This window comes from Corvus cornix, chromosome 5 (assembly GCF_000738735.6).
Source record: "Corvus cornix cornix isolate S_Up_H32 chromosome 5, ASM73873v5, whole genome shotgun sequence".
Taxonomy (NCBI): domain Eukaryota; kingdom Metazoa; phylum Chordata; class Aves; order Passeriformes; family Corvidae; genus Corvus; species Corvus cornix.
The window spans coordinates 3,527,667-3,670,340 of NC_046335.1; the positions used below are offsets into that span (position 1 = coordinate 3,527,667).

Consider the following 142,674-nt stretch of genomic DNA (forward strand, 5'->3'; position numbering starts at 1 on the left):
CAGGGAAGAATTCTTTCCCAATATCCCATCCAGCCCTGCCCTCTGGCAGTTTGAAGCCATTCCCTGTGTCCTGTCCCTCCATCCCTTGTCCCAAGTCCCTCTCCAGCTCTCCTGGAGCCCCTTTAGGCCCTGCAAGGGGCTCTGAGCTCTCCCTGGAGCCTTCTTCTCTCCAGGTGAACACCCCCAGCTCTCCCAGCCTGGCTCCAGAGCAGAGGGGCTCCAGTCCTCAGAGCAGCTCCATGGCCTCCTCTGGACTTGCTCCAACAGGTCCACATCCTTCTGATGTTGGGGGTCCCAGAGCTGGGTGCAGCAGTGCAGGTGGGGGTCTCATGAGAATGAAGCAGAGGGGAAGAATCCCCTCCCTCACCTGCTGCCTGAGCTGCTTTGGATGCTTTGGCTTTCTGGACTGCCAGTGCACATTGCCAGGTGATGTCCAGCTTTTCAACCACCAGCACCCCCAAATCCTTCTTGGCAGAGCTGCTTTCAGTCCCTTCAACCCCCAGCTTGTAAGGTTGCCCCAATTCAGGTGCAGAACCTTGCCCTTGGTCTCTTCTGCTGCTGAGCAAGTGGGGAGAAAACTTTAAAAGATTTAAAAGTCTACTAAGATACCTACAATGCCTTCCATTCAAACATGGTTGCAGGTACCTGGATGTTGGGCAAATGCCATGGATTTCCTTCCTTCCTGCTGCTGAAGTCCCAGGAGGATCCATGGGACATGGGCAAGGGTACAAGAACTGGATCTCACATTGTGTCCCGATTTGACCCTGCTCCCCAGTGCCTGGAAGGAGGGTTTGTTTAAGAAATGGAACACATAAACCTCTTGGCATGCCCAGACTCCTGCCTGGTGCCGATGGAGGCTCATGGGACTGGATGGGATCATGGGTTATAGCTCCTGGAGCCGTGTGATGGCAGCGGAGCTGACGCTTTGCATCTTTCCCCTTTTACACTTCAAAAGTGCAGCAGGGAAAATGCTCATCTTGGTGCCAAAAAACGTATTTACTGAGCACATATAACCTCCAGGACAGCTGCTCTGGCTGGGTCCTGGTGATTCATGGAAAGGGAACACGGCTGTTGGAGGGTGCATGGAATATTTAAAGCAATGCAGTTTTCACGTGTTTTGTCCAGAGGCGTTGAACGAGATGGAATCTCTCCCACTGGTGAGATAACGGGCTCTGCGAGAGGTGAGGGTTCAGCCAGACACATCCTTCCACTCCCAAAATGCCTCCCAGGGAGTGGAGGTGTTGGAGAGCATGTCCAAAAGATGAATTTCTTTCCCTCAGGATATGCACAGGAAGAGGGATGCAAATCCCCAGCCTCCAGCCATCTTCACCGAGGTCCTGCCACCTCTTCACTTCCATCACTCTTCCTCCCAGGCAAATTCCAAGTGGCTGGAAATCCTGTTTTGTGCTGCCGGCCTCAGCGAACACCCTCTGGATGTGTTTGCTCTGCATTCCATTAAAACACGGAGGCAAACAACAGGCATTAATGAATTCCTTCGTTTATGATGACAATACGTTTTTGAGTCCTTCTATTGATTTGCCGAGCAAGCTGATAAAAAGAGCAAACCTTGCAGTATTTACCGCCCCGAGCCTAAGTGTGATGTCTGAATCAACAGAGCCTGTTTGCTTGTCAAAATTCAAATGAGGACAAAAATAATCTCCTTTTTCAGGAGGCCGGCAGGCCCCTGCTGGAGGGGTTCTGCCAAACTCACTCAAAAAGATGTCACAGCTTGAGGCCAGCCTGAAGGGCCTGGTTGGTGGAACTGGGATTTCCCTGAGCTTTCAGGTGTGTACTGATGCACACAGGGGCAGACGCTGGGTCAAGCTGTGAAAACTGGAAACCAGAGCAAAAAAGCTTTTGACAGTCAGCTGAGTCATCAACTCCACGTGGTTAATTAGGCATAGCTGCTAATCAAAGTCATTATTTACCTTGGAAAGCAGAAGACTGGGCTGCTCCAGCCTTTGCTGAGCGCAGGGCTGGGCTTTGACGTGTTTTCTAGGGAGGACAGTGGGAAACGGAAGCACACAATTCCTTTGGATGCATGAAGCCAGGAAAAAACCCAAGAAATGAAGAAATTGGAGCCACTGGGATGGAGAAATTGGGAGGGTCAGTGTCACCTCTGGTGCTCTGGGTTTCTTCCACACTATCCCATGTTCAGTGGGAGCTGCAGGAGAGAGAGGAATGAGTGGTGGCAGCCCCGCTGACCGTAGGCTGGATCAAAACCACCCTGTTCAGATTAACTACAAAAAAAAACCCCCAAAAAAACAAACAAACAAACAAAAAAACCAACCAAAAAGCCAAACAGGATTAAAGAATTTCCTTTCTCTCTCTGGAATATTGGAGACCACAGGCCATGCTTCTGCCTCCGTGCTTGCCCCAAGACCAGATGGAGCAAACCCGTCCTCTGCTTTCCACTCCAAAATGCAGCAGCATGCTCAAGCCTTGACCAAAGAGGCCATTACAAAGGCAAGTCAAAGCCTTGATTTAAACCAGCTTGTTCAAATATTTTCATGCTCCTTGTGGTTGGATTCCAGACTTTTACTCCCTGATTACTTTAGCCTGGAAAAAAAAGGGAGAAAAGAAAGGCCTGATTCAGTGACGAGGGCAGGGCACTGCTGAGCACAGGGTGCTACAGTTTCCCCAGGAATTCTTTGGGGTCTCAGAATGCCCTGCAGTAAATAAAAACAATCAAAGATTGCTAAAGATTGAGGGAGATAGTTTTGCCCATCTTAACAAGTTAGGGGATGCTTTATGGGAGAGTGAAGTTTGGGGGATGCTCCATGGACACTATTAACAGTTGTGGTTATTAACAAATACCTTGGGTTTTTGGCACCATCAAATTGTTTTTGTTCAGGATCCTGAATGGACTTTGGGTTTCCTGGACACCCCACGGAGAGAGGCTGTGAGGACTCTTCCCATGTTTTTTGTTCCTCTGAAGTGGCAGCTGTGGAAGGGCAGGGGAGGCTCTGGGGCTGTGCTGGCTCCATCACTGACTCCAGGTTCACTCACAGATTATTTATGGTCATTACTGGCTTCTCATTCTTGGTGTCATGGAGATGCTCCACGAGCAAAAACCTCCCAGTGAGCTCATCTTGATGTCCAGACCCATGTACTTTTATCTTTTCTCCTGCAGCCAGGAACGTCCTTGCAGGATCCCCTTCAGAAGCCACAAGCTTTGACACTGGAAGGTCTCCCTCATACCCTACATGTGACAGGCACTTGTGTCCTTGTCCCCTTTGTTGGAGACATTAGGCCTGGAAAGCCCCTCGTGGCCACAATCATCTCTCCAAGGCCACAGAGCAGGCACAGGATCAATGGTTTTTTTGGTTTTTTTTTGCAGAAGGCGATTTTTAGGAGGAAGGAAGCAGCTGATGGTAGTGTGTGCTCTTCCCAAACAAAGATAAAGGAGGGTGCTCCAAATAACTCTGTTCCTGCTGGCAAGGGGTATTTTTAACCAGCAACATGACACAAAAATAACACAGACGGCTGGGAAAAAAAAGGAACGGCTGCTTTGCCGGGAGAGGAGTTTGCTCTGTTTCACGGGCAAGGCAAGAAACATTTATTTTGCAGCCCTCTCCCAGCTCCCCATTAGCCATGCTGTTCCCAGGAGGTGCTACCCATGGTGTTTGCATGGACATAGGGGATGATTTTAAATGGCTGCTATAAAGTAATGAAGGTTCAAAGGTCAGGCTTGGGTATAAACAGCCCCCAGGAGCCTGTTTTTACACCCTGGCCATGCCCTGAACCGAGAAAGAATTGGTCAACTTTATGGGCTCCTTCCTCCAGAGATGCTTTGGACATCTGGGTGTTCTGGTTAATGCTGTCAAAAGGCAGAAAATACAGCTCTAACTCAGTGCTGGACCAAGAAATGACCTTTTTCGAACACTCTTGCTTGCAGCCTTCCTTCCCCACTGTGCTGTGCCAGAGCCTCCGTGCTGGGAGCGGGGCTGAGCCTGCCCGGGGCAGGGAGAGAGCTCTGGCAAGTCCTTTAGGGTTTCTGGGGTTTTCTAGGTGTAACAAGAGCCTTCATGGCTTTGGGGCAATTTTTGAACATGCTGTTTTTTCCCTTAATAAAGAGCTGGGGTTAAGGATGGGATGTGCAGCGTGTGGGGGAAGTTTTGGGAAGGAGGCTCAGACCCCAGGGCTACGCGAGGCATGCGGAGACTGCTGGGGATGATGATATTCAGGTGGAAAAGCAGGAGTATCCCCTTGCAGGTACACGCCCACACACGCAGAGGGGAAATTAAGATTCTCTCGTGCTTGTCAGAGCATCATTTGGGGAGGGCAGTCAGGAAAAAGAGCAGTTGTGGAGGAAAATCACGGAGCAGCCGCAAGGCTCCGGTGTCTCCAGCCGCTCTCTCCGTGCCGCCGCGATGTGACTCAGCTGCTTCCCTCTGCCTTCCCCTCCGGGATGAGTAATGGAGCCGGGATAACCTTTAACGTGTCCTGGGGACTCTCCCAGCTTCTTATTTTAAGTGTTTTATTAGCAGGGATCAGAACGGAGTAGAAGTGCGGGGGTGTGGAATGTGGAAGTGTCTGCTGGGGGTTCCAAGGAGCCTCCCCCCCTTCCAAGAAATGCGCTCAGTTCCTACAGCAGCATCTGCATTCCATGGGGAGGGAGCCCCGTATCTCAGCTTTGCTGAAACGGCAGCAGCCCCTCAGTAAATCTTATTTGTGTTTTAAGGCTTAAAAGCTCCAGCGGCTCCGGGAGCCTTTGCCGCAGCACTGCAGTGCCTGGAGGGAGCCTCTGCCCGGCTGATCCTTGTGGGGCCGGGGCTGTGCCTGGAATGGGGGCTCTGGCTGCAGCCTGGCCCTGGAGCAACCCAAAGGCAGCAGAAACTCAGTCAGAGTGGGGACCAAAAGGCACCTTTCTGCCTCAAAACTGGCCCCTCGCTTTTCTCAGTGCTTCGCAGGACGGGTTGCTGGCATAGAACCATAGAATCATTTAGGTTGGAAAAGACCCTTAAGGTCATCCAGCCAATTGTTCACCCAGCACTGCCAACACCACCACTCACCCATGGCCCCAAGTGCCATATTTCTGGCTCCATTTATTGGTACAGTGGTTTGGAGATGTGAGTTCTGGCCCGTGAGTGGGACATTTTTACCTTCTGGGGTGCGAATAATGACCTCAAGCATGATGGGCTGAGTCTGGTGGGTGCTGAAATTTCCATAAATAAGTCCTTTACTGTGGAAGAGGGGAGGGTCACTCTCCCTTTCAGTCTTACAAATAAATTGCATGGTGTGATTTTTAGGGTTGTCCTGTGCAGAGCCAGAATTTGGACTTGATGATCCTTGTGGGTCCCTTCCAGCTGAGGATATTCTGGGATTCTGTGATAAAGAATCTCTTCCCCATAACCAGTGTGCCAGAATTGCACTCGGGTCAGTGAATTAGAGGCGAGCAATTTATGTCAAGATTTCCCCTCTCTTGCAAATTATAATGTACTATATTGTCATTATAGGATTATGATTATGTCTAATAAGCAGGAATTTTAGGTGTTGGCAGCTCTTTAAACTTCACTGTAGTGATTGCTTTGCCTGTCCTGAGGCAAAGGCAGTCGGCAAAGTCACACGGACGGAGAGGGCTGTGTGGTGTCCCAAAATGAGGTGGGGTTTGGAGGTCAGGATGAAGGGAACCATTGTGTGGGCTTGTCTGCTGCCCAGCACGTGAAGGGCCTGGTGTTCAGCTGGGCTCTCATGTGTCAGCTCTGAGATGCTTTGGGACTGAGGGGTTGGTTTGATCCCCTGGGTGACGCTCAGCCCATCAAACAGCCTAGGGATGCTTCAGGCTTTGAAGTCATGGGGTTTGGCAGAAGTGTGTGATCATTCAAGGCAGCACAAGGCCTGGGTCAGGAGAGGTTTAGGCTGAAATTAGGAAAAGGTTCTTCATCCAGAGCATGGTTGAGAACTGGAACAGGCTCCCCAGGGAAGTGGTCATGGCATGAAGCCTGACAGAGTTCTAGACGTGTTTGGACAGTGCTTTCAGGTGCTGTGATTTTTTTGGGGGTTATCCTGTGCAGGGCCAGGATGTTCCATTCTAACCCGGTATGTTAGAGAAGCCTTTTGGGCACTTGGGCTAATTCAATTCCTCTACTACCTGCAATATAATCCTGCATGGGGTATTTAATTTTATTATTAATTTCTCATAGGTACTGAGCAGTGTCAAAAGATGGAATCTGAAAACACCAATGTCAAATTAAAAAGAAAAAGAAAAAATGTGAATACTTTCTGTGATTTGCTGATTTTTCCAGCGTCAGTCTTAAGATTTTGGGGGCCTTGGTGTAGACTTTAATAATTGCAGTTGGTAAGACTGGATTTAAAGGGCTATTATTGGTATATTTAATTTCTGGTATTTAGTTATGTGTCATTTGTATGAAAATTGAAGCCACCTTCTCCCTCAGATCTCCTGCTAATAGTGTTGTTTTAATTTAGGCTTGTTAATGGGCCGTGTAATTTAAGGACAAACCCCGGTGTTTGAAGCATTCCCAATCACTTCAAGTCCCTCATCAGCACTCAGGACTTTCCTGCCTTTTGCAGAAGGAGGCACATGGAAAACATAGGGGCCTCCAGAGGCAAACTACAGGTGGATATCTCCAACTCCAAGAAAGGGTTCTGTACATGTACACGTGAGTGCCCAGGATATCGGGGATCTGTTCTTGCCCCATCCCTGGAATTGTCCAAGGCCAGGTTGGATGGGGCTTGGAACAACCTGGGGTAGTGGAAGGTGTCCCTGCCCATGGCAGGGGGTGGGAATGGGATGGGCTTTAAATTCCTTTCCAATCCAAACCATTCTGTGATTCTATGGAGACATGGAATGTCTTCCTGTTGGAACAGCCCTCACACCTCATGGCACTGGGGTGAATTGTTGGGACAGGGGATCCAGGCAGTCATGCCCAGCTCAGCAGCTGATGCTCCAGCTGGAATTCTTCTCCAAGATCTCATGTCCTGGGCTTTGCCTTCCACTGCCTCCCTGATGGTTTGCTGGGCTCCTTCAGCACCAGAAGGAGGAGATGGAGGAAGGCTGTCACACAGGGCTTCCCCTTCTGGGGATTTTACAGCACCCATGTCTTCTCCTGAGCTTCCTACCACATCCCTCTCCTCTGCAGAAGGATCTCATGCTCTGTGCTGCTGCTTGGTCCCATTTCCTTACCATGGCTTCTACCTCACTCTTGGAAAAGAGGATCTGCATCTCCCGTGGCTTTAATTCATCCACCTCTCACCGTGCGAGACACAAGAGCACCGTTAAGCACATGAATGCATCTCTGATAATTTATGGTCCAGCTTGGGAACTCCGTGGCTTCTGGATGCTGCTAAGTGGTTCTGCAAGTGAAATAAATATCATCCCTTCAGGATTCGAGCTGATACCTTTATTTTAGACATTTTTCCCAGGGGGGAAATGTAGAATCTCCACTTTTAATTCTTTGCTGGTACCTGTTCCTCCTGAAAAATGTCACTGAACTGAGTCACGGGGAGAAGGAATACATCTAGGTGTAGAGTCAGTTGCCACCACCTGGGATTTATGCCATGGAAAACATCAGGACGTAGCTGCCGTGAGCACCTCATTGGCATGATGGGAAGTTGCATTTATCCTGTTGGGTGGATGCAGAATGGGCATCTCCACGATAAATCCAGTGCCAGTGCCTCATTGGAGAATTGCGTGCCTGTGGTAGGAGGAATCTCATTAACACGAACTTCAGAGGGATCCAGCCCTGCCAGCCAGCAGACAAATGCAGCAGTGCTATCATCATCTATCAAATAGAGAATGACCTTTGCTATCCATTAGGATGAAATGAAAAGCTTTGGGCTTTAACTTTGTTAAAATGCACATGGCTGTCTTTTTAGATCCCGGAACCGGCACATTGCTGAGATTAATCAAATTGTGCATTTTGCAAGTGCTTAAGCAGTATTGTTATGTAACTCCATCTCTGCGTGGCTTCAAGACAGAAAGCAGAATAATTACACCGAGCCCGGCTCCGGAATCATCCTGCTGTGGTCAACAGCTGAGGAGGCAGGAGGGGTTTGGAGCCAAGTGCCAACCTCATGTTCTTAAATCTTGAATTCAGCTTTCTTCTGGGGAGAATTAAATATGTGGGTTTCTAAGGCTGTGTGTGTGCCCAGCCGGGCTCAGCTGAAGGACATGGGTGCATCTCACTGTGGGCTGCTCGAAATCTCCCCACAGGAAGGGGGTGTAGGGGTGGGTTTTTTCTGGTATTTCACTTTGAAAAATGCTGATGTGCCAAGGAAACGTAGCCGTGCTGAAAAGAGGGAGAAGAGGGCATTGCTCTGCTGGCATTGCCCATCAGAGAGGGGGCCCACAGAGGGAAGCAGGGCCTGGTGGGTGTCTGTGCCTCTGGGGTAGCTGGGGAATGGGCTGGATGCCAGTGCTCTGACCATGGGTCCCTTCTCTTTGCTCACACATTGCCTCTAAGAAAAGCACAAATTCGGCCGTTCCCTAAGAGAAGGAATTTCCTGGATCATCATGTCCAAAGTGTTGTAGTCAATGCCTCAGTGTCCCAATGGAGATCATACGGTGGTGTCCCTCAAGGGATGGTATTGGGACTGGTTGGAACTGGACGATCTTTAAAGGTCCCTCCCAGCCCAGACCACTCCATGACTGCAAATCCTCACAAACCCTCCTGAGCTCCTTGGCTCCTGCACCCAACGGCTCCTTGTGTGTGTCTTACCCTCCCTTTCTCCCCTCAAGCTCTTCCCTGCTTTTCTCCTGGTCACAGTGGAGCCCACCTCCACCCTGGTGCTGTGTGGGCTGATAATTTGGGACCATCTGTGGCATGGGTAACTCTTGATGCTCCCACACCAAAGATGAATCTATTTTTCTTCATAACCTCTCCAGTATTTCTATTTTCTTGGCATAAGGTGCAGACAATTCTGCCAAGCAATGCAGGCAAGGCAGTCAGATGGTGACCAATACCTTCTCGTCCTCACTCAAGAGCTGTACCCAACTCTGCACCCCTGGATTTTCAACCATTGCTGCTCCATGGGAAGTCGGATCCTGCTCTACAGCCAAGTCCCATTCCCAGCTGACTTGAGCAAAAGCAGGAAACACTTGGAGCAAACAAAAGAAATCCCCAAAGTCTGTGCAGCTGTGTGAATTAGGTTGGGTGGAACCCGTCTGAGGTCTCACCTTACAGTCCCTGGTTAGAAAACCTGCTGTGTTTATAGGTTCTAACCCCACCTGTATTCATTTCAGTGTCAGATTAAGCAGATGCTTTATTTAAGCCTATAAATATCTTTCTTTTCCCCCCTGCCTAAAGTATCTGCTTATTTACAAACAGAAATTAAATCCAGTTTAGAGGATATGATGTAACAGGGACTTATATTGAAATAACAACAAGCTTTGGGTTCCAGCTGGTGTAGCTCAGCTGGCAGATAAGACCATAATGCTTTTGCATATAGATAGGCCTAGAAGCAAACATATATTCTTGTAGCTTCAGTGCAAAAGGCAAGAAAAAGTGATGATGAAGAGAGCTGGAGCCTTGTAAATCAACGGGACACCATCGGCTGCTCTGACAGGAGTTGAACAAAGAGGGGCTGATACCTCAGTGGAAATCAATCCCTTAATGGACAGCTTCCCTTGTCTGTTCCTGGAGTTAATGCAAGTCTCTGGGAGGATCTAAAATGATTAACTGTAAATACATCCTTGTTTGAGCAGGGTCTTTGGGAAGTGTCTCTTTAACTGAAGCTGTGTGAACTTTCAGTCTGATGGTGACATTGGATAAGTCACCACTAAAGTGGGCTCGATCCTGGGTTTCTGTTATACCAAATCTGGAGGAATTTCCTCATGGAAAGGGTTGTTAAGCATTGGAATGGACTTCCTGGGGAGGTGGTGGAGTCCCCATCCCTGGAGATGTCCCAAGAACTACTGGACATGGCACTCAGTGCTCTGGTCTGAGTGACAAGGTGGTGATAGTCACAGGTTGGACTCGATGACTTCAGATGTCTTTTCCAACCTAAATGATTCTGTGATTCTGTGATACAGGATGTGCTATTTCTTTCTGTGTGCTGCTAAGAAACAAGTTCACATCACTGAGTTACAAATCCATATGTAAAAGCCATTTCCAGTGCAGTCCCTGAATACCTGGAGGAGCTGTGTGGCACCAGATCCATGTCCTGCTCGGACCCTGCTCTCCCCTGGGAATGCCTCTGCTCTGAGAAACTGAGCTAGGAGCCTTGAACGGGAACCGGTGACTAAATATTAACTCAGAAAAGACAAAGACCTCATTTAGATGTAAACGGAATGGGGGGAGGAAGAGGGGGAAGTGGGGGGGGGGGGAGAAGAAGGAAGGAAACAGAAATACATAAAATAGGAGTCTACAAGCAGAATTATTTCATTGCAGATTCCGTTTTCCAGACTTCCCTCGGTGAGTTATCGGCAACACTCCACATATTTGTGCAGCCTGATAGCTGCAAGGCACAAATACATGCTCCAGGAGCAAATAATTCCCTTTCCTGATAACATCTTCAGCAGGGCTTGGCTGCAACGGCAAGGCTTTGGCTGTGGAGGTGGGGGGTACCCAGCGTGCTGTTTGTCAGGAGGCTCAAATTCAAAGCTAAAGCAATAGAAGCACCCAGGAGGGGAAGCTGTCAAAGGCACTGAGGTGTTCCCATGGGAGCCAGGGAAGGGTTCAAGGCTGGGCTGGACAGGTCTTGGAGCAGCTTGGGATAGTGGAAGGTGTCCTGCCATGGCAGGGGGGTGGAATTGGATGAGTTTTAAGGTCCCTTCCAACCCAAACCATTCCATAATTCTGTGATTGCAGATCATAGGAGCATGGACATCAGCACTGGGCTGCTCCTGGGTTAGAGCAAGGGGAAGGCGTAGCAGAAAACCCCTGCAAATTTAACAGAGTAGTTTCCTCTTTGCCAATAACACAAGATGAACCTTGCTGGGAAGTGTCAACACTTCAGCATTTGCAAAACAGGGTCTGTCAGACCTCTCCGCACGAATGCTAATTGCTTATAGCGGTGAGGCTGCTCAGCTCAGCAGACAGACCGAGGTGCCTCTGGCCCTGGCTCAGCTTCTCTGTGACCAGCCTGTCCTTGAAATGCAAGTTATCCATCGGTGCCACCCATCTGCCTTACTTTGGGTGGGGAGCTGTCACCCCTGGGTCTGAGAGTTTGCAGCTCCGGGAAAGGCTGGAGATCAGATCTGGAAAAGCAGAGTTCATTTGTTTCCCTGCTCAGCAGAATGAGTGCTCGGGATGTACAAAATGAGGTTAAAACAATGTAATATACATTGTTTCAGCTTTTTTCCCCCTCTTCTGTCGGTGTTACTGGCAGTAACTGACCAAGACAGAGCGAAGAACTCGAAGAGAAGGGAAACTGCGCGCTCAAGGTCAAAGATTTTTCTGAGCTCCAGTGGGAAAATAAAGAGCAAAGAGTCAAACTTCTGCCACAAAACCCCGAGCCCACGTAGAAAATTTACACGTCTAAAAGGGGTTCCTCTACTGCTGCTCACAGCAGTCCAAGTGTTGGCATCAAACCCGTGCTTGCCCAGCTGGCCCAGGTGTGAGGAGTTACCTGTGTCCTACCCTTGACAAGCAGAAACACCCTATTTTTCTATCTTATTTTTCCCACTTGCTGGGAGAGTGGGGGCAAATCCAAGAGTCTGTCATCCAGGTGCATGGGATTCAGCAGCTGCTCCACAATGGGGGCACCAGCACAAGAAAAACATGTTCAAGAGCTCTGCCAGGTGACCCTGCTCTGTCAGGGATCCCAGCAAACCTTGTTTATTCCCACCTTGAATTTTCCTGCGGATGAAGAGCACGTTATCCTTGGAGACACAACCCAGAGCTGTGCTTGCAAATTGAAATCCTGGGCCCTGCACACTTCCTGGGAAGCATCAGATCAGTGGTGAACACCCACAGCATGCTGCCCTTCACAGGGGCACATCTGCAGGGGCTTTGCTGCTTGCAAGGGTCTCCTGCTCCACAGTGGGGGAAAGCGAGGTTTTCCTCTGTTGCTTTGTTATTTTTTTTCTTTTTTGTGAAAGGCTTTACAGGCTGGGATTTGGAAGCATTCCCAGTTTTTGCAAATAAAACGGTGAGTCTGTCTGAGGAGTGCTGGAAGAGGAATCTCAGGAACGTGGGAGCGTTCTCCCTGGAGCCGCTCTGGAGTTTCTCCTCCTGTTGCTTCAAAATATTCCTAAGGCGGTGGTTGTTCTGCACATCTCCAGGTGCTGGAAACAAAGGAGAAGTGAGACCTTACAGCAAGTTTGTTTGGTAAGAAATATAGGCAAAAATTAAAAGCAGGATTACAGAACCTGCATTTACAGAACCAAAAGAAGGAAATATCAAACTCAGATTCTGCACAACAAGTGAGGACAACGATGGAACAAGTTCCCCAGAGAAAATGTGAATGCCCCAAGTGTTCAAGGCCAGGTTGGATGGGGCTTGGATCAACCTGGGATAGTGGAAGGTGTCCCTGCACATGGCAGGTGGTTGGAATGAGATGAACTTCAAGGTCCTTTCCAGCCCAAACCATCCTGTGCCTCTGTGACAAAATACCAGCAGTGGTCCCTGCATTGGTGACTGCAGTTTGTGAAAGACCTTTTGCCCCACTTTTCATGTCCCCACACAATGTTGGGACAGCTAAACAGCTTCTAGACTCAGATGGAAATTGAGGAAGTCAAGAGACATCCAAGGAGCTGAGAGAAAAGGCTGCAGCTGTCTCCCAGGCTGTCTGTATTCAAAACCGAGAAATGTTCCTTGCTTGCTGTTCCCCATCCACATGAAGGATATGATGATTAATCATAAATTTTTATCTAACAAAAGCTCACGGGCATTTTATTCACTCTTTTGTGAGTTAGGAGTCACACACAGTTCAGGAATGTGATGAACCCTGAGAAGAAGAAGTTTTATCTTCTTAACCAAGGACCGGAGCCGTGCAGTTCCACCGGCGGGATAATCTATTTCCTCCAGGCTGCTGCCTAAAAAGTGTCAAAAAGTTAAAGGGATTTGAGTAAAAATAGAAAACGACATCCTGGATGATGGAGGAAGGCTTTGTATCCGATGGGAAGCCAGGGAAGGCAGGAAGTCACCAGGCAAAGCCCAGCACTGTCAGGGAGCCTGGCTCACATGGGGACCTGCAGGCTGGAATGGGAGGAGGGAGAACAAACCTTGTAGAAAGTCAAAAATCCAACCTGGCCATTACTCTTGGGGGGAAATGGGGTGGTTTCTGCTTGTTCTTGCTACTCTGCCATGTGCATGGGGCCAAAATGAGATGGGTGCCAGGCTGGGTTGGCTCTTGGGGGGACAAAACACCTTCTGCTTCCCACGGCAGCATCGGTGTGAATGGAAAACCCTGGGATGTATTGCTCAAAGGCCATCCCAGCAAATCATGGAATTCCCATGAGAGCAGCAATGGATGGGCAATGCCAGTGATCCCGGGATGGAGATGTGCAGTTGGAGAGCTGAGGGGTGGCCTGTTTCCAGGGCTTGGTGCTGAAATGTTGTCTCGGTATAATTGAGTGAAGAAGACTCAGCCTGTCCTCTAACAGCAAATTAAACACAACTTTGTGGGTTTGGTGGTTTGCTGCCAAGTGCCAATACAGCTCCATATTAATGGCTTATGACAGGATTATTCTCCTGTTTTTGGCAGGAAGAAGCTCTTTGGCCTTAATCCTGCTTGTGGCTAAGGGAAGAAACCCAGCATATCCCATGTATTTACCAATGGTGTAACTCCCAAATGCTGCTTAAATCCCAAATTTTCAGAGAGGAGCAGAGCAGATGGACCCTGCATCAACCCAAAAATGCTGCCAGGGGGCAGGGAGAGGTGAGGACCCTTCATGCACATCCCAGGGTGAAGCTCAGTCTACCCCATGAACTGGAATTCCCATTTCTGTAACCTGTGTAACCATGGGCATCCATCCTCCCAATATAAATATAATGTATAAGCATCACAATAAACATAAATATAAATATAATATGTAAAAAAATGTGTGAGGTTCTTAAATCAACAACCTTTAAAAAAATTTAATACCAGTAGTGAGCTCAATATTTAAATACCTGAAATGGGGAAAAAAACCCCAAACAATAGGGTTGGAGATAGGAAAGCAAAAGGGATTTGAAGTGGTAGGTTTAGGAGGACAAAGCACTCAGCACACAGCCAGGTCCTTTTTAAAATTCACAGACTCCAGCCAGGGACCTCAGTGGTCACAGAGAATCTATTTAAGTGAAAATCTCCAAATTACACACCCAGCATCCCACCCTTCCCTGTGCTTGCAGTGATGAGAGACCGGCCAGAGAGGCTTCAAGGGCTTGATTTTGGGAAAAGCTGAGTTGTCAGCACTGCCAGCTGAGCTTCACTGAACTGAACTGGCAGCATCACTGGAAATAAAAGCAGGGCTTTTTTTCTCCGAGACAGAATTTTCAAAATTTCTCCCTGATTGTCAAAGTTTTGACTGGGTCTGTCAGGACTTGCTGGTGTGGGCAGCAGGGCTGGGCTGCACTGGAGGCTGTTGGACTGGTCAGTGCTGGGGGTGGGGGGAGGACAAAGATATGTGTGTGCAAACCACCAAAACCTCCAGGAAAAATGAGGACAGGCTTGAATTTTTATAAGGAGGTCAGCACAGCCATGGCTTTGTGCTTCCCACGGACCTGCGGACAATGTTCCTTCTCACTGTAACACATTTGCAAAGAGGAGGAGGGGAAAGAATGAAAGTCAAACCTTGTCTCCTTCTCCTTGACCGTGCCAGCCATGCCCTGTGGGCACAGAGGAGGTGACAGGGTGGCTGGGGTGGAGGTGACACCCCGCAGCACCAAGCTGCCATCGCTGCATCCGTCAGCGAGGCGCAGAGACGATGCGAATTTTGGGAGGTAGAAATGTTTATCTTGACTTCACGCTGGAAACTGTGTGGAGCAACCAGGAGTCAAAGCATGAATAAATAACTACAGGGAGAGGGGAAAAAAGAAAAAAAAGGACCCCAAAGCCCTCAGGATGCTTGAGTTTGCTTTAAAGTTCTCATGTGGCATGAAACAGAGACATCTGCGCTTTTTCTGTGTTTCCTTATCTTCCCCGAAACAGAGGAGCATTTCCCACACGAAGACAACATTTCTGAGAGGATCCAGGCAAAGACACGCTGAAATATTTAAATGTAACACCATGCTCAGTCAATGACCTTTGCATAATTAGCAGCTCCTTCTCTTTCTGATCATGGAAGTGGCCTGTGGCTTCTGCCTTTGTGTTGCCTGCTATAGTCTCCATATGCTCCATTTGCATCCTGGAGTTATCGATCGCCCTGTGTCTCAAATGTAAAGATTTATAAGCAGCCGTGGCAGGGTTGGGGATCCCAGGTGGGGGGGTTGAGGTCACCGAGGCTTTGGCTGCTGCAGATGGGACAAGCAGAGGGTTTGGCTGTGTAGAGCCTCACTAATGAGTTGCAGGTTGGGCTAGTTCTTGGATGAGGAGGCTTCCTATGGCTCTGTTCCCCAAAAATCAGGTGAACAAAACACAAAGTAAATAAAATAATACATAAAATGAAATTTGTGAAATGTAAACTTTTGGGGCAAGGCCAGGTTGGACGGGGCTTGGAGCAACCTGGGCTAGTGGAAGGTGTCCCTGTCCATAGCAGGGGGTGGAACAAAATGGGCTTAAGGTCCCTTCCAACCCAAACCATTCCATGATCCTGTGATTTTGCCACCATCTCTACACTTCCATATGTGGATTTATAAGGTTTCTTTTGCTTTCCTGGATGCTTGGATTTGACTAAAACATCTGATCCAAGGACTCCTTCACTCCAGAAGGCAGATGGCGATTTTTATTAGCAAGTGGTTTCCTGTTCTTTTGATTCCTTCAATAATGTATTTGCTGTTGCTGGGGTTGGATGTACTCTCTGTGTATGATTGCTAACCCTTAGCAATGAATTCATGTTGATTTTCTTTCAGCTCAAAGGCTTTCCTCATTCATCTTCCGTCTCTTAATGGCAACAGCAGGTATGTGCGTGCTCTTTTTGTACCAAAAAATGTATCACACTCGTTTCCACAGATTCTTCTGGTGTTTCCATACAAAATCTTCCCCTCTTTAACAGAACTGGTAAATCTCAGCCACTCAAGTGCCTTTTCCCTGCCCAAAAGGTGAGGAGCTCTCAGCCTCTTCCATGATATCTCCTTTGCTAAGGAGAGACATTATCCGATGAGGTACAAGGCATCTCCATCGCCTAACGATTCCAGGAGCAATCAGGGACCACCAGGATTGTGTTTCTCAGCCATTACCTGATTGCTGTGGAGCACCGTTCCAGCCGTCCATCTGCTAAAGAGCCCATAATAAAGACAACTCGACCGGAATCCCGGCCGCTCCCGACAATAGCGAGCCTTTCAGCTTGTAAAGCTAATGACTTACTAATTACCCAGACGGGGCGGGCGGAGGAGAAGTGACCATCTATAACCATCTCCGAAGCACAAGCTCCCAGGGCCGGCAGGAAGGCAGCGCTCCGGATTTTGGGACCTGCCGCTGCACGTTGATTTTACAGGATGCTGCAGGATGTCGCTCCTTTTGCTACATCCTCCCGACATCTGCGCGCCGATGGTGGTCGCTGCTTTTTGGTGCTGTGTTTGTTGTGGTTTTTGCTTCCTTTTTTCCCCCCTCTTGCTCAGATTTCAAGGATTTTTGGGGCTGCAAAAGCCTTTTTTTTTTCCCCTGAGTTTATGCACTGGCTGGCTGAAGGCAGCCTGGAAGCCTGCCAGGGGCACCTGGCAATGCACTCAGTAAATTACAGCAGTGAAAAGAATGTCAGATGCTGGGAGGGAGCTATAAGGCTTTACTGGTGTATACACTTTGGAGGCCAAATGCTGCTTTTAACACATTCAGGTATGACCTGGCACCTCCTTACCCTGACAAGACGTAGAGGAGGAAATGATGAATTGCCAGGTCTTGCTGCCCGTGAAGACAGAACTCCCAAGTTGTTATTAACCACAGAAGGGACTCATAGAGTAGTTTGGGCTGGAAGGGACCCTTAAAGGTCGTCTTGTCTAAGCCCCCTGCAGTGAGGAGGGATGTCTTCAACTAGATCAGGTTGCTTGAAGCCCTGTCCAACCTCTGCCTTGAATGTTTTCAGTGGTGGTCACCTCTCTCATCAGCCTGTTCAGTGCTCCACCACCCCCATCACAAAACCTTCCTTAAAGAACACGAGGTCCCACCAAGTCCCAGAGTGTTTTCCTGCTCTTCCAAAATCCTGTGTATAAGTGCTGCAAAGATTGAAAAAGGCAGTGATGAGGAATTTGGGGACACAAGGGGCCCCCATGGGCTCAGTGCTGCTGGCTGTGGAGTTGAATCCTGCTCGGGAACAGCCTGGGCTGGATCATGCTGGAGATGTGGAGGAGGTTTCTGTAACCTGCTGGTTATCTGCTGGCTGAATGGGAGCCAGGGGAATGTCTCTCGTTTCTAATATGCAGTAATTTTTAAAAAGCATTTCATTCTTTGTAGCAGAAATATGTGAAAGTGATGTTTAAGTGTCTTTGTGGGTGTTCACGCGTTGCTGGTGGGCGAGATATTTTGGCACCTGCAAACTGGGGAAGTTTTTGGGTCTGAGGTTCAGGGTGCTGACACTGATGGCTCTCATCATCCTGAAACTCCTCGAGCATCCCCTGAAAAGTGGATTCCTTGGCTAATAAAAATTGGTTGTGTGATACCAGCAGCTAGAGCAGGCTCTCAGGGGTCAGTGCAATTGGATGACAAACCCTCACCACGGGAGCCTTTCACACCAGAGCCAGGCTGAGACCACAGACCTGTGCTTTGCCAGAGACCCAGTGCTTGGAAAGCAGAGCTCTTCTCCTGCCTCATATCCTGCAATGATTTGGGTGTTCTCATTATGTTTGATTGGGGGAAGTCTGGTTGATTTATGGGATGGCTGAATATCTCTTTGTGGATGGGGACCCAGCCATCTGCTCTGGAAGCTCCTCCCCTGGGGGATGGGGGCCATCATGGCCAGGGATGGCTCCTGCAGTAGGATGATGTGGTCCAAGCCCAGGGAACCAGACTCACCACCTTTGTCTGCTGGGAGAAAGGTCAGAGTAGCAGAATTTCCCCTAAATTAGGTACAAGTAAATTATAGGGAAACTGTGCCCATCCTCTGCATCCCACCACTGTGTTTGTGTTAACTTTCAAATGGAGGCAAGATTTAAAAGGAAAAAGGGGTGACATCTTGGACAGCAAAAGTCCATTCCCAGGTGAGAAACTGGATAGAGGGATGTGGTGATTTGAGAGGGGACTTGGCTCTGGGCTGCCTCAGCAGGAGCTGGAGCTGTGGCTGGACCTGAATCCTCCTGGGAAAAGTGCAATAAAGGCAACACTGAAATTTGGGATGCCAGTGTTCTGATTTTGGCAAACACACACAAAGGTGTTTATTTTTATTCCCCCTTAGCTAACACAGGAATTCAGGAATCGAGCTGCAAAGTGAGTGCACAGTGCTGGTGTTCCAGGGAAGGGGGCGGGCTGTGGGGCACAGCAAAAGGGACTCAGACCATCCCTCTGGAATAACCCACTGTTATTATTTAACAGTTACATTAAATAAATGACTATTTAACTTGCTGTAAAAGACGTACAGAACCATCTGGGCACATTTTGTGTTTTAGACTTAGATTGCTCCCTGAGCTGATCTTTCAAGAGAAGGACCTGTAACACCTCGGGATGCCTTTCTGGAATGACAATGGCTCAATTAGAGCCAGCCATTAGACAGATATGGCTAAGGTCATCTTGTATGTACTTTACTTGGACACTTTCTTGCTGGGTCCTTCTAGAACTCCTTGCAGTCAGCTTAAAATTTTTGGCATGTCAGCAAACTTTCCCATTAGAAGTCAGCAGCCTGGCCAGGGCCCCAGGATACCACAAAATCCCAGCAATAACCTCTCCCCACTGTGAAAATGAAAACTGATTTCCAGGCTTCAGTTTCTCTTGTCTCAGCTGCTAATGCATGAAGCCCTTCCTTTATCTCATGCAACTTTTATCTCTTTGACAGCTCTTGTGGTGCCAAAGCTTTGCTGAACCCCAGGTATGTGATACACATGCAATTGCCTCCTCCAACCTATTCATTGGCTGCTTTAAGGGGTGTGAGTGAGTTATAAACTTTGACTTCCTTGTGCAAAAACTTCCTGTTGCCCTTTCCCTGGTGCATCAGATCTTCCCAGTGCATCCCAGGTATCCATATTTACCTGAACTTGATTGTATTTTCATTTGTGTAGTGCAGGTAAGACTTCAACTCTTAAACTTTAAGTTCTTAAACTTGCTTCTCCAGTGGCAAGCTTCTTGTTTCTCATCCTGCAGACAAATGCAACCCTTCATATAATTGTACAAATACAAATAGATAATAATGTATTTATACAATGTTTTGTAGAACATAATTATGCAAATAAAATCACTCATATAATCGTGTTTGAATCTCTTTCCAAGTCTTGGGCCAGTGATGTCTTACTCTAGAAATTTTCTCCCCTCTCAATTTACCTTTTTATTCCAAAATTTCTCTTGGTGACACTTGTATTTAAGAGGCTCATCAGACCCACTGCAGATAAGGAGGGTTTTTCAGTGGGAGTCTCAAGCCCAGACACATGGGGAGCTCATTTACTCCACCCACCAGTGTTTTATATCACCCCAAACTTCTCGCTTTCACTGCTTGCTGGTCCCAGTGAGTCCCTGGTTGAATTTCTGTCTCTGCTATGCTTTTATGAGCATTTTTATGCCTCTGGTAAACGGCTTTAAAATATCTTCTCCACTTGCCTTACTGTGGTTTTATATTTGCCAGTGTTTGTGCTATATTCTATTTCCCTCATTTCTGACAGCTATCTTTTTTGTTCCTAATAGCCTTCCCCACTCTGCTACTTAACTTCTTTGCTTTTAAAAAACCCTTTAGGGTCTTTATTAAGGAGTGTTACATATTAAGCTGGAGCCTGTGCCATATCTTTAAGCTGCTACCAGGGTATTTGAAAGTATTTTATCCTTTTAGCTCTTCCACTTATTTTTAAACGCAATTCTCCTCTCTAAATTTGAGGTGGCACTATGAATCAAGACCATTACACGCCGTGGTGGAAAATTAAGACAATAGGAGAGATTCCCAAATGGTGTAAGGGAAAGGAAATCTATTTTAGTCTGACCTAAATTAGGCACTAAACCCCTGAAACACAGGGCTGAGAGGCTCCCCCAAACATGCTAAGCTTGGTATTGCATCATTACGTGCAGTCACAACTTATTTTTCCTGTTGCTTATTTATCAAATCTACTTTTAAAACACCTGCTGCTCTTTCTTCCACTATTTCTACTTGGTGGCTGCTTGAGAGCCTCACTCACCTGCCAGCTGGAGACTTTCCAGCCTGAAAGGTATCACCCACCCAGGTGATACCTGCTTGATCCTGACCTTAGAGCTGAGAGAATTTTTCTCCTTTCCTGGGGTTTATTCCCCTCCCTGGAGCACCAAATCCAGGCTGTTGCAACCCCAGAGTTTAATTTTCCCAGCCTAACCATCCACACTGATGGCTGAACATAAACCTGATCCCAGTCCTGGAAACTTTCCTAGGAACAGCGATAATGCAGGACTGGGAATGGAAACCTTTATCCCTATTTATGCTCCCTGTGCCATGGGTTTCATGTGCTGCAGGTGTGACTCAGGGGCTGTTTAGACTCAGAGAATCACAGGATGGTTTGGGTTGCAAGGGACCTTAAGGCTCATCCCATTCCAACTCCCTGCCATGGACAGGGACACCTTCCACTATTCCAGGGTGCTCCAAGCCCCATCCAACCCGGCCTGGAACTCTTCCAGGGATGGGGCAGCCACAGCTTCTCTGGGCAACCTGTGCCAGGGCCTCCCCACCCTCACAGCCAGGAATTTCTTCCCAATATCCCATCTAAATCTCCCCTCTTTCACTTTAAAAACCTCTTTGAATGCTTTTGAAGCCCATTCCCTAAGCCCCGATTCATAAAAGCACTGAAGTACACTCAGAGTCCAGCACATCTGGAAGTACTTTGCTGAATTAGAGCCTTATTAATCTTCCTGCATTTAAAATAACTTTTTATTTCATTTTAAAAATAAATGGGCATGTACTATTTCTTCATGTTTGGGATTATTTTTTTTTCAAACATTGATTCTAATGCTCGCCTGGCTTGGCTGGATATTCCTCCATCCAGCCAAGCAGCTGCTCATGCTAAACCTGGGAGCAAAATCCCTCTCTCAGTGTTGATGCAGCCTAGAAGGAGCTCCAAGTTATCTGTGACTTCCACTTTCAGTGGAAAACAACCAAACTTCCCTTCACCACCCTGGAAAGCCACCCTGAGACATCCCAAATCCAAAAAGGAAAGATATTTTGAGCTGAAAAATAGCAGAATGCAGCTGTGGGTATATTTCTCAGTTATGTCAATGGGTTTGGGGGAAAATGCCAGCCAAGTGTTGCTCATACCAGTTGCAAAAGGAATATTTGGAGCTGGGGGAAACAGAGGGACTGGGATTTGGGGCTAGGATCTGTGTGGCACAGGGAGCTGTGTAATGTGTGGCAGAACTACTGCCTCCTCCTGGCTCTGCTTCATTAGCCAAAATGTAAAAACTTTAAGTATTAAACAATTCTAAGCAGGTTTCCAGTGCTGGCAGCGATTGGTCCTTGGGAATTGAAATGAGAAAACCTAAAATTTGGGAAGAAAAGACTCAGCAGCCTTCAGAACACCTTGTAGGGCTGGGGCTGATCTTCCCTCAGCCTAAAACATCCTGTGGGCATAATGACGAGATTGGACATGGAGAAAGGAAGCACATTTCCAAGGAAAAAAAGATACTGGATCAGCCCAAGCTCAGGGTTTATGTCACAGTCTCCCACCACGGGTACATGGCAGGTGAGTGCCTCCTCATCCCAGCACAGCTCATTCACCTCCAACAAACACCACAGGTGTAAATAGTCCCCTGTGAATCCCGCTGGGATCTTTTTCCTGCACATTCATTTTCCAGCAATGCTGAGAAGAGCATTTGCTGTATTCAATAATTTTTTTCAGCAGTGCAAACCAGTGCATTTTCTGTAGTCATGAAGTGGGAGTCACTCCTGTGTTTAATGACAGCAAAAGCACTGGTTTGTGTGCTAGGAGAAAAATGTGCAGGTTTGGGAAAAGGGTGCAGAACTGCCCAGCTTCCCCCTGTTTTCCAAAAAGAGCAGGAAAAAAGGGGCAAAATCAGATTTCAAGGTCCTTGCTTATCCCTCCATTCCTGAGTGGGAGCAGCAGAAGATGCTCTAAGTCCAGACATGTCACTGACTTGTGGGAGCCCATGTGAGCGGAGCATCTCAGGAGCATTTTTTGGAAGAGTATTGGAGTTTGCTAATGTCATGTGAAAGCCAGGCTGCTGTGAAGGTCTTGCTTTCAGGGGAGAAATGCAGAAGTTGAAGAGGACGCAGCCAGGAGCTTTGTTTTCCGCACTGTTTTTGGGGATGTATTTGTTTCCTTTGACAGTGACTTACGGCCTGGCTTTCTTTTCTATTTTGTTAGAGCAATAAAGAAGATAAATCTGTAATAATTCAGCTCCCTGTCTTTAATAAAATCTTGTCTTCTTCACACAGCCCCTGGGAAGATCTTCATTTTGCAGCCCTTCGAGATCGGTTGTGTTTTTCCATTTCACCTCTTCACCAGAACGACAGAAAAATAACATTACCAGGAAAATTAATAGCTAAATACAATTTCTGGCAGAGGGAAAGCTTTTGGCAGGAGGAGCTGGATCCTGAGTCTGACTGTGCCGGCCTCAGGGATGCTCTTCAGCAAAGGTGGATGCTCCCATTGCTTTTGTCTTTGATAATGGGTTGGAGACCTCAAATATCAGCTAATGTGAATTTCTATCCTCAACATGGATTAACATCAAGCCAATCTCTGTTGGTTTTGGACTTTAGTCAGGTGCAGAGGACAAAGGAGGAGAGAAGGGGATGGTGGTGGGCGAGACACCGAGGGAGCAGAAGGCTGGGGGGAAAAAATCCTTGGAAGTCACAGAATGGGTTGGGTTGGGAAGGACCATTAAAGAACAAAGGGGGAGGGGGCATTTCTGTCCCCTCAGAAGAAGACAGTGGACGGAAGAGGCTGGAATGTGGGCTCCATGGCTGCTGCCACCTCCAGGAATGGGAGACAGGAGATGGGACAGGAGAGCAGCCACAAGTGCAGAGCCTGATGGTGGCCCCACTGCTGAGACCCTGTGGAAGGTGCACGGGATGGGGGTGGCTGAGCTCCCTCCCTCTGGGGCAGGAGGTGACCCAGGAGCTCTCCACAGGTCTCCAAAGCCGCGGTGGTTCAGAACCCCCGCCCCAGACAGGACGCGACGCAGCCCCGCAGTCACCCAAACCTGCGGCAGGTGAGGTCCAGAGACTCCCCATAGATCTGGACACGCCCCAGGGGCAGGAGAGGCTCTAGAACCCCACCGGTGATGTGGAATCCAGGGTGAGGTGACCTAGAGAGCCCCGCGGGCAGGAGCCCTCGGTGACCCCGACCCCCAGCCGCGGCCGCCGCTGCGCGGCCCCTTTAAGAGCGGCCGGGTCCGCTTTACTCTATGTTTACATAACACGGCCGGGCCGTACCACTGCTGCCTGTGCCGGGGGGAGCAGGGGGCGGAAGGGGGCGGAGCGCACCCGCGCCAGGCCCCGCCCCGTTCGCCGGCAGTTAATAGGCGCGGGGAGGGCGGGGCCACTCGCAGCCCCGCCGGGGGGGGACGGCGCCGTTTCGCTCCTCCCGCCCCCCCGCCGCGGCGGGTTGGTCCGTTCCCCCGGCGGCTCCGCCCCCCGCCCCCCCCCGCGGTGTAGTGGCCGTTGCCGGTGGCCAGCGGCGCAGAGCGGAGCGGAGCCCGCTCGGGACGCGCCCCCGCGGCAGCGGCTGGGACGGGGGCAGCCGGAGCCACCACAGCGGCGGCCCCATGTTTTCCCCCAGCCAGGAGGAGCTGTGCGCGCTGAACAAGGAGCCCGTCAAGTACGGGGAGCTGGTGGTGCTGGGGTGAGCGCTGGGCAGGGGCTCCGGGGAGGGGGGAAGCGCGGCGGTCCCGGGGCGCCGGGAGTGGCGGGGGCTGCCGCCTCCCACCCTCCGGCTCCGCGCCGGCCGCGTCTCCGCGCTGCGAGGGAGCGCTCGGAGGTGGACGGGGGCGCGAGGGGGCGCGAGGCGCTTCCCGCTTCCCGCCGGCCGAGTGCGCGGCGCGGCCGCTGGAGGCGGGGGGGGGTGATCCGGTGCCTGAGGGATGGATGGGGGTGTCCCGGTATCTTAGGGGAGGAGGGAGGGATGGGTAGGGGGGGGTCCCGGTGCCTGAGCGGAGCGGGAAGGGATGGAGGAGTGAAGGGGGGGGGGAGGTCCCGGTGCGTGACGGGGCGCGCGGTGCGGCCGTTGCGGGGTCCTGGTGCCGGAGGGGAGCGGGGAGGGATGGAGCGGAGTCCCGCTGCCGGAGGAGAGCGGGGATGGATGGATGGATGGGATGGATGGATGGATGGAGGTGGTCCCCGGTGCCTTAGGGGCCCGCGCGGTGCGGCCCTTGCCGGGTCCCGGTGCCGGAGTGACGGGGCGGACGGACGGAGCAGGGTCCGGCCGCTCTCGGGCATCGAGGTCGCGGCGGGGCTGGGGAAGAAACTTGGTGCGGGCCGCGGGTGCGGGGTTATGGCACACGAACCCCCCCGCTGCGGGCCCCGTCCCTCCGCCGGTGCCGCCGTCCCTCCGCCGCTGGCTCCGGGAGACGGCGTCCTCCTTGTAGATGGCAGGGAGATGACTTTGGAATGAGGAGCAGAGGAGGGGGAGAGGGGAGGAGGGTGAAGCACTTATATTCAGATTCGTCGTGGAAATGTTTATTTTCTCGGCTTGATATGGATCTTAAAGTAATCCGCTTGGCATTACGCTGTTGCCCTGCTGTTAAAGCTCGCGGCCGCTCTGCTGAGCGCTGCGGAAGCAGATGAGGGAGAAGCGTCTAAGCCGTGCGTGCTGAGAGCCCTCGCGAACCTTAGAAGAGATGCTTAATTTTGGTAGTTTAATACGTGGTAACGTATGGTTAATGGAGTAATTTTTTTAGTCCTAAACACAACAGAAAGGTTTCGAGCCAGCCGCGAAGCAGAACAGTCACAGCCTCGCTGCGTTACTCAGCCGCCCCCAGAATCTGGTACATTTTTGCTGCAAGGTCGTAGAAAGCCCTATTCCGGTCTCTTAGGGATTTTTGTTTTGTTTCGGTCCTTTCATAAAGAGCCGTGTTCACCTTTGCAGAATAACTGTTTGAAAAAGAGCAGTTCCAGGCTGCGTACTCGTATCCAGTAGTGCACCTTTTTTCCTTAAGGGATGCTAAATGTTTCCTGTCACGAGACTGGGTCAAGATGCAGTTACCGTGGAATAAAACATAGCTGCTACCATGAATGTGGCGTAGCTGGTACTTAAAATCCTCTAATTTAAGTCCCTTGTTTCACGAGAAACACCCTTATCACACGAAATTTAATAAAGAGACGTTCTTACTGTTTCGGTTGTGGAAATGGAGAGTGAGCTCAGCTGTGCAACACTGTCTCTGACAATAAAGTCGTAGTATAATGCAGAATCTTTAATTAAATTAGAGTGCATAAATTGATGTTGTGCTGCAGAGGCTCTTTGTGCACAGCTGGAAACATTTTCCTTTCTGTTGCTTTACTATATTTAGCAGCAGTTGAAAGTACAGAAGTATGAAATGTTTGGCTCTGATCTTAACCTGGCAAAGTCTGCTGTGCTTTGCCTTTAATATGGGGACGCATTGATCTCGGCTTATCGGTTCTGCTGGGCTCTTGATCTTCACTGTGTGTGTTGAAACATGCCAATAAAGTCTAAATAAAATGTGTATGGCTGAGTTTAGGTCCTATTTGAGTTTCAGCTGTTCTCTAAAACTACCGAGGTTGCATCTTGTAGGTGTAAGATGTACTGAGAAGCCAAACAGATCCTGTTGTCCTTGCAGTGCAGCCAGGAACAAGAACTCTGTGTACGGGAGCCGAGTCCCTCTGGTCACGGTGTCTCTGTGGCTGCGCTGAAACAATGGGGCATTGGCTGTCGCTGCTTACACAATGTGCCTGGCAGTGTGATGCAGGGATAGGTAGACGTGATGGAAGCAGTCCAGGAAATCTCACGACTTCACTAACTGTATTTTTAATTTTTAGACTGAAGATTGGCGTTTTAAGATCCATTTGCCACTTTAGGAGTTGATGACTGCGTGTCCTATCAGAGATGTCTTAAATGTTGTTTGTAGTGCCATAAATAATGCAAACATCTCTGTCTTTTTTGGTGACTCAACGTTTGTGACTAGGAACTCTTGGAACAGCTTAAGCTGTTCAGTATGCTAAAAAACCCTCCTAATACCTATTTTGTATTAAAATATTGTAATCTGGAGTTTCATTTAAATAAGACAATGTAAATCTGCTCTCCTTCTCTCTTTCCCTGTAGTGAAACTGAGACCTGGGGACCAGGAGAAGCGTAGTGTTGCAGCTCCTGTTACAACTGCCTGATTAAAATTGATAGCACAGCCTCGCAGCTAGATTAAAAAAAAAAAAAAAGAAAAAGCTGTTTTGAGACACTGTGTGGGTTGTTTTTTTAAAAAAAAGCCTTGATTGTGATGTTGATGAATAACTTGTGTCTTGAACTGTAAGACTTTTAAATTAGGTGGTGAAAAGGATGATGAACAAAGGAATTGGCATACCTGGCAAACTGCTGAGCTCCTGTTTTTAAGATGACAAAACTTTCCCTTTATCTTTCACTCTCACTTTACCTTAGCAGTATTAAAGTGGGGTTGCTGTACCTTGACCTTTAAGTCGAGGGGAAGGCGTTTTTTTGGCAGGAGGTGGCTTTCCCAGCAGGACACGTTCCTTATTGTCTCGCAGTAGTTGTGATTGCTCAGTCTGCGCCTTAATGTGAGCTCCAGTAAAGCCCAAGGCGTTTCGTGTCGGTCGGTGCAGCAAACACATTTCTAATAACCTTCTCCCAGCACTGTGCTACGTCTGTGCTGTCAGTGATGTGGCAGCGTGTGTTTGGTTAAGATTTTGTCGAGGTTTACATAATCAATGTTGTAGTGAATAGAAACAGTTTATGTAAATCGAGCCAGACAGGTCAAGATGGCTGGTAAAGAAGAGATCATCTGCTTGATTGTGAATCTGCTTGTGTACATCTGCTCGTAGCATCATCTGTTCACAAAAGGCTCTGGATTTCTTGGTGAAGCAGAAACATTCATATTCTAATTCTTTTCGAAGAAAAAAAGAAAGCAGCTTTGTTTGAAGTCCTGTCAAAGTAATGGCTCATTATATATTTCTTGGAACTGTGGGGCTGGAGGGAGTTGAGGAGATGCTGAATGCAGTACCAAGTACCTGAATAGTGTCAGGGTGTTTGTTAGTGTGTTTGTCAGTAGCTTTTGTTTGACTTATCTGGTGTCTTGTTAACATTTTGAGGTGCATGTTGCATGTCCTGGCCCCTTCCTCCTGATGCCCCTTTGTCCCCTAACTTTGAATCATGCAGTGTCATTCCAGCCAGCACGGCTCTGCTTAATGCGTGCAGGAGCTGGTCCCTGGCTGCGGGGGTGACTGTCACCGAAGGCAGGTGTCAGTGGCCTGGTGCCCTTAAATCTCTCCTCCCTTGGGACTGCATGGTGGGGACGGGCAGCTGTGCCCTCTCAGAAAAGTCACTTGATTAAAATGATGTAAATTGAAGGAGGAACAGCAAAGAGACATGAGCTGTAGTCAGTGGCTGAGTTCAGTAGCAGTGAAAGATGTGTACCTGACATTGAATGCTTTCTTGTATGGCAGTTTTGGATGGGGTTTCTGGTAGTTATGTGCATGTAAATGGAATATTTCATACTAACCAAACACTTCTTTGGTATTTGCTACTCATTAGCAAGGAGGTGCAGCCTTGTGCATCCTCATCTGAGGAAGACTGTCTTACAGACTTAAAGGAATTTGCAGTATGTAATGCTTTTTTTTAATTTAACCAGACAAAACTCTAAGAGCTGGCCCTCAGTGTTGTCACAGTAGTCACTTTGAAATTGCTGTCAACATTTTACATGTAAATTTTCCATTGTCTACTATTAAAATAAATAAATTTGTTAACTTGGAGGCTTCAGTGCTGAAAGAAGCCACTGTGAATTGTTATGTGAGCGTTGCTTAATGTGGACTGTTGGACATCCTCGAATAAACAGTCTGTAGTTGTGCTTAAATTTAACCTTTTGAGAAAGCAGAATAAAAGGATAGGTCTTGGAGCAACTTGGTCTAGTGGAAGGTGTCTTTGCCTGTAGCAGAGGGCTGGAACTGGATGGTCTTTAAGGTCTCTTCCAACCCAAACCATTCTGCGATTCTACAAAAATTCTCACCTGTGTTTACAGTGATACATTTTGTGGTAATTTTTGGGAAGCTCTTCTCATTGATGGACCACTTTATACTTGAAACAACTTTAGATCTGAAGCAGTCTTTTCTTTTGTTAATCTGAAGGGACATGCATTTTTAAGTTCCTGTTTTTCATACTGGCTTTTTCTGACTGATCAAAGTTCTCACTACCACTACCTCCTTGCAGGGTAAATAAAGTTTTTGGGGTGTCTTCTGCTTATAAACACATTTCCATTTTTTAAAGTTACCTGTCTGGCTTTTCACATAACTCCTGTTCATCTCTTGCTGTGCAGTTCAGGAGGAAGCCGATGCAGGTTTCCAGTGGTGTTGACAAATGCAGTGTGGTATCTCTGCTTGTCCTTGACTGCTGTTTGCTTCTGTGTATGAACTGAAGGAGGAGGGAGAGTCACCCTGGCTGTGGAATTAGGCTGGGGACTTGGTTTGCACATAGGTGGATTTGCTGTCTGATACCAGACTGAGGCTTTGTTTAATGACCTGGTGATTTTCTGCACTAACTGGTGTAGATATATCGGTGAAACTGCTTAGGTTTAGCAGAACTGGAGTTCTGCTTTTAAGCCTTATTTAAAAATGTACTTCAGGTTTCATTTCAAGGGGTGGCTGTAGCACATAATGGGAGCCACCAGTTAAATGTGTTCAAGGTCGTGATTTTCTGACAATCGTTGGCTCCAGCAGTGATAGCTGGAAGGCTGCTGTTCTGGAGAAACAAATTTTTTTTTTTCTTTGTTATTGACAGTGGCTTCTTGGAGACCTTTATGTCTTGTGCTGGGTTTATGGCAGATTTTATATGTGCATATTGAGAATGTGTGATCAGGGTCAGTTCAGAACTTGCAAGGAGATTAATCAAAAACCAGAAGAATTGTGTCTGAATAGAACATTAACTGCAATGTAGGAAAACAGTGGAAAGGATTATATCTGAGGAAAGGTCTGTGGATTTCTTTTGAAAGCTTGTGTATGGTTGGATAGAGCAAAGGTTTTGCTTCATTTAAGCTAAGAAAGAAAACATACTTGAGTTGGTTTTCTGCAGCTCTCCTATTCCTTGGAGTACTTTTGACTTTCTCAGAGTGCAGGTTTGTATCCAGCTGTAGGCTTTATTCACAACATCTCAGTACCGATGTAAAATCAGAGAGCAGAAACGTCAGACTCTAAAATCTATGTTTATTGAAGCAAATCACAGCATCAAACGTCTGCATGTTTAATATTTGTTATAAAAAGGAAACTGAGTGTATTCTGGAAGTTAAACCAATCCCCTTGGTGTGTACAGGCAGGAGGTCACACATGTGGAAGTGGAAGACTCAGGGTTTTTTTCTTAAAATATGGAAAACAGTTTACTCTGAAGAAACAAGTCTGGGAAATGTAGGACTTTGATGCACTTCTTGTGTAGAACCAAGTAGCTGCTCCTCTTCGATCCTGGCAGAATCAGGGATGAATAGTTTTCCATTTTCAGCTGACATTCATAAATGGGTAAGTACTGTAACAGTCCACGTAGTTCTACTTTAAAATACGCATATAAACCAAGAAATTACTTTCTAGGCTATTAAGGTTTGTTTTTTGTTGCTGAAAGCAGTAGCTTACTTAAGCTATTTCATGCTCCTTAACAGCAGGCTGTTCTTCAACTTTGCTTACCTGGTTGCTTGAGAATAGATTTTTCCTAGGAAGTCAGGAACTTTTTATTATCCAATTCAAACTGAAATTATGTCTGGTTTATACTTACAGGAGTAATGCTGCTCTCTGACTTGCTCAGTAGTGATAGAAGGTAGAAATTTGATACTCTGAGAAGGTAACAACCTCCTTCTGTACCCTAATGAGAAGGTGTCTGAGCATGCTACAGCACTGAGCCCGTGCCTTGCTCTAGGTAGGGTTTGTTAGTTCAGGGTGCCAGCAGAGAAGTTTTACAACTGTTTGCAAAGTCCTACTGAAGTGTCATGTTTCCTGTTGGAAGCATCTGCACAGCCTTTGGTTCTCAGTTTGTCCTGAGCAGTTGTGACTGGTGTGGCTATGAAACCTTCCAAAGATTACTCCTCTGGCGTGTTAGTTGCAGTCTTTGTTTAGTGCTTCTTGTGATGTTGTCTCAGTTGTGTCTGGTTATTCTGCACTGTCATAGTTGTGACTTACTTGTCCTCTGGTCTGCAAGGCAAGTGAAGTAGAGGAGGATTTGGTCTAAGCTCCCAGCTTGAAGCAGGATCTCTAGCTGGTTTTGCAGTGTACTTTGTGCTGTCAAATCCTTTTTTGCCTCTACTGTTTGATATCCTAAATCTCGTTTGTGTTGAGGATGCTTTTCCTTTTATCAACAGAAATCCTTATGTTTATTCTTGCTCTGTCCCAAGGTCACCACTGAAAAGCTTGCATGTGACTTGTCACGAGTTTAAACCTTGAGGGACAGGAATGGGGATGCTGGCATAGGGAGTGTGCCTGCTTCCAGAGACTTCTGAGGCAAAGCTGCTCATTTTGTTTGTTTTATAAAGACATCACTAAATGGTACCTTTGCATTTTTCACTTTTCCTTTAGAAGGCTTGTTTCCCTCTTGATAAGATGCAGTTCAGAATTTTATGCCTCCCTTATCGTTGCATCGTATTTGTTTTTAGGCATCTCCTGGTGTAGCTTTATGTGTGTTAGCCCTGGGTCTTGAGTTCACAGTGACATTCCCGTACTTTGGGGGACCAGTTCGTGACTTGTCTGACGAACTGTAAGTAACATCTGGGATTAGACTGCTTTAATCCTATTACTCGCTAGCCTGCAATAGTCTTGGTGCTCATGTTAAGCAAGGAGTACAGTCGAGAGCAGTGGGAGTTCCAAAGCAGAGATTAGTGAGCTCTGAGGGCAGGAGCAGCGCTGTCCCAGCTCCTCGGCTGTGCTGCAGCATCGAGCACCCTCTGCACCACCAGCTGTGCCCCTTCTGTGCTGACTCCTCTGTTTGACCTTGTAATGTGACCTCCTGTGCAAATACTCTCTCGCCGGGTCTCTGCAGTGTTGATGACTGGATAATGATTTGAAATCAAACAAAGACCAGGGAAGGATGGTGGGCAGCAAACTGTAGGGTTTTCTTAAAGTCTGAGTAGGCATCGTGGTGCTGGGAATTCAGCACTAAGAGTAAGGGTTTGGGTTTGCCTAGGAATAAACATCTCTCTCCTTCCCTTTCCACAAACAGCACTTGTTGGCGTGAGTTAAAAGATCTTAGGATCCAGGAAGACAGTCCTTGTAGGAAATCCTTGTACAGTGAAGCTTCAGCAGTTTAAAATATTTGGTCTTGGAAGACTTGTCACTGAGGGGCCGTGTGGCAGGAGGACGCAGCATTTTAGTGTGATGGGATTATGAGTGGTGTGTGAACAAGGTGACACTGGACTTGCATTGTCTTCATCTAGACAATGCTTCTACCATTACTTGTACTGATTAGTATCACCTCTGTTCCTAAAAATAGCAACTGTCAGCTGTTTTGCAATGAAGTTTCGCTCAGTTCTTCATATTCCAGCCTTGGAAGTCCTTGTGTGAGATCGCTGGGAAGCACACACGCAGCTGGGTAGTACAGCAGTTATTGGCTCACGGAGAAGAAAGAGTAATTCAGCTAAAAGCTTTCCTCTGTTTCACAACAGAAATGTCATCTGTAGGGAACACATTATAAACAGCAGTTGTGAAAATGGATACAGATGATGTCTACAAAGCTGAAGTGTTTGTTGTATTAAAAGCAAAGTGGTTTGGAGATGAACTCTGTTTGATGAGGAATGATATGAAGGTGCTGATAGCTGAAGGACCTACTAGACATCCTGCTTTCAATAGCAGTTTGTTTCTCCTGAAGGGAGGGAAAGCAAGCAAGCTCTGTTTTGTGCTTCTGGAAGTGATTTACTTCAGGTCATTTAACAGTATACTTTTTAATGTTGCACACTGACCTCACTGTAGCTAGAACTCACGAGTTTCAAGGAGGATGAAGTAGATATGAGCTGTACCTAATCTGGGTAGCAGAAAGCTTCCTGTTCTAGGGAATTGGTACAAAGACCACACGTGCCCTCGTCAAGTGTCTGTCAATAAAGACCTCATGTTCTTCTGTCATATTTTTTGCTTATATTAACTGTGATATAGCTACATTGCCGTGTAGCAACTAATTGTATTTACCAGAGGTGCAGGCAGCTGCACAGTGAGATAAATACTGTGTAAAATGTCTGTTTGCTGTGCTGCCTCCCCAAAGGAGCAGGGACAGGCAAGAAAAGTTATGAGACAGCTGGCACATAGTAGGTTAAAAGCAGAGGGCTGGGAATCATTATGGTCATCTCCTTGAGTACTGTAATGTTAACTGACCCCTGTTGTTGCAAAATTTTTTTTTTCTCTTTACATTCAAGGAATTGAGGACAAAAAATTGTTGTCAGTCTTTCTCTCTGAGGAACATTTTTTATCTTTTTGAAATACTTATTGAACTGTAATGATGGGTTTAGTGGGCTTTCAAATTACTCTTTACCCAGAAATACGTGTGCTGTCTTTAATTTAGAGTCCAGTAAGTTCATAAGCTGTCATGAAACAATTTTATTCTTCAAACTGGCAGGCTTTAATAAAGCCTCAACAAACAGGTAGGCTTCAAACTTCTGACGTGTATCCTCTTAAGGCATGGAAATGTCATGGGTGAGGACGGAGTGGGACTGACTGAAGACAATTAGTCACTGTATGAAAGTAAACAAATTGAAGTGATTAAAAGCTTAAACCTCTGCTTGCCTATTACAAATAAACTGGAGCCCAAATGTGCAAACCCTTAAGCACGTGCCCTTAGGAAGAGTGAAAGAACTGTTTAGTCTGGACACAGAAGGTAATGGGCTGAAACTTTGATATAAGCACAGCTGTATTTCTTCATGTGCAACAGCATGAATTCAGTTTGATTGTTGGTGTCTGATTTAGTGCTGGTGAAGCCACAGCCTTTGAAACAGGAGTGTTGTGTGTGTGTGTCCTCCTTTCACAGGAGACGCGGAGCTGGTGAAAGATAGCAAGGGCTGCGTGGTTCCTGCTTCCCAGCACATCCCGTGGCAGGGTTCAGCACCTCACAGATTGACTGTGTTTTTTATGGAGCATTGACTAATATACCAAAATGTTGCTATACTTTCAACTTGCCTTCCTCCTAGTGCATGTTTGACCTCTGAGAGCAAAGAGCTGTGCAGCTCAATACTTGGATTCAAAATCATTTTGGTGTTGAAGAAGAATCTTTCAGACTTGATAGGATTTATTACCTTGTGCTTGCCCTAACCTTTCTGCTAACATACGTGCAATACTTAGTTTGAATTGCATTCTGAATCTTAAAATTTGCTGGAATAGTTTCTCAGTGTATCAGGGAGTGAGTTTTGATTCATGAGTTTGGTGTGTGGCCTTCTCTGCTGGGCTGTGGGCAGAAGACCCATTCCAGAAGCCCCAGAGCCACGTGTGTGATGGGAGAGGTGGCAGTGCCCTGCTGCAGGTCTGCACCTCCTCTGGAAGGACTGCAGTCCAGGCAGAGGAATTCTTCATAAGTGTTCCCTCATCTGACTCTGCCAGAAGATTTAATTAAATGGGCTGTCACCACCTTGGTGGCTTTTGCCAAAAAGCCACCAGCAAATTAAGCAAATGGAATGATTTGGAATTGGGGCAGATCTGTGAGGAGGCAGGTGTTACAGGCCATAAGAGAATCTGAGTAACCTCTTCCATCAGGGTGAAAACTGGAGAAGGAAGTTTGGCAACAGCCAAATGGACAAGCCTTGGATGGTTTTTTACTCCACTTTGTTTTTAGCTGGGCTTCACTGGAAGAATGAAAAGTCTGAAAGATGAGAGATGCCTCAAAACACCACTGGTGATGCAGCTGCCCTTGGGATGGCGCTGGCATTCCGGGAGGTTGCAGGAACGTGGCTGCATGGGCAGTGGCCGTGGAAGCTGCAGTGCTTTAGCCTTACTGACTGTGTTGAGATTTGTTCTCTAGCTGAGATGCCTTGCTGAAGGTGCTGGGCTAGAGACTGCAAGCTGCTTGTTTAGTTTTAGGGATGTGCACTGCAAATTTTTTTCCATAATTTTCACAAATATTTTCTTAATACCCAAATGTTCGTTTCTACCCTTTTTGGTAATGGGTCCCTGCACCCATTTGAAGACTTTGATGGAGCTTTCCCAAAAGCTCTAGGTATGTTCCTTCTTTTCCCTATGAAAGATAAATAAGCTGTTTTTTTCCCAGTATTTTCACAGTCTGCTTGCTGTCAGAGCGAAAGAGCTTTAACTTTAGCCTTGGGTTTGGTGCCTTCCTTTCCATGTTTGAGCACAAAATGCTGCAGTTCCATGGCTCGTTCAGCTGTGCCTTATCTCTGGTTGTGCAATCCCACTTCCAGCTGCAAAACTGGAGTGCCATATATCCAGTTTTATTGCAAGTTTGGAGTTTCCAGCATGCAGAGACTGGTGTAATCCAGCAAATAGCTGTCCATGTAAGGATGCAGGAAGACTACAGAAAGTACAGTTCCCTCTGTAAGCAAAGCCAGGGTTTAAGTGATTAGCAGGGTGTAAGTCAAGCTCTGTGTACCCTCGCAGTTTATTATGTGCAATGTGACTTTAAATTCAACTCAAGAATTGGCCTCTGATCATTTATTGCTGGTTTGCACCTTCAGCTCTTTGGAGGAGACTGGTTTATATTATGTCTTTACCTACTGGAAATCTCTTGGTGGAGAGAGAACAATGGTAAAATGATACTTTGTTAAAGGGTAAGCAGATTTTTGAGGGAAAAGTGATTCGCTCTTTCACCTCTGGGCATTCTGTAGCCAGTCCAGGCGGGAAGGAAGGAACTGGATTTGGGGTTGGCTGGGGTCCAGTTGCAGACTCTATTCAGACCCAAGCCAGAAGGGTATGGGCTGATTTGTAAGGTTTGGGCAAAAATGACAGTTGAGAAAAAGCAGCTGTCTCACTTTTGTGAACCGATGAAATTAGTTACAAATATTTCAGATGGTAAAAGTGGGATGCTTTGTGCTGTACAGAGATTGAGAAATGCATTAAAGATCAGTTTGTCATGCCTAAGTCAAGAGACCAAAACACTTAGCTGAGTTAAACTAGAAGAGATAAGAATGTATGATGCTCTTTAATATCCAGAAAATAAGTGTATTCACTTGTAAAAACAGCACATTCATTGTAACCACGAGTGCAAAGGGATGTTCTCCCACCTCCTGCCACCATTCTTACTTGTGCATGAACTAAGTGATTCTTGCATAAGTGATTGTGAGCAGTCTTTGGTTTACTTAGTCATTATTAAATGCAAAGGCTGGTCTGGTCAGGAGTAACACACATTTCATTTTCTTCCTGCTTCTGTTCCTAGACTTTATTCTGTATTTGGAGAAGGATGGAGTTTATTTGATGTACAGACATATGCAGTGTGACAGCTGTTGTCAAAATTTTAAATATGTGGTATAGCAAGCAGAATTTGACAGAACCTTTTAGTTTTTTGTTATTTGTTGTTATGGCAGAACAAAAGTCCAGATAATGACTGTTCAGATGGGCAGTTTGTCTTGGCATAAATGAATCCTGGTTAAAATCTGGAGAAGTTCTGAACAGGTGCCTGTTTCACACTGATGGTCATAACTGCTGGTAGCCTCTAGAACTGCTGGTATTTGTGGTGTGGGATAAGCTGTTTAACAACAGTTTTGGGGTGGTGATACCACAGGTGGAGTGAAGCAGTCACTGCTCCTGTGCTGGCACCACTGGCTCCCTATCCCAGTCATTTTCCATCTGCCTCTGGTGAATACACTGTGATTTACTGAGAGCTGTAGTGACAGGTGAGGTTGTAGTCTGTAACTGGAAATGAAGGATGTCACTGAACTGATTTTATTCCACAGCCTCCCGATGCTATTTGAGCTTTGGTGAGGAGAGGCTGTAAGATGAATGAGATTCCCACCCCCCTCCTTGTTAGACATCAGGGAATCCATGTGACTGATTCTCACCTCTGAGGAAAAGCTCCAGTTGGAGCTGTCACCTCAGTAGACAAAGGAGGAATCCAACTGCAAGACATGTACCCAGAGGAAATCATGCTTTGCTGGTTCCCTGGCTTATGAAACTCCTTGTTTTTTCATTGTTCTCCTTGTCAGTACTATTGCTTCACATCTGCTGCCTGCAGTAGTAATAACAGTGTTGGGATGTTGAGTTTGAGTGAGAATGGACATGAATGTTCTGCTACCCCAGGTAACTCAGGGGTAGATGTAGATGAGAATAACTCTGAATGTCATCTTTTCTTGGAAAACCAGCTTTTTGGAGTAATTTTGAACACAACCTGAAACTGTTTTGAGAATTGTAAACAAGGTTCCATGTAGTTTAGCAGCCTCGTATTTTGCCTTGTGTATGAGCTCAGTTCAGAGCTAAGAATAGTATTGTGTTACTCAAACATGTAAATTTTCTGGATGTGGAAAGTCTCCTTTTCCTAGTGGTTGTAAAATAGCCTAGTGGAGTTTTTTTGTCCTTGGGCAAAACTCTGAGAGGAAAAATTTGGGATTTGTTCAGACATGAATGCTTCTCCAGTAGATTCCAGGCTTGTTCCTTTATAATGGGCAGTTTCAGGAGATTTGCTTCTGAGTTTTACAAAGATACTGAAAGAGACTGATGGGGTGTGAGTATTTCTGGATGTCATTCTTATCTTCTGCTCCCCCTCAGGGTGGTACAGCCTGAGAGATTTCTACAAATGCTCTTTCCTCTGCTTTTGACAGGGCTGTAGGAGGAAAGGAAGATAGTTGTGTGAGACCCACAGAGATGTTCCTGTATTGGTATAATGCCAAAGTATTGCCAGAGTAGCAAGGGAATGTGTGGTTTATATTCTGAAATGCATGTGCAGCACCTTAAGCTGGGCAGGGGAGGACGGGAAATAATTTGGGTATCTGCAAAACCCACATAAAAATGAGGTAGTACAGATAAAATCTGAGTCTTGTATATATCCATATATATATATATATATATATATATATATATCCTCATGCACTGCAGTGGATGCAAAGCTCTTTAGCATTTTACCACTCCCCTCTTCAGCTGAAAACAGTGCGGCATGGCCAAGGTGCCCTTATGGAGAGTGATGTCAGGTATAAAAACTTGAGGGCAACAGGGAAATATCTCGAGCCAGGCAGCTGTAATCAATTACTTGATTTCTGTGTCTCTGAACTAGCTCCTGCAGTCATGCTTTGCTGGGCAATGCACTTCCAATTTCAGTCTTGGGCTCATGAGCTTTATTTCCACAGCTGAATTTCCATTTGGCTTGCAAAAGCTACTTTTAAGTCCTGTAATGCTGTTTGATATTATGGCCTGTACTTGGGGAAACTTTGCTTTAAACAGATCCTCTGTTTTCTTGGTCTGGTTTGCCCCATAGGGCATCCTTGCCTTTAAAATCAAAGGAATCTAGAGAAACGGAGTGAAACATATGGGATGGCTTGTTTTCTTGAAGGTTGGTGAAGAAAAATAGTAATAGTATGCTGTCTGTCTTTGTGGGTGTTGGCAAAGAAAAAGAGCTGGATTTCCAAAGGAAAAAATTTGAGGGAGAGCTATCTGTGGTTTTAAACTTGTTTTCTGTTCTACAAACCATTGTGCTACTTGTGCACATTACTTAATATCTGTTGGAATGAAACTTCAGCTTGCAGAGTATAACCAGAAGTAGATGGGCTGGAACAGCCCTGCGGATGAGCTAAGTGAAGATTTCTCTCTGGGAAACTTATCTGCTGTAGAGCCTTCAGTGTGGCTTCAGAGTTTCAGAGCTTGCATCCGTGTATAAACACTGTCTTGTGTGGTTGTCTTGCATAAAACTCTTGATGCTTCAGTGAGGAGATGCCTTCCCATCTGCAGACCATGGCAGTGCAAGATCTCTTGTTCAGGCACTGCTACACGAAGCTCTGTAGTGAGATTCTTCTGGAAATCAGAATCTCTGAGCAAGATTTTCCACTTTTGGAAGTGGAAAAACATTAGGAATTCATCACTTCTGTTGCTTTGATTCATTCTTAGTAAGTGATGTTTTCTGAGGCCTGTGAAAAGCCAATGTTTATTTTATGTAGCATTTTGGGAAGCCCTCTTAAGGGAAGCAAAATCTCAGCGTTCTGTAGGTGAAAGTGTGAAGCTGAAAGACTTTACTGTCATGAAGGTACATAGATCAGAATTCATTTTGCTGATCAACAGTAAACACTTAATGGCTTTGCAGAAATCTTTTCCTGGCTGGAGATGTCTGATTAACTTTGTTATAGATTATGATAAAAGCAAACACCCAAGGTTGCTGTGAATTAGTAAGCTGTCAGTGTGTTTTAAGTCTGAAGAAGATATATTGAAGTCTAGTTCTCTGCATTGCTGCACTATTAATTTCTGGTTTATTAAGACTTTTAAAAAACCCCCACAGCTTCAGCAGTGCTGTGATGCCTCTGTACTTATGGTCCACACACAGATCCAGTAGGTTTCAGGTATTTCTTTCAAGCTGGGTATGAGGAATAATTTATCCTGTGTGGATTTTAGGGCACATAACACACTTGCTAACCAAGAACAGACAGAAAGGTAACTCTTTGCTTTTTCTCTTTACTTACCCACTCTAAATGTGCTGGGAGTAGGCAGTGCAGTAGATGATCTTCCCTTTGACAGCTTGTGCCATGGAGCAGTTGATATAATGCAGAATCAGTGATATTAAGGAAGCTGCTGTGTTCAGAGAGGCAGCAATGCTTGCGAGTGCTACAAAGGAGGAGACCCAATTCTTTATTTTCTGTTTCTGAGGCAAATATTTGGGATTCTGTTCAGCAGTTGGGATTGAACTGGGAGCTGTGCATTTGTAAGGGTGTCTTTTTCCCCGGGAAGCTAAAAGGAATGTTAAAATTGATAGAATTTGACTTGGATGTTGCAGCTCAGGATGCAGTAGTTGAGTGCCTCACTTTCTATTCAGTGCACTGCTGGTGAGATCACCTATATTCACAAAATGGATGCAAATTTTATCTCTTCCTCTGTGCTAAATGGTACTGAAACCAACCAAAGAAGATTCTTGTCATGCATGAGTGTTGAAAAAGCTGTAACAGACATCCTGGAACTTCTTCCACTGTCTGTGGAAGCACAAAAATGACCTTGCAACTGCTTGTATTTGGAGGTGAACTGAAGTTATAAGAAAGCTATCACATTTTCTTATGAAAATGTGAACTATCAAATAGTCCTTGATAGGGTTTTAGGGAAAGCACTTGATTTCTTAGGAAATGACTTGTTGGGACTGTGCTTTTATTTTCAATGGCCCAAATGGTCCTTTGAGTGAAATGTAGTTTCTCCATAATGTTTAATGTAGTGAAGTTTTCAGCTGTAATGTGGTGTTATTACTGTTCATTCGCAGGCTAAAATTCGAACAGATTGGTTTTGCCCCTTTGAGCATGTGCGAAGCACAAAGAGGTTGGGAGAGTGTCCAGAATGTCAGGGCAGGTGGGTTTTGAGGTCTCTCGTCCCCTTGCATGCTATGATGTCTCATTTGTGTCTATTTTGAAACTTGCAGCCTTGATCTGATGTTTAAGAGCCGATTGTAAATAGTTTCCAAACAAAGCTGTGTGGTTCCTCTGGTGGTGTGGATCAGCAGTCTTCCTCCTGCCCTTCTTTCTTCCTGTGCACCGAAACCCAGCTGTGCGTAGTGCTTTGCGTTGAAAGGGATTTTGTGTTTTTCTGACTTGTTTTGAATGCAGTGAAAGCCAGATCTTGCTTTCTGCTGTATTTGTGAATATTTAACCAAATGGCATATCAAACAATTCCAGTGGTGTTTGGCTAGATTATAGATCCTTCTCAGATGAGTAGCATTTCCTCCATGCTATGAGAGGTTTAGGGTTGGAAAGAGGATTCTCTAAACATGGTGCTTTGCCCACCTCTTGTGCTCTTTTAGCTGAAATAAAAAGCATCCTTTGAAATGAACCTGATTAGTTTATACCCTGTATTTTGCTATGCACTAGCATTGCTGGTTTTATGCAGCGGCGAATGGTTTATCTGACAGCTTTGGAGATGGGCTTAAAGCACTGAATAAAATTGCCTCCTTGTTAAATGAATGCTGGGGGGAGCAGTAAAATGTTGGAAATAAGGATTGTTAAGAAAATCATTATATGAAAGAAGAGGTTTCCTTGCCCCATACCCTCTGCTTTCTAAAAGGAGAACCTCTTGCATTCTAATTCTCTGCTAGCATATTACTTCTGTTGGAATTGATATAATAATATCTTAAATGTGGTGGTTTTTTTCTGTTAAAGTTGCTACTTTTCTTTTTCCCTGCCAATATCATGGTTATGGATGACTTTTGTGTTTTATGTTGTCAGACTCAGGTCATCCCTGCCTAGAGAGTTTTTAGCTATTAAGTTGTTTGGAACTGTCAGGTTATCTGACTGCTTTAATTGAAGCTTATCCTGATGCTCTAGTAGGCTGCATCAGCATGTTCCTTGGGTTCTTCCAGAGTATCAGCTTTTAATCAAACTCTTGTGTTACTTATTCAGATGTCTTTGGTTTCACAAAAACAAAACTAACAAATTATTTTCCAGAAAAATTATTTGGGACAAGTAACAAGCTACTTGTTAGTAGCTTGTTAGGAAAAAATTAAGGAGGGTAATAAGAAGTTTCTGCAGAAAGTTCCTCCCAGCCTAGAAGAAACACCAGCTCTTTTGTATTCCTGACTGGATCTCCCTGGTCTTCTGTGACAAGTAGCTGCAGTAATGGATCCCTGACTCCTGTGCCCCTCGCTTGGGGACTGGTTGCTTCTGCTGCTTCTGTATTTTCTTACTCCAGAATTTCTTCCTCTGCCCCTCAGTGAGGAGAAGAGCATCAAAATAGCAAGGAGTTTTGGGAATTTTGGAGGTAGTTGGATGTGTGGTGTAAATAAAGCTGATTAAAAGCAGCTCTTACACAACCCATTTGGTATTTGCAAGCCAAGAGCATCCTTTAACTTTTTGTGTAGGGTGCAGTTAATACAGATCAGGTGCATGTTTCTTGAAGTGCCTGTGTTAGGTAAGCCAAACATGCATGAGGATTAGTCAGCTGTAGTTTCTATAAATATTCTCCCTGAAACAAACTTGATTTTCTTATGACTCTTCTGTTACAGCTGTTATAATAGCAGGGTAGTCCTGCTGGTGGTGGAGGAAAATGTGTGGAGTGGAGTAATTAAAAAATGAATTAACCTTATCTGTAGGGTACCAGATTCATTCATTGCTTGGTGGGTGGAGGTGGGGGGAACAGGAGGAGGCCACAACATCCAGGAATAGCTTTTTCCCCCAAACCAGAAGAGTGACCAGTTCTGTTTCAGAACACCAGGGAATAATTAAGGTCACCCTGGAGAACCTCAGCTACTGCACATGTGACTTCTTGTGGTGTTTCCAGTAGATAAGGTTATATTTAATTTGTATACCCTGTGAAGGAGGAAAGTAGGTTCTAGCTTATCTGATCTGCTGTAGGTGCCTCTGAAAGCTTTGTTTGTTGTTTTTTTCATGGTGTACATAACCTTTTACTGTGTGCTCAGCTAATCCATACTTGTGATTCTGATCAGAGAGGGGCTGGCTGGAACATAAAAGCTCTGTGCATATAGCATGAGACTTTGGGGCCAGCTCACTGCTGGGTTCCTGATGGTAGGAGCAACTTTTGAAAGGTAGCTAAAAAAAGTAATTAAAAATAACTCCTAATCACGAGCCAGTGATGCAAGTCAGCCTTTTCTCTGAAAAATCTGGGGTCATGGCACAGATCAGGCCAGGCTGCATTTCACTGAATCACTGCAGCCTCTGAGAAGGCTCGAGGACAGTACAGGGAGCAGTAAACAAAGCAAGGAGTACTAAAATTTGGTGCTGGGGAAGAGAAGGCTTGTGATGAACACACACAGGACTAATCACCATGCCAATGAGTGTTCCAAAACTGCTGGAGAAGGGAATGCTTCCTGAAGTGTTCTATGATAGTAAAATGACTTCACAAATTCAAGTTGTAAGAACAAACACTTGTCTCAGAAGCAGAAAAGAAAAACCAAACCAACCCCAAACTGATTATAGCCACAATTAATAGCTCCAACATACCTTTCTCAGGGATAATCAAGTTCACAGATGCAAAAACATTGCTTTTAATTGGGTAAAGAGATGAGATTATTTGGGACTTTGGAACTTGTTGGTTTGGATTTTCTTGCTCTGCAGGAAGACTGGCTTTATTAAGCTGTACAACTGGTAGTGATTAGGAAGCATTTATGCCTATGGAGACGTCTTAGCCAGCAGTCTGAGGTGGGACTGTGTCTTTCATTCAGGACTTCATCCCAGGTTGCATAAACCAAAGGTCTTGGATCAGTGGCTTTTGGTAATCCAAGGATGGAAGTCCTTTGGTTATCCATGAGTTGCTTATTGCTGCAGTCTTTCTACTTAATACTGCTTTAGTTTTGCTGTTGTAACTACTTAAAACATTTTCCTTCAGAAAGGAAGAAAAATCTGATGGGAATTCATCTTCTAGCACGTGAGCCTGCTGTGAGAAGAAGAGAGAATAGATTGTTGAAGCTCTTTGGTGGATTTGGCAGGAAGTGCAGGAGACTTGCTTGACCTGGGTCTCCCTTGCTGTGTGCATGGGGAAAGTTTTAACTAAAGATGTTGAAACACAGTGGGGAGGCCCAGATCTTCCCGACTAACTGAAACAGAGATGTCATGGATTGGCTGGATCAAGCCTTTGAGTTGGGGATGGAGCAGGTGACTCTGCCAGCTCTGTTTTCTGTCATTCTGTGGCCAGGAAGCAGCTGTACATTTTTCCAGAGATGATGTGATGCAGTGGGGAAAGGGCACCCTGGGAAGACATAAGGGAACCTTCTGGTCACTCAAGGCTTGTTGAGTGCCAGGGGATGAGGGCAACAAGGATAAAACAGCATCCTCCTTCCAGCCTCCAAGAAAGTCCAGCATTAAAGGTGTTTGTTGCAATCTGTTGTAGTGGTCTGTGCAGCGCTGCACTGTTCAAGGAGCAGCCATGTGCTCACTGCCAGAACTCCCAACAGGAACGGGATTAGCAGTGGTACCTCTGGAGGTGGAGGCTGCTTCTGAGACAGACATTGATGCATGCAATCAGCTGGAGACAAGCTGAGACCTAAATTCATATTGAGTTAATATCTGTGACGCTGATACAGCACCAGAGAACACAGTTCAAAGGAGGAAATGAACCAGGAGTATCCTGTTGGTACAGAAGTTCTCCTTAGCTTCGCTTTTGCTATTTGGCAGTTCTTCCCCATGAGATTAAGTTTGAGAATAACTTCACTGTTCTGTTTCACTGAAATTCACAGATAACTGGCAGACAGCAACTGCTTATTTTCTGAAGCTCTGATGCAGAAGAATGTATTTGAAAGAATTCTTTCCTTTTTTCCAAAAGGAAATCCTTAGCCATTTTTTTGCTGAAATACTGCTAGATACAAAATGAATTGTTGAGGTTGTTACAAGGGGAGAGGGTGTAAAGACTGTGAAGTACTGGCAGTGATATTATATAAAAGGAGACACAAATATGCTTATTTTGTTGTCAACTTTGCATATGTTGAAGCTTTCTGTTTGTGTTTTGCTATAAGCTATAAACATGTGGCTTCTTCCCTTTTAATGTGTGTTCAAGGGAGGGAGTGTTGGATGCTTCAGCAGCAGAGGGTTTTCCAGTTAGTCAGGACTTGAGTGTGGAGCCGTGAAAAACTCTGGGACTGGGTATTGCAAAGGTGAATAATGTATCTTTAGCCTTCATATGTCATGGATGTCATGATAGCTGTAGACTCGCAGTGCTTCCAAGGGAATCTCTCCTGCTCTCTCTGCTGTTTTCCATGTTGCTGATAAAAGTGCTTCTGTGGTTTTGCAATGGGCTGGAGAGTGAGGAATGTGGTTTTAAAACTGAATTTAAAGCATAAATCTAGTTTTGTTTCTCCTTCATATGAACCAAGGAGAGAAGTAGTGGGAATGAATTAAGAAATGAAAGGTGAGAGTGCTGCTTTTGGCACCAGTGTGGGACCACACTGGTTCAGGGATGGTAAAAATACAATGTAAGCACAAACTGAATTTTGGTATGTGTGGAGAATGTACTACAGGATTCTACCAAATATGGGATCAGAATGTACTTACAAGGGAAGATTTACTCAAGTCTGACTTCACTTCTGCAGCTTTATTGTTTAGTGAGCAAAGATGTGCTGTTTGACTCACTAGAGCTATGGAAACAACTGCAGCATCTCATCTGTTTATAGCCAAGTCTGTCATTTTGGATGGTTTTCATCCAAAAATGATGAGGTGTGCCATAGATCTGTTAGTTATAGACGAGGAAAGCAAAGTAAAATTACTCCTTTTTATCTGGGGGAAATATTATCGGTGAGAATCAGGAGTTGTTCAGTTTTAGTCTTTTGGGAGGTATTTTGCATAGGTATGGAGAAGTATTTAAGTTTTATGATGACTTGTATTTTGATAGCATTGTCAAAAAAAAATCAGCTACATGCAGCACTTTCAATGTCAGCTAGCATATACCTTAATTTTAAGGATGACTTCCTTGAGTTGACATCAAACTTTCCAAGGTGCAGGTCAAGGTTTAAAGCTCTCGTGCCAAGTAACAGAGCTGTCATTTACTCTTCGCCACTGTCTAGCCTGGATTTTTTTAAAAAACAAAACCAAAGTAAACATAAACCAAAAAAGCTTGTGTAACAAGCTCTCTGACACACAGTTCAAAGCTTGTTGCTGATCTCTGAAGTAGACAAGTACTTGTAGTAGTACAAGTAGTACAAGACTTGTAGAAAGTAGGAACTTGCCACAGTGGACTGTGGGAGTGAGCATGTGTGGTCTTGCTCTCCAGACAGCCCCGAATCCAGGCGGAGGAGAGGCTTTCATTACATATCCCAGCCATGGGAAAAGCTTAATTGGAGTTTGCAGCTCATTGTATACCAAACTCTTCAAGTGTTTGATGTAAATCTGTAGGAAACTGGCTTTGATAATTATGGTGCCCATAGCCCATGCCAGCACCACTCCCTTATTTGCAAGGAATAGTGCTATCAGCTGAGATAATTATCCCAGGAGGTTTCATAATGCAGCTTGTCCCAGTACTGCTGTCACTGAGAAGTGTTTGGCAGAAGTACAGGACCACTCCTTCCACGTGTATTGGTCTGATGAACATCTGGAGAACTTTGGAAGTGCCCCATCGATCTGCATGTGGGCAGGATGCTCTCAGAGATGATTGTTCTGTCCCTGTGAAATTTGATTTTTTTTCCTTGTTTGTTTTATTAGTTGAGAACAACATTTGTTCCAGGCTTTTTGGTGCGATGAAGGAGAATTTCAGATGCAAGTTCTTTTGGTAGTACTGGCCTTCTTGTGAAGCAAAAAGTTGTGTGCTAATGTGCTGGTCCCTAAGCTGATCGTGGAGCCATTGGAAGAGTGCAAGGAGAAGGGAAATGGCTCCTGCTTGCGGAGGAGCTTTGTGAGAGGAAGCTTCTGTTGGTTGTGGGGAAGCTTGGAGACTCCCAGTGTTTTGTGATGGGGAATTTGTGGCCTCAGTCCTTGTCCCTTCTCCATCTGTGATTCCATCCTGTTGCTGCTCAGAGGGAGGCACTTTCTGCTCACCCAGGCACTGCTCAGTGGAAGAGCTGAGAGCACTGGAGAAGAGAGGGCAGGTTTTGTTGTAGTTCTTTGTGCCTGTGCTTAGAGAAGCTGGCTCAGCAAGGTGTGGGCAGCTATTCCTCCTCCTGGGTGCTGAATCCTGCTGTGTCCTGTGGGACAGCTCCTGTCAGAAAGGCAGGGATGGGCCAAGGCTGTGGGGCTGCTGCCTCAGGAGCAGGGCAGAGAGGGTGGGAGGGAGCAATCCTGCCACGGCTGGCAGCATCCCAGGGCATTACTGCTGGGTCACTGGGGATGGAGCTTGTTCGGGGGTGGGAAGGAAAGGTGTGGCCACAGTGCCATGAGGAGGGTTGGTTTGTGGGGAACAAGTTGAGAGGCCTGGTGCAGGAAAAATGAAGGCATCTGCTGGCTGTGGAGAGAGGCAACTTCTCACACTCTTTTTTCCCCCCCCTTCTAAAACGTGTGTATCCCTAGGAATTGTCCCAGCTCTTTCTACCGCTGTCGAATCAAAATCAAACTTGCAGGTCTATAATTAAAGCATAACAAATAATAAAACTACCACTCAATTCCTCTTGCCCTTTGTGGAAAGGAAATGTAGAAATGGGCACAAGGAAAACCTTCATGAAAATTTGTCAGTGCTAATCAGGATAAATGAGTTCAGCTTTCACTTTGCTTGTATTTTCTTCCTATTTGAAGTTTCCAAGAGGTCTTTTAACCTTGAGCTTCTTTATTTCTCTCTTTTAAAAGTAATTAAATCCCACAGAAATGAATTAGAGCGGCCTTCCCCAGTTAAAATTGTTTTCTGAAAATGAGGAAAAAAACCCAAACCAATAAAACACCACTTGCCTGGTTTTAACTTCCAGTGGAACTACTTTAGTTCAGTACTGTTTAGCAGTTACACAAGTATAAGAAAAATTGAAAGTTACAGGATGTAAAGCTAGCAGTGGTAATATATAGTCGTTATACATTATTTCTGAGGGAATTGTTACTTTTTTAGGTTTCCAGATAAAAATACTTGTAGAAAGAATGTTGTCTTCAACAAGTTAAAACTTGCTGGCATATTCCTGATAATAGTGTCTTTGAAAGAAAGCATGTGCATATATCCGGGGAGATTCAAGTGGAGAATCAAATAACTCCTATTTTAAGTGCTGGTATTTAAGCTGCCTGTGGAACATATTGATGTATTTTTCTAGGGATTGGTCTCTTGTGATGAGGATCCACTGTGCTGCACTTCTCTGGAATAGCCTTAATAACAAATTTCCAAGGTGCAAGTAGGCCTGGCATGAAATAGTAGTGATTTACTCCTGTTGCTTTTGTGCTGTGTTAGGGAATCTCTTTTAATATTCCAGAAAGACACAGTAGTCTTCCCTGTGAAAATGGGAGTGAGAGGACAAGTTCAGCTGCAAGTCTCTCAACTTTCTATGTGGCTTCAGCATCATGTATTGAATGTGCATTTTTTAAATGTCTGAGTTTTATGTTCTACAGTACTGAGATTTGAGATTATTTTGATCTTAAATCTGTTCTTGCTTGTGCTCAGTCGTTCAGCAGTCCTGCATTTGGGATTCCTGCTGTTTAGACGTGGTGGCTGTGCATTGTGAGCTGTTTCCCCGTGGGACAGCTGGTGATCCTTGCCTGGAGTGAGCAGTGAGCCTTCTCCAGAGCCCCAGCAATGAGGTCTCTTGCTTTCATCCATTGCCCATTTCCTGCTGGTTTGCAGAAGGGTGGGAGGCTCTCAAAGTGCATTCTCTTGTTATTCAAATAGTTACATATACAGGATGTAATGATAAGAAAAAAAAATACTCTGGGTTGTTGCATTGCTGCTTTTCTTTTTCATATTCTTTTTCTGCCTGCAACGTTAGCCTTTAATCATAAAGACTGTAGGAGAGAGATACATGAGATCAGTATAGAACAGACCTCACCAGTAAGACAGAAGTGATTTATCAGTGGAATAACATCTGTAGTTTCTTGGGCAAAAGTCTGAAATCTCAGGATCAGGAATGGAAGAGGTAGTAAAGCCCTGAAAGCTCCTCCTAGACCAGCTGAGAGTTGGCAGGAATGATGGTGAAAAGCCTCTACCTGACCTAAATCTTGGGGGTGAGGTGGTGGTGGTGTATTCTGTGCTTGTGCAGTGCAAAGAAAATTCCAGTTGATCCCTTCCCTGGGGAAGGAGCTCTGTCCCCTTGAGGCTTCAGACTTCTCTGAATAATTAATCCATAGGGTCTGTGTCCTCAGGGAGAGATGAAAGAACTGTCAAGGGCTCCTGTGTTACACCTGATAAAGAAAGTCATTAGTGAGGCTTCAGATAGTCACATGAATTAAAAACACTTGCATCCTCTTTCTTTAATAATAGATAAAGCCTTTAGGATTAAAGTTTTTTTTTTAAAAAAAGAGGGGGGGAACACAACTAGAAAAGCATTCTGTGTGAGTAATATTCCTTCTCACATAGTTTTACTTGCCCCTAAGTTACTTTGGTCTTCCAAGTTGCCCCTGTTCTTCCTCCACTCCTACACGAGATGTGGGGAGAGGGGTGGTAGGGTAAAAACATTTGAAACCTCCTCATGTTCTGAAATTAAAGTGAAGATGCAGAGTTTGTTCTTCCAAATTCCTTTGATTCTAGAGATGAGGAGGTGTTTCTGTGCTTGAAAAACCAAGTATTTAATTTGTAGTTAATTATCTTCTTAATGAGAATAAAATTTCAACCATTGGTAGGTAAAGAATGTTTGAGTGCTCATAATTCAGGAAGCAAGCTTAGCCTGGTTGTTACTTTTTTTTGTTTTGCCCCGTGCGTTTGATGATACCAGAACATTGTGGCCAAATTACCGCTCTCTCCTCTCCTGCATTCCAAACTGGTGGTGGTTTATGCTCAACTTTTTTCCTTTATTTCCAGATATAATGGATCCCTCCCTAATGGTGACAGGGGGCGCAGGAAAAGCAGATTTGCCCTTTATAAGCGACCTAAGGCAAATGGAGTTAAGCCCAGCACTGTTCACGTCATCTCTACTCCTCAAGCATCGAAGGTATGTGACACTGGGCAAATCCTGGTTTTTGGTGATCCTGAGTGGAGAAGAACTCGGGTACTACTGCTGATTTACCTTGCTGCCAGTTTATTCTGTGCTAGTAGGATACATTTGTTGAATGAAGAGGCTGCAGTGGATTTTCTTTCTGGGGTATATAGCTTTAATCCAGTTACCTGTTTAAAATGGTCTGTAAGCTCAGGTATGAGATAATCTGACCTTCCTGCCCCTGTTCAGAAAGCTGACTGTCAGTGCTGACTGTTCTATACGAGCCATAGAGTAGTCAGGGGATAAAAACACAAAAAGTATTTTTGTTCTTTCTCACTGGAGTGATATTTCTTTCCTCTTCAGAAGGTAACTGACATGCTATAAAAAATGTTCTGATCTCTTTGGGCCTTTCACTTTTGTTGCTAATAATGATACTACACAAATTTTTACCTGAAGTTTAGTGTGGGTGAAGGAGGAAAAGCAGCCAAGTAAATATATTAACCTAGCAACATACTAGTGCATAGAACTGTCCAGGTCAGAATTCTGGTGGTGGAATATATTTCAGGCTGCAAAAGGTCTTGCTATCTCTCTTCTCAACCCGTTTTTCGTAGAAGCAAGAAGTGGGTAGAGTCTGGGCCAAACTGGAGGGGAAGTTCTGTGGTGGCACTCACACAGGAGGATGGTTTGTTTGAGATGTACCTCACTGAAATACCTCTTGGGAGAGAGAAGGAGAGAACCTACACCATTCTCAGAAAAGTGTTGTCTGTCTTGGACCAAGAGAAGAATGTTGTTTAATACATAGTATGGGATTATGTTTTCTCTTCTAATACACACCATACACAGTATATGCCTAAACTCACCAAAATACACAATATTAGAGCTTGTTCTCTTTGAACATTATATAGGGCTTGCCTTCTGCAGATAAATGTGGAGTCTTTTGGATTAGAAGTTACAGTAAATATTTTTCAGTGTTTCTATTATGAAAATGAAAGCTTTTGTGAGTTAAATCTTCCTGATGGCATCGACCTTCAGAAAAGACCCGTAGTGTATGTTGGTAATTCTGGTCTGTTGCTTAAAATGTAACAAATGGGGAAAAAATGTGTTTTACACAGTGGATGGAAATATACACATGTTCTCACTGGATAATCTTAAGCATTTAGACTGCAGATAGTATTTCAGCATTTGAGTTGCAAAATATTTAAACACCTGGCAGACACCACATGGAATCTGGTTAATGTTCATCTGTGGTGTTATTGTAGTGCAGATAAAATATGTGTGCTGTACAAATTGGTGTCCTTATAAAGATAGCAGAGGGTCTGGGACATTAAAGCCTGTCCTCTGAGCATTTGGATTCAGGGAGATGTGTCAAGTTGAATGTATTTTGCACTTTCTCTGAACCCTTAGAAAAGAGCTTTTGTGTATTTGTGCTGCTGTCTGGGGCAGGGCTGGTGGATGTGTGCCAGAACAGTGGTGCAGTGATTCTTAGTGAGTGCTCTTCCCATGCACGGAAAGGACACTTAGATTTTTAAGATGCTGTCATCAGCTTTTCTCACATCTTAGGCACCAGAGCCTGAATTGTTTTACTGAGAAGTGTTTCTGCATGTATCTTGTGTAAATGAAGAAGCATAGGCTAATAAAAAGTGAACTGCTTAGTTCTTAGCAAATAATGTGCAACTTGACCTCAGAAGTTTAGTTGTGCTCTCAGTCTTTCAGTCTAATTCGTATTTAAGGAAGATGAAACAGCAGAAACTTGTGCTGCACAGGATATTAACAAGTTTCCTCCCTTTACATCCTTCATTTTAACTTTTCAGATACCAATTCTCTGGTTTTTTTCTGCTTGTCTGTCACTGTAAACTGAATATGTGAGTAAAAAGACATGTAATGTTTAGAGTGCTAATGCTTTTTGGGTGGTGGATCTAGCAGAGGTAGGAGAAGCCCTGATTGCCTCCACTGGCTTTGTCTCTGACAAATGGAGGCTTGAATAAGGTGCATGGCTGGTTTTGTGCTGATTGCATTAATGCAGCAGCTCAAGAGCTGTAGCTGTCACCAATTTCAAGTTCGTGTGTCAGCCTGAACACTGCAATAGATGGTAAGAGGATGCTTGTCATGTTCCATTGTCCCTACTGTGCAGGTGTCAAGGACAGCTGGAGTAGCAATGGCTTCAGTAGTAAATTTAGCTCAGCTAATTGCATATGAATCACTGCCTTTTGTTTTTTCCACTAAGCACTTGTTTTTTGCCACTCTGCCTTCTGAGGTGCTGAAGAAATTTCAGAAATGTTTGGCCTTCTGAGGGTATATGGGTGTATTTGGGGGGAAAGCAGTGCCTAGGGTAGTAAGTCTCAAGTTTTTTCAGAGTTGTCATTGTTAAAAGAGAGATACGTCTCTTCAACATTCTGCACTTGACTTTAAGACCTATTTTATTAACTCTGTGCTTAGGCACCATTCAGGAAATTTTGTGATGTCCCCTATTTGACAAAATCAGCCTATTTGAGACAGACCTTTTCCAACATTGTCAAAATTGGTTTTACTGTAAGAAAGAGCTTAAAACTCTTCTGGTGTCCTGAGCTTGTCTGTGTGAACCTGTCTGGGGTAGGGGTTTGGTGAATGGGGGACTGTGAGTCTTCATTAACTGAGTATGGATCTTTCTCAAGGTTTTAATAATCCCCTTTGCTGAATTTGAGAGTTTCTTTCCAAATCATCACATCACAGGAGAGGCCATTCCTTTCCTTTTGACATGGGTCTCATGATGAAGAGAGAGGTTTATCAGTTATGATCACAGAATTTGTGAAAACCTTCCTCTGACTGCCAAACTCATAGGTGTAAGTTTGCTGTTGGCTCATCAAAACATACTTAGGGTTGGTGATTTTTATTTTCAGGCTATTGGAGCTGTTTAACAAAATCAGAAGTTAGTTGTAATGTTTATTTCATTTAGTTGTGTTGTGTTAACTGTTGCTTTCATGCACAATATTTAATGCTGTGGAACTCCAGTCCGAGTGTGCTGGTGTCTGAAATGATTACAGGGTTTACTTGGGCAGAAATTTTCCAATAAGTGCTGAACTTTACGTGAGAGTGGCATAAAAGGGTTTTTTTTCAGAATAATCACCTGGAAATGATGGGATGCTGAACTGGACTTTACTGGATTTTGGGAGGAATGGGGGAGGCTTTTGTAAGGGTTTTTTATATTTTGGGGGTTTGTGACTTTATTTGTGTGGGGGTATTTGAATCTGAAAGGGAAAGGGGAGTCTGTGACTGAAAACTAAACCAGCTTAATATCACTGTGGAGTAATATTTAAGGCCAGTATGTTTTTCTTACAGATCCTAAGCAGGTCAATAATATGCTAAATAAAATTGTACGATCCCAGTTTCTGCGAAGCGTGGGTGTTCCTGGTCCAGTACGCGTCCAATCTTTTGATTCAGTGGACCATTAGGTTAACATTTGGCCCTGTGCAAACACAAGTGAATCTTCATTCCTCATTCCTCTTCTTCATGACCATCCTCTGGCTTCTTGCTGGACGTTGTTAGTTGGAGTTTTTTGTGGGACAGTGGGGGAGAACTCCCCCAGTCTCGTATGAGAGCGGTGCTGGCAGCTGGCATTAACACTGAGCTCACTGGTGTTGCTGGACACTCTGATTATGGAATCCCCCATGACTTCAGCTCTGCAAGCATTTAGATTTCTCTCTTGGCTTCTGATGCTTCAGAATTACTTCCATGAGTGTGAAGTTTAGGGAAATGAAGAAGGGGCTCCATGTACGTTAGAATTACTTGAAATATGGCATTAGGAAGCAGAAGTTGTTGGCAGTAGCCCTCCAAGATTCCCTAGGAGTACTCTGGAAGCATGACTGAATTCCCTCATTACAGTGTGGATGGTAGTTGAGACTTTCCAAAGCATTAAGTCAGTGGGCAAGAGACTATAATTGCTGAGCACTGGAAGTACTCCTTCCTAACAAGGGAATGTTGTGCTTTCCTAAGTGATTGCGTGCCTAATAGTGACTCCAGAGAAGATTCCAAATGCCTTTTGAATTGCTGCAGACTTGAAAAACCCCACCTTTAATACTTTTTTGTGGTAGTGTGTCTTGGTATTTATTATGTCTATCTTTCTTAGGATCAAAGTTTTCCTTTGGCAACCTGTGGTAGATAAAGGCAACCTATTTTCTCCCCTATGAAATTACTATTTCAAGCTGACTGAGGAAGATCTCTCTGACTTCCAACTCCAATTACCTGCCGAGTTGGCTTCTGCTTTGTGCTATCACAACAGCAGCTTGGATAGTCACTGGCTGGGTTCCTGCAGCTCCAATCAAGTTTCCTGCTGCTGCTGGAGAAGAACAAAACGCAGCCATACGAATAATTATTAGGTCGGGGAGAGAGCTGCAATTTGTGCTTTGAGTGATGAGAGAAAATGAAAGTATAGGATTCTTGTGATTAGTTATCTACTGTAGATATTGCATCTGCTTTGACGTACTTTGAATTGGGAGTAAAAAGGCCACAAATCCTTTTGGCACTGACAGCTTTTTGATGTTCATTCTGAATGAGAGCTGTAGAGCTCAGCTGCTGTCGGGAGGATGCTGTGTCTGTCAGTGGCTTCTCTCTTTCCTGTTGGGCTTATTTATGGTCTAATCAGTTTATGGAGCACTAATTTGTTCTGAAGTAACTTAATCGCATAGGTGTCTCGAGAGCCCTGGGTTGTGCAGAGGCAGCTTTTTCTTGGCTCATCAGACTGAGTCTGCTTGAATAATAGTTTCCTTGGTGTAATGTCCTTTTTTTCTATTAAATGAGCATTGTCTTAACATGCTAACTCCTTACCCCTGTGCCCTTGTAAATAGCAGGGAATGGTTAGGCAGGAGAAAATGGTTGCACCAATTTCGCTTCTAGGGCTTAATAAATAACAACACTTACTAGGTTTGAAACCCTCCCTCCTGAGCTTTTGGGTCCTATTGACTGCTCAATGCATGTCAAAGGTTTTGGAAAATCATTTTATAGTGTTTTCTAACAAAACCCAGATGTTTAGTGAAGGAAGGGGAATTAAAAATTGCTGAGGTCTACAACAATTATTTTTTTATGACTTAACGTTGCTTTTTGTTTTCATGCTTTCCCTTTAGAGCATAAAAAAAAGATCAAAAAGTGCTTTCCTTGTAAACTCTCTTTAAACTACATCTGCTCTAAATCAATATTTTAGAGCAGATTCTACTTGAATGTGGTGCCCTTTGAAAGCAGAGGAGGATGCAGTGATCACCAGGGCTGGTGTCAAGAAACTTGGGAACATTTCATTTCCCCATACGCTTCCCCTTGGCTTCCCGCAGGGAGCCAGGCTGTGGAGCCGCTGCTGTGCAGGATCTGTCACTTTGCAGCTTCCTTGACCATGTCAGAAATAACCTGGGGGGTTTGAGCTTGTGATAGTGCAGAACCAGGGAAAGGAGAGGCTGCACCTCAGCTGAGGTTTAAATGCTGTAGTGTAAGGTCAGACACTGCAAATCTTGCTGCCCATCACGGAATGTCCTCGATTGTTTGTGCCACGGGAGAAGCGATGAGTAGGATTTGTACTGGAGACGGCAGAGCCACTTGTTTCACTGGAAGATGAAAATTTTACAGCTTGAGCCTAATGTAGCATGACTTGTTTAAAACTGTCTTGTTCCGGTTTGACTGGTTCCTGCGTGCTTCCCCACCGTTCCCCGGAATTTAGAGTGGAAATTTTGGACCACCTGCTGGATCAGTGGTGAGGCTCTGTCCTGTTTCATATTTATTCTGTTTGGACTCTCAATTGAGACTGGCTGGAATGGATCTGGTCTTAGAAGTGCATGTCTCCTGAGAGCTGGGTTCCCTAAAAGTCAGGAAAACCCCCCAGGCTGGTTTTGGATTAAATGAAGCCACATGGCCTGAGCGTGCTGTTTCTGCCTGTGTGGTGGTACTGCCTTTGGAACTTGTTGGGGATAGCTCGCCCTGCAAGTTGGCATTACTGAGGGAGATTCTCAAAGAGTCTTAAAGTGATGGGGATCTGCGTGTGGGGTTCCAGGTGTTTGGGTGGGCTGTGCTGGAGCACAGCTGGGAACAGCTTGATGACTGCAGGGGCTTGTATACAACTATTAGAGCCTGGGACTGTCAGCATCTGTAATACAGGAATTCCTCTTCCCTATATAGGTTGTTTCATACTCAAAAGAAAACGGCATGACAAAGGGAACATGCAGCTGCTGATGGATGTACTTTTCCTGTTATCTCAATCTAATGTCCAAATGAAATTGTCTTACATGGATGGAACATTGTGTTTTGGAAAAGTCAGATAGTCTGTACTCAGTCAGAGCAGTATGGAATTGCTCTCCTGGAACGGGGGAGTTGGAACTGCATCAAAGAGGAGATGAGACTTCTCTGCTTCAAGGCTTTGTTGAGAGGGGCAGTTATTTTGAAAGCACAGAAAGCAATTCAAGCATCATGGGCCAACAGTAACTTTTCAGAGAAACAAACAGCTGCTACTCCTGTTTTACAAATTAGAAAATATTTGTTTTCCAGAGTGCTTAGAGATTTTGTTGATGGTAATAATAAAATCTAAATATTTCTCTTTTTGGGAGTCTCTTATGACTCCATCTGTAAAATGAGTAATGTTATCTGTTTGCCAAGAGAAAAACTAAGAAGGGTGACTCTCTTGTGACATTTGAAGATTCTTCTTTCCACTCTGTAGGTCTCTTGTCTGAGACATGTTTATGCTTTCTTTTAGATGTAGATTTACTTTGTTTTGAGATCTTACTGGTTTGCTCCTATTCAACACCAAAGATATTTTAGGAGAAAGCAGGGAGTACTTTTCCTGATAATCTCTTTTGAAGGGATGTATCCCCAGCAAAGTGCTTGTGGTGATGCTTCATTTGCTGGATGCTCCAAGCTCTTCAGCTCTGTGTGCAGAAATTTATCTGGCAGTCATGAAGCAATTCAGAATTCTTTAGCACTGTGGCTTTGCTTCTACAGGATCATTATCTCTCTCTCTTTTTTTTTTTTTTTTTTTTTTTTTTTTTGGATCATCCATGAGGTGTCCTTCCATGAAAACAAATGAGTCCAGCCACTGGACCTACATCAGAGCTTGTTCTTAGGTGACCTCTGTGTCAGACTGAGTGTGTTATGTACAGACTTGCCTTGAAATTCTGCGTGCCTCTTGTCCATAGTGATTCTGCCGGTACTTCAGGAAATTCTGGACTCTGCAGATGCCTGCTGTGAGATAATGCTTGTGGTAATCTATACTTTGGCCTTCTAATTTCAGCAGCAGCAGATGCCTATCGCTTTGACTTGAGGAAGCTTGTTAAAGGCCCAGCACTGCCAGCTTGCTCGGTTGTTCAGTACTCTCTATTCCTCCAGCTCTGAGGGACTCTCTTGTGCGGAGTTCACCACAGCCAGAGAATGATGGATGCTTTCTTTTCTGCTTTTTGATACCAGCAGGGAGGGGTATCACTCCCTGTCCACCAGAAGAACTCTGGACATGGTGCGCTGAGCTCAGGATTGCACATTCCCTGTGAACTCTCACTCTGGGGACTGTGGCCTGGCACTTCACTGAGAACAAGGCCAGTGTCTGAACAGTGATCTGTCTCAGACTGGGGTCATCCTGAAGTGTTGCACTTGCAGCCTTAGATGTTGGCAACAATTGGCACTTTGGTGGTCCCCAAGATTTTCCTGGGAACCTCACCTGTTTTTTAAGTTTAAGATACTGAGAGACACTTTTCTTTCTCTTTTGCCCTAACCCAGGATAAGAAAAGGGGAAGCAAGGACAGGTTTGATTGCTATGTATTTAGTTTTCTTTCATTAATCTCATGTGGCCAAAGAAACTCTGGTTCCAGGGCCTGTAGCTGCACAAGTCTGTTTCTCCTCCCAGACCTCACAACTGATTGAAGGCTTAGATGACAAAGCAGTTCCAGTTTGCAGCTTGGATTACTCTTGTGTCTAAAACAGTTCTGATCAGCATTGGTTAGGAATGTTCTTGAACAGGGGAATCTGAAAAGAATATGGAACTTCCCTGGTGAGATAAACCACATTTTATACTTGTACTACAGCAATGCAGATTTCTGGGTTTTATTGCTAACCTCAAATCCCAGAGAAGTTTAACTGAAGAGATGCTTTGTTTTGTAGTATCAGATGACCTCTGAAAATCAGGACTTTTTGGGACCAGAGCATATGCATTTAGACCTTGGGTGATCAGGGAATTTCTGAACCTGTAGCAGCTTGCTTGTTCTCCAGCTCTTTGGGAATTTCTGTGGAAGCTGTTCTTTGGGTAGTGGGTTACAGCCTCCGAGGATTAGAGCTTCTAGAAGGTTCCCTTCCCCAGACAGTGCTCTTCCTAACAGTGCTGTTGCTGAAGCTTTATTTCAGCTGAATGAGGTTATTCCATCTTCTCTCTCCCCTGTTTTTATAAGGTTTATGCATTCTTGAATGAATTATCTTCTCATATTAATACAAATAAATTTGTAGGACCAGCAACTCCCCATCTCTGCCAAAGGTTTGGTGAACTACTCCCAGCTGTGTAGCTCAGCCACCTGAAAATGTGCCTGGCTGCTTGGGTGGACCTAAGCCAATCACACAGATACCAACCAACCTCTCTCTTTGGAACTCTTGTCTTCACAGTATTTTGACTGTGCATCTGGTTAGCATACAGCCTGCTCCTAAGTCCAGAATTCCAGAAGAGGTAATTAAAGAGATCATACGGTTGAGAGAAGGTGAGGGAGAGGTGCTTTTTTGTGCTTGAGGTTTTTAGAGAGCTTGTGAGTGTTATTAAAGCAAAACTTCTGTACTGTATAAATGCAAAAAAAAATTTGTGTGAATGATCAAAACCAGCTTCAGCGCTTATGGGCTGATGTCTGTAGTTTGCACCTTTGAGGATTTATATATACAGGCATTACTAGTTCTGAATTTCCTACAAAGGTTTGGAGGGAATGTTGAATAGGACAGTGAGAGCAAATGCACGAAAGCTGGAAGGAGGCCTGAAAGGAACTTTGGGGAGGTTTTGTGGATTACTTTTGACTTGTAGTCTTTCTGTAATGACATTTACCGTTATAAACTTCAGACAATAGGCTACTGTGTAAAATATGCAGAAATTTTTCCTCTTCCCTGTTATCTCTACATTAGCATTTGGTTTTCCACACCTCTCCCTTCTTCAGCCCACCAAAGAATCTTCCACTGCTGAAGGTCAGCAGTGAGGCAGTGCCTTGGTGGTCCAGGTGGGAGGCAGGGAGGGACAAAGCTGGCCTTGCTTCAGCATGGGCAGCTGCTCCCAGTTTGTTCCCTAAGAAAAGCTGGCCTTGGAAAGCTGGATTGCAAAACTTGCAAAAGCACATAAAGTGTTCTCCCTAATTCATCCCTCCCCCTCAGAGCTTTCTCAAATCTTTGTTTGGTGTTTTGTCACAAAAATTGACTCTGTTGCTACTTGAGTGTAATAAATAAACTGCGCAAGTCAAAACAAAATGTTTGCAATTTTGTGCAAGAGACAACCCATGCTGAATGTCTTAAAATATCCTTGTGTTATGATCTTGCCTGTTACTGGGAACTAACTCTTTAACTCTTGTTTCCATGGTTAAAAATATCTTGGTTATTTAATGTTGTCTCTTGGTATCTTTGCACTGTAGTAGCAAATACTGCTGGGGTTGGGAGTATCACTGTGCCATTATGGGATGCATCCAAAAACAGGGCTCTTACGGAGGAACCGTTTTTCCATCTCCAGATGAAGATGTATTTGCTGAATGTAGAGGTAGGGCTCTGATTTTTCTCTGACTCCTGAGAAATTCTGTGTAGAAAATCCACTGATTAAAATTTAGCCATAATGGTAAATAAAAATCTATATGGGCATACCAATACAGCATGACAAGGGGAAACACCATCATACAGTGTGGCAGTATGAATGCACTGAGATTTTTCCAGGCTGAAGTAGTAATTGATTTTGATTTGGTGGCAGTGAGTTACCTCATTTAGCCTTAAAGACACTAAACCACTTTGAAGCAGGAGTATGGAGGCACCTTTCTCAGTCAGAGGCTTTGATGGCTTCAGACACATCTGTGAAAAGGAGAAGATTTTGAAATTTAACAACTGATACTTCTGCCTCAGGTTGGATTGGGGGCTATGCAAATGCTGAGAGGTGATAGTTGCTTCAACAAATGGATGCTACAGCTTCCATGGAGCTCCAATCCATTCTGTTCCAGAGTGTGCCAGGTAATGCTGGGCTGCAGCATTCGTGGTGGAGCAATAACGTGAACTGGATGATCTCTGATACCCAAAGAGTCTTGCTGCAAGGGTATCAGTCCTGCCTAGATTTGTTGTGAATAAGGCATTTTGCACTAGGTAAAACCCCACAGTGCTCAAGGTGGATGCAGTGGAGACAGTCCCTCCCTTTGGCAGCCCAGCTGTGCCAGCCGCCCTTGCTTGTGGAGGAAGGAGTGTCAGGGTCATGGAGGCTGAGACTAGGAGCCTGTGTTGGAGCATTTGCTCTGTGTGGGAAGATGCTGAAGGCCTGTGCAGGTTTGGGCTGTGCAGGGTCAGTGGATTCTCAGGGGTGGCTCAGCTGAGCAGCACATGCTGGTGTAGAGCACATGGATTTGGTCAAGGCTGCGCTGACTCAGATGTGTCCAGAAGGTCATACCAATTTTGGTATCTTGATTGCTGATACAACCCTGGCTGAAGGTCACTCCAGAAGGAGCTCGAGCAGTTTGTGTACATGGGATGTTTGACGTCTTGGGAGCCTCATGTAATCCATTGTCCTTCAGTCATTTTTCTGCCAAAACCTTGAGTGTCTGCAGAGTCATTTTCTGTACTCCTGCCAAGATTTGGATACTCTTTGTTTTGAAGTCAAGGAAGTTGTCTTCAAGGAAATGTCATACCCAGAATCATTTGTTATTTGTGCATAAATGGTGCATGGGCTTTTTTCTAGCAGTGCTTTCCCAGCTTTCACTTGCCTACTTGTGAAATGTGTTGTTAGCACCACTAAAAGTTCATAAATCACAGATACAGATTGTATCTAATCAGCCTGTCCAGTGTTCCAGGATTATCTCAGTCTTGTGTTTCTCAGGCTTGATTAACAGGAAGGGGAGAGAGCACTTAGGACACTTGTTACATGTACATAATGTCTCTTCTTTATCACTTACATAACTTTTTTCTCCTGTTGTGTATCAATGTGTATTTGAAGAACAGTGAAGAAAAAAGATTTCTTTAAAACAGAAATCCTTTTCATTCAAATATTGTGTACTCACAGTCTCATCAGACTGGCCAAAGCCTGCACATTAATTTGCTGTGATGGTTTTCTGCTTATGTGCTTTCTTTATTTTTGTTTTTCTTTTTTTGTTTGTTTTATGCATTGATTTAGATACCTTATTCTGTTATTACTAAAATAGGTGAGTAGTGTTAAAGAAGACATACAAACTATTGGGGGGGAAATGTAATTTACAGTTATAATCCTTTCTCATGAAGCATTCACTGCTTTTAAATCTATTTATTTAGTGGCTGTTAACTATAGCCAGTATGATGATGATTGAATGCTTTTTCATGCAGGCTCATGGAGACTTGAAGTGGAATAAGATTCACCTTTGAAATTCACTGAGATAACTTTGTCAACAGCAAGAAATTGCATGCAAAGTGGAAAGGCCAAGAATGTGCTGAATATTTTGGCATCATCAGTACTGTATTAATCTAATTTCTGATTGTGCCTTGCTGTACTAGTTCTCTATTAATAATTTCTTATACTGTGTTTTGCTTCACACTGGGGGAAAACACCTTGCCTTGAAAATAGGGATTGTGGTTGTAGTAAAGTGCTTTTGGTAGAAACTAAAATTGATACCTGTCTGAGGCAGGTTATGTCTCCTTGTCAAGTGGCAGATGGGTTGGTTGGCTGTGTAAACAGCGAGAGTCTCTCTCTGATGTGGTGTTCTTGCTGCAAAGTTGTTGGGCTAGTTCCAATTTTGCCAGGAGTTTAAAGCATCAAAAATTCAAGGGGTTGCATTGAACTGTTTGATAACTGACATACAGAATGTGGCTGTGATACAGTTGTGGACGGATGTATAGTACGAACTTTTTATGAGAGGATGACATTTAAGGTGGAAATAAACTGATACAGAAGCTTGTGCTTTGTCTTCTTCAGACCTCTTATGCATCACCTCCTGTGCATCTTATGAATGCAGACATAATACAGAGTGTAAAGAAGTGGGCATTTCATTAATTGGTTTGCAAGACTGGGTTAAAGTCCTGCTGTTATTTTCCTTCCCATCAAACCTCCCCACTCCCATCTCCTGCCACTGACCTGTTTTGTGCTGCTCCTCTCCTTTGCTCTTCTGTCCCTGGGAAGTGGGGGACACCAGCAGTCTAGACGTTGGTTTTTGCTTTTTCTGGTTGGCCTATCAGTGAGATGCCTTTGAGCTTTTTAGGAAAGCATTGCTGAACATTTTCTTTTTGGAAAGAAAAATGTTAAAACCGTACTCACGGGGCTTTAAAAGAGAATTTTCCTTCTCATTTTGCATTTAATATATAAAACATGTATGCACTGTGCTTAGCACTCACTGCTGGTGTAGAGCCTTGCTCCTACTGGAATACACATGAAGTAAAAATAGTCCAGTATGCTCAATAATTATGAGATTGGATGTGTCCCAGTTTTCATTCGTAACAATCACACTTGCACTGTGTTGATCTGTCGCTCCATGTTGGTAGCATTTTGATTTTTATTTCTTCTCTCTTGAGCTGGCAAAATGAAAACCTTGTTTTTGCCATAGCGAGTTTCTTTGCTGGTGTCTGAACACAAATTGTGGCAGTGCAGCGACGGAATGGAGGGGGATGTATTGACAGAATATATATTCCCTGTAACATTAGATACATATATTCTGTATAACATTAGATCCAGAAAAGATTTTTAATAATCCAAAATGTAGAACTGTGAATTAATCTCTTCATCATTTTTGCATGCTTGTGCTCATGAAAGTAATTCAGAGCCTGATGGTTCTGGCTTAAATCCTAAAATCTTCATGAATAAACAGATCTTAACTTTGTAAAGCAGGAAATGGGAGGATTTTGTTGCACTGCTGTTTGTTCATGTTTCTGTGAAGGGGAATCCTGGCCTAGGAGACATGGTTCTGTAATTACAATATTAGTTACACTAGATCACCTCTTTCAGGTGAAAAGCAGTACTTTTCCTGCTTCGCTAAGTGAGATGCACAGAGACAAGCACTAGAAATTACATGTTACACTTCAAACTCTTCCGCTGTCTTGGTATTTTCCTTGGTACTGAGGCCTTTTGCTACTGAAGGGAAAAATGTAGGATACATGCTGTTCTTTCATAGCTCTCTTTTCCTCAAAACTATTATTATTTTCCTTGGAAGCTGGTCTGAGCAGAAAGCGTCAGTCATGGATCTGCGTGTCTGGCGGCACAACACTGATGTGTCATCTCCCAGTGTCACAAATAAAATGAATCTTTCCAGGTCGGGACAGAATTTCAGCTCATTTCTCCTGGAGTGTTTACACTGGAGAAGCCTCATAGTAACAACTCAGCTTTTTTCCTCCAGGAGGAATGTCTGCCTTTTGTTCTTACAACTCCAGCGCATTGTTCTTTTCTGAATGCCTTCCCCATAAGTGCCGTGTGCGTTTTTTGTTTGTTTTTCACTAAAAATAAAAATCTTGAATTAATTTCTGAAATGGTGTTTGAACTTCCTAACAGAAGTTAGTCAGGTTATTGTGCAGTGAGACAAAGCTGCAATTATCTCTGTCTATGTACTCCCGTGGGGCTTCATTACAGCGGCTCCTCTCTCCCTGCTGCCGTGTCCCAGCAAGGTGAAGTTCAGGATTCAACAGACACAACAAATTACTATTTTCTCTGTCTGTGTAGTATTTCATGCTGATGGAACATTTAACTGGGGGTTTGGGTTTGGTTTTTTTTTTTGCTGTTGTTGTAGTAACAGGAGGATCTGTGCGAGTTCAGACAGACCTTGTATTATTGAAACCGACTTGTTTGATAGCGATGTGGCAAAAGTATCGACAGTTCTGCTGCATCAGCTCCTCCACTGCTATCAGCCAAAGACAGGGACACTTCCAGCCCCAACACGGCTTTAAACTGCTCTATTTCTAATATTGCTTAATGTAATTTGACAGGCACGTAATGCTCTAACACTTAAAGCCTCACGCTCTAACAACAATTTCATGATGGACTAGTATGGGTTTAAGCAGGCTTTCCTGAAGTTTTAGATTTGCTGATCCAACCCTGAGGGCAAGTACTTAATGCTTCAGACCCTCCAGACTGTTAGTTACACTTGATAGTAACATTTTCTTCTTCAGGTAGTGCTTTGTATTTTCATAACACTTAAACCTCCTTTAATTTGACAATTTTAGCTTTCAAAGCTGAGGCTTGTGTGGCAGCACAAGACTGTAGTGAAGATGCATTTGGTTACAGACACAAAACCTGCTATATTTATACTTTCCACTGCATAAGATTGTCTCAGTTGGGCACCTGGTATTTCAGGACACTTTAAATAATGGTTTTTAACAAATAAATGCTCTTTTTTTTGCTTATGTGTTTTTGTGTGACATAGTTCTTTTTTCATAGTGATATTTTTGCCAGCATTTAAGTATTGAGTGTAAGTCAGGGGAACTGAATAGTTTATTCATGCATTTATAACTCCTTGTTAAGGGAATGTCTATAATATTTTGAAAAGAATGCACTTAAGTAGCTACCTGCAATTCACAGTGCTCCGTGCCTGGAAAGTGAGCATTAGCTATTGTTCAATATTTATTTTTAGAAATAGTGGAGATGTGGACGGGTCTATTCAAAATATTTTACTTAAAAGAGAGTATGTCAATATAGAGATTTGGCAGAATGCAAATCCTGGCTTTCTCAGATGCTCTCAAGCCAGGAGAAGAAGGGGAAAAAAAAATGTACCAAGACCAGTGAGAATTAAATGCTCTGGTTTTGTGCATTATTTTGTTGCATTTCAGTGGAAGATGGATTGTATGAAGGATGACCCCAACATTCTGCAGGTGGGATCTGTCATGGGGGTTGAAGACAAGGTGGAGCACCCAAGTGAACAGTCTGTGGTGAGTGTGGTAAGCAGCAAATGTGAGAAACTCATTTAGCAGGTTCTAGTCCCAAGAATTCCTTTCTTGCCTACATAATAATGTAAGGAATCTGACTTTTCTGTGTCTTGCTGAGTATAAATGAGATTTTGGTATAATAAAAGACACTTTGAGAAAGTGTGGGAGGAAGTAGTAAGGAGGAATTGCCATTCTGAACTGTTCACCCTCATGTTCTTGAAGGAGAGATCATAAATGCCATGATCAGTTCCTCATCCATTTGGGTTAGATTGGATCCCTTTTCTGTAATGAGGCATTCTCTGGGTTTGCTGGGAGCAGGAGAGAGCCTGGCTGTGCCTTTCCCAAAGGAGATGGGCATGGCAAAGCTTGCACAGCACCTCTCTGCTGCCTTTTCATCCCTCTGCACACATTTTTTTCCTGTATTTGGGGAAAACAGCAGAACAGCAGGTGTCTGTTCACTGCAGGGTTATAAGGTGAGTCCTGGTTTATTGAGGACTTCCTAGAAATACCATTTTCTAAATGAGTGTGTTCCCAAGGATCCTAAGTGGCTAAAGAGAGAGAGAGGGCGAGAGCGCCCGCTGGCTTGGTAATTGATTGCTGGAGTGAGAACAGTGGGGAATTCCTGAAGAGCTTTAATGGTCTGCTGAGAGCTGGAAAGGGATAACAAGGGACCTGATCTGTGTGCAGGGTGGGAATACAGTGCTACTGAACACTGGTAGGAAAGTCAGAGAGAAATGGAAAGGAGCTTTAGGTGATACTATCTTCACCGTTATCAGCTGGCTATTAATTAATTTAAATCCTGGTAAATTATTTGTGAAATTTAAATTGCTGAGCTGCTTACGAATGGGATTCCGTAGTAGTAAGCTATTTTCCAGCATTAAATGCATCACATGAAAGAAAACTTTGAAAAATAACAAAGAAAACCCCAAAAAACAAACCTCATAAATTAAATTTGACAAAATTGGTAGCAGTTCAAGTGTCAGAAGGGTAAATAAAATGAAACAGCTGCATGGAGTTGTCTGGATGGCTTGGTTTTTAAAAAAAACGCTTTAGTTATAATTAACTATAACCAAAATACTAGCAAAGTGAAATATTTGGAGAGTTTCAGTAGGGCCTATAGCTAATGCAACAGAGACGGTTGGAACTCTAGAGTTGTCTCCAGTTGGTAAAAATGTAATGGATTTCTGGACTGGGATGAGCAGGGAATTGGGGAATTGAACAGTCTGTGTTGATGAGGCTGCATTATCCAGCGCTGTGCAGATCTGCCTGTCAAGTGTTCAGAAGGATTCTGAAATACTGGAGAGGATTCAAACAGCAAAACTGATTTGAAGGAGGGAGTGGAGAGACTCTGCCTGGTAGAACAGCAAATGAAAACTGGCAGCTTAAATGAGCTATTCCACAAGTTACTCACCACAACTACCCAAGAAACCCTGGCAGAAAGTGCCTCACAAATTTGCTTCAGAACTCCAGCAACTCCCTAGAAATTTTCACGCACTGCTGTATGAAAACTGATCTCTTTGAAGAAGTCTGGTTTGCTTTTAATTTAGTATATTTACACTTTATTGATGAAATCAAATTAGCATGAAGCCGATTGACACTTTAGGCAAATGTGATGCACTTAAACCAACAACAGGGGGACAACAGGATGACTTCGCAAAATAACTGGTATGGGGAAAATTTAACCTAAGTAATTCAGGGTTTAAAAATCTAAATTACAATTTCTTTATGCTCTTTTAGAGAAAATATTAAGTGTGCAAAAGTATTTGGTTATTCTGAACCAGGTGTTCACTATTTTCTTCAGGGTCTGGGTGGAAGGTGAGGTGAGTTGTATCCCAGTAACTGCAGGGTTTTGAAAATGATGGAAAATGTTCCTGCGTGTTATAGTAGTCACTGTGTGCAGTGTGTGGAATGGGAGGGTAATGGCTGTTGTAAAAACAAATTAGGGCTCTTTGTGAGTAAACTCCCAAATTGAGCCTTTTTTTTTTCTTGTAGGTGTAGAAAATGATGGTGCTTCTAGTGAGAGGAGAGTCTCTGTGCACCTAATGTGGGGGAAAAAAACCTGGGAAGCATTAGTCTGGGAAGATTAAAGGAAGATACCATCTTTACAGCCTGTATGTGATTTGCAGCTCCAGCTCTGTCTGCAGAGACATCAGGTTGCAGGGAAGAGGGTGAGAGCCCTGTGCCTTGATGGATACAGGGAAACCCTCACAGCTCTTGGGGCCTTTTGTTCCTGGTGCTTCATTAGGCAAAGCAGATGTGAGATTTAAGGGATTAGTTGCTACTCTTACAGAGGCTCAACAACAAAATCCAATACCAAAAGGCCTCAAACTCGAGTTTATGTATTTTGTCTGGGGAATTGTAAATTTGGAATGATACTGTATGAAGTAAAATGTCGTTTATAATCAGCAACAAATTTCGGTTTACGGCTTCCGTGCCATCATTTTAAATCCCTGTTATCTGCTCTCCCTGACCTGACTGAACAGTCAGAGGGCAAATCTCTTGAGTGGAAATAATTTTACATCAGTTGCCATGTACAGAAACGAAAAGGTCAAAATGAGATACTGTGATAAAAGGTGTTCTGAATTACCCATTACACGCAATAGCTCTATTAACAATAATAGTAGAGGTTGAGAGAGCAGGATGGGTTAATGTAGCTGAATAAAACACCTTTTAGGTGTGAAATACTTTCTGCATATTACCTTGCTTGTTAAAGTATTCATGTCATTATCCCAGAGATTTAATAAAACATTGGAGGGTCAATGCAAAAATGAATGTTTTGATAGGACAAGATATACTGAGAACAGAGGTGGTTGGAAGTCATGCTGCCGGTGGGGAGTGCATTCAGTTATTGAGACACTCCAACCTTTCCTTCCATGTTTATAGAATTCAAGAGAGGTTCTGCTGCAGTTTTCTGAAAGGAATTCTTTAAGTAAAGCCAACTATTTGTGTACAATTTGTACGTAGAAAGAATTTTTGTGTTGGCACTGCACTCTGGTCTGCGTTTCTTCATCATTGCTGTGCTATTAAGGTCTTGTTTTTAAGGATCAGTGAATCTGTACCAGCTTGTTGGGTGGTTGTTAGAAAAATGGGTAAGGTTTTTTTCAGTTATAATTATATTAAATGTGAATTTGAATATACTCTTCATTTATATTGACTTTGAAGAGATTATCTTTTTGGATTTCCATTTATTCTATTTGCTCTAAAAATATGTTAGCTCTTAATTATTTTTTTTATCTGGCATTTGATCTGGATTGCCATTTTAATCTGTTGTCTTTAATTAGGCTTCCTGCTGGGTTTTGTAGCTTTGCAGTTCATACCTTGTGAAAGAATCAATTGATTTCAGTGCAGATTCCCACATTTACTATTCTTAAATTACTTTCTTAGCTCAGCAAAGTGATGGCAGAGTTCTTGCAATTTGATCTTCACAGCCACTGCTGTTTATTTTAAAAAAAGACTACTCATGATTTTTCTACTGCCTGCATTAGATGATTTGATAATTTATTTGTAGGCAGTGTTTGCTCCAAGGATTCACTGAAGCTGCTTCTTAATTCCCTCACCCACAGCTGACTTCACTGAAGGCAGTTGCACAGTGTCTTGGGGTTTCCTCTGAATACCATCCAGGTATTCCAGAAGTGCACAGGAATTTGACTAACATTCCACCCAATGTCATGTGATTTCAATGTTTTTAATTTGATATATATATAATATATGTTTTCCAAATCATCTAACAGCTGTCATTAGATATTTGGTCAAGAGAATGTGAAGGGCAGGTAAGTTTGGAGATGAAGGTGAGTGCAGAGGAAAGGAACAGTGCAAATTATTTAGATGGTTCTGGGATTTATGGGGCAGCTCTCTGGAAAAAGTTTTTGGCAGAGGGTTGCAGAAGGGAAACTTGTTGCTTTGTATCTCCAGCACAGAAATGTTGGGGAAGTAAGCAGTGATCTCTTGAGCTGTATGTGTAATGTGTAATGGCTGTTCCAAGTCCTGCTCCCAGTAAACCTGTAGAATTGTGGATAGTGAAGTGGTTTGAAACATGTCAAATACACCTGTTAAAACTCTCAGAAACATGTGTGTAAATTCATGAATTTTCCTGAAATTAAGCAATTATATTGAACACATTTATCATCTTTATTATGGGCAGCCTGATAGTGCTGTGTGCTAAGTACCCTTAACTGTATGAAACTGGGATTCAAAGCTGTGCCAGGAGAAGAATCAGCACGGCAAAGATTTTCCTGCTTGTTAAAACCTGGCTTAAACAACTGATTTAAGAAATCAAATAGTTTAAGACACCAAATTAAAAACATGGTTTAAATCAGTTAATACTGGGGAACACAATTAACTTTTATGTAAAGAACTTCTACCCAGGCATGCTGTGGGGGGAAAAAAAGGTCCTCGAAGTGCTTTTTGCTGTATGTAATTTCATAAGCCTGTTCTCTACATAAATGTGGGCTGCTTTATCCTAGGAAGCACTGGATATTCTATAACCCTAATTAAAACTGTGCCTTATTTACACTGTGGGCCTTCTAAGTGCATTGTGTAATTATTTAATACTGGTTCTTGGTGTTTGTTTCATTCAATATAAAGCCCCAAATCCCACCCACCACTGGTACTAGTCTGTATTTTTCATAGAAATAGTGACATATCCTATAATTTTGCTGCTGCAACTCTAGTCTTGTGCTCTACCTTTTTATTTTTAAAATAATCTTTTTGTCTGTGTGTGTGTGTGTTCAGATAATTTGGGTCTTATTACTAAAGGTACATCTGGAAAAAATGTGTTAATATGGGATGGAGTTCTGCCTCGCTTCTGTGTGAGAGACAGCCTGTTTCAGAGAGGGGCAAAGCAGGTCATATCAGTGGTAAAATCATGTTGTGTGAAGTGCAGGGCTTCTGATGAGCTGTTCTCTTATCTGACATTGCATATGAATAGAAAGCAAGTTGCCTGTAAAGCTTGCTTTAAATTTTAATAAACTGCAGAAAAGATAAGTGGTAATTTCCTGATGTGGATGCATCTAGTACAGCCTGCTAAACCCAAATTCCAGGATCATAAATTTTAAAACGAATCTTTGTGGCTTGAATTTTTAAGCTGGCATGATAGATTTAAATTTTAGGGAAATAAATTTGCCTTCCTCTCCTCTGTCTGTATCAATCTTACTGAAAAACGACAGAAGATTCGAATTTGAGAACACAATGAAAATAACAGGAGTGGAGAGCAGTAGAGGCGACTAATCCTCTAATTACTTTCTCTGAACACTGGGAATTGTGCTGCAGAATATTCTTCAGTACAATCTAGAGTAAGCTAAATTTATTCTATTCCAAAGCTATAAAGGGAGGGATTTTGCTACCAACTCAGAATAGTAATGGGCTGTGGTGGTCTTTATCTGATGGGAGCGAAGCAGATGTGGCTGCTCTGTCAAATGCCTGTCTACAGACTTGAATTTTCCTGGCTGTTAATTGCCCTGTGCTTGCCCTTTCACACCCTGGGGTTTGAAATATAACTAAACAATTCCATGATTTTATAAACCATGAGGTAGAGCCTTCTGTTCTGGGCATGGGGGCTGAGAATGTGGCACATTAACAACAGTGACTGTTTGTGTTGGACTGTCCTATAAAAGTTCTCTTTGGCTCCACACTGATATCAAAGCTGTTTAGTGGCAGACATGACCTCTATTTTGGCTCAAGTGCTCTCACACAGTTCCTTTGTGCTTGCTTTGCTCAGTAGTGTGCTGTTGATACTGAAATTTTCCCTGATCCCTTACTCCACACTGAAGTCAGTAAATACACAAGGATGCTCGAGTTAAATGTGTGGCTTTCAGCTGAACCTCCCTGTACAGGTGGTGTCTGTGTTTTGTGAACCTGGCTGGTAGCTTGGACAGTAAAAGTTCTGGAGTAACACCCAGGTACAACACATTCAGAGATAAATTAATCCTAAATTTGGTTGTAAGCACTTTGTTGTAGTTGTGGTGAGTGACTGAGAATGAGGTTTGTACTTGCTGCTTTCTGTCATTCTCAATTTGTAAGGTAGAGAGGCAGTACTGGGTCCTACATGCTCCCACAGCATGACACCTCCTGGCTGCAGAGATGGTCTTTTTTTCTTTTTTTACCTTGGATAATTTAGAAAGGTTTGGGAATTGGGGCCAGCCTTGTTTTCAGTTCTGCACAGATTCAGAGACCGCACCAGAGGGGTTTACAGTCACTTATGTTTTCAAATGAGCTTGGCAACTGCACATGTGGTGAGGAAAGCTCCTTGCTTCCCACTTGTTAGCAAGTTGATTTTTTAACTCCCATGTAGCACGTAAATCAGGATTTAATTCTGACTGCTGTTTAATGTATTATCTTGTTGACTTAAATCACTTAAGTAGCTCGGTTAAACACAGTTCAGAGTGTATGTGTGTGTTTTTAAAAACACTAAGTTGTGTATAAGGAATGTGAGTAAGCTCTGAACTTTGCACAGGAAGATGCTTGGTAATGTGCATAAATGAGAACTGGAAAGGCTAGAAATACTGTTGTTTACTGTGTACTTGTAGGGCTAAAGAAACCCAAAGTGGTATTTTTCCACATGCAAGATGTGGGCTATTAACTTGTGTTAGTGTACTGAGAGGTCAGATCCTCCCTTTCCTCCCTGTAGGAGATAGGTCCTACAGACTTAACCTGTCTTGTGCCTTCTGCACACCAGAATCTCTTCCAGTAAGGATGCTCTGTTTGAAAGGTGGGCTTAACAGACTTTTCCCAAGTGATGCTGTCAAGTTTGCCCAACTTGGTTCAAGCCCCAGTTGAACTATTCTACAGGATTTTTTTTTTAATTGAAAGTCTTCACAGAGGAAATTGCCACAAAGTCCATTTTGCAATGACTTGGTTGCAGTTCCTGTAGCAATCCCAGACCGGTAAAAAAGAACCTGATTGCTTTTGGATTTGTTCTGTCAAAGAGTGCCTTCTATCAGGGTGATATTCTATAGTGTGATTTCTAGAAAGCAGCTTCTGTCCCTTGATGGGCTCTATAAAATATAACTGCTTTCTAGAAGCACTGAATGGCTTTTTGGCAAGAGGAATTTGCTCCTTTTTTCCCTCTTGAGAGAGTTTTGTGCATCTGCTTAACAAGTCTGTTAAGGTAACTGTCTGGAGAGTCTTTGGCTGTCTTAATGTAAAACTGACTTGTGTCAGATGCAGTTTATGGTTTCTGGGAGCTGTGGAACAATCTGCAGCTTCTCCTGATGTTATTATGTGCTCTCCTTTGGCAGGCAGGCACAGCTTGGTGCTCAGGGGTGCTTTGATTCACAGAAGCATTCACTGCTGATGAGCTGAGTGTACAAATCTTTCAGTCTGCGTATTGATCGAAGCCCTTGAGGGGACTTTATCACTATTTTTTTTTTGTCTGGTTTTTAGTTAAGGATTCTAATTTGTGGCTATTTTGTGTGCTTGGCATACCCAAATACATAAGTGTAGCCAGGCATCTGCTGCTTTTGTTCCTGATGTGTATAAATGAATTGTAGACTGTTGGCACCAGAATGTTCAGTTACAAACACTGTTGCATCCTTCTCTAATTACTGATATTTTTGTGGGTGTGTCAAGAGTTTTGGGGATGTGACCCAGCTGCAGTGACAAAATCATGTTTATGCCTTCATGTTTAAATCTATAGGCTTGTAGTCTTCCCAGAGAAATCCTACTCTTAGGGAATTAATGCCAGGAGTTTTGGGGTCACAAGTTTTGCTTTCCAGAAAGTCACACATCAGGGAAGGTCTCACTGGTGTCCAAAAAATTATCTTAATAATTTGATTGTAATCTGTATTGACAGGAATATGTAAATGTAACCTGTAATACAGTGGGGCATCCCCATATGCTCTGTAGTGATCAGTTAAGACAATGAAAAGAGAATCCCTGCTGGAGTAAATGAGAAGTAGTGGGACTGTTTTTTAAAGTATGGATAAGTGATTGTTGACTGCCAGTATAAAAAACCACAAACCCTCTAGAAATATGCACATGGCAGTCTGATACAACAACACTTAAGGACTCCTATCAAACAGAGGAAACTCTGCATTGGACAGTGATACACAGAAATGTCTCCTGAGTCTCCAGAGCAGGTGAAAAGTGTCCTCAACACAGGACTCTCAGCAAGCAACTCCAGAGCAGCTGTGATAGAAAGTGTTAGAGCAATGTGCAGGCACCCATGTGTCCAGAGGAGCATTCTGGATTTTGGGAAGGATGATTTATGCTTTGGGTAGTTGATGTATCTGGCACTGCTGCAGCTTTGTGTGATGCCTCTGGGCTGTCTCTACGTCTGCTCTGCTTGGGGGAGGAATTCAGGAAGCTGACTAAAGGAAGAAAAATACAGACGATTTCAAAAATGGATGAAAGATCACTTGTAATATAATGTTACTGAACACAGAAAAAAATGGAAGGAGAGAAGAAAGATTTTAAGGGCTAGAAAAGTGAAAAGGTGAGACTGGGAGGAAAATGATTCATAGGTTGGTTCTGTAAAGTGTGGGTTCGCAACCACCAAAAGTTGGTGATTTACAAAGCAACTCCAGCATCATAAAGTTGGTGCCTGTTAGTATAAACTGGTGTCTACTTTGAGCTGCTTTTACTTATTAGGGGGAACAACTGGGCTTGCAGAGCTGGTCAGGAGTCCTAGGAATGAGGTGGGACTCTGGTCTGGTCAGTGGCTGCAGAAATGATCATTTGGACCCCTAACTTCAATCTGTACAATTTCACAAATGCCCACTGTGCATTTTGAAGATGTTTTGAATACTCCCTTTTGTTTGAGGAGTAGCCTACTCTACATTCTTCTCTGTAAAAGCAGAGTACAGCCAAGTTTCTTATCAGCCCTGATGTAGCTTTACAGTAGCTTATCTAGGAGTTTTTACCTTTCTGCCTCCTTCCTTTCTGCACTACCCAACCAGAGAATTAGGGAATGGCACGTTTGGATGCTGCCTCTCTAGAGAGGGTGCTGTGTGTGGTATTGGCTGGTTGTCTAAAACAACACAGATTCAGCAAATGGAGAAAATGGTTTGACATCTGCCTGTTGACTTGATAAATGGTGAATTGCTCGAGTGGCAGCACACAACCCCACGTGTGCACTTGGAGCAGATGGCTTTGATGTGTGCTCGAGACAAATGTGCTGTCCCTTCTGCCCCCTCCAACCTCAGTAGGAAAGGGTGCACAGAACAAACCTGGGAGTGCTTCAAAAGCCGTAAAAATGTGAAGTGTAAATAAACCACACTGTGCTGACTTTGCTTCTGTGTAGTCACTGAGCCCATGTGTCTTGAGTTTTGGGGGGTGATCTGCGTTCAGTAAATTGAAGTGGGATGGGTGACCTGCCACTGGCATGCTTCAACTCATTCATTGTGACAGGGATTGCAGACAGTGCCACATGTAGGTAGTTTCAAAGTGACAAAATTTAATTTCTTTATGGTGGCACATTTCTTTCCCTACATGCAGTTACTGGCTCTTGGTCTTTTTTTGGCCGTTTCCTAACACTCATTTAGTTGTCAAGAGAATATTGGCAGCTGAAGTATTAGAGACAGACAAGGTGTTAACATTGGTATTTCAAAAATGACTGCTAGATGTTGTTGCAGTTGTAATGCTTATAAGGAAAGGGAATAACCTGGAAGAATGGGCTCGTATGGAGCTGTGCAAGAAGCAGATGCAGAGTTAAAAGAGCTGGGCCAGTGATTCTGGTTGGTACAGATATTTCAGCCTCTCCTACAGGCACAGGAAACCCATAAGGTTTCCATAATGATGTGTCTTTCTTTGCAGAAGGCTATAGGAAAATTACAGTATATATATAATAGCTGTATCAGTAGGCAGAGGTCATTGTAAATGTATTGAAATGCAGTGTTAGAGAAGCAGTAATTCTGGGCAATTACTGTTAGGTTTGAGATAGAGTAAAATTGCAAACAGTCTTTAGCTAATGTTATATGAATTGGCATCTGTCTTAATTTGCTGGGAAACTACCCAAGTGGACACACTTTTCTGATATGGGTAAAATATCAGTGGCTCACGCTCATGAGCTTTTGTTACGTTTTCTTATGGTAACTCAGTCTGCTGGCTCTGGCAGTCAGTCTGTCCAAAAATCCAGTGGAAATGGGATGTGTTCTTTGCTTTTGAAGGCTTCCTTCTTTGCTGGCTAAAGCTTCCTTTTAAGTTGCAAGATCTTTTGTCTGACATCCCTGAGTGTTTCTTGTGTTCTCTTTTTATAAAAGCAATGGAAGGCTGGCAGCCAAGTCCGAAAGCATTTAACTCATGAAGGCTCTGCTGTCATTGATTTTAAACACGTCACTGTGGTGTCGGTCAGCTTGACTACCAACAAAGAAAACTAAAGTGTTCCCATAAATCATTTTATTGTCCTAATCCAACCTAATTAACTAAACTAAAACTCCTATTCTGATGAAGCAGCCCTTCCTGTGAGACATCTGCCTCTTTCTTAATGGATTTTAGCTTTTAGTTCTGCTATAGTGCACAAGAGTTGGTGACCGTAATAACGTTTAGTCCCTCTTGCCATCTTTGCGGAGATCACCTGGCACAAGAGAATGGTTAATTTTAAATTTCCAAATGCAGAGATTTTTTTTTTCCATTCCTTGGAAACATGGTTTGCAAGCCAGGAGGAAGCAATAAAATCTCTGTTTCTAGAAGTGGATTAGACTTGTTCCCTGCAAGCTTTGCAAGCAGCAGCCTAAAGGCTCTGAGAATTTTGGGATCTGCTTCTGTAGTTCATTGACGCGCTCCTGACACGGAAGGTTTGACTTAATAGCATTAAGTTGATGTAATCGTGCCGTGAGCTCCTGACCTGTTCTTGAACTCGGGGGCTGGAGGTGACTGAAGGGAATGAGCAGCATTGTCAGTGTGCAGGGGTTTGCTGTGGCACACTGGCACATGATCCTAGGTAGGGAACATCTGGCTGAGGACAGATGCAAATTCAATGTAGGAGAAAAAGGTGGAAATTCTGACTAAAGAGCCATTTCTGCTCTTGGGGATAATCTGTTGAAGATTTGTTAAGTTTTAGTTTTGTTCCCACTTTTTTCTGTATCTTTGCTTAAAAAGCAGAGCACCAAGAAACACTGGGTTTAAATATAACCCTTAGTCTTACTCCCTTTATCTACAAGGTGATTTTATGTGGGGTGAGGGAGTTCTATTTTCTGACTTCTTGAAATGACGATAAAACCGATAGCATCCACCTTTCCAGGGGAGTGAGTGGAGAGCAAAGAATTCAGCTGGACTGAGATATTCCAGGGGCTGGCAGAGTTGCAGTGTTGCTGCTGGGAAAGCAGACTCTGTTTGATCTCTGTTTGATCTTGGCTCCTCTGAGACCTGACAGATTTGTAAGTCATAGCCTTTAGCTGCTGCTTTGATTGTGAGGGCAAAGTGCTGGAACGAGGTTTTGTTCTCAAAACGGAGAGAAAGGAGCAAGAATGAAAAAGTGTGTGTAAGGAGGCAGGGGAAAAACCAAGGCCAAGTGTAATTCCAGCCAGGAGGAAGGATATTACTGGAAACTTGAGCTACTAGCAAAGTCGAGAAGTGAAAAATAATTTTAAAAAAGAATATTTGCTTGGGCTGTGTTATTGTGGGGGTGAGGTCATGGGCCTTCTCCTTTCAGTCTCTGTTAAAATTGGGCAGTTTACAAAATGACTAGAATACAGATCTTGAGGTAATGGGGGGAGCTGTGGGGTTTGCCTTGGGCCATGGGGAGGAATCCTCCTGCTCACCTTAAGAGCAGGCTCAACATCCAGTGAGGTTTGGAGCTTCCATCTGGAAGACCCCATGGAGATGGCTGGATTGCTGAGCAAACATGAGCCCTGTCTTGGAAAGGTGCTGGGGCAATCTGTCCCTTCATGCCACATAGAATATGGCACCTCAGGGTTCTCTTACTGCTTTTGTTTGGCATTTGGACTTTTAAAAATCCCTCAGCCCTGCTGTGAACAGTCATTAGCAGTGGAATTATTCTGGAAAAATCTCTTGCTGCTCTTTGTTCCCCCTATTCCTCCACAGGGTTTTGGTTAGTTCATCTGCACTTTGCTCTCTGTTTCCTCCAAAGGGAGTTACTTGAACTCAGCAGCTCGAGACAGTTAAGTGTATAAAACCAACTTTTGTGTAGGCAGCTGAATTCACCCAGCCTTCATCTCCTGACCAACATTCCTACTGGGCAAGAAGTGGGATGTGCTATGGCCAGCCTGGAGCCACATGGTTTGGATTGGCGTGGTAAGCTCAGGCTATGGATGTTGGTGAGATTTTTCTAGCATTTGAATCTGTTGGAAACTAATTCAGAGTGGTTTTGGTTTTTTTTTTGCCTGTTCAATTGATAATTTCCATTAAACTTCTAAGAAGCTGAAAAATAGGAACAAACTGCTCAAAATAAGTTCAGGGAAGAGTAAAGGAGCCCAAAATGCTGGAAGTGCCTGAAGGAAGATTTCTCTTCCATGACCACTCAGGTGAAACCACAACCCTGGGGTTTATGGTTGGATTTGATGATCTTAAAGATGTTTTAAAACCTACTCAGAATTCCAACTCAGAAACCAACTTAGAATTCCACTTACTCAGAAGCTTAGTGGATTCCAAGAAAAAGTTTTGAAAATACCCAGTGTTGCTCTGGTGGATCTTGGCAGCCTTGAGGTGGAGGTGAAGAGACAAAGGTAAAGTTTAGTGCCAGGTTCTTGCTCTTTCTTGTCCTTTTTCCTGCCTGGAATGTGAATATGGCGGTGTCCAGCCTGAAACTCTGAATTTATCTGCCAGAACTTGTGAAGCTGCTGTAATTCTTGTGGGAGTGAGGGCTTTTCTCACTACTTCAGGTGCTACACCAGGGCAATTATGTGACAGCATCGAGAGGTTTTGAGGGGGGAATCCTGCTGACAGAAGAAACAGTTGGGAAATCTAAATGCTAAAAGCAGTAAAAAGGAAAACGCACTGTTTTGGTTGCAACAAACCAGATTTGTGCACTCAATCCCCAGACTCTTCTGGGACTTGTAGTAGTGTGGTTCTTTGGTTCCTCAGGCAGTCAAAATCCTTCATGATTTTGCCTGTGTCTGCATTCCACTCACAATAGTGTTTTATTAGGAGTTTTAACTTCCACTGTTCTGTGTAGTTCCTAAAATACTGTTACTTGTCACTTTTTTTACTTTTTTTTTTTTTTAACTTGGAAGTGGTCAATTGCTTTGAGACCAGCACTTAAAATGCCTGTAAAGTGTCTTTAAATTGGAGCAACTGCTGGTGCTGAACAGGCTGTGAAAGTACACAAGTTGAAACATTTCTCATAATGTTCTTGGCTTTTTCAAAAAATGTTTACACAATTCCAGGAAATTAAATGTTGTGTTTCTTCACTGAAAATAACTGGGTATAAATAATGGAAAACAAAGAGGAGGGGAAGTAAATGGAGAAGAAAAGTTGGGAGGGGAATGGAGCACACACAGAAGATTATGTCCTACCCTGGAATTTCAGAGGACACACTGACCCTGGTCAGTATTATTAATATATCTAAGCCCTGAGCTCTGTAGGCGTAGGGCACGACCTTACTCAGTAATTCAGCAAGTCCTTGTGTTTCCCTCCGTGTTTTTTCCAGCAGACCTTAAAACTTTCAGCTTGGGTTCTCACCAAAGCTTTTATGGGATCCAGAAGCTTGTCTTGACAAGAGCAGGAGCTTGGGGTACACATCCCTGCCTGGGCATTTTGCCTGGGTGCTGGTGGCCAGTGCTGTACAGAGTGGCTGGAGCTGCAGTCAGGACTGTCGTGTTACCAGTCTGTCTTCTGTTGTATTCCAGCTGCCCTAGAGTTTTGTGGAAATGAGTGAAATCTTGTGTATGAAAGCTATTGCTTTCTGATGTTTGAAATGATGATATCTGATAATATGAATATGAACTGATTATTGCTATGTTAAGCTTAAAACTTAAGGTCTAAGAGTCTCCTGATTATCACTTTATTTCTTTTATATCCTAGGAACACCTGAGACCTGCCCAGGGCTTGAGACCCCTTTCTTAGTTGTCAAACAGGCACAGAGGAAAAACTTTTGAGACCACAGCTCAGTGTCCTGGCAGGTCACAGAGTGTTAGTGACTTCATCCAAACTGCATCTTGGTGCCATTTGTTCTTGCAACATATTGTGTGCCACTGTAGTGGTTACTGCAAAACACTGTAAATAATCTGGGAAATTCAGAATCTGCCTATTGCTGATTACCAAGTGTGTTTATATCACTTTTCAGCTGTTACAACTCCTAGACTTTGTCTTCAAGTTTAGTTAAAGGCTTTATTGCAGAAAAGAGATACTGGGAAAGGTCCTCATGCCTAATCATAGAATGGTTTGGTGGGAAGGGACCTTAAAGATGATCCAGTTCCACCCCTCTGCCAATGGCAAGGACATTTTCCACTAGACCAGGCCCTAGAGCTTCCAGTAAGAGGCATCTTGTAAAAGCAGTCTCTGGTGTTGTAAATGCATGGGGTTTGCAAAAAACTATTCTTCCATTATGTGTTTTCAATAATTCTGTGTCAAATACTCTTGCTAACCCTTAGTAGGATTTTAGTATGCACATAGATGTTTTTAATACCTCCGGCATTCAGAAGGATTTTTAATGATTTGTTCAATAATTGATGTAGCTTTGGCATAATTTAGGCTTTTGTGAGAGATGGCAGGCAGATGAGTAGAATATATTTAGTTGTTTAGTTTAATCATCCCTATCTGTGAATTCTTTAGGTGAAAAGCAGAATGAAGGAATGGAGCAAGTAAGAGAACCTCTTGGAGAAAATTATCCTCTTAGCTGAAAACTGGAGAAAGCCTTAATTAACCTATTAATCCATTGCTTAAGTGTCTGCAAAGTGTTTTCTGAGCAGTAACAGTCATTACCTTCCAGAATTGTGTGTGGTTATATGGACCTTTATATTTACATCTATTTCCCTGTTAGCCAATAGATTCAGTTTCTCAGCTCATTTCCCTCAATTTTGGTAAGATAAAGCAGAAAACAGGAGCTGTCCTCTTGTATTGTTTTAAATACTGAAATACCATTTAGTCTTTGATGCTAAATCCATATCTATAGACACCAGTCTACTCTGACAGGCAGTAAAAAGTACTCTTTAATGAGGAAAACAACACTGAAAGTGTTTGGGTTTTATAAAATTGCTGGGCTCTTTCTGATATAACCAGAAATTTACCTAACAGTAATGATATCCCTGAAATCCTGGCTTTTAACTGGAAATCAGTTCTATTGCTCACTTTAAAAAAAAAAAAACCAACAACAAGCCAAAACTCCCTCAACTCCAAGTCTTTGCTGGTGTACGAGTTGGTACAAGGGTTAGGAACTAAATACGGTTTCAGAGAAAAAAGGTGTTTGGAGTCTGAACTGTAAAAATGATAAGTATTGGGTACTTCTGAACTAGAAACAAACCAGTGCAGCTTGGGGGTTTCCATGAAAAACAAACAACAAAAATCCTATTGTATGTGTTTACCCAACCTTGTAATAACATGTTACGATACACTGCTTTTCCTGATCATAGCAAAGGTGTTTATGTAGCAATGAATTTGATTACAGTATTTTTGTGTGTAATAGACACCTTTTTTATTTTTTATTCACCAGGCAATCAGCTCGAAAGGTCACCACAGTATCTCTTTCACATTATCCAGAAGCCAGACAGTTATAGTGGAATATATTCATGATAAAGATACAGACATGTTTCAGGTAAGGCTCTAAAATACTTGGATTGTTTTTTGAAAGCAACATATGGAACCTCAGTTCTGCATTGTCCTCTGGGTATTCTGTGACCTGTGGGATTTCCACTGTCTAACCCAGCTGCATTAACATGGGAGCACTTTGAAATTTTGCATTATGCTCCTCTTCTCAAACCTACACCAGCATCTGTTAATATTCTTACTGACTTACTCCTTTAATTGTGCTCTGCCTTTTCTCCAAACACAAACAGTACTGGAGAGAAATGCGTGCTCTCTTTGGATTCATGAATGAGCACAGAATTACACCCATCTCCCTCCAGTTAATCAAGTCTCTGGAGTAAAAAGGAAGTGGAAAGGAGTAGGGCATGGGATGGGGAAGGAGGAAGGTGAAAGTGAAGGTGGGGAGGGGAATGTGGGAGCTGTGCAGTAGGGGAGACAAACCAGTGATAAATGATAAATTGTTCCTGAGGGGTGTGCAAATCTCTCCGGTGGTGTAGGGGACTGGGCTGAGTTTCTCTAAGCTCCCATCTATGGTCCAACACATGCTCACTGTCCCCTCTCTGCATTTGTGGTTTTTTCTGCATCATTTAACATTCTGCTAACCTGAGTGATTTTCTTGTGCCATGGTTATTTTTATGTATAAGAGAGAGCAGAAATCCTGTGCAAACTTAGACTTCAAACTTTGGGAACCCAAACATGCCAAACAACCTTTTTCATTCTAGACTAATCAGGTCTGTGTTATCTTTGACCTCTAATTAGAGCATCTGACCAGGAATTGTTACCCCTCCTCATTCAGCCTTTCACATTTAGAAGGGTCAGCAGTTGAGTGCTGTTGACAGAGGAGGAAATAGCTCTTTGGAGATGTCGTTGCCTCTCTTGTCTTCTGTGTTTTGCTCTATATTAAATTTTCCCAGTGTGACTGAAACTATTAGGTCCAAATAGGAATTGATTAAAACCCAGTCCTGTTCATTTGCTGCAGAATGAAGGATTGAACAGCCAGAGTGAACTGAAACAGGTTTTTCTATGTCGACTAGGGAAAGAAAAATGTAACCCATCCATTGGGGTTACTGTGTGATACTTGTTTGGCTCTTGAGTAGCTCCAGTGAAATTTTTTCCTGCATATAAATTTTGAAAAGCCATTTTTGAAAGCTGGATTTTTTCCCCCCCTTCTTCAGTACAGTAAAAAATGAATAAAGAGTTGCAGAACAGCTGCTTTTCTGTGCATATTGCATTGACAGCTATTGCATAACGTCCTAGTGGTGGGTACAGCTTTTATTGAGAGGGATAAGACACCATTTCAGTCTTGGGATGTGTAGGGGGTCCTGCTGTGACTTGATCTCAGTGTGACCTCCAAGGGCTGTGTCCTGGTTCAGGTTTCTGCTCTCTGGCTGGTTCCTGGGGATTGCATTCTGTGCATTGGCCTGCAGGGGCTGATGGCTGGGGAGAATGGAAACAGCAGTGGTCTGGTAGACTGTGGCAATAATTCCCCACTGAAGCAATGCCAGAGCAGTTGAAGAGGTTTCCATTATTTATATGAGCCTTTAGATTTTAACTGTACTCATGAATCTGTTGGAGACGAATTTCATGTCTGTTGGTCTGCAGAGTAGAGTTTCATTGCTGGCCAAGCATCACTTGGACACAGTCCTTGGAGTTTGTTGTTTTCTTTTCAAATGTGTGTTCCTGGCTTGTGTAGGATGTGGAAGTTGAAAAGGGAAGGATAATTCTGGACCACAGGATTATCCTGAGCCATGAGGCCCCACTTGGACTGCTGTTAACGTGTATTATCCTGGACAAATCACTTGGCTTTTTGTTCTTGATTTCCACTGTGCTTCCTGAGCGTTGTTCTGCTGTGTTGTTCGTAGTTTTGGTTTTTGGGGTTTTTAAAATGTAATTATATAATGAAATCTGTGTGCAAATGCTACTATGCACCTTTGTCTTAGTGACATCCAGGTCAGATTTCTTCATTTAATTACAAAAAGAATGTACAAATGTGCTCCTCTGGCATCTCCCAGGCTCTGTATGCTCCAGCATCCATGAGCTGCTGTAAATCAAGATTTTCTTCAGAGTTTAACCATTCTGTTGATGATGCATTAGCTGAAGTTGAACCTGTTCCTTCATGGTTTGATGGGGTGAGAATGGGTTGATTTTACTTGTTCATGACACTGCAAAGAACCAAAATGTGTAGCTCCTACCCTAAATAACTACAAGTTTATACAAGAAGCAAGTACATTCAATATGAAGCATTGATTTTTTTCTGAAGAACGGCCCTTCAGAAGATGCAGAGTCCAATTCTCTCTCTCATCAGAGTGAAATTCTCTTGAAGCCCAGGAATGTGCAGCTGTTAAATTCTGTGCTGGCAGGTTTTGCCTTGTGTCAGGAGCAGTGTTTTACCAGCGTGGCTGTGACTGACAGCAGACACCAGCAAACCAAGGGACTGCCTGCCTCTCATGCAGCCTTTAACAATCACCTGCAGAGGAGACAATGCTCGCTGCCTTCTGCAGCACCTGGGAGATTTATGGGTTCTTGTTGGAAGTAACTTAGGGAACTCATAGGACACAGTTAACAAGAAAGGTCCCAAAATACAGCCTGAAATTGCTAGAAAGAAGAAACTCTTTTGTGCTGTGGAGGAAAATGGGAGAAAAATGAGTAATGAAGTGTGGAAAGAGCAGCTCTGAATAATGGAGCTCGCTCTGTAGTGACTGTAGTCTGCAACAGCAGATGAGTTAAAAGTTTTGGAGGGTGAGCGTTGATAGCATCAAGTTTTTCATTTATTCCTTAGGCACTTGCTTTTCAGGTAATCTCAAACCCATATTTTTGATTTAATACAGAGTTGAGAAATTGCCAGATTTTGAAGGCCACTTGTTGACATAAATTCCAGTGCCGAAAAGTAGCACAGTGCATGAGACTGATCTTCTAGAAGACTCTCTCAACAGGAAAAGGGAAGAAAACCAAATACTTTAAATACTTGATTTTGCATAGACATACTTGTGACACAAATGAGATAAGTACTTAAGTGTTTATATAAAGTATTACATATCATTCCATAGATTTAAAAAAAACACACAGAAGCATTGTTTATAGATCTTAATGGTTATATCCAAACATATTTGGATTTCGTGGTGAATGATTAGTGTGATGTAAGAAAGGCTGGGAGCACACACTTGTGTGCTTTGTCATCCTTTAAGGAAAAATGAGGCAGGTTTTTTTCTCTATCTGCATCTAAAAGGTTTGAGAGAATGATCTATTTCAGAGACTGCAAGAGGCAGAAACTTGCTATGAACAAATTAATTCCATATTTGTTATTGATTATCCTTTAAGAGACTCCACATACAGATAGAGAATAGTCAGAAGTTATTCATGAGGTTCCTGCTGCTGCTCAGTGCTGACTCTTAGCAGGAATTGCTTTGGATGGGAAATAGAAGCCTGTTAGAAATAATACTGTAAAAGGAAGAAGAATATTGCTTTGTAAGATTTAGCTTCAAGTTGTCAAGTTATATAAATCAGAAATATTCCATATTAAATAGTTTCTAAACTCTGTCTCCTGAGTATTCTACTAGACACTTTCTGTGAGAAATTGAAATGCACACTTTTGATTAGGCCTTGTTGAGTATTTCCTCTGCAGAGAGCTCATCCCATTTTGCTGAGCCTTGTGATACGGAGACAGTAACTGGCTGTGTTGTTGAAGACATGAATTTTGACATGTGTTAGAGTGTAACCCTGCAAAATAGAACTTGAAGCAGGAGAGAAGTGCAGGAGAGATCCCTGTACTATTCCTATCAATTCCGTTGTGACAAGGGTTAGGTGTTGATAATATTAATTTCCTTTACTCCTGAACAGTGTTTCCTTAAAGCAGATGTAGTTTGCAGAGATGTTTGTTAATGATGGCTCCCCACAGCTGACTTTTAAGAGCAAGATCTGAGCAGAATAGAACTTCTTGGGGGACAATGAGATTGTGTTTAGTGAGGAGGTTATTTTATATACATGTAAGTACCAGATAAGGTAGCTTCATGTGAAGAGTATTCCTAATTCTGTTTCATCACAAGGTGTCTGTGAAATTAATATTGTGTTCCACTTCTTGTTCCTCAGCTCCACTTTCCCAGTTATGCTCAAAGTTGGTGTAACACTAATTTGCCTGGAGAAATATTGATAAAGCCTCACTGTCTGTCTGTCTCGCAGTCAGATCTCTCCATCCATGTAGTCATGAAGTTTTCTGTTCCAGATGTTTCCAGATTTAGAATTAAAATTTATACATGGCAAGATAGAAAAATATCCCTGTCTAAAGGTCAAGTGTGTTTCATTCCTGCTGAAGAGAGGTTTTTTTAGTTCTGTTAGTCACGCATGTGCATGATTAGGAATGAATTTAATCATATGGTGGGTTTTACCTGAAAACTGTTCTTTCTGGGCCTAGAAATCCTGAAAACATGAAGGTGGGTAGCTCGTTGTTATGACATATCAAAATAACCAAGTTCTGGGTCTAAAATGAGTCCTTTATTTTCATGGCAAATAAATTTGGGACTGGAAAATGTGAGTAAAAGTCATCAATCCAAGCTAGTGTTTTCTTGACTGACAGAATGTAGTGGCAAGTAATTTGCTGTGGTTGAATGAGGAAATAGCAAGGTGATAATACTTTTTTTGGTGACAGTACTCCTACCAAACAAATCAGCTGTGTTGATTTATTTCAAGCAAGCATGAACATCACTTGTGGCAAGTGCAAATTTGTCATTCCATGTCCGTGATGTATTTCTGCATAGGAAAAATGTGGAAATACAGGTTAGTCTCTGGTTGGATCTCACCATCTGAAAATTCAGCAGGCAGTAGTTTATCAGCAGTATTAACCTGGCAAAACTGTGTCCTTAATGCTTCATATTTCTGTGGGTATTTCTAGTTATACCATTATCTTAATTTTTTTGCAGGTTGGGAGGTCAACAGAAAGCCCCATAGACTTTGTAGTAACAGATACTATTTCAGGAAGCCAAAATAATGATGAAACCCAGATTACCCAGAGCACCATCTCCCGATTTGCCTGCAGGATTGTTTGTGACAGAAGCCCACCATACACAGCCAGGATCTTTGCAGCTGGCTTTGACTCATCTAAAAATATATTTCTTGGTGTAAGTACTGCTAATAATGATGTTACGAGCAAGCTCTGGTTTATATTCTGTTATTTTCAAGTCCCCAAATCTCCTTGTACTGGTTGATAACTTGTCCTGTCATTAGGCTTTTATTACTCCAACGCACCAGCTGCAATGTTAAGTAGAAACTGCAGTTTTATGTGCCTGAGTTATCACCAGCAGAGACTCGTGGTCATAATTGTCTGTAACAATGAAGCTGCACTTTAGTAACTGTTAGTGGATTTTCTTTAGGTTGCTTTGATGTATTTCTGATAGTCATTGTGACTGTCACACGTAGGAAAAAGCAGCCAAGTGGAAAAACCCCGATGGCCACATGGATGGATTGACAACCAACGGGGTGCTGGTCATGCATCCCAAAGGAGGCTTCACGGAGGAGTCCAAGCCTGGAGTGTGGCGGGAGATCTCTGTCTGTGGGGATGTGTACACGCTCCGGGAGACCAGGTCTGCTCAGCAGAGGGGCAAACTGGTAAGTGGGAAGTAACTAAAATTAATCAAGGGATACTTTTTTTTTGCTGGCTTTGAACGGAGGCAGTTACAGGGTGACTGTCCCTGAGTGTAGTGGGCACTGCAAGCTCCGACTCTGTGTGTGACAGCAGATTTTGTGCTGCTGTTCTGTTACTGATCGTCTGGGAGAACACTCAAAACTTTCTGCTCATGCCACTTTTCCAACTGAAATAGCACAGAGTGTGAAAGCTAAATAAACTCTGCTCTGGAATCTCCATCTCTGAAGTGTTCTCCTGGGAAATGGGGATGTCTGGAAGTTGCTGCATGGGGAGCTGTCTTTTGCAGTTCTGCCTGAAGAGTCCACTTTTGTGCAAAAGCAGTTTGGGTAAAGGCAGCTTCTGTTTGATTTACCTGCCACTGGGAAGATAAGAGAAGCCCTGGAAGTATATTCCTGTTTTCTCCTGTGAGGCAGGATGGGCTTTCCCTTTCCCAGAAGTGAGAGATTTCAGCTGCCAGAGACCTGTGACACATAAAACCAGGAGAGAAGTTTCACGAACTGACTTTTCAACTCTGCTATTGGCTTTGCAGAAAACTGACTGCTGAAAGAGTTAGGGGAATGGAGTTGGGCTGTTCTGCTTTCAGCAGACACCCTGCAGGACATAAATTGCTTTGTCACACTGATGGTGGCAGGCAAACGTCGCCTGGGGACCTGGACAGATGATGTGGCAATTGCAGCCTTTGTACGTGGTTAGCAAAACACCTTTTTAGTGCTGCTAAAGAGAGGCACAGCAAAACAAATGAATCCCCCCTCCCTGCATCCAAAATGAGTTGAATTCTCATTTAAATAAAATTGCATGGCACACTGGTATTGATGTGATCAGTATTCGTTGATTGGGTTCATAAAACCAAATGCAGGCTGTATAATGAATTGAACACGTTGCATATGAGGGAGCTTTTTGCTTTGCTGTTTGTGAAGGAATTATCTGAAAAGAGCATCAGATCAGGGCTTCTCTCATCTCTACTTGAACCACTAAATTTTTCTGCTGGAATTACTTTGCACTGGTGACCTCTTATCTGTAGTCTGTATTGTACCACTAAGGTGTTTTGTGCAAGGATGATCCACAGTTAATCTGTGAATTTAAACTGGATTAAAATGTAAATGCCAAATTGATTGTCATTCATAGTATTCTTAGGCAGATGTGATGATTTCATGTGACCTACTTAATGTATTTGTTTGTATTTGACTATTTGTTCTGCATTAGTGGTATTTTCTGCATGCTTTCTGTGTATAAAGCCAGGCAGTAGGTCTGTTTTTGTCTTTAATTTTACAAAGAGCCTTTTAAATATATATATTCATCATTAATGAGCTGATAGCAAAACCATGGGTTACTTATATGTTTGTGACATTAAAATAAAGAATATTTCAGCCAAGTACAATGTGTGTTTGGCATAATCCCTTGAAAATGTTTTAAGTACCCGCTTTTAATCAGAGAGAAGCCTTTAGGCAGTGCAAGCTGGGGCTGTGTTTGCTTGGAATACCTCATTAAATAAAAGGCCTAATGAGTGGGGTGAGTAATTGTTCACAAGCTGAGCCTGTGTGGCTTCTGTTGCAGAATTTGTCACCTGAGAAATTCAGCTGGTAATTCAGTCTGCTGCAGTGATAAACCATGCAGGTACCTGTGCTGCTGAGGCACAGTCTGGGAGCTCATGCTTCTGCAAAACGCTTGACTCCTGCCACAACCCCAGAGAAAATGGGATCTAAGAGGCAGAACAGCTGGCCTGTCCTCGGTAGCAGTTTTTAGTCCAAAAAGGATTTTCTTTACTGTGTGAGCAGCTTCTGTCAGTCTGTGTGGGCAAAGAATTCCAGGAGAGAATCTGCTAATGCAGCCCTTAGGGAATGGCACGTCTTTTCTTCAGTCTATCAGGACTTACTGAAATACGACAGAGGCACACAGGGAATCAATACTGGAGAAAAAAGTGCATGCTCAGGGGCCTGAAGAGTGTGTATAACAATTTGTATTGCAACTGGAAATGCAAATCCCCTGTACAAGCACAGAATAAGAGAATAATCCCAGATATAGGTTAGGAGGTGAGGTGGATTCAGGACGACAATAAGACAAAATCAAGTAGCATCTAAGGATGGTAATGCTGAGAACAATGCTGAGACTGCAGAACTGACCTGGCTGTCTGTAAAAGCTCTCAGGCTAAACAACCTCCTCTTGTGTCCTGCCACCAGGTAGAAAACGAGACCAACATCCTGCAGGACGGCTCCCTGATCGACCTGTGCGGGGCCACCCTCCTGTGGAGAACGGCAGACGGACTCTTGCACACCCCGACGCAGAAACATATCGAGGCCCTGCGGCAGGAGATCAACGCCGCCAGGCCCCAGTGCCCCGTGGGCTTGAACACCTTGGCCTTCCCCAGCATCAACCGCAAGGATGTGGTGGAGGAGAAGCAGCCTTGGGCCTACCTCAGCTGCGGCCACGTGCATGGCTACCACAACTGGGGCCACCGCAGTGACACGGAAGCCAACGAGCGCGAGTGCCCCATGTGCAGAACCGTTGGCCCCTACGTGCCTCTGTGGCTGGGCTGCGAGGCCGGCTTTTACGTGGATGCCGGGCCCCCCACCCACGCTTTCACCCCCTGTGGACACGTGTGCTCCGAGAAATCTGCCAAATACTGGTCCCAGATCCCGCTGCCTCACGGGACTCACGCGTTCCACGCCGCCTGCCCGTTCTGCGCCACGCAGCTCTCCGGGGAGCACAACTGCATCAAGCTCATCTTTCAGGGCCCCATCGACTGAGAAATCACTTTGCAACGACCACAATAAAAGTTTTCTTTAACGGTTTACTGTGAAGATTTTTGCCACTAACTCTAGATTTTACCTTTTTTTATAATGTTATTAATAGGGGTTGGTAGGGTGGGGATGGGGGAGCGACATGGAAGTGGAGGGACTGTGGTGGAATTGGGATACATTGATACCTGGAACTTGACAGATATCAGTGGTGTTGCATGCTCAAAAGCAGCATATTCATGGAGTCTTCTTGGTCAAATTGTAGTATATTTGTAATCTTTTTATTAGTACCCTGGATCAGAAAAAGGTGTCTTAAATGATTTTTTTAAGCTAAGATTTTTTAATGGAAAGGTTTTTTCTTCTAAACTTTGACAAGCCTTTAAAACCTATTTTTCAAATCTAGAAGGAACATACAGAATGTAACTGTCTTTAATTTGCAATATAATTTAACTTGAATAGTTTCTCAAGGAGCAAATACAGAATGTGTGGACAACCACAGGTGAATGTTCACTAGAGATAATTGGATATGTAAGAGAAACATCAGCTGCCTAAAGTGTAGAGGATAAAAGCTATTAAAATATCTGTTATGGTATAACACAGCTGGCCGAAAAGGCATCAAAGATTACTTGAAACTGAGGAAATCCTGTTTGCATTGATTTCCTGTCAGTGTAATAGATATCCACTGGCTATTAGGTATGGGAGATGGCTGATTATTTTCTTTTTTATTTTTTTCCATTTAACCTGCATCTGGTGAAACCACTTTACTCTTTTCCATACTTAGCTCTGGGGTTTAAGCCGATGTTCTGTGTCTGTGCAGTCTGGCCTTTCTATTTCTGCCTCGCTTTGCTCTCCCTCACTGCTCCTTACCCAGGACCTTTGGGTGAGTGGAGGCCACAGAATCCCAGAATGGTTTGGGTTGGAAGGGACCTTAAAAACCATCCAGTTCCAACCCCCTGCCATGGGCAGGGACACCTTCCACTGTCCCAGGCTGCTCTGAGCCCCGTCCAGCCTGGCCTTGGACATTTCCAGGGATCCAGGGGCAGCCACAGCTTCTCTGGGCACCCTGATGTAGCCAGAGATGTGTCTGTGCTGAAGGGGTGGTGCCACAGCACGACACGAGGTTTAGGTACAGCTGATACAGAATTCATTTACATAAACCTGAATTCAGGAAAGCACTTAGTCTGTGTTTAAATATAAGCCCACGGCTGGGACTGTTTAGATTCGCAAGAGCTTCAGTGCATTGCGGTTATTTGCTGTTACATTTTGAAATAAAAAACCAGTTTAAAATAAGTTATTTTTTAAGCTCACTTTAAAGCATTTTCACTCGGAGAGCATCATTTCCAGTTCAGCTGAGCATTTTTGTTCACTTTCCAACTTGCTGCCATCTGTCACCTTTTCTTTTGCAGATTGAGTTGTGTTTGTATCTCTTCTTTTTCCCCAAATGTTTGCAAATCAAACAACATTCAAATGTAATCAAATATATGCACCAGGGTGGTACATCTGAAGTGGATCACTTGAAATTCGTGACTTTTTAAGAGAGCTGATAAATGTTTACTATGGAAATAATTAAATCAGAATTTCATATGAGGTGTACCCTGCCCACTGTTAGGCTCATTTCATGCAGAATGATAACTCTTTGATTTGTAGGTTGTTTTGTTTTTTTTTTTTTCCTTATGCTTTCTGTACTCTTGGTATCTGAGGTATCAATCTATCCAGGTTTAAAAAAAAGAATTTGGGAGAAATCTATAACATCTCTAGTTGAAATTGATCATTCAAGCTCAGTTCTGTTTAATCAACTACAGCTTTTTGCTATATTTGTGCCCTTTGTATAAATACATAATTTATATGATTTTAATATATTCTGTATATAGATATACTTGAATTGGCCTGTTCATATTTTGGTTGTAAAATTGTTTTATAGTTAACCTTATAAACATTTTACATGTCCCTTGCCAATGGTGATGGGATGGACTTTGTCTGCTGCTGTTTTTAATATAATTTTGCTGTATACATATTCAGCATTTGAATAATTTGAAAATAGCTTTACTTTTCTTTTTATGCTTTTGCTGTTAAAAAAAAAAATATAACTGCAGCATTTTTTTCTAAAAGCCCCAAACTGTACAGTTTTTGTCCCACTCAGTGATTGGAAACAGGATAAACCTTGTTAACCTAAAACTATATGCTTCTTTGTAGTGCCTTTTCAAAGAGATCCTCTTGTGATTCCATATTCCAAGCCCTTACTCCCGCAAGGCAACCTCGTGGCTCATCTCCTTGGAGAGTGGCAGCCCAGCCATCCGGGGAAGAAACGCCTTTGGCCTTCAGTTCCTTGGTGTGGCTCCGTCCTGGATGCAAAGGTGCCTCTTCCTCGCTCCTAACCCCGTTCAGGTTCCTCAGGTCCCACACTGCAGCGTCATTCCTGGTTAGCAGATACCTCATCTGGGAGAGGCGGCCTCCCTGCACCCTCCCTGCCGGACTCCGGAACGCTTCGCCTGCTCCTCCTCGCAAGAGCCGCTCTGGACACGCCTGCAGGAGCTGCTCCCGGGGGGATTCAGGCCCAGGGCCCCGGAGCTCCGTGTGCGGCACCCCCGGCTCGGGCTGGCAGCCTGTGGCTGAGCTGGGCAGGGTGTGCACGTGCTGTTGTCTCCTCTGAGCCCCAATGGATCGGAAACACCCCGGCTCCCAGGCACCCACCTCCCTTCCCCAGCTGCTTTACTCCTTCCCTCCGCCGGTGCAGCTTAATTGCTGCTTCAGGGCTTCGTATCCCTTCCTGTTCCCTGTGGAAAGTGAATGTACAGTGTTGGAAGAATCCTCGCTAGAAACACTAGCACACCATCAGGCACGGTGTGTTTGGCTTGTGTGAAGCAGAGCACTGGCTAATGGTTTGTATCCGAGGGAAGTGTTTGTTTGAAGCTGTTTAAACAAGATTTTTTTTGTTTTTCTTTTGCTGTCGGCAGTTCTGTGTAACACAAGAAATACTGCAGGAAGGAAAACTCTCCGAATCCCAGAATGGGCAAGGCTGGAAGCGACCACGGGGGCTCATCTGGTCCCACCTCCCTGCTCAAGAAGGGTCATCACAGAGCACATGGCACAGGATTGTGTCCAGTCAGCTCTGGAATATCCCCAGTGGTTGAGACTCCACACCCTCTCTGTCACTCTTCCAGTGCTCGGTCACTGCACAGGGAAGTTCTTCCTCGTGTTCAGGTGAAACTTGTGGGCATCACCTCCTGCTCGTTCCTCTTGTCTCACAGAGCAGAGCCTGGTCCCTCCTCTTGGCACCCCCCTTTAGGTATTTATACACATTGATGAGTTCCCCTCTATCCTCACTTCTCGAGGCTGACCATGCCCAGCTCCTTCAGCCTTTCCTCCTGGGAGACAGGCTCCACTCCCTTAATCCTCTTGGGAGGATTTGCCCTCGGCTGTTCCTGCTCCAGCATCTTCGTGTCCCTCCTGTCCTGAGGAGCCCAGAACTGGACACAGCACTCTGGATGTGCCTCAGCAGGGCTGAGCAGAGGGGCAGGATTCTTTTCTGGGAAGCAATCTTCCACAGTTTGCATGGAATCCAGGGACTTTGCTGTTCAAATCCAGGGCGAGTCCCGCAGAGTTGGAATTGCTTGGGAGGCAGAAGAGTTTGTAACGTGATTTTTCTCAAAACCTGCTCTGGTGTTCTGCTCTGGTGAAATGATGGAGCATTCAGCTCTTAGCCCTCGCCTTCCCTCAGCTCCATAAACTCCTCCTCTGCTCTGGTACCTCGATAGGAAAAAGGAGTTTGTGGATAAATAAAACTGGAGTCAGTGAACTTGAGAACCACCCTCAAGTTTATTCATTATTTCAGTGTTATGATGTTCCTTGCATACCATTCCCAATGCTGGCAATGTATTCATAAGGATTTTTTTTATCACCTGTTACTGTTGATTCTATTTGAATGCTTCAAAACCAGCTTTGACTGCATAACTTAGAGCTAAAAGTATTTTTCTAGTCTGATTTTTTTTTTTTTTAAATATATCTGTCATATCCATGACTGGAGCTGGAACACTTCCCTTTTTCCTGGCAGCTTTTTGGGAGAGCGCTGAAGTCTAAATAAAATGAGTGGTGAACGCTGTTCTTGCTGGGAATTGTTGTCCAGTTGTACAGGAGAGTTCACATGAGACTGTGTTTTATTGGTTAATTTTTTTTCAAACGTGGTCGTTTTGTGCATCAAGGTACAGTCATAGTACTGTACAGGCCAAGTAATTAAAGGAGGATTTTATTTTTTTTCCATTGTGAGGGTGGGAAAGGGGATCAGAAGAGATGAAAGCCATGGTTGGGCTGGTGCCAGCAGGGACAGATCCACCTTGAAGCAAAGGCATGCCAGGAACCAGTCAGAAATGTGACTGGAGCTGTTCCTGCTTTCAGCCCTCATCCGTGCTCTGAAAAGGATTCTCCTCAGTTTGTCAGGAAGTTCTGGGATGCCGTGGAACGCCTGTGATCTTCCCAGCGAGGCACTCCTTGGTGTTTTATTGGCAGTTCCTGGAATGTGAGGGTTTGGCTTCAGAGCCTGAGTGGGGAGCCGGAGATGCTGAGTGTGTCATAGTGAGGAACTGCAGTGGAGCTGAACAGAACTTGCCACACCACTTGAAGGAAATCTGGTTCAGCCATGGTCACTCTCCCTTTAGTGCTCTTGCAGTAGCTGGTCACTTCTGCACCATTTTTTCATTCTTGTGGAAGGAAGCTTCTCCAAGACCATCCTTTTTCTGTTCATCCATCCCACAGTCTTGACACTTTCCTGGGGCTGGAGAACCATTGGTACAGACCTGGCCGTGGTGAGGACTGACAGGCATTTAAATCCATTTTTAGCCCAGTAGGAAAACCGCCCTGGCTCTTCCTCCTCATTTGCTCAGTTTCTCACAGTCTTGTGAGTCCTTGGCTCCTCGTTTTCTATTTATCCATGCAGTTGCAGGTACACAAGTAAATACAGCTTGGAAAGAAAACAAAACACAACTCGGGGTTTCAAGTGTCTTTTTACAGATTTTTCTCATTATTCTGAGTTTTCTAAGCACTCGTCACAAGTCTGCACACTCGGTGTTGTGAGATAAAAGGACAGACGTAGAAGGTAAGGCTGGTTTTGGGGGGTGGGGGTGGAGAAGGGGTCGTTCCTAGGATGGAATTGCAGTGGCTCTGCAAACTCTGTCCCACTGAGTGCAGCAGACACTTGGATCTTGGAAGAGCAGTGGAGTGACCCTGGACGGGCAGTAAAGATGGAGCTTTGCTTTCTGTGCTGCTCAGTTTTGGTTTATTGGCAGCAGAACAAAAATGGGAGCTGCTTGGACACCCAGACTCCAGAAAAAATCAATGCCTGTCAAAATTCACTTGGTGGGGGCATATTTATATTTTCCTGGTGGGCAAGCCTGTCTCCAAGTCACCTGGAGTCCCTCCTGCTGGTGTCCTGGGGATGAGGGATAGGTGTGGCTCTGTTCTTGGATTGGATCCATGATGGAGAACCCTTGGAAGGCTCAGCACAGCTGTAGGAAAAGCCTCTCCCACAGCAAGCCCTGTGCGACAGAGGAGCGATGTTTACCTTAAAAGTGTTAGCAGCTGTTCAACTTCTGGGTATATTTGTAAAATTGGTCTTTTTATATGCCGTGTGAAATGGACTGGAATAATTTCTTTTGCTGTTGTACCTGTGGAAGTACAAGCCATTTTACAGGAAAAAAAAAAACATTATAAACAAATTAAAATATTATCTCAGTATTGTCTCCGACTCCTTTGGTTTGTTTTCCCTGCTGGTTGGTTGTCAGAGCTTGACTTTGATTTGCAAAAAAACATGAACAACTACAAAAATAAGCAGTTTCTTTTACTCTTTTATCCCCTTTCTACTCAGCAAACAAAACCCGAAGCCTTTGATTGAGGATTCCTAAACATTGGAGGTAGTGGAGCGTATTCAGGTGTGAGTGCCCTGGAATTCCAGTTAATTCCCTTCCCTGATTTTTAAATTGAGCTGTTTGTTTTCAATGCCAGCTGCCTTCTCGCAGGGTTAACGTAATTGCTAAATAAAAGCAATTTCCAGGAATAATATGCTTTGTGACTCTTAAAATTAATTTCCATAATGGGAATTCAGTGTTTTGTTTTCCATCTGTGTATTCTGTATCCCTTTTTTTGTAGGCGGCCCCTGTGAGTAGAGGAGCTTCATTTTTTAAAAGGAGCTAAAATGAATTGTCATCCTTTTTTGGGACTTGGCAAAAAAGTGTTGGCGTGAGCACAGGAAAGGGAAATAAGGATATCTGAAGTGTTTTCTAGATGTGGTCACCTGCCAGCTGGCTCTTGTGCTTCCATGGAAGTAAGAGTGCTAAATCCTTTCCAGGGAAGATGCTTCCAGGAGAGTGGGAAGCTCTGGGATGTTTGTGTGTAACTGTGGGCCCTCCCAACAGAAGAGTAAACCCTTTTTCCTGTGGGATTGCTGTCTGTAGGGACCAGTTTCACTCCAGGACACCGTAAGAGCACTCCTGGTGGCATGGATGTGGTCCTGGGTTCCTGGACAGGCTGGGGAGAGGCCTCATGGAATCACTGAGTGGGTTGGGGTGGAGGGGCTGTTCAAACCCATTGCATTCCACCCCCTGCCATGGCAGGAACACCTTCCACTATCCTGGGGTGCTCCAAGCCCTGTCCAACCTGGCCTGGAACACTTCCAGGGATCCAGGGGCAGCCACAGCTTCTCTGGGCACCCTGTGCCAGGGTCTTGCCCCCCTCAGAGGGAAGAATTCCTTCCCAATATCCCATCCAGCCCTGCCCTCTGGCAGTTTGAAGCCATTCCCTGTGTCCTGTCCCTCCATCCCTTGTCCTAAGTCCCTCTCCAGATCTCCTGGAGCCCCTTTAGGCCCTGCAAGGGGCTCGGAGCTCTCCCTGGAGCCTTCTCTTCTCCAGGTGAGCACCCCCAGCTCTCCCAGCCTGGCTCCAGAGCAGCAGAAGTGTCCCAGCTCATATCCTAAAGCAACCCTCAGTACCCCTCACTACCGACCTTCCGTGAGCTTGTCATGAAGATTGTGTGGATTTTGTATCAATTCTGTCACAAGTTTGTTTTTTAATTGAAACCTTCAGCTTTCAGCCTATTCTCCATTCATTTTATGCAAGACAAACCAGACCACACATCATCCTAATGATCCCATTCCCTTGCTGCTTTTTTCCTCATCCCTCCAGCTCCCTGATTAGAGATTCTGTGGTCTTTTTTTCACTCCCCTCTGAAGGCAGCATCGATTCCTGGCTGTGTTACCTGGCTGTAAAATTTCACTACTTACTCACTGCAGCTTGTGCTGCTGAGAAATCACCTTTGTGAGAGGTTTCCAGGGCACCTGTGACTCCTGCTTTCCTTTGCCTTTCAAGGCATGGCTGCATGGATGCATATTTTTAGGAGGAACTTAAGAAATCTCTTTCATGTAAAACTGAGGCAGACAGAAGTTTGACAGAGGAGTCTGAGCCTGATAGTTCTTTTCTTTTCCACTCACTGAAAACTCCTGTCTGAAGACAGGCTTGAGATGAGAAAAGACTTCACAGCAGAAAGGAATTCAGTAGAATCCCAGTTACATCAGGGCTTAAAATCATAGGCGTGCCTGTAAATAGTTAAATAATCATACTTGCAAAGAAATACTCTTTGGGGAGTATTGGCCTTAAATGCTGTATTTTTAAAGGAGACTGCAGGGCCTGGCCTTTGAACTGAGCCAAAATCTGCTAATTCTGGTAGGAATTGTGCTCTGCAAGGACAGAAGGGGACCAGAAAGGGACCCAGGGACCAGAAATGGGATGTGCTGCTGCCCATGCAGGTGGGATTCTCAAGGATGGGCTCTCTGTGTCCCTTCCAGGCTGCTGGGATCCAGCCGTGGCTCTGCACAGCCAGCTGTGTTAGCAGGGACAGGAGTCACAGCCTGGCCTCAGCCCCAAGGGGAACAGGATTTGGGCCAAGGTGCCTGTTGAGCCAAGGCCACAAATCCAGCTCAGCTGGGCAGGGAGGGCAGGGAACAACATCTGGCACATCTTGGGTCTGTGGAGCATCCCCTCCCCTCTTTATTTCTCCCTGATTAAATGCAAGTGAGGAGCCAGGGAAGGGGTGGAGGGAGAACAGGCCAGAGTAATTCCCCTGATGAGAGGGTCCAGATGAGGATTAAGCTGAGCTTTGTCCAAACTGTGTCTGTACAAAGGGAGTCTGTTCTGGCTGCAGATGTGGTTTAGCAAACCTTACCTGTGAGTGGGCCTGGAGGAATCATGGAATGGTTTGGGTTGGAAGGGACCTCAAGGATGATCTCATTCCACCCCCTGCCGTGGGCAGGGACACCTCCCCCTATCCCAGGTTGCTCCAAACCCCATCCAGCCTGGACTGGAATCCTTACAGGGTTGGGGCAGGCACAGCTTCTCTGGGCACCCTGTGCCAGGGCCTCCCCACCCTCACAGCCAGGAATTCCTTCCCAGTATCCCATCTCTCACTGCCCTCTGGCAGTGGGAAGCCACTCCCTGTGTCCTGTCCCTCCATCCTTTATCCAAAGTCCCTCTCCAGCTCTCAGTGTCAGAAAGGCACCAAGAGGTGCTGCCACAGCCACCCCATGTCATGGGAGCTGCTTGGACACCTAAAGCCAAAAAATACCACATTTCCCAGTGAAGGCACAAGCTAACAGGAGGGCAGGTTTGACTTCAGGCTTTTCCCTGCTCAGCCCTTGGGTTGGCTGTTTTTTCATTTCCTCTTTCCTATGCAGAGAATAGGAACTGCAGGGCTACCTGGCCCTGCCTGAAGCTATTTGAGATTTTTCTTTTAAAAATCTGGCTTTTGACTAAATGGTTTTATTCCCTCCTTGCAAGCAGATAATAAACATGTCCCTTTTTTCAGGGGGAATGTTCTCTGCAGAATCCAGTGTCTTCCTTCAGGTGTCTGTTCTTCCTTCACCCTCTGGGTGTTCCCAGGAGTCTTGTCCTTTTGGCAGGATCTATTTTCTCCCTTCCCACCCTTCCCATCAGGATGCACCACCCCAGCCCTGGAGTCCTCTGGCTGGGCCCTCGGTATCAAGATCCTCCTGCCTTTTCCTTGGCTGGGGAGAACTGTGCTGGCAGGGAGAGCCGGCCCCTCCTCGGGAGCAGAGCCAGGAGGGTCACTCTGAGCCAGATCAGGAGCGTTTGGGGATTTGAGTGCCTGTAACCGAGCGTGTCTAGACAGCCAGGAGCCTCCAGTGCAGGGAACAGCAAGTTTTCCAGGCAGTCCCTGGAGTACCAGAGGAAATCTTTCCTTCCCAGCACAGGTGTGGGACAGATGTTGGTGCTCACCGTGGCAATCCGCAGGATCCCAAGCTCGTGGGCAGTGAGTGGTGACAGTGAGCTCCTCTCCTTCCCACTGTGACATTCCTCAGGCAAGGACGTTCCCGTGTCCAGTGAGTGCAGAAAGGACTTGGACACGTGTGGAGCAGCAAGAACCTGAACCTGAGAGACTCCAGGTCTGATCTGTCTGTGCAGAATCCAGCTCAGGTCCGTTGTGTCCCACCTAAGGGCTCGTTGCAAGCCTGAGATTTCCAGCATATGGAAGCACACAAATATCCAAACCTCTTTTTTCTTCACTTGGATAGGATTTTCAGGCAGAGGAAGAGGAGGTTCCTATTTACATTTAAATAATTCAAAGCCCCCAGTCAAGGGGCAGGTTCTACAGCATCAGTGTCAGGGTGTTGTATTCCAAGGAGCAACTTGTTGTCTTCATCCTAAAAATGATCCCATCCAGCTCCCAGAGAAGGTAATTTTTATTGGTGTTTGCTCAAAAATGCAAAGCTCCACTGCTGCTGATTGCTTTAAATAGAAAAACTTCAGATCTGGATAAAGTTTTCCCAACTCAGAAAACTTCCACCAGCTTGGTGTGAGTAAATTCCACAGTGAGCAGCATCCCTCCTCCATCAGGTTCCAAACACGTGTTGGGAGTGGTTGGTTCTGCAGCAACTCACAGCACTTTTACCTTTATCTCAAAGAACAAAATCAATTAAAATACCCAAAACATCCTTAAAGTGGCATTTGCAGAAAAATTCAGGGGTTCAATGACTCTGCAGTGGTTCTGGTTAATGGAGACATCACAAGTGCCAACAAACACACCAGAAATTCCCTCAAAAGCCCAAAGTCTTTTCAAGTGACTCAGGGTGCCAGACTGGCTGGGAGCAGAATCCAGACACTGCAGATATGGAGGATTTGGCATATTTTGTATTCAAGGTCTGCAATTAATAAACAGGAGCCTGGGCAGAGAGAGAGCAGCTCAGCCCACTGAGCCCATGCCCTGCTGCAGGGGGGGATGGAGCTGCTGCACTTCACTGCTCTGGGCCTGCCTTTTTTTTAAGGGAAGTTGTTGGAAACTTGGGCTTTGGCAGTTCTGAGAAGCTCAGCTGTGTTTAGCCTGGGGGGGAAAAGCACCTTCAATGTCTCCATGAGCAAGGATCAAAGCAGCCGGGTCCTGCCCTTGTGAACCGGTGACAAAGCTCACGCTGATGGATTTCTCCGGAAGAACCCAAACATCTTGGGTTGGAAGCGAATAAATCCACAATGGGGGAGCAAAGCATCTGATGGATGCTGCAGCCCAGCGCTCACGCTGGAGCCCTGCCCTAAGCACAGGTTTCCTTTGGGACGCTGACCTGCAGAGCATCCGGCAGCACTAAAGAACAGCTCCCAGCCCTGGGGCTTCTTCAAACGCTTCTTTCAGCAGCGATGGGATGAGGGCTGAGCTCTCACATCTTCGCTGCCTGTGAAGCTGTGGCAGGGGCAGCTCGTGTCTCCCAGAAGTTGAGGTGTCAGCATGGGGCTTGTTTTTCCACTGGAATCAGCAGCTTCTGCTGTGTTTTTGTTGACAGAGAATCACTGTAGGATTATGCACAGGTTTGCGGTGCCTCCTGCTTCTCACTCCTGAGGAGTGTGTTGCTAGTGTGTCTCATTAACTACCCTGGGTAGATGAGTGCGTTAATTAGTGCTGGCAGGTGAAGGAAAATGAGGGATCAGAAGTTCATAGAATGGTCTGGGTTGGAAGGGATGTTAAAGCTCACCTCATTCCAATCCCCTGCCACAGGCAGGGACACCTTCCGCTATCCCAGGCTGCTCCAAGCCCCATCCAGCCTGGCCTTGGACACTTCCAGGGATGGGGCAGCCACAGCTGCTCTGGGCTGTGCCTGTGTCTCCCCACGAACACGGCCAAGCCACTGCCAATCTTCTTTCCCTTAAGCAGGATGAGATCCTTATGGTCCTTTCCACATGGCTTTTTCTCTGCCCTCAAGACCCTTTTGGTGCTTTTCCTGTGCCTTTTCAGGTTCCCTTTCTGGATCTGGGCATGTGGCTTCCCCGCTGAGCTCCTCAGTGGGACGATGTGGTGTAAGGCCACATCCCACCCTTGCAACCCCCCTGTTCCCACACAACAGCTGGGAGGTGATGGGAGTTGCTGGTTTTGCTGAGCTGAGCTGAACCTGGTGGGATTGAGGCTCCCCTGGCTGCAGACCCCCACCTAATGGAGCTGGAATCCTCCCCACATGCCAAATTCCCCCTCCTGCCATCAGCCCCGTTCCCTCGCGGAATTGCTGAGGTTGGAACACACCTCTAAGATCATCGAGTCTTAAAAATTTTGCAGCCCTGCTTTCCAATGTCAGGGCTTTTCAATCCAAAATCCTCCTGGAATTCCTCTCTGGAGTTCCCTGCTGTTGGTAAAGCCAAGCATTAGCTCATGAGGAAGGAGAACACTCGTGTTTGGTGGTTATTCCCGCACATCCTCCCAGTGGAACCAGTTGTTTTTGCATTTCCTTATCATTTGGGCTGAATCCTGGAAAAATACCTGTGGTTTTCCACCTGGGACAGACATCTAGTGGGAAGTAGCCACCATCTGGTGGGTCATTCCTTTTGCCTTCTTTGATCCTGGATCCACACTAAACCATCTTTCTAATTTTCCAGGACTTCCCTACTATCCACAATTAATTAGATGTCAGTAACAGCACTGCGTTGGCTCTGGGAGGTTTCTCTCTCTGCACCCAACATTTGCTTTTCACTTCTCCCTTCCTTTTCACTTCTCCCTTCCCTTCCTTCCCTTCCCTTCCCTTCCCTTCCCTTCCCTTCCCTTCCCCTTTCCCCTTTCCCCTTTCCCCTTTCCCCTTTCCCCTTTCCCCCTTTCCCCTTTCCCCTTTCCCCTTTCCCCTTTCCCCTTTCCCCTTCTCTCTTCCCTTCCCCCTTCCCCCTTCCCCCCTTTTCCCCCTTTCCCCTTTCCCTTCCCCCTTCCCCCCTTTCCCCTTCCCCCCTTTTCCCCTTTTCTCCTTTCCCCTTCCCCCCTTTCCCCCCTTTCCCCTTTCCCCCTTTCCCCCCTTTCCCCCCTTTCCCCCCTTTCCCCTTTCCCCCTTTTCCCCTTTTCCCCTTTTCCCCTTTTCCCCTTTCCCCTTTCCCCAGCGGTAACACCAAACTCTCTACTCCAGGATTTTCAAGGTAAAGCCTCTCCTTGCAGAATCCACCAGCAGCCATCGAAGTCCCGGAGGCTTTTATTCCCTGCTGATGAGCCGGCCCGTGCCGTGCCAGGCAACTCATCCATTTATTTAATCGGATTATGCAAAGTGTTTTGCCGTGGGGATGAGGCAGGCACCTGGCACGGCGGCCGGGATGAGCTCAGATTTGGGGATGGAGACGCCGGATGCGGCGGGAGGGGGGCACTGCTGTGTTCCCCGGCGATGCTCGTCGGGGATGCGTGGGGATTTCCTTTAATTCCCTCCGCAAACGGAGCAGGAATCAGAGCGGCTTTTCCTTTTCTCATCCTGGGTGGAGGATGCTGCTGTGGGAAATGGGGGTTCTCCCTGTCCCTGTTAATTCGGGGGTATTGATTCATTCCTGGGCACTGGTTGGTTTCACAGGCATCCCTGTCACCTCAAAGAGATTTTTTTAGGATTTTACCTGCACGTTTCTGGCCAGCTCCTGATTTTCTAGCAAACCCGAATTTGGCAGAACAAAAAGGTACCTGGCACACACATCTTGGTCCCTGTCCCTGCTCTTGAGCGCAGGACATGGACTCCCGAAGCACCCTGGATTCCAGGCAGGATTTTGGATGTGGGGGGAGATTCCTGGAGCTCCCCACCAGCTATTGTGGCATCATCCTGATGGTTTTTTTTCCCCTCTCCTATCTGCTTTGTTTTAAGGATTAACATCTAGAGCTGTGTGAATGTATCAGAATTGCAGCTATCTTCTATTTTTCATTTTTTAAAGCCTACATGGTTGCAGGGGGAAACACAACCCCAAAGAGAATGCACATCAAAAGAAAGCCAAATATAGAACATTAAAAAAAAAAAAAATTAAGACAATTTTGAGTAACAGCAGTGTATGAGTGAGATTTTTAAAAAAATCTGCTGACTTTGACGGCAGTCTCATGACTTATGAATATTTAGAGCTGACAGTCCTGGATACAGGCTTTTCCTTGAGCTTATTTGGGAAAGTGGTGCTAAACTCCAGTATGTGATGAGCTCAAGGCAGCTCAGGGTGTTGGAGCTGTGTGAACTCAGTTCCTTTGGTTTTGGGGGTGAGGTTGGAATCATGGAATGCTTTGGGCTGGAAGGGACCGTAAAGATCATCCAATTCCACTATCCCAGGTTGCTCCAAGCCCCATCCAACCTGGCCTTGGACACTTCTAAGGATGAGACATCCACAACTTCTCTGGGCAACCTCTCCCCACCCAGAGGCGCTGAGGTTTTGGGAAGCACCCCACCCTAGGAAACCTCCTCCTCTGAGCATTTTGGATTATGCTCCTGAGATTGGAAAGGGAACTGGGGCTGGTTTAGCCTCCTGCATCCTTATCTGCCTCAGGAGACTCACAGAGTCTTCCTAAAATGATGTGAGGAAATAGCAATTTGGGGTTCACCTCCCCTTCGGAGCGTGGGGAAATCAGAATCCCAGAATGGTTTGGGTTGGAAGGTCCCTTCAAGATCATTTATTTCCAACCCTCAGCCACGGGCAGGGACATCTCCCACCAGAACAGCCCCATCCAGCCTGATGGGGGAGGGATGCTGCTGCTGCTTCCAAAGGATTTGGTGTTTTGGAGACTCAAGACTGCAGGCAGAGCTTAATAAAAAGGCAGGACTGAAGGAGATTATTGATGAACTGGCTGGATTTCCCTGTTCCCTTGTGTATCTCCAGTTTTTGGGTCTGGCACTTGTCCTGTGGGATACAGCTGTGGGATTTATCCACGTGTGTGGTGTTTGCCATGGGAATCCATCACATTTAAGCTGCAGGTGGGAACCCCCAGACCCAGCACCGTGAGATGCTGCCCTCAGAGAATCAAAGCTTGGCCAAAGCCACCTCAGTGCCCGTAAGCAGCACTCAGCCCCAATCTGGGCACCCCCAGCCCTGCAGATCCCCTCGTCCCAGGCAGACAGGGGTGCACCAGTTATTTCCATCAGGGATTTCCTGCTTTCCTCCCCTCTGCAAAGCCACTTTGCCCCCACAGCCAGGGCTGTGCCCCAGCCAGGCTGTAACTCATGGGAGAGCATCAGCTCGATGGAAGCAGTGGCCAAACCCACGGAGCTCTCAGCAGATGTTCAGTCCTGCAGTTCTCAGCACTGTGTGGGCACAGGTGATGCTGTCTCTGTCTGGCACCAGCCAACACACTGGAAAATATCATGGAATCACAGAATGGTCTGGCTTGGGAGGGACCTTAAAGCCCATCTCCTTCCAAACCCCCTGCCATGGGCAGGGACACATTCCGCTACCCCAGGTTGCTCAAACCCCCCTCCCAAAAACAATCTGGAGGGTTTTTCCTGGTGATTTTGGCAGGAGAAAAAAGTGGACCTGAGCAAATAATGAGCCAAAGGTGCAGCTCGAGGCCTTGCTGTTGGTTTTGTGATAAAGGTCCTGGGGTGCTGCATGAGGTCTCTATTCCCAGGGAAGTACTGCTCTAATAAAGGGATTATACATTTTTCCAGATGTATTTAGGGTTAGGAGGCTAAGAGGAAATTCCTAGCTGAATTCCTGTCTGTGGGATAATGCTCTTTCCATGATCCTCCCTGCCAAGAATCGCTTAATTATGAGTAATTAAAAAAAATAACCCAACCTATAGCGGGGCTTTGGTTTGGCTCAAAAATGCTGAGGGATTTGGGGACAGGAAAATCGAATAAGGGAATAAACAACAAAAAAAAATGAACTGTGTGACCTTCTGTACAGATGGGACTCGGCAAAGAGGGGGATGCTGGGGGACAAAGGGATGTGGGGGAGAGAGGGGATGCTGCTTATCAGGGCAGGGATTTTGGCTGCAGGCAGAGTGTCCCATGCCCGTGCTGGAACCAGGGATGCTGTTTGGTTCCTTAAAAAAACACAGCTCCTTCTTGCCAGAAGAGTTGCTAATTCTGTCATTTCCCTCTTTATCCTCCCTGCCAGACAAAAAAAAAAAAAAAAAAAAAAAAAAAAAAAAAATCAGTGTTTTCTGCAGGGATTTGGGATCGCTGCGGTGGACGGGGGACTGTTGGCTCGCTGGTGTGTGTAAAGATGCAGCTTTCCCAGGAAAACCTGATGTGTTTGGACAGGAGCTGGCTCTCAGATGAGGTGAAAAATCTGAACCTTGAAGCATTTGTGGTCAAAATCTGGGGGGATTCATGAATTTTCCCCTTCCCTGCCAGGGATTTGATTATGGACCCTCCAAAATGTAACACTTAAAGCAGCAAAATGATTCCAACATGTAACTTTATCCCTGAGAAATCAAAAGTTTTGCTCAAGCCTCATCTTATGAAAAACAGAAGAAGGAAGTTTTGAGATTTACATCTCTCAGCTGTGCCCCACCAAGGAAAGATTGGACAGTTTGAAAAGTGGGGTTGAAAATGCCCTTTGCCAATTGTTTGCCCTGGAGATGGGCACCAAATGGTTTTATTCTGAAAGTGCTTCGAAACCACACAAAGATCTGGAGCTGTTGCACACCTGTGCTGGGTTTGGGGATGGATTCCCCCATCCAGTGCCCCTGGGGCAGCCTGGTGTATTCAGAGATGCTTTAGTGGAGCATAAACCAAAGTGGGATTTTCCTGTGGTCCATCCATGTTTATCCTGTAACTCAGAGACCCTGGCACCAAGGGGACAGGGAGGGCTGGCATAGGGACATTTAACACTTCCAGGGCTGTGGGTTTAAGCTCCTGGAAATAATTTCTCCTGTTTTCTATTGGAGTGGGTGCCCAGAGCCCTGGGCACAGGGGGATTTTTACCTGGAGGGGTTGGATGTGTTGCAATGAGATATACACGGATATTGTGCACATCAAACCTGTTCAGGGCAAACTCCTGGGCTGAGGGATTTGGAAACCCTCCTGGCTTCGTGGCAGGAGAGGAGAGAGCTGGAATTGATGGAGGGAAAATATGATGCTGAGGGAAATGGGCGGGGGAGGATGGAAAAGGAGGGACATTTAGGTTATGATAACCACGAGGGCAATAAAACAAGTGTGAGGCTGGGAGAAGCCTGTGTCTGTAATCTCCATCCCCAGGTGTTGATGCATCCATCTGGTTCTGTGGCCTGGATTCTGTCCAGCCAAGGGGAAAGGTGGGGAGGGGGCAATAAAAAGTGCTTGTACTGATTGCATCTCTCCAAACTCAGAGTTTAGGGCTTGGGTTGGAAGGGACCTTAAAAATCATCTCATTCCTACCTCCTGCCATGGGCAGGGACACCTTCCACTATCCCAGGTGGCTCCCACCCCCATCCAACCTGGCCTTGGACACTTCCAGGGATCCAGGGGCAGCCACAGCTTCTCTGTGCTGGGGACTACCCACCCTCAAAGGGAAGAATTTTTGTGGTCAATGCAAGGTACTTACTGTTCCCATTTAATTAAAATTTGGGCAGAGGTGGGATTGCAAGCAGCCAGGCTGGGATGGACTGGGTGGGCCAGATGTGCGCCTCTGCCTGACACCAAGGGGACAGGACCTCCATGCACCCACGGAATTTGTGTGGTCAAAGGTTGAACTCGATGATCCTGGAGGTCTTTTCCAACCTGAGTGATCCTGGGATTCTGTGAAATGTGGGGGGACCTGGGGGGGTGCCCAGATCCTGGAGCAGGACACGGCCAAATCCCTTCTCTTTGATCAAACCAGATGCCAAGGCAGAAAAATGTGGGGAAAGCCAAGGTTTTGGTGTCCTGAAGGGACCCACTGGTTGCAGTCTGTCCCAACAGCCAGGAGCATCCTCTCGGAGCCTGGTTCAGCGCCTGCCCATCGTCTCTCTGGGATGACCGGGAACAGCAGATTACAGCCTCACTCCCTGGCTGGAAAACCCTTTTAAACCTTTTGCAAAAAGCCTGGAGGTTCTGAAAACATGCTCCTCATGAAAAAAGCCACAGCAACTGTCTGGAGCAGCCCTGGCTGTGATCTTGAGCTGCCTGGGAGAGAGCCACCAGCACACGGATGCCTGCGGAATAATAAGGACTCCGGCGGCTGTGGAGGACAGGACAATATATTTCTGCAGGGCAGTAAAACCTGCTCAGTGCCAGGCTCTGGCAGGAGCTGAGGCTCTGATCTGCTCCCTCCCCATCTCCAGGAACAGTTTTCCATGGATTCAGCCCCGTGCTTGGCACAGCACATTCCTGACATCCCATCCTCGAGGTGATGCTGAGCAGGAGCTCGCCTGGACCCAGCAGGTTTTGGGGAGCTGTGGAAAGAGGATCTACCTCAGGGTGCTCAATTTGTGTTTAACCCCTCCCACCCCCCCTAAATCATGGAGGAAGGGTTTGTCTGTGGCTGTTATGGAGAGGGATGCGGGAATTTATCGCACTCCAACTGCTGCCAGTGAATATTCAGGCAGGGCTCTGAGTGGTGAAGGATTTCTGGATTTATGGGAGAGGGAGCACAAATGCAAGGTAAGAGTCAGCTGGGGATATTCCCGGATCAAGCAGTTTAACCTGCAGGACTGAAGGCTTTTAGGGCTGGTGCAGGGGCACAGGGAATGCCATGAGGGATGGCCGGACACCCCCTCCCCTCCTGGGGCCAGGGAGGGCACGTCCAGGGGAAAAGCACAATTTTCTGCTGCCGCACTGCTGCACTGGGGAGAAAGGGAGAGATGAATAGGATTTTGGGGAGAAAGGAGGAGATGAATAGGATTTTGGGGGTGAGATCTGATGCTCAGCACCCCAACCTGAGCAATGCTGGCTGGAGGTGCAGGACAGGAGCAGAGGGCACCCACATTTCCCTCTGGCCATGCCAGGCCCGTCCCCAGCACTGGCAGTGCTCTGGGTCCTTGCTCCATCCCCTCACACCAAAGCAGCAGCCCTTGGGTTTGGGCAGGTGGGGAGAGAGGTTGAGCTTCCCTTATACTCAACAGAGGCTGTGCTCCCCCAGGATTAACCTTTTCCCTGACCACGCTGGAATCCTGGTGCACTGCTTTTAGTGCTGGTGGGGATTCCCTGCAGCAACCCCAGCTCTGCATCTTGTCCCCAAACTCTGCCCACGAGTCCTGCACCCAGATCCTGCCTTCCTGGCTGGTTTTCCATTTTAATCTCTTGTACTCTCAATATCTTTGAGTCTTCACTGGCTTGGAGATGTCTTTTTTTTTAATTCTCTCTCTCTCTCTTACCCTTCACGCTGCCATCAGCTTTCTGACATGGGGGTTTTATTGGAATAAAAGCAGATTTTTATCTCCCAAGCCTGTTTATTAAACTCTCTCCCTTCTTTCACAGCGAGCTACCACCCATCCTCCTGGACGTTTGTCGATTCAAATCAGCTTTAATCAACTCACAATATTGGACACAGTAAAATTGGATTTTTGAAAGCCCAATAAAGTTGTGCCACTGCTCTGTGCTGTAGCTTGAGGAGCTCAGATTTCATCACATCGTGTCGGCAGCCACAAGGAACAGCCCATGAGAAACTCATCTGCTGGGAGCAGCAAGCTGCTAAAAATGGATGGAGCCTCTCCCAAAGAAATATTGACTATTAGTATTCCTATTAACATTCTGCTGTCAGAAATGACCAGTGGTAATAAATATGGCTGTGTCTTTTCATCCCCCTGCCCATTCATCACTGTCTGCCTGAGCTTCCCTCAGTGCCCAACCTGCTCCCCACTGTGCACATGACCCTTCACTTGGCCCCATCCCTCTGCCCAGGAGGAGCTGTTTGCCCTCATGCTGTGTCCTTTATTATTATTATTATTATTATTATTATTATTATTATTATTATTAGTATTATACTTCTAATTTTACTTTTACTTTTAATTTTAATTTTAATTTTAATTTTAATTTTAATTTTAATTTTAATTTTATTTTTATTATACTGTTTGGGTTGGAAGAGACCTCAAAGCCCATCTCATTCTAAACCCCTGCCATGGGTAGGGACACCTTCCACTGTCCCAGGCTGCTCCAAGCCCCATCCAACCTGGCCTTGGACACTGCCAGGGATCCAGGGGCAGCCACAGCTTCTCTGGGCACCCTGTGCCAGGGCCTCAGCACCCTCACAGGGAACAATTCCTTCCCAATACCCCATCCAACCCTGCCCCTTGGAAGTGGGAAACCATTCCCTGTGTCCTGTCCCTCCATCCCTTGTCCAAAACCCCTCTCCAGCTCTCCTGGAGCCCCTGGGAATGGAGGCTGCAGAGCCTGATACTCACCTGTGGATTCCAAAATCTCCACAAGAGCTTTTGTGAGTCTGTGCCCGTGGAACAAAACCTTTGGGTGACTTTGGGCTGGGGATTCAGCATCACTTGTGCATTTAGCTGTGGGGTTATGGCATCCCTATCCCAACATCCCAATATAGCCGTGGCCAAAAGGACCAGCTTGGAAGGGACTTTGCTGCTCTGAAGGAATTCAATGAGCAGTGAGTGTCTCAGCTGTTGAAAAGCAACGTTTTAGTGGCTGGGAACGAATGGTGACTGGCCACTTTGGGGTAAAAAATGCCACAAAGGCAAAGCAGGTTGTTTTGGTGGGCCTTTTGGGATGGGATGGGCTTTGCTGGGCAGAGTACAGCAGCACCTGAGCCTCCTGTGGTCCCAACCCAGCAGGAACAGTTTAATTTTTAATGAAGAAGAAGCTCTAAAGCCCATTTTTAAAATATGTTTTGAATGGCTGCATCATAAATTAAGGTCAAAATACAATTTCTAAATTCTCAAGCTATGACGTAGAATTAGCTTTATTGATCTTCTGCGTGATTTGTAGGAGCTCCCATCATTGTTTGGACAGTTTTATCCTGGAGTAATAGACTTCCTTTTGGATAATTACAGTTCCTACATTAAATTTCAGTCTTCTGTTGGACTTAGATAATCCCACTTAGATTGTGTTTCTTTCTTTGGTTGTACATACTCAGTAAACTCTGGATAACAGCACTAATTGTTTTAACACTGGAGTTTCAGGGCATACAGAGGCAAGTTCAGGGGTTAATCATGCAAAAAAACCTTTCATCTTCAACATCAGCGGCAACAAGTATTTTATAAGAAATGAACACCTATTTTAGGGAAAGAAAAAGCCAAATAGGTGATGTTGATCCACCACAGAAGAGATTTAAAGCTGGTAAGTTGCACGTGTCCCATTTCAGTGTGTACCTGTGTCTCATCCTAGGTCACGGAGGGGATGCCAGCAGAAGTGTCACCACTTCCCTCTCCCAGCCCGGCACCGTGGGTGTTTGAGGCTGTTAATTAGCCTTTACCAGAGTATGAAAACAGATTCTCCCTCCAGAGCAAGCACAGGAAGGTGCTTTATGGCTGATGCTGCAGCCACCGCCGTGTCAGGGATATCTCTGCATCTCCCAGCCTGGAGTGATCTCTCCCTCCAGTGCCCGGTCATTAAAAGGAAATTAATTTCACCAGGCACTGACGTAAGTAAACCCTCAGATTCCCACTCTGTTATGACTGTTAACCAGCTAGATCTCACTTTAATAGCTTATTTAAAGCATTGGGCTCCTGACAGGCCAGGTGATGGATGGAGCTGTCAGCGCCGCTCCGTTTGGAGAGGAGAGGAACATCTCTTAAACCACGAGCTCTATAAATCAAAAGGATGAAAACCAGCCAGTGCATTTTCCTGGACAGGAGCGTCCTTCTCCCTGCAGAGTGTAACAGGCACTAAATTGAGGCTGGATTTATCAGGTCTGGAACCCCTTTGGACAGGTGCTGGAATGGGAAGGAATGGGCACGGAGCAGCAAAGCCGGGAGGCAGCCGGACCTTGGGGATGCCAGCCACGCTCACCAGCAGCCCTTTCATGGCAATTCCAGAGCCACTGCTCGTGGAAACAGGGAACTGCTGCTTCTCCCTGTGGTCAATGCTCCCAAAATCCCATGTGCTCCGGGACTCCATCCTACCTGTGATCCCTGGAGGTCTGGCAGCACCCGAACCACCACTCTCGTGCCAGTGGGAAAAGTTGTGCCTGGGGGGGTGGTTCTGCCCCTCATTCAGCCCATGGAGCTACAGCAGGAAATGATCTCTTGGCTTTTCCCAGCCACAAAACCACCGTCATGTGGTACCAGGTTGAGCAAAATTAAATCACAATCCCTGGAGGGATTTAAAAGACATATGGATGTGGCACTTGGGGACATGGGTTCAGGGTGGGCTTGGCAGTACTGGGGGAATGGTTGGACTCAATCTTAGAGGTATTTTCCAACTTTAAAGATGCTAATATATCAAATATTGGCAGGACAGATCCGGGTTCTGCCAGGTTTGAGACCCTGCTAGCACTACAGCCTTTTCTCCACATTTTTTCCAGGCTGCCTTTCCCACTGAGCTGATGGATGGGAGCAGGAGCCACCCCCACCCCCCTGCAGATGAGTTATTCGCAGCGCCTCAGTTTTGTTTAATATTGAAAGACGTACAAAGCGTGGCTCTGACCTAGATTGGAGCTCTTCGGGGGAAGGCTGTCGGCGGGCTGGGGAGCAGCCAGCAGAGGCAGGGCCTGTGCCTTGCCATGGAATGCTGCTGCTGCTGTGATAAAATAATCATTTAGGGATGGGAATTAACCCACTTAATCAGCACCGCTCTGGGCTTGCTCCTCCGTGAGTGCTCAGAGGTGACTCGAGGTGCACAGACCCTGCTGGGCCCCAGTGGCTTCTGTGGCAGCTCCCACCCTTGCCTTACTTCCAGGATTGCAAAATGTTTGAGCCTTCCTTTTTCCCCCTTTTCCTTTTCTTTTTCCTTTTCCTTTTCTCCTTCGCTTTCTCCTTCCCCTTTTCCTTTTCCTTTTCTCCCTTTTCCTTTTCTTTTTCCTTTTCCTTTTCTCCTTCGCTTTCTCCTTCCCCTTTTCCTTTTCCTTTTCTCCCTTTTCCTTTTCTCCCCTTCTCCTTTTCTCCCTTTCTCCTTTTCTCCTTCTCCTTCTCCTTCTCCTCCCCTTTACCCTCCTCCTTCTTATTTTCCCCTTTTCCTTATCTCATTTCTCGCTCCCATTTTTCCCTTTCTGTTCCTTTGCTGGGGCTCTCCTCTAGCAGTCCCCAGCTCCTTTGGGAGCACCTGCCCTGCCACTCCAGGAAAGCAGAGGGGTCCTTTGGACTCCAAGGATGGACATTTTTTAGAAAGCACACCCAAGGAGCTCCTTTTAGGTCAGAAGATGCATTTTCAAACACTTCCCATCATGTCCCAGTCATCACAGAGAGGTTTGTGTTTGACATACAAACCCTGGAATGCTCCCACAGCTCCTCCAGGCTTGTTCTGAATCCCTTGGTCCTTCCCTTTTTGGAAGGAGGAGGCATTTTGTGTCACAGCAGTGGCAGATTGTGGCTCCCTGTTTGTCAAGTCCGGGGGTTTCACAGCGGAGCTGTCGAAGGAAAAGGGAAAACTGGTGAACCACATAATTAGTTTTTGATTCAGTGATTAATATCACTTGCAAACAGGTAATCACAGCCTGAGCAGGCTCTTCCATGATGTTCTTCCTAATGAACCAGTGTGGCTGGCTGGTCCTTTGCCTTTTAATGGGAACACAAACACTGGGAGCTGCCGCTGGAATAAACAGAGGATGTAACAGCCAGAGCAAAACTCTTCCTTCGGGATCAGAGACTCCCTGATATCCCCCAGCAGCTCTTGGCCTCTGCCTCAGCTGACACCATCCCCTTGCAAGCCCCCAGCCCAGCACCCTCCCGTCGCCATCTGGCAGCAACAGAGGCCCTGCCAGCCTTCCCTGTCAACTGAGAATTCCCGTTGGCTTTCCACAGGCAGCAATCAGCCCGTGGAATCATGTTTGCTGGTAGGACCAGGAGCTGCAATTCAGAGCATTTGTGCATAAGCCACAGGTATGGGACCGTGATGGCTCCGTAATCGTGTCCTACAATAATCCCGGAGCGCGGCTGAGGAGCCCCGACCCCCGAGCCGGGTCCTGCCCTCGTTTCAATCTGATTTAACGAGGCCGGAGGAGCACGCTCCGATTGCTCCGGGTTTTGCAGGCAGGTGGTGTGGCCACGACAATAATTTGGGGGAATGTTGTTTCGGGGCTGAGCGGAGGAGCTCAGTGTCAGGATGAGCCCAGGATCAGCCCCAGAGTGTTCCCAGCAGGGATGGAGGGTGCTGCAGCTCAGTGCCCCATGCCCTAATCCCCATCCCAGCAGCTGGGGCTTCTCCTTTTCTCTTTCACCCCTCTTCTCCCTTCCAGGCGAGTTCTCCAGGGGGGTTATAGAACTGCCTCTTCCCATGGATATTTTGGGTGCTGAATTTCCAGGGACAGGCTGTGCCTCTCTTTCCCCCCCCAGGTTGTGGGTACGGGGGATGCAGATGACCCCACTGCGGGAAGATCCAGGCACTTCTCGGGCATTTAAAAATAGCAACACCAATAACGATCTGTCTCCCTATCAAGCCCGGAGGGGAAGGAGCTTGATTAGCTTATGGATCTCCTCGTTTGCGTGAGAGTGACCGCGGTGTCCAGGGAAGGGGACGGAGGAGGTGGGGATGTGCAGGGGGATATCTGGGAGCAGCCAGGAGGGGAGACCCCCTAGACACATCCATGGGTTGTGGGGTGTGCGGTGGCTCCGTGTTTTTGTCCCCAGAAACGCCCTCGGAGGGTGGTTTTTGGCTGGTTTTGGAGCTGATGGATGAGCGGGAGCCTCCGGGGCGCCGCGCTGGGCTGCGTCACCGTGATCGATGGCAGGGAGACGGGGACACAGGGACGGGGAGAAGGATAACAAACGCAGGAATTTGCGAGCTGTGGCTGCTCAGTGCCAGCCTGCCACGCGTGCTGAGTGCTGCGGATCCCCCTGTGTCCCACCCCTGTGTCCCTGCACCCAACCCCAAGGTCCCCAGGGAAACCCTGCGAGGTGAGGCGGGGGCTGCTCCCAGCTCGTTTTTAAGCACCAGGGAAAAAGCTGCTTTGCCTTCCTTCCCAAAATCCAAGTTGATAACGCGGAACAGATTGTTTTGCAGCCTGCACTCGCTGCCCTCCCGGGTCCAAATAAACCCCCAAAGGGGTGCGAGTGGGGAAGGAAGAGGGGCAGGTGTTGGGTCCCATCCAGCCGGTGTGGAAGGCACGGGCATTCCCTGGATGCAGATGGAACACGTGGATCACGGGTGGCTCCGTGCATTCGGCTGGTTGGAATCAGCCCCGCGGCCACCGGGAGCGGGGCAGGGCGGTGGCACTGCCGGGCAGCTCGTGGGATACGGCAAATGTTGTCTCCCGATGGCCGGGGAGGGCCTGGCCACGCTTTAAAAAAGTGATTTATGCTCTAATCGGTCTTGAAGCTTCATTATTCCGAGCATTAGCGTGTCTGAGCCACTGGCCTTATTTGTTAATGTACTGAAAGCGGCAGCAGATGCGCTATTTTTCATCTGTGACCCCATCAGCTCGCTGATTCATCTACTTCCATTTTCATTTCCCTGTCATTGATTTATTAATGATGTCTTACTTATCTGGGGCTCCTCTGGAGGGCTCCTGTGGCCCAGCCCCCAGAGGGATGCTGGAGGAGCCCTCTCCCCCTGCCCAAATATCCTGTTTTTCAAACCATATTCGTCCTCGGCGTTTCAGAGATCAGATGCTTAAATCATTTAGTAACTGTGGCTTGTACAATTTGTGGGTGATTTGTCTGCTGAGACAACAACATCCCTTTTTTCTGTGGCAGACAGGGTACCCCATCCTCCAGGGATGTATTTGGGAATGAGAGCACATGGGGACTCCATCCAGGACTCCATCCAGGAGCTCCACAGGATGCAGAGGGCAGATGTCCAGCCTGAGAAAATTGACTGGCCTTTTCTTGCTTTTCTCTCCTCTCTGGGCTGGTCCAGCCTGGAATAATCCCAGGGGCAGATTTTGTGCAAGAAGCTCAATTTCCTCCTTACTTTGAAAATCTGGCGAGGAGCTTGATCAAACTGTGGGGAGATTATATGGATTTCCTTGGTCTGTCACATCCTTTCTACACTGTCTGTTTGACCTGGGCCATGCTGGATTCATGAGAAATTATTTATTTTCTGCACCCCATGCTGAGAAAATACCTTTATTCCCACACCTGTCTGAAGAGTGGGCCTTGAGCAGGTATTGGTTTGCTTTTGCCTTCCAGTCGGGATTTTCCTCCTCCTCTGATCCAGTGATGGATCTCCTGGACAAGCCACAAAGCAGAGGGAGCTGCAGTGACCTGGGAAGGCTCTTTCCCACGGGATGTCTGTCCCAGGCTTTTGGCATCTCTCAGCCTTTTGGCTCCTGACCCTTTTTTCCCTTGGCATCGCACTTTGAGCTGCCCAGAGCAAACCCTGCTCCTGCTCACTGAAAAGCATCTTTTCACCGAGCAGCTCTGACCTGATGCCTCCAGAAGCCATATTCTGCCATGGAACACACACAGAAACCCACTGGATCTAAGGAAGGGCATTCCAAGTTTATTCACTGACCCTCTGTGCCTTTATTCACCAGACCTAACCATCCCCCCTCGTCCCTGTGACCCGCTCCTTGCTCCCACCTTTCCTGCTGGGAAACACTACCTGTTTCTAGCTGCTCAGCTGGATCCCTGGGGAAACTTTCTTAGGCTTCTGGGGATATTTGAGGGATTTATGGTGTTGGTGTTGATCCCTGAGCCTCAGATGTGCCAGAGATCCCGCTGCTCCCTCTGATCCCCTCTTTGATTCCCAGCCTGGTTAACTCCTTGGCTCTTGGCAGGGTGGTCAGCTCATGGAAAAGCATCCCAGCCTTTGCTGGAAGGTTTAGCCTGCTTATTTTTCTCAGGAAAAATAAAGTTTCCTGGGTTTTCTTTCCTCTTTGCATCCTTCCCTCATGATGAATTTTAGGTGCTGATAAGGGACTCGCCGGCCTGGAGCCATCAGGTGTGTTACATTATTGGCACTGCAGACAAGCCCTTGCTGATTTATAAATGTAAGTACCTCTCCTAATCAATAAATCAACATTAACACTGCTTTAAATTGCCACAACATGGCAAGGGAATTTGCTGGGCAGCTCTTTTTCTTCCTGGTTAATTTACTTTGTCCCTGTAAAATTCAGATTTTCTGGGGGCAGATCCTCACCTCAGCACCCTGGATTCTCACCAGTGCCATTTCCAAACACTTCCTTGGATTAGAGTCACAGAATCTTGGAATGATTTGGGTTGGAAGGGACCTAAAAGAAAATCCAGTTCCAACCACCTTTCAAAATCTTTTGTGTCCAGATTGGGTTGGGAACTGTGAGAAGGGAAAACAAACGGACTTGAGGTTTTGTTCTCTTTCAGAACGGAAAATATCCAGTGCCACAACCAGGCACTGGTTATTAAAAATTCTGTAAATGTGCAAATCAGCCTCTTTCCACAAGGAAGGGGCTTAGAGGAGACCAAAACCCCAATGACCTGCATGGATAACCCCTGTCCCACTCCGAGGGAGACAAGACCTGCTCCTGTGAGCCCAAAAAACACATTTATGGCCTGCATAGGAAACTTTCCCAGCTTCTCTTTTCCCTATAACATCTTGAAAACAAAATATCTGGGCACCTCAGGCTCACCTTCCCTCACAGGGGGTGAAGGGCAGATGCTGCATCCCTGGAGCACCTCGCTGCATCCCACATTTCCCCTCACAGCCCCTTAGGATCGGGGATATGGATTAACCTCACACCTTTTACAGTTTTCTTGCCCAAAAGCAGTTTGCACTTTTACAGCATCAGCCTCTCCATCCCTCCAGAATTGGTGTCTCCTTTTGGCTTCCTCTCTGTATTTTCTCTCCCACTATTCTGACTGCCTGTTTTTCTCCATTTTCTCCATTCTTTTTTTTTTTTTTCTGTTTATTTTTTAATGTATACTTTTCCCCTCATTTTCTTTATTTTTTTTTAATTGTTTTTTTTTCCTTCTCGCTTCATCCTATCTGCTTGGTGTACAGCCTTGGGAAAAGCCAGGCAGCGATGTGGTGGCTTGGGCTGCCCTCTCTTGGCACTGCCGAATGTTGCACAGAGAAAAATCCCCAGCTGGGGAAAAAAAAAATCCACGTTTCTTGACAGCATCTTCCTCTCCACAGCTCCCTCCCTGCTGGAGAAGGGCTGGTTTGAAGCTCTTCCACCCCCTCCTTTCATTCCATGGTGGTCAGGTTCCCTGTTTTAAGGTCAGGGACCATATTGTGACTCCGTGATTCGGGCACATCTGTCTGCCAACTTCCTTAATGAACCCTTTCAATCTTGCTTTTGGCCCGGCAGCAGCTCTGAAACGGCTCTTGGGGGAGTAATTAAGGCTTTTTTTCCCCCAACATTTGTGAATGTGACCTCCTGCTCCGCCCGCTGACGGCGGAAAGGGCTGCAGAGCACATGTGATAAGGCACAAAAACCCCCGGAGCCGGGAGGGCACGGGGCTGGATGGAGCTTGGCACGTCCTGCCACTCCTCCTTGGCAGGCTGGCTGCAGGATCTCATCAGCCAGACGGAGAAAGGGCAAGCCCAAGGTTAAAAGCAAGCTCTTCTCTCTCTCTCTCACTCTCTTTTTTTTTTTAATATGAATTTGGTGAGTATTGATCTGGCTGACTTCTCTGCAGCCTGCTGGCTTTTCCCTCTGCAAGGTGCAGCTTTGGGTGGAGGGGGACACGTGATGCCAGACCCCAGCCTGGCCTGGGACAGGGCTGCTTCCCAGGTTTTGAGGCTGGGCCAGCTCATCTGTGGTTTTCTCTGCCATATCTCCAGTTTGTTGTATTGTTTGGTTTTTTTCTGGCTGTGAGGGCCTTGCATTTGCAGAGAAGAGGTTTGGAAGGTGTCTCTGTCTGGAACCAGATGGTTTTTAAGGTCCCTTCCAGCCCAACCCCTTCTGGGATTCTCTGCTGGTAATACAGCAGACACTGAGGATCAGCATCTTTCCTTGGGCTCCTGGAGCAAAACCAACTCCAAAAAAAAAGGTGATTTTTTTTTGCTGAAGCAAAGACTTTCTAGATTCACTTCATGGCCAAGCACCCTGTGGCATCCAGGGCTTGAACCTGCTGCTCCCTGCAGGAGTTTGGGTGTGCCGGGTGTTTGCAGAGGTGGGACCAGGAAAAATAAAACTGAGAGTCACGTCATCCCTCTGACCTGTTTTGGAAACAGCCATATGGTTTCCAGGCACCCCTGTCTCTGAGGGGCCAAAGGACACACTGCTCCCTGTCCCTGTGTTTGTCACACAGACCTGATAAAGTGGCCCGTGATTGCTAATTTCTCTGCTGGGTTTTTCTCTGGGGCCCTTATCAGGATGGCAGATAAGATAATGAGAGGCTGAGAGAGTGGATACGTCAGATAAAAAAAAATAAATACTGTGCTCTGCAAGTCCCCTCCTGCACCCATGAGTTTGCTGCAGCAACAGCCAAGATGCCTTTTTCCCTTCACCCATTTTTTTTCAAAGTAATGATCTGTTCCTGATGGACACAAAGCCAGAGAGCTGGGAGTGAAAACACGTTTGTTTGTGAAAATACCCATCCAAGGGCTGCTCTTGGGTTTGGGGCTGAGGGCACTCCTTGTCTGGGACTGCATTGCAGCTCCAAGCCAGCTCCCAGCACTGGGATCACGCTCCAGTGATCCTCATGGAGCAGTGGCTGCACGTCCTGCTGCCACCCTGAGCTGGTGGTCACAGATCCTCTGCCATGGACTGAGCACCTGGACCTGGGGAAAGGACCCACAGCACCTCCTAAAGCTGAAAAGCCAAGGACATTTCTTAGCTTAGGCCTGAGACTTCCCAGCACGTTCCTTTTCTGGCTGGTTGGCTCACGGGAATTACCTGTTTTACTCCACCACCATCCTGGACACCCAATGCTTGGCCACCCTTCCAGTGATGAAATTTTCCCTCATATCCAACCTAAACCTCTCCTGGTGCACCTTGAAGCTGTTCCCTCTCCTCCCATCCCTGTTCCCTGGGAGCAGAGCCCAAACCCCCCTGGCTGTCCCCTCCTGTCAGGGACTTGTGCAGAGCCACAAGGACCCCCCTGAGCCCCTTTCCCAGCTCCCTCAGGAATTCTCCAGCCCCTTCCCAGCTCCATTCCCTTCTCTGGACATGCTCCAGCCCCTCAATGTCCTTCTTGTGAGTGGCCCAAAACTGTCCCCAGGACTGGAGGCGCCTTCTCCATGCCCAGCACAGGGGACAATCCCTGCTCCGGCCCCTCTGGCCCCGCTATTCCCCATGCAAAGGATACTCCAGAGGCCACGGCCGGGGTAACGCATCCAGGGCGACGCTGCCAACCCGCAGCTCTTTCCAAAACGCTTTCCTATCCTTTGCCGAGATCCCAAAGCTGTTCCTTGGCGCTGCAGGGAAGGGGGGGGTGCGGGGCTGCGGCTGCCGGGCTGCTCCATCCCTGAGCGCTGCTGCCATCTAATGCCCACGGCCCGAGCGCCGGGCACGGCCCGCACCCCGCCGGGAACGAGGAAGGCAGATTTTGGCAGCTGAGACAAAAATGACCCCCTTTCTTTAAGGGGTGTTGTTTGTGCGGGTAAAGGATGCTCCTTTCCCGATACCAACCGCATGGATAGCTCAGCTCATGCGAGCAGTGGGTGATGCCTTAAGAAGCCTCCTGGAAACAGAGACTGGACAGGAGTAAGGGAATAAGGCAGGGATTTATCTGAAAGGCCTTCAAAGGTACCCCTGGGGAGCCAGAGGCCACTGCCAAGATGGACCCCAAGATGGACCCCAGGTCATGAGTTCTTCACCCTTTTATAGGTTTGGTTCATTTGCATAGCAGGGTTAATTCTCCAATTAAAGTTTCAGTTTAATGATGTCATTCCCCTCAGCTTACGCCCCTTAGAGGCTCTTTGGTTTATACTTTTTGGGCCTAGGACGGTCTGGGTGTCCTTGGAGAGCAGGCCTGGAGAGGCTTTGTTATGTCTGCCTGGCATGAGAGGGCAGAAATTAACAGGCTACAAGAAACTTCAGAGTTACACACCAGGCAGTACAGAATTTGAAAAATGTAAAAGTTAAAACCTAAGGCATCATGGGAGCATCTGGGCAGGGATGTGGGGTAGCCTGGAATGCTTTTAGTTGGTCCTTTGGGCTGTGCAGGAAAATTGCAGGAAAAACACCCTCCGGATCACCACGGCCAGGACTTCAGTCCTGCTGGGGCTGCTCCCCCCTGCCCTTTTTCTGCCAGGGAGGGAGAGATGATTTCTTGGATAGAATCGTGTCATAAAATCCTAGAATGATTTGGGTGGGAAGGGACCTTAAGGAACACCTCATTCCAACCCCCTGCCATGGGCAGGGACACCTCCCACTAGCTGGTGGCTGGGATGATGGGCTGGATGGGAGATCTGTGAATGGAGAAAGGAGTTTTTTCAAGTCAGATCTTCGTTAATCTCTGTATCTGAGTAGTGTTGCTGCCTGTAATAACTTTGTATTTATTTAGTACTCACTGAGGTGCTCGGGGCAGGTTCCTTCCCTTGTATCACTTCGCAGAAGGTTTACTTTTTTCCCCCCTTTTTTTATATTCACAATCATCACTCCCCAGAAGGAGTGTGGGTGGATATGAAATGGATTAAAGACTGCTCTTGTCCTTCCCAAAGAGACCCTCAGAGTGGGGTCCAATCTCCTGAGGACCTTCCAAGGGATTTTGGTGATTTCACATTTCCATGAAGGATGCAGAGGGCATGGGATCTGTGTGGCTGGACACAAATAAACACAGAATTTGGATGTCACAACATTCGGGGTGGCCTCTGTCTTTTGGGAAGGTGCTGCTCACCTGGGGGGTGAGGAGGGCAGAGATGAAGGATGCTGATACATCCGGGGCTGATGGGCCATGGGCTCATGGGACCCAACCAAGGAGCTTCCTAATGGCTGTGCCCAAAATCTAGGTGGGAATTCCTTTAGCTTCCACAACTAATTTTACCTCTGTGCAGGTCACGGCATTCCTGGTGGGAGCTCCTGGGCCTTATGCCAGCCAGCTGACCCCAGAATCATACAAAAATCATGTAATTGGGCATTGAAACAGTTTGTGGCCTCCAGGCTTAGTCCCAAGTAGGAGAAAAGATTTTTTTCCTTTATTTTTTCCTTCATCACTCTAAAGTCCTCATCTGCACACAGACCTTTGGTGGTCACAGGACATCCACCCACTGTTTCTGAAACTCCCCTTGTACCTCCTGCCAGGAAACCATTTTTTAAATCTTTGCCCATCCCTTTGGATAAACCCAGCATAAAAAGAGGTTTTCTCCAAAGCTTGACAAGCAGTTGTTTTTAATTTGGGGATGAAGCTCATCGTGAAGGAATGGTGACCTGGAGACGCCCGTCCTCTGTGATGACAGGGCCACACCATGGTTCTGCAGCAAAGGGGACCCTTGAGAGGGGGCAGCTGTGTTTGCAGGGAGCTGTGGGGATCAAACTGTGACACTCTGTGCCCTGGTGCTCCCCAGGGCCTGGCCAAGGCTCCCTGGGGCTTGTCCCCTCCCAGTAGGCGCTGGCCAAAGCCATGGCTGTGTGCAGAGGGATTAGGTAACACCAGCTCTGTGTTTGGGGTCTGAGTGCTTCTTTCAATTTAGCTTAACTCGGTGAGGAATTGACTTAAACTAGATTGATATAAGCCACTCTTAAAAGATTTAAGCCCCATCATAAGAGGATGTGCTCATGGGTTTACACTGTATTAACCCAGGCTTTTAAATAACAGCTCCAGGCTAGGTCTATACTTGGTTTCTATCCCAAATTATTGCAGCTCAGGCCTGCCTGGTGTTTTAATTGAATCGGTGAGAAGTGTTCATGTGGATTCACTTACACTGGTGGTGAATTGTGTTGCAGTGGGATGGCTCTGGGAGTCATCCAGTTCTCCCAAGAGCGGGAATGAAGAAGGCTGCATACTCGTAGGGAAGAGGGTCTGTCAGCCCAGATAGTGCTTAAAGTATTTTAATCAGCAGGAAGAAGAAAGGAACTAAAATTTCAATGAAAAAAAAAGATTTAACCTCCTTCACTCTTTCCGGTGGCCAGCAGCCCCTGAAAAGGAGGGAAGACAGAGACATCCCGATTTATGAGGCAGATGGGACACCTGGCTGGGATGAAGCAACGATTCCTCTCATGGGGGTGGTTTCCCCAGAGTTTCCAATTCTAAACCCAGTGATTTTGGCTAACACTTGGTTTTTAACACCGTGCCCATCGCTGTGCCAGCACCTTGCCCTGCTCACAGCTCTGGCTGAGGGAGATGCCGGTCCCACACTGGGGAAAAGCCACGCTCAGCTGCAAAACCAGCAAGTTTTGGCTAATCCCTCTCCCAGCACAGTATATCCCTTGCACGAACACGCCACCGCTCTCTAATAGTATTAATAATTCTCCCTTTATTTCTCACTCAAACACTCTTGGAAGGATCATCCAATTTAAATCACAGCTTCTCTAGTTAGCGCGTGTCACCACAAGAGGGCAATAAATCATCTAATTACAGTGATGGAGCCGCTGTCCTTTCACAAAGCCACCCATGATGAACTTAAATGGATTTTAAACATTAATATAATAGGCATTTAGTAAAGAATGGGAAGGAAAAAGAACATTTTAAACAAGCCAGCAGGTTCCTCTGAATGTATTTGGGATGCGGGGCTTGGATTGGCCACCAAAACCATCCTGATGTGCAGCGCGACGCTGGAATTAAAACCGGGGAAGGGAGTCCTGCCTCTTTGAGATGCTAATTCAGGTAAAAGCTCATTTTGAGGAGTGCAGACGTACTGACCCTAATGATTCGGAGCTATTTGGAGAGCTAATGGAGGGTTACTAATTTCAAAGCATATCAATCTCATAAAAAGTGAAAGGAGATGGTTCCTTACTCGGCTGTCCTGGGGGATGTCTGGGGGCTCCCTGGCCCCTTCCTGAGCAGTCCGCTGGCTCCACGTGCCAAAATGCTCTGCTACACCCACTGCTAAGGCTTGGCCCTGTGGAAGCCAAGGAAAAGTCACTTTATCTCCCAGGCTGATGCTGTCAGGAACGGGTACTCTAATCCTGGTACTCTGACCCACAGCTGCTCTAACCCAGGGGTGTATTTTTGCTGTAAAACAATCCCGCTCTTTGCTTCGTTCCCCAGGGTGAGGCAGCAGGGTCCTGGCGGATGTTTTGGGGCCCCAAATGTGGCCACTGGTGGTGGCAGGAGCGTTTGGTTCCCATGTCTTGTGGGATGACTTTTTGGGGTGACCTTGGCTGGTTTCTGGCTGGGAGCCGCTTGAGGGGCAAGGATGGGAGATGTCACTGAGTTGCCCAAATCTCGTCTTGGCATTCATCAGTCTCCTCAATGTCCTCATGTTCCCAGTCTTCTGAGCTTCCACAATAGGGCATCTACCCATGAGGCAGGAGCAGAAACCACCAGAAACAGCCATTCAAAGACGAGAGGAATTTAAGGGCTGCAATGTGAGATGTTGCTGGCATATTTGGGTCATTTGATCCCTTTCACTTGCCTTCCCATGCTTGGATGGATGAGACACTGAGCTGGTGCACCTGTGGCCCTTGGAGACAGGGAGAGACCAGAGCCTTTGTGCAGGAGTCCAAAATAGACCTGGATGAACTAAGATCAGAAATGAGCAGTTACAAATTCTCAAAGCCAGGGCTTCTGGGGACATTTAGGAGAGCAAAATTGGGCACACAGGTATGAAATGGAGAAGAGGTGGGAAAGCAGTGGCACAGGGGGCCGGGTTGTGAAGGCAGAACAAGTCACAGCCTAAGGCTGATTGGACAGCAAAGAAAAACTTATTTAGGGTGTTTATTATAAAGAGAGCCACATGTGAGACCTGGCAGGAAGTGATCCTGCCTTGTGTGCTCCTACCAGGCATGAGAGAAGCCTTGTGCCCAGCTCAGGGCTTCAAAACCTTGTAGGCAACTTGTCGGGAGTCCAGAGGGAAGGAACAGAAGTGATGCTGGGCCACATCTGGTGAGGGGAGATGGACTATGAGCCTCCTGGAGCAGGATTTGGCTCTCCTGTTCCTTGGGGAAAGGTCAAAGCTGCACTCAAGGAAAAACTGGTTTGAGTTGGAAGAGCAATGACATGATGAGGGGACCATGTGCAGCCTCTGCCTTGGAGCTTTCCAAGACAGAGAGCTCCTGGGGAGGGATTGGGTCATTCAGGCCTTCTCCACTTTGTGGCCACCAGGAGCAAAGTAAGACTGGTGGGAATGCTATCAGCTCCATCCTGGTGCCAGAGCTGGGAAGGAGTGGGAAATGGTGTTTGCAGTCCCCTCTGGAGCTCTCCTGCAGCTCTGCGTGTGCCTGAGCCCTGTGGCTTTGCACAAGGCTGGTGATTGGCCTTAAACCACGAGAAACAGCAGCGAAGCCAATGTCAGTCTGTTAACAAGGCCCACAGCACAGCCAGTGCCTCAGTGCTGCAGGAGAAGGGAGAAGCTGCCAGCCGGAGAAGGCTTTGGGACAGGACATTCCTGCTCTAAGTAGCTTTTAGGGAACACAGGCAGCCCCTGCTAAAGGTTGTCTTGTGAAATAAGGAGATGGCAAGAGCTGAGGGTCACCACTTGCCACAGCAAGTCCTAATGTAAAGGTTTAAGGAGCTGGAGGTTATGAGTTCATGTGTAGATTTATCCTCTGTGCTGATATCCATCCACCATGGAAGTCATGGTCACCATGGGGGTCACCTGGGTCCTCCTGGCAGCAGTTTTCAGCCTCTTCCACTGGCGTGAGAAGAGGAGGAGAACAGTGCAGTTCAGGCATGGTGTGGGTGATGGACACCCTGGTAGGCTGTTTGCAGCAGTCCTGGGTGGATACTTCCCGTATTTCCCCTGGACCAGCACTGGGAAGGCTGCAAAAGTGAGTTCAGTCCTGAACGGAGCATGAAACAGGGGAGGAGAACACGGAGACACAGAGCTCAGCCAAGTTCTGCACTGATTTTCATAACTAGTAAAGATCCGGTATGAATATGAGATTGAAAGGCCTCAAAGCTGATTAAATCTGTTTGATATTTGAGGGTTTCCTCCCCCTCCCTCCCCTTTGTTAAAGGACAGTCTCCTCCTTCAAAGTGAGTGATAGTCTAAAGTCGTAATGCCGATTATTGCTGAGATTCTCACACAAATGCGGTGGGGAGAAGGGGGGAAGAATAAAAATCCCTGTAGGGTAGTTTAAAGTCGGCGTGAGTAGTGTGTAATCTACCCAACAGGATTGATCCAGGTCAGGCATTAAAGGCTAAAATGGATTAAACAAAAGACATTCCCCTTGTAACAAGAAGGAAAAACTTCAAAGGTGGGATTTGTTCTTGTTATGACAAAGGAAGTGGATTTACCAAGTGCCTGGGGGCACACACCCCTCCGCGGCTTTCAATTTGCTCGAGTTGCTCTGAAGAAACAGGACAAAATGCGTGGGGGTTTTCGCCGTGCGCCTCGACGCTGCCGGGGCCCTCCCCGGGGTAAGAACGCTGGGTTAAGAGGATCGGCTTGGCATCGCCTTTTCTTGTTTTGTTTTGTTCTCTCTTTAGGGGGAAAAAAAAAAAAAAAGAAGAAAAAAGAAAGGGCGGGGCGGGAACAACAAAAGGAGGGAGAAAGGGAGGGTTGGTGGTGTGTCAGAGAGATATAGTGGCTGAGGGTGGTGGGGACAGGTGGGACAAGTGTGGGCAGGGGTGAGATGGGATGGGAAATGGGAGTTTCAAAGCAAAGAAAGACCAGGTTGTCCCAGATAGGCGTGAAGGGCTGGAAAAGGGGCTGGACCTGTGTTAAATACCAGCCACCCTCTGCATGAAGATGCCTTTTCCCTCCTACTCCTCACTGGTCACACCATGGCCAAGGTCAGTGCAGATTGTCCCTGGCCAGTGGACACGAAGGTGTGGGCACATCCCCATCTCTGCATGGACCACGAGGGAAAGGATGGGACCTTCAGGCCAACAAATCTCACCAGGCCAACAAATCTCACCAGGACTCCAGGTGAGCGCTACAGCCACTTGTTTTTACAAGACTTGCACCCTGCCGTGGGGGGATTATTCTTTTCTTTCTTGTTCTTGAACCCGCTCCAGGGTGAAGCTAATTCTCCTCCCTGGCTGGGAAAAGGTACAGTGGCAGTAGGCATGGTGACAGCAGGGCATGGTGGCAACCAGTCATGGCTGCAGCGAGTCCTTCTGCCTGCAAAAAACAGTCCCTCCCTCTTCCCCAGGTGCTGCCACCATCACGGGGGACGTGCTGTGACACCAAACACCTGCAGGACTCAGTGAGGAAGCCCATAACACTCAAAACCTTTCCCAGCATTGGGCTTTCATGAAGCCAAAAATGCTCCTTGGCGTCTGGTGCACCCAAATCCGGAGCATCTCAAGCTGGGCTGGACTGGGCTGTTGGGCGATCCTGCAAAGGTGCTGGATGGTGGGAACGTGGCAGCTTCCATGTTGTCTCATACCTCTAATTGCTGGAATTCAAATTACAGTCCATTTGGAACCAAGCCTGTGTCATTTTGAGCCATTTCTTGAAGGGAACAAGCCCCACGGTCTAATCCGTGTGATCGCAGCCGGGTTAAGTTGAATGTGTCTGTGTGCCCGTGTGTGTGTATGAGTTTTCCATACTAAAGCCAGGTTAATTCTGCTAGGAAGTGGATCCTCGCTCTGGTGCAGCACAGGGCTGCTGTATTTCTATCTAATTACCCAGGTAATGCAATTAGAAAATCGGGTCTAAGCTGACATCAAGAGGAGAGGTCCCCAGGTTTGCACAGCAACAGGACTACGGTGATTAAATGTGCCACACTCAATTATTGACATGTGAAAGCGTCTTTGGGAAACTCCATCTCCATCCACATTCTCCAAGATAACCAACAGATCTGAGCTGCAACTCACTGCTTTGCGGATAGAGAAGAAGGGTTTTATGGGGGCCTGGAGTGACAGGACAAGGGGGAATGGATTCAGACCGCCAGAGGGCAGGGTTAGATGGGAGAGTGGGAAGAAATTCTTCCCTGTGAGGGTGGGGAGGCCCTGGCACAGGGTGCCCAGAGAAGCTGTGGCTGCCCCTGGATCCCTGGAATTGTCCAAGGGTGGGGCTTGGAGCAACCTGGGATAGTGGAAGGTATACCTGCCCAGGGCAGGAAGGTTGGAATGAGATGGGCTTTAAGGTCCAACCCAAGATATTCTGGGATTCTGTGAACATGAGCTGCTTCTCCCAAAGTGTCAAGCTGAGGAGCTGGGAGTGGGCTGACTCATCTCCTCAGGGCCTTCTGCTTGGGCTCAGCATCTTCCTCAGGAGACTTTCCCAGGCAGAGAGTGTGAGGGACAAGGATCACCTCTAGCTGGGACGGGCACTTAAGGACAGATGGGGATAAACAGCAAACAAGGTGCCCACAGTTACCACAGAGTCCCTTTCCTTTTTCTGCAGCACAGTTATTTCTACAGAGCACGACCACATCCCTTTAAACACAAGTGTAAATGGTTCCTGCTGAGGTGAGGACAAATGATGGAGCTGTGGATTTCCTCGCTTCAGGAACACACGCAGGTCCAAAGGACCACCCCTGGCTGGAAGCAGGATCGTGGCAGAGCAGTGGAGGTAAAGAAAAGGTGTGAAGGTATCACTCCATGCTTAACTTCTTCTGACCTCCAGCAGCAGCTGGAGAGGGTGGCTGGTCCTCTCCTTCTCTGACACTGCTGCCTGGGCAGCTTCGGCTTAATGCACCTGTATTTAACCATGTCCATGCCGAGCTTTAATGACAGAATCATTTATTTCTGTCTGGAGGAGTTGTGGAGTGATTCCTGCTGTGGTTCGTCCAGCTCCATGGCTCTCATCCCTTTCCGTCACTTCCTGAGAGCACTTAATTGTGCCCTTATATCCCCCAAGCTTTGCTGGGGGTATCAGCTCTGCTCAGTGGCTGGGTGGATGGACAGGGACATGGGGTGGTCTCTCTGCCAGGGCTGTGACTGCAAGATGCCCCACACAAAGGCCCAGCCTGCTTGTCCAGAGATGGGTTGGTCCAGGTCACTTTATACCTCAGTTTCTCCCCTCTAAAGTGGGGGTGCTGCCACACCATCCTTCTTCCTGTCTTCTCCAAGCAGAGGACAAGACACCCTATGGCCCATTAACATCCTCCCACACCATCTCTCTGCAATACTTTATTCTTTGGGGTCTTCTTGGGGGTCTCAGTTTTATATTAAGGTCCTGAAAGTCTTTTCACATCAAATCACAGAATCGCTTATGTTGGAAAAGGCCTCTAAGATTGTCAAGTCCAACCTTTGACTGATCACCACCTCGTCAACCACATCAGAGCACTGAGTGCCATGTCCAGTCTTTTCTGGAACACTTCCAGGGATGGTGACTCCTGGCCAGCCCATTCCAATGCTTGATAACTCTTTACATGATGAAATTCCTCCTAATGTCCAATCTGAACCTTCCCTGGTGTAGCTTGGGGCCATTTCCTCTCATTCTGCCATTGGTTGCCTGGGAGCAGAGCCCAATCCCCACCTGGCTCCAACTTCCTTTCAAGGAGTTGCAGAGAGGGACAAAGTCACACCTGAGCCTCCTTTTCTCCTGTCTGAGCCCCACCCCCAGATCCTTCAGCTGCTCCTCATTGTCCTTCCTCTCCAGTTTTGCATCTCATGACAGGGCAGTGAGCACATGGCCAATCCCATCAGTCCCAAACATGTTCCAGGTGGTCTCTCCTCACTCCCAGCTCACTCGGGGCTTTGAAAATCCCCTCTACCTAAGCCACACCATTGCACAACCTCTTTCTTTGCATTATCTCAGCACCTACCAATGCACTGGGGCCACCACACAGCATCCCAGCAGGAAGCCTCGAGGGCTGGCAACTCCTCCATCCTCCATGGCTCTCCCACCTCCTGCTCCTTCGCAGGTTTCTAGGAAATCCTGCTGGGTTTTGTTTGGGTTTTCACAAACACCCTCTTGCCTGGGTTTTCGTGTTTGCCTCCCTATTTTTTGCTTCCTTGGAAGGGGCTCGTGCGTCCCGCGAGCTTGGCACACTCTGAAAAAGACAAGCGTGAGTTTTCCGTCTCCACAGGTGAGCTTTCTGCGCTGGGATCAGCAAGGGGCCCTCGTGCATGGGGAAAACATTTGCCTGATTATGCTCTACCGCTGCCAAAGCTCTTGTTGGCACAAGGTACTCTGTGCAGTCAGCTTGAAAAAGGGGGAGAAAACACAAAAATCGAGAAGGCGAAGGAGGTGCGGAGTTCATAGGATATGGGGCAGTGGGGGGAGACGAGAGGTGGGGCTAAAAGGGAAGTAACATAGGGATGCTGGGCACCATGGGGCAGAGGATGAGGGGATAATTCCCTGTGGCAGAAATATGCCATCTGTAAAAACCCATTTGGGCTCTTTTTATAGGAAGCGAGGTGGTAAAACTACATTCTTTAGCAAATAATTTAAATATTGCCAGTCACGTCACATTGTGGTTGTTTGGAAATAATTATATCCATATCACAGACAGTAAATAATAGATGTGCTTTCACTAACATTTTATTCATGTTCTGTTTTAATATGGCAAACTTAGAAGTAATTTAATCTCCCAGTAAATTGAACTGGTAGGGGGTTCTTCACACAGAAGATTGCAAGTTATTAATTCTAGGCAGTCTTCATCTTGTACAATTAGTCACTGTTTGCAGCTGGAAATGTTTTATTAATTTTCCATAGCAGTTGATTTTCCACAGTTTTCTCAGTTTAAATTAAGCAGTAAGAGCCGCTGTTTCTTCTTAAATAAATTTCCTTTCCACAAAAATACATGCCTCTGGCTATGTCAATTTTCCCGTTTGATTAAAGTGCCAGCAGGCAATTAATAACTTAATGCATTTTAAAGTACTTTTGGAAAAGTAATTTGAATAGCCAAACTTGTATATTTGAATTGATTGTTGCAGAAGGTTTAACACACATTCTTAAATCACAGAACCTTGTAAAGGACAAATGAAGAGTTGCAGAAGCAGCAGCCACTGTCCTACACTGTCTCCTAAAACCAGAGGGATCTTCTAAGGCTCCTTCTTTTCTGGGATTGTCACCCAGATTGTGGTCTTGGGAGAGGGGTTGAGGCCTGGTTCATCTGGAGGGTTGCAAGAGAAGGGATTTGCTGCATTGGATGAACTCATTGGAGATGAGGTCCTTGGGAAGCCCTGAGGAAAGGACCTGCTCTGGTAAATAATTGTCCCTTCTCCACTGCACGGGCTGGGACATTCCCAGTCCCAATACAGGCTCCCACTGCCAGCAGGAATCTGCTCTCAGGTGTGTCCCAGAGGGTCCTTATGGTGATTCAGACCTAATTTCATTGCACATCCATCACAGAATCACAGAATGGTTTGGGTTGGAAGGGACCTCAAAGCCCATCCTGTTCCAACCCCTGCACCTTCCACTAGCCCAAGGTGCTCCAAGCCCCATCCAACCTGGCCTTGGACACTTCCAGGGATCCAGGGGCAGCCACAGCTTCTCTGGGCACCCTGTGCCAGGGCCTCCCCACCCACACAGGGAAGAATTTCTTCCTAATACCCCATCTAAACCTACTCTCTTTTAGTTTGAATCCATTCCCCCTTGCCCTGTCACTCCATGCTCTTGTAAAAATTCCCTCTCCATCCTTCTTGAAGGCTCCCTTCAGGCACTGGAAGTCACACCGAAGCCTTCTCCTTTCCAGGCTTAGAATTCCCAATTCTACCAGTCTTTAGCCATCAAGAATTTTGTCAATTAAAAACCATTCCCCCTTTTCCTCTCACTATCTGCTCCTGTAAAAAGTCACTCTCCATGTCCACACTCATGGTTATATCCATGCCCGTTCCCATGTCTATCCATGGCCAGGCTCAGCAGGAGCAGCTCAGTGCAAGCCCCTCCTGCAATTCCAACCCTTCCCTCACACAGAAACAAGGACCTCAAAAGGTCACCTCACCCATGCCTGGCTCTCAGGTGGAATCAGCAACTTCCAGACTAGAGAGATGAGCTCTCATGAGGCCCCACCACATCCCCTGGGCACCCATCCAGGCTGTGCTGCCCTTCCAATGGCTCTGTCACGGCTGCACTTCCCGTTGGATGCATTTTCCCAGGAAGTTGTGCAGTGTGGCCGGGTGTGCCAAGGCCACGGCGGGCAGGCGAGTGGGGCGTTCTCCTCCCACACCTGACACCCTGATCCAGCAAAGCCCTTAAGTGCCCTCATAAATATAACCAGATAAACACCCCCTTTGAGTCGATGGCATTATTCCTCTGCTTGCCTTAAAGCAGCCGCTTAAGGACTTTGTTGGATTGGATTTGAAATGCTTTAGCCCTCATCTTTATCTGCCTTAAAATCAATCTTGGAATAGGGCTGTCTTGTATTTGTTATCCCTTTCAAGACATCAGCAATTCTATCACGTTTCCTCCTTTTTGCAGAGGTTGAGGAATGCTGTGGCATCGCCCAACCGTGAGGAGCTGAGGGCACTGTGGGAGACAACTCTGAATTTCATCTGGTGCATCCACAAACTGGAAAGAGATTATTTTTCTTGATGCTGAGCTGACTTCTCTGACCATCTCAATGTAGACCTGGAGCCAACTGTAGGGTGGCAGGAGGGCAAGGGGTGGGTGACTCATGTTGTGGCTATCAGCGTTTCACACATCTGAGAGCACGGCATGCCCCAGCTGAGAACTTCAACTCACTCAGTGCCAGATGAAATGGCAGCTGTGTTGGATTGATAAAAAATAATAATCATGATGAAATAATAGGATTAATGCCAGCTAGTGCTGTTTAACCAAAAGGTCATTTTGACAGAGGTAAATTTTATCAGGAAGCACCAAAATATCAGATTTGTTTTTGATTTTTTGAGGAGAGGGCACTAAGAAGACAAAGTGGAGATGTTGAACATGCCAGGACTTTTCTGAGCTGTGGCATTTGGCTGGAAGCAGTTCCCAGTCTGCAAAGAGCAGGTTCCCAGCTCCAGGGACATTGTGGCCAAAGCTCTGCCATGACCAGCACCAGGCTCTGTGTCCCAGCTGAGAAACTCACCCTCAAACCATATTCCTTTGAACTCCTGGGGGTTTTATTTTTGTCTCATTTCTTGAAACTATGGGGTAGTTTCTGATTTCTCCACTAGAAAACACCTTCCCGCTGGTCTGGAAAACCCAATTCAGCATCACTCCAGTTCCCACCTGCCCCTGGTGACCTGTCTGGTCCCTGTGGGCAGCCTTGGCTCTCCAGGGACTGCTCAGGTTATGCCACCACTGACTACTCTGCCTTTCCTCCCTGGACTGGGTTTGTGCCCATCCTAAGGATGATGGGGCTAAAATATATTTAAATGAAAAAGAAAAGAAAAGTTTTATAGCTCTGCTCCAAGTTGATTGGGAGGAATAAGTCTTTAACTGTGTGTCTCCCTTCTGCCGGTGGTTTTGCAGGATCTCCCCCTCTCTGCTTTCCCAAGAAGCCTGTCCTGCAACCCTGGATTTTCCCAGTGGGTCTCCTGTCCCTCCTGCAGGTGGGACCCTGCTGCCAGAGGACTCCTTCTGGGCTCTCCATCTGTCCTTGCTGCACCATGCATTGCCCTTTTTGCCTCCTCTGAAGACCAGAGTGGTGTCCTTGAACCTCCCGTGCACCTCACTGCCACGTGCACCATGTCCAGGGATGTCACCAACGGCTTCCCCACACCATGACCAACCTGATGAGTTGAAGGTGTCCCTGCCCACGGCAGGAGGGTTGGACTGAGTGGCCTTTGAAGGTCCCTTCCAACCCAAGCCATTCTGTGATTCCATGATTCCATGACAGCCTGTACCTAGCCATGCTCCATCAGCCTCAGGCTCTGCATTTTTGGAAGTCCCTCGGCATCCCAGGACCAGAGCTGGGGGGCTGTCCCCTCCTTGCCTGCTCCACCTGCCACCTCCCTGCTGCTGAGGGTGGTTTGTATCTTGCTGTGTGTGCACCCTCCAGCACAGCCCAGTTACAACCAGCGCACCCCAGTTCAGCGAGTGAGTGGTGGATTTGCTTTATTTTTTTCCCTTGGAAGTGAGAGGTGGTTTCCAGCAAATGCCAAAAGTGGGTTTTCTCCTGGATTTGGCTGCTGAAGTGTGGGACTGTGCTGTTTCCATCCCAGGAGCTGCTCTCCCACTGCTCCCAGATCAAATGCAAACAGGAGCTGTGGGAGGCCAGCCCGTCTCTAACTGCATGAATCCATCTGAAGGGAAGAGACAAAATCCCCAAATCTCGAAATAATGAAAACAAAGATATCCAAGTAATAAAATCTGCGAGAAGCACAAAGACAACATAACTCAGATCTCAGCTGGCTCAAAGAAAGTGTCCATTAACAAGGGATTAGCGGGAGGGAAGTACACAACCAGTCAATAGGAAGTGAAAACACACCACACAGTCACTTCATATCACAGCCCAGTGCAGGGTTAGGATGAAGGATGAGTTGGTAAAGTCAGAATAACAGCTACTCCAGAAATCTATCAAATAAAAGAAAAAAAAAGTGCTGCCAAACCTGCCTTTGCTGTGGTGCCTTGTTCTTAAGAAAAAAAAAATCTGTTTTCCTCTTGAAAAACAGAGATTTTGCTTGTCTTGGGGCTATCTCCTCACAGATTTGGAGCTTTGGGGTGCCTTCTTTACACAAATAGGAATAAAAAATCAGTGAGATTGATTATGTTCTCCCCAGTGCTGTTTTTCAGCTAGGCTGAAAGGCTCCCAAACTCTCCCTTCCCGAAATTGCATTGTAATCACTTGTTTGAAAGGCACTGGTGGCTTGTGGAGTATTTCTTCAAAAGCAGGGCAGGAGCAAGTGCTGCGTAATTAGATATGCAGAGAGTGTAGCGTGTGTGGGTGATACATTCATTTGGAGTAATTCACACACTTGCACTTCCATCGTTATTTAGAGATTAAACCAGTTCAGCTCCTCAGTGCTCACGTCTGCCCAACACCCCCGTGGACTGCAGGCACTGGGGTCCCTCCTGAAGCCACAAAATATTAAACCCCATCCTAAAACGCTGGTCTTACATGAGTGCCCACCATCAAAGCCTTATTTTAGTAACTCAGAGTGTTAGCTGCTCTGTCTCAGGAGGATGGGGGAGAGGCTGGGTGGTACCCAACGTCCCTCCATGGTGATTCACAGCCCCCTGGGGGGGAGGGAGGGGGTCAGCCCAGCTGCATTGGAAACAGGGCCAGGTTCTAAATAGGGGCTTAATCTGAGTTAAAATTAAATGGGCTTAATCTGGTCTTAATCGGAAATAATACCTCCGGTGTTCTGGATGTACCGGCACAGGGCTGGTGGGACCAGCCGCCGTCCTTCACGAGCCCTGGGCAGTGCTGCCAGGCAAGCTGGCTGGGACAGCAGCATCCTGCTGCCTCCTGAAATGATCTCTGGGTCTCTGTGGCCACCAGCAGTAGGGGTGATCATGCCCTCATCCTGACCACCTTCTGTAGACTGGAGACTTCAGAGTGCAAGATGGAAATTTGTTGAATTTGTAGGTTTGTGAATGCCCTCGCAGGCCTGCCCTGGTATCAGTGGAACTCCCAAACCAGTGCAGGTGATGTTGTAGGTGACACACAGCTGTGGGCCCAGCACCTGGAGGTGTGCTGGGTGTGGCATGTGCTGTCAGGGTCCCCTCAGGGCAGTGGTCACAGGAAAAAGGAGCCCTGAGGTAAAAGCTGTGGGTTAGCTGCCCATCCTGCTGAATGCAGGTGAAACCATTCACCTGAGCCTGGAAGAAAAGGAAAATGCAATGGGTACAACAGAGAGGATGGGAAGGAAGTGTGACAGATCTCAGGGACAGGGTCACACTGGCAGCCCAAGCACAGTAGGATCCTGGCGGGGCTCAGCCCAGCACTGGGATCAGACACTCGCTCTTCCAGCATAAGCAAAAGTAGCAGGAGGATGTTTCAGGAGCAGATGAGAGGCTCTCCCACCACCAAAGTCCATACATTCATAGGATATCCTGAGCTGGAAGGGGTCCACAAGGATCATCCAGTCCAACTCCGGGCCCTGCACAGACACCCCAGCAATCCCACCCTGGGCATCCCTGAGAGCGTTGTCCAAACCCTCCTGGCTCTGGCAGCCTTGGGGCTGTGACCACTGCCCTGGGAACCATGTTCCAGTGCTCAATCACCCTCTGAGTGAAGAACCTTTTCCTGATACCCAACTTAAACCTCCCCTGACTCAGCTTGATGCCATTCCCATGGCCAAAACCCAGTGAAAGCAGAAGGAAAGCTTTTAACTTCCTTACAGCTGCCTTTGGAGCCAGGGTACAGCTGAGCCCTTCTCCACCCCAAAGCCATCTCAGTGCCCTTCAGAGGCATCAGCAGGTCCTGCTGGAGACCTTTCCCAGCTCTTCCAACATCCCCCAGTGAGGGTAGGTTGTGTACCCAAAGCCTTGCACGCATTGCCAGAGGATCTGGGCACCTCCAGCTCAGAGGTTTCTGCTCCCTGGGTTTACAAACTTAAAGCAAAAGTGTTTTTCAGTACATGTGCCCTGAATCTTGCTCCAGCCTGATGGATTTAGGTGAGCATTTGTCCGAGTGACATCATGTGACATCAACTGGCAACAGCTCCTGGGTTGGGGGAGAAGTTTACAGCTTTGCTTTGCTTTTTGCCTGGCAATTGGTGTGCAAACACCCGCTCCCCAGAAAATAATGTACATTGTCCTGAGGATTTATGTGTTGCCAGCTGCAATTTATGAGATTCTGCAAGCTCTGCTGGTAGCTTTGTATACTGGCGGTTTCATTTTAGTGTCATCAGCCACAGATTATGACTGCAAGGGGTGCCTGTCTTTAATCTCATTTTTGAAGGAATTAATGTTATTAGTTTTGATGAATTAATGGTATTTAGGTGTGCAAGGTTAGCATGAATTAATGTCCACCTATTTCTGTTGTGTGGCTGACTATTGTAAAAGGAGTCTGGTAAGCAATCTTTACACAGTCTCTTTTTTTCTTCCCTTCTTTCTTTTGTAATGCTCTTTTAGGAGCTTAAAAATAATGTTTGAGGGGTTTTTTTTCCCTCTTTCTTTTTAAGTAAAAAGAAATATTGAGTATTTTCCCCTGGGTAGAGCTGACATTAACTTAGCCACTGCTGAGTCACGGAAGGCTAACAAGCATTTGGGAGCCCAACCAAAAGGCTCTGATTTATGGATGCTGCAGGTGGAGGAATAATTCATGGCATAGCTCAGCTTTCTGGGGAGGTCTGGCATTGCTGAGAATTGTGGATTTAATGGCTGAGGGAAGAGCACCAGGAGAGGAGTTGCAGGGAACCTGTCACCTCCAAAGTGGGTCACAAGAGTGCAGGACCACATGGGATCTGCTGCCACATGGAGCCAGGGGCCACAATTCCCTTTATGAGCTGTTCACCTTCTGCTTAAACAACTTTGTGTTAATTTTACCCCAGAATCATTGAGTCACAGAATGGTTTGGGTTGGAAGGAACCCTAGAGACCATCCCATTCCAAACCCCTGCCATGGGCAGGGACACCTTCCCCTAGCCCAGGTTGCTCCACGCCCCATCCAACCTGCCCTTGGACACTTCCAGGGATCCAGGGGTGGCCACAGCTTCTCTGGGCATCCTGATGTGCCAGGGCCTCACCACTTTCACCCTCAGGCAAGAATTTCTTCTGTATATCTAACCTAAATTTCCCCTTTTTCAGTTTAAACCCATTACATTCTTCTTAAACTTCCATGTTTTCCGTGTTGTTGTTGTGTTGTTTGATAATTACAAAACCTCATTTCTCCTGGCTGATCCATGATCACTGTAACCTGGCTTGGTTGGGGTCCATGCTGTCCATCAGATCCAGGCAAGTGTGCTTGTTCCATTTGTTTGAGATGATTCTCTAGGTTAACATCACTTTTATGGTGGGGGGAAAAGAAATCGGTACAAATATTGCAAACTTCATGTCCAAATGATTGCAATAGGACACGTTTTGAATTTCTGTGCCTGGGCTGAGAAGGCTTGACTTTGAAATGGGTGGACAATGTGTTGGAGGTCCTGACTGCTGCTCCATCCTTCAAAAGAAAGGACAGACAGATGTATCTGGCTCTTTCTTTGCCCACCCTGGAGAGAGCTTGGCATGGGCATTGCACAAGGTTACTGGGGAAAGATTAGACTGGTCTAATAAGTTTGGCCTCTTAGAAGGGGCCCCAGCTTTGTACTTGTGAGTACAAACAGCCTTTCTGAAAACAGGCAGCAATATTCACTTCCAAACCTTGAGGAATAACCCTTCTGGCAAAATCATTTTCTGCAATAAAATAAGCACAAAATTGGGTTCTGAGTCGACATGCCATGAACACCTAGACCAGATACTTATTTATAGATCCCTGGCAATGGTCAAGGCAGGTTGGATGGGGCTTGGAACAACCTGGGATGGTGGAAGGTGTCCCTGCCCACGGCAGGGGGTTGGAACGAGATGATCTTTAAGGTTCCTTTCAACCCAAATAATTCTATGATTCAATGATTGTCAACAACCTGGGGACTGAGATCATTAAAAACCCTGAGATTTCTCTGCCTTCCCTTGGTCCCATCAGCTGGGGACTTGGTCTGTCAAAAGATACTTAATAAGATCTGAGATCTGGCAGTGTTACCTGGATGAAGGGAACCTTTTACTGAGGATTATTTTTTTCCTTTCCTAGCGAGGAGTCTCCAGGAACAGGCAGGGAATGCCTGAACTGCTGCAAGGATCCAGGTTTTATCGTGCCTGCCTGTATGAAATGCTGCATTGTCTGGTGACAGCTACAGAGCCTTCCCCAAAATTGGGTTTGTTACAATGCATTTGCTGAAAAAAATTGAACACAGAAGATCTGAACCCCTTTACAAGGGAAGCACCTGTAGTATGTGATAGGCTTCTTTCTCCTGTATAGGTATATTTAGGAATAACAAAAAGTCTGTGTAAAACTGCCTTGAGCTGTTCTTTAAGTTAATTATCACTTCTTTTGGTACTATGAATGGCTGTTCAATGACACTGTCAGCGAGTGGAATGAACCAAATTACTTTAATTATGGAGTAATTGCACAGAGTGATGGTAATTAAATCTTGATCAGTTTAAGTGAGTGAATTAATTGCTCCAACTTGGAATGCACACGGCAGAAAGAGGAGTTGTTTTGTAGTTTAATTAACACCAACCACTAAATTCTTATCATATCTAAAATGCAGACAATTAATGAGTTTGATTCTGCTCTCACCTTAATAGGAACTAGGACAGAATGCATGCTGAGAAAGGTAGTTGTGGTAGCAAGATGACAGAAAACTTAATATTCCTGTCAGTGGTGGAGATACATTAGCTATACTCTCTGCTTTGCCTTCCAGTGAAATGTGAAAATAGAAATATTTCCATATAATTAGCTCCTGGCCCCATTTTGTTTCAATACTCACTGATCTGCAGAACACGAGACACTGCCAAATTTGTTAATGTTTTAAACTTCAGCTGCCTGTGTTTCCAGGTGATTTTTAGCCTCTTCTCCCTGTGTTGTCCAGTGTGCTGCTCCCAACCTGGATAAATGAGCTGCCACTTTCCCTGTGCCACGTGCAAAGGGGCTGCCATAATTTTGGGTGTGTGATGGTCACACAGACCACTCCTTAATGCAATGTCCACCTTCTGCTTGACCTGACAGCCTCCCAAAAGTGACTCCTCTCATGGGGAGGTCTTTGCTTCTCTTCCTTTTACTCCTGCCACGGCAGTGTCTTGCTGAAGGGTCAAGGGGATATAGAGGTTGTGATGTTGACATTGGTGCCAACCCACAAGTGTTTGCCATGCTGGTGACACTGCTTAAGGGGCACTTAAATATAAAGAAGGAGGGAGTTCCCAGCAGATGATGTGTCTATGGGTTCAGAGTATTAATTTTTAGCTTAATCACAGAGATTAGAGGAGGGGGGGAAATGCCTGGCCTGATACCAAATGAAGAACTCGGCTTAAAGGTGCTTCTAAATAGTAAAATATCTGTCCTGAACACCTTCCTGGGGCACTTCCACGCAGACAGACAGCTCCATCTTTCACTAATAGCATGAGGAGGTGCTAATTTACTCTGCAGAGAGCTGGTAGAGGTGTGACCCTGAGCTGGAGCTGCCATTCCCGAGTTCACACCCACCACCATCCCACCAGGGCACTGATGGCCACTGGCCAACATCTTGGAGGGCAGTGGCCACAGTGAGAATGCCATGGCTTCAGTGGCACCAAGGTTCTACAGGTGTCAAGTATTTAATTGGAATTTGCACCCCTGAAATCTCTGAACTTGTCCAAACACAGTAAATTTCCCAATACAGAAAAGCAGGAAGCAGTGTGACCAGGACCACTGCCCAGCTGGCAGTGCCAGAGCAGCTGCCTCTTCGTTAGCTCTGATTTCTGCCTCCTCTTTGGTTGGTGCTCAGAGCCAGCGCTGTCATGGATCTGCAATGCTGCTCTGCCCAAGGCCAGCTCTTGATCAAATTTTCCACATCTCGTCCTGACCTTGGTCACGTTCCCTCACTCCTTCCACATCCCCACTTGGCTCCATGTCTTGGACACAGGCACAGCTACAGGAGATAATTCCCTGCTGAGGATATCTCCTCTGATTTGAATTGCTGTTGGTGGCAAAACACCATCTTTTGGAAGTGAAAGAAAGAACCTGCTGAATTAGAGGTATTTCTCCATCCATTTGCGAGATTTCAGGGAGTTAATTCGAATGCATGGCTCCCGTGGCTGCCATGACAAAATCAGAGCCTTGTAGATGGCCAAGGAATTCCCATTTGTAGGGATTTTTGATCCCCTGAGGCATGCTCAGCTGCTGCTAAGGACACAAGCCACATAAGGGGTTTAGATAGCAGCTCTCTCCTCCTCCAACACCATCAGACTCACAAACTCATTTTCATTTACTTCATTTTCCTATTGTTTTCCCAAAATAACACAGTCCCACAAAGGTCTGGGGCTCACTATCCAGCATCCTAGATTTTATTTTTAATTTTTTTCTCTTCCTTCTTTGGTGACTTTGCTCATGGACTGGTGCACGATGTTTGCCTGGCTTAACAGTTATGTCCTGAAGATATCTGAAGGCAAAAGGGTCTTTTCATTCTGAAAACTGAGCCTCTTGAGTGAAAGTCCCTGTTGCTTGATTTTTGTGGTGCTGGAATAGTTGGCCAAAGGACCTGCAGCAGCTCGAGGCTGCTGTGTTGAAAGCAGCATTACAACTTATGTCCATACCAGGAAGGGCTGCCTGAACTGTGTGACAGGGTGGGAAACGCCAAATCATAGAATCACAGTGTCCCAGACTGGTTTGGGTTGGAAGGGCCCTTAAAGATCACCTTGTTCCATGCCCCTGCCGTGGACAGGGACACCTTCCACTAGGCCAGGTTGCTCCAAACCCTGTCCAGCCTGGCCTGGAACGCTTCCAGGGATAGGGCAATCACTTTATTCCACATTTTCCTGGAAGTATGTGAAAATCAAACTTCTGGCGCTTTTTCTGATCTATCTGCCTCTTTCTCCACTCTTTCTTCTCTAGGCTTTACACAGCAGATTTAAGCCCTGAATGAAGGAGGCTCTGCCAGACTGAGGGGGCCTTCATCCCCTTTGGGACCTTCATTCCACTTTGCCTTTCCCCACAAAGCACCACCTTCATTTTGGCCCTGGAGCAGAGGCCACACGACCACTCCACACAGACAAGGCCCTGTGCCACACACCAGCCACCTTTGGGCACCTGCCTGAAAGACCAGTCACAACTTTTGACTATGGAAAGACAGGGAAGGAGGGGAATTGCTTGTCTTTACTGTAGGGACGGTCTGGACCCACTTGGACCTGAATTCCTTCCAGGTCCCCTCCCTTATGGCTTTTCTTCTATTCTCCCTACACCTCCTGCCTGGGTCTTGGACTGTGCCAGCCCTCTCCAATGCCACTGAGATGAGGCTGACCGGGAGTGACTTGCAGTGGTGGTGGAAATGTTTGAACACCGCCCACTCCCTGTCCCCTCAGCAATACATCCGTCCTGCAGGACCCTGGCTATAAGGAACGGAGCGGAAATTCTGCTAATCCCATGCAGCCGTAGAGAGCTTTTCTCCCATTTGCTGGATGTACGAAATCCATATGTCATCAATCTCTTTCTGGTGGCTGGAGCCTGCTCATGAAGCTTAAATCTCTGGCATGTGGCTGGGAGCACGAGGGCCAAGTCCTGGTGCCTGCCAGCGCAAGCTTCCACCTCCCGCTTCTCCTGCTGCCCTCTCGTCTCCCTCCCCTGGCAGCCAGCACCCCCTGCAGCGACTCTTGGATCCATTTCAGGGGAACCAAATGGTTCCCGTGTAAAGCTGGTGGTGGAGCAGCCCAGATGTGCTGTTGGAGCAAGGAGGAGGCAGAGCTGGGCAGCTGGCTGTGTGCTTTCCCCCGGGAGGGCATCACCAGTGCTCCAAAGTCTGCTTCCCAAATCACCTGCTAGCCCCCAAACCCCCAAATAAGCAATTAAATGAGCTGCAGCAGGGTCAGCTGCCTGGCCTCCACCAGTGTTGGAGAGCTGAGGCTGCTTAAAAATGACGGCTTTGTCAAATTTGGGGGCAAAAATCAGCCCTTTGTCGATATTGTCTTTGCTTCAGTGCCCGGCTTGGGCTTTCCAAATTCCTCTCCAGAGGCTGGGCAAAGGAAATGGGCAAAGGGGGCTGGTCTGGGAAACAGCCCAGCCCTCCACAGCGGGAATGTGTGGCTGAGGAGGTCCTGCAGTTGGCAAGGAGGAGCTGGCAGAGGCTGGGCACCATGGAGAGGTGACAAACCCGCTGGTAGGGACCAGGGTGCCAGGAACGCTGCCCCAGCACTGCCAAGCTGCCCCGGAGCCCCAGGACTGGTCAGGCACAGAGCAGATGTGGGAGGATGGGGAATGCTGCCACAGAGAGGTGCACAAGAACAGGGAATGAAGCCCAGGAACAGCACAGGGCTGGGATGAGGGGAGAATTCACATGGGGTCAGAGCCCTTCTCCCTTTATCTTTGGGAGATTTGGGTAGCTTACTTTATTTTAGTCCCTTGCAATACATTTATATAAAGCTGCTTTGGGTTGAGTGCTTCTTAGTGCTGGTCTCTGCTCTATTTAAACATAAATGTTTTAAAGTGCACAGATAGGTTTTTAACAGGGAAAAAATTGCATGTGAATTACATTTATTTCTTGTTTACCCACACGGCTCCAGCTGACACTTATCGACAGATTAACTTTCACTAAACTTTCTATGTAATATGTTTTAAAAACCCACTTCAAGTACAGATTCTATTAGTTCCTGACCTTATGTTTTAAGAGGAAGAAAGTGGCTTTACACTCCATGAAATGTGTTAATGCATGGATAGAAGTCCTCTTATCCTCCTGCTTACATTAGGTCCAATCAGGAGAATGGATTATGTTTTTAATAATCTGACATTAGTATTAAAAGTAATATTTAAGGCATTAGGATCCATAACTGGTGCAGTGTGTTCAGAGCTTTCTCTTTGTGTGTGTGCACACACGGCTGGGCTAAAACATATGTTTATGAAACAATGCATTAGCCCAAAACCTCCCCAAATATATGGGGATAAATTGGGGCAGCAGATTACTGCTGACATCACTTTTTCAATTAGAGGCAGAGGGAAGATTTGATGGCCATTTTAAAACTGATTATGGAGGGCAGGGATTAGAGGCTGTTAGGAACAGGAGGTCTTGCTCTCCTCTCAGCCTTGGCCTCCTGGAGCTCTTGTAGACTTCAGGAGTGGGTGCTGCTTTGGGGGGATGGAATAAGGCCAGAGGCACTGGTGGCACTGGTTTTATGTACAGGTCATCTGTACATGGGGCTGGACCTCTCTGTCTGTCTTAGTCCCTTGGAAACATTGCATGGGACAGGGGAAGAAATTTGGAGTCTTTATCCCTAAGCTGAATGTTTTAGGGGAAAGCCAAGACTTCCCAGCTGGTCTGGGTGGGTAAACACTGAACCCTGCTAGACTGGATCTCTTCTCTCTGTCTTCACTCATGGTTTGAGGGACATTTGAGTCATCTCAAGCCCTGATGTCCCCTGCATCCCCTGGAAAAGACAAAAGGGAGCTGGAAAAGAAACAGGGAACACCAAGAGGAGAAAGTGGTATGTGTGGCCATCACCATGCAGAGGAGTGGGCTAGGATCTGCCATCCCACACAGATTTCTCCAGGGTTTAATTCCCTCCACTCAGAACTGTACTTCTAGGTGTAGTTTGTCTAATTGCAGCTTTTAGCACTTCAGGCTCACTTCAGCTTCGTCGGCTCAATTAATCATCCTTCCAGTATCAGAAATCTTCTCCTCATGGGGTAGTCACAGCCCACGGCCACATCACTGCCCACCCTCCTCTCTGCTAAGCTGTAGATTGCTAAATGGAATTACAGAAGGGGTTTTTGCACCCCTACTGGTGCTTACAGCAAATTTTAGACCTCTCCTATGTTTTAAGAAGCCTCCTTGGGAAGCCTAACGTGAACCTAACACTCCAGACAGTGCTGGATGCAGATATAACTCCACAACTGCTATTTCCTGTTGGCAGGAATTTGAGATCAAAGTGCTTCAACTTCCATTCCTCAGGTGCTGGGAGAGCATCCTCCCTTGTTTTCACACACACACACACACACACACACACACACCTCTCTTTCTCTCTCACATCTCTTTGGACAGCAGGACTCCCGAATTGCAGGGAGCCTCTGGCTTTTCCCCCTCCGACGGCAAACAAGGCTTTATCTTCGCAACATATGTGCAGCAACTGTTGTTTGGTGGCAGAAGGGAAATCCACAAGCTATCCAGCCACTGCACCTGCCTGCTTGGACCGAATTCCCCTACTCGTGTTTGCTCACTGGAGTTAAGCAGGTCCTGGGCTGGGAGACCAGCTGGGAAATCCAGTGATTACAGGCACAAACAAACGAGCGAGGGGCGGGGATGGGCAGCCGCTCCTGTTTGACCACCACCGAGGGAATTTGGCAATGCACCATCCTGACTCTTCCTTTTAATTCCAGTCGGGGGAAATTCGAGCGAGCCAAAGGAGGTGGGAGACAGGGTATCCCCCACCTTCCAATCTGGACTGGTGACACACCTTGTCTGGAGTGCAGGGGGAGCGTGGTGGTTTGAGGTGAAAACCCTGGGGTTCACAGACTGTCCTGCCTTCCTCCTGCTCTGCCACGGCCTTTTCTTACTCTGAGCAGGTGTCTGAGCAGAGCCTCTTTGTCTCCAGCTTCCAGACACAACAGCTGTTTCAGGGGGCCCTCCTGGCAGCCTCTCACAGGTGTGGTTTTGGCCAGCACAGGGGTAGAAAGTGGAGGGTGAAGGGATGGGTTATGCAAAGCTCATGGTGTTTAGCTGAAAACTTCCCTCCCCAGAAATACTGCAACAGCTGGGTCATCTCTGGGTAGGTAAGAGATGAGACCCCACAGATGTCTCCATGCTTGGTGTCTCCCAGAAAATAACAGGAGTGACTCCTTGAACTCAGCAGCCAACAGATTTCATCCATGTGTACAAAAACTGAATTAATTTTAAAGGTTTTTCTTAGTGTTCCTGGTGTTCTTTCCAGTTGGCCAGCTACAGTGTACAAAATACCAGCCCAGATAAACTGATATTCCTGAATACCGATGGATATTATTCTGCAAAAGCTTTGTTTGGGAAGGTCAAGTTGGACGGCATTATCTCATATTTGTGACTGAAAAAATCCACAAGGTTCCTAAAACACAGGGAAAAAGGCTGCAATTGCCTCCTATATTGCAGAAGAATTATCTGTGCTGATTAAGCTGTCGCTCGTTAGCTCGCCAGGCTTATCAAGGCACCAACCCACAAAGCCTTTGACCCCAGCAGGAATGATAGCACAGAACATTTGGACCACCTT

At 46.0% G+C, this 142,674-nt stretch overlaps 1 protein-coding gene and 1 long non-coding RNA gene across 7 annotated transcripts; both read left to right on the forward strand.

The window, feature by feature from the left end:
* Positions 1–23,764: 23,764 nt before the first annotated feature.
* Positions 23,765–87,899, forward strand: PELI2 (pellino E3 ubiquitin protein ligase family member 2). 3 transcript variants are annotated; one of them, XM_039552577.1, is made up of 7 exons: positions 23,765–23,933; positions 48,686–48,815; positions 63,720–63,827; positions 79,360–79,461; positions 84,365–84,562; positions 84,861–85,049; positions 87,264–87,899. In XM_039552577.1, the coding sequence occupies exons 1-7, from the start codon at positions 23,857–23,859 to the stop codon at positions 87,828–87,830; spliced, it is 1,371 nt and encodes a 456-aa protein (XP_039408511.1). In that variant the 5' UTR covers positions 23,765–23,856; the 3' UTR covers positions 87,831–87,899. The 3 variants fall into 3 exon arrangements, with proteins under 3 accessions (XP_039408511.1, XP_039408512.1, XP_039408513.1); XM_039552578.1 differs by having other exon boundaries at positions 63,720–63,818; XM_039552579.1 differs by lacking the exon at positions 63,720–63,827.
* Positions 87,900–120,512: 32,613 nt separating this feature from the next.
* Positions 120,513–131,384, forward strand: LOC120410153. Of its 4 annotated transcripts, none has more exons than XR_005602116.1 (5): positions 120,513–123,408; positions 123,794–123,919; positions 125,345–125,512; positions 126,975–128,094; positions 129,311–131,384. It is a non-coding gene; the product is annotated as an uncharacterized LOC120410153 (long non-coding RNA). The 4 variants fall into 4 exon arrangements; XR_005602115.1 differs by lacking the exon at positions 120,513–123,408 and having other exon boundaries at positions 123,548–123,919; positions 129,311–129,495; positions 130,307–131,384; XR_005602113.1 differs by lacking the exon at positions 120,513–123,408 and having other exon boundaries at positions 123,548–123,919.
* Positions 131,385–142,674: the final 11,290 nt, after the last annotated feature.

Coding starts and splice junctions, on each gene's coding strand:
- PELI2 (XM_039552577.1), top strand. CDS start 23,857: ATGTTTTCCCCCAGCCAGGAGGAGCTGTGCGCGCTGAACAAGGAGCCC. Junction 23,934..48,685: donor GGGGAGCTGGTGGTGCTGGG/GTGAGCGCTGGG, acceptor CTTTATTTCCAG/ATATAATGGATCCCTCCCTA. Junction 79,462..84,364: donor AAGATACAGACATGTTTCAG/GTAAGGCTCTAA, acceptor ATTTTTTTGCAG/GTTGGGAGGTCAACAGAAAG.